The 144,179-nt window shown below is 43.5% G+C and overlaps 1 protein-coding gene across 2 annotated transcripts; it reads right to left on the minus strand.

The window, feature by feature from the left end:
* Positions 1-53,385: 53,385 nt before the first annotated feature.
* Positions 53,386-102,418, minus strand: MACROH2A1 (macroH2A.1 histone). Of its 2 annotated transcripts, none has more exons than XM_028718086.2 (9): positions 102,169-102,418; positions 89,624-89,831; positions 73,431-73,537; positions 72,987-73,184; positions 71,199-71,306; positions 65,185-65,275; positions 58,139-58,228; positions 56,991-57,165; positions 53,386-54,072 (listed from the first exon to the last, which is right to left on the minus strand). In XM_028718086.2, exons 2-9 carry the CDS (start codon positions 89,793-89,795, stop codon positions 53,907-53,909), a joined length of 1,107 nt encoding a protein of 368 aa, XP_028573919.1. In that variant the 5' UTR covers positions 89,796-89,831; positions 102,169-102,418; the 3' UTR covers positions 53,386-53,906. The 2 variants fall into 2 exon arrangements, with proteins under 2 accessions (XP_028573919.1, XP_028573918.1); XM_028718085.2 differs by lacking the exon at positions 65,185-65,275 and adding an exon at positions 67,117-67,216 and having other exon boundaries at positions 102,169-102,416.
* Between the last annotated feature and the right edge of the window lie 41,761 nt (positions 102,419-144,179).

The raw sequence follows: 144,179 nt of genomic DNA on the forward strand, positions 1-144,179 counted from the left end.
CTTGAATTTACCCCTCAGGCATCTTTCTGACTTCTCTCTAAGCTCCTAATAACCTAAAATTAAGCCCTCTCTGTAGCTGCAATTGTTGTGAAACAACATTTGGGAGTTTATAACTTTTGGATTATAGGATTAGATATAGGATTATGAACACATCAAATAGACTTCATATAATTGTGATGCAAATTTATAATCTCCAAAAAACGTGTTCATAAGAGATTTTACAACCTGGACTTAAGCATGGCTGCAAGACAATTTTTAAGGATGACCATAGAAGAACACTTTTAAGATTTTGTTTTCATATTTCTAAACCATAAATACAAGACCAGTGCTGAAGATTACACTGCATGCCCCATAAGGAATATTGGAGCAATTCAAAGAAAATTAGATGGCCTTAGATCTCACTGAGATATAACTTCAAGTTCAATTTTGACATTTCTACCACCAAGTAAATACACTCTAATGTTCAAGTCTTCTTGAAGTGTCATGGGCCAGGAGTCAGCTTCACCTGCTGAACTGCAGCCTGAACGGGGAAAAGGCAGAGTGACTCCACCTGCAGCTGATCAGCTTTCAAAGACACAGAGGAGGAGGCACTGATGAGAACTAGCTGGCTTCAGCCTTTTTAAGTAGAGCTTTCAGCAGCAGTCAGGTGCTGGTAACAACGCCTGTAGTTCCTATCCCTACCCTTGCTGCTTGTCCTGACCCCTGACCCAATGATCATTGCATTCCCTGATCCCTGGACTGTCTGACCACATGGATTGCTGTTTGCTTACCCTAGGACTGGACCTGACTTCGGATGCTGCTTCTGCCTCCAGGCAGGTACATCTCAGAGGCTCTTCTGGTTGGCTGGTCTTCCACTCCACTGAACTCTGCATGCTTTTGGTGAGCGATGAGGCTACAACAGTAAGTGCTGATGTGAATCAACCCACAGAACCTAACTTTCATAGGTATTATCACAGGCCTTGTTGTCTAAATAACTCCAAACAACATATGCACAAGCCTCCCAAATCTCTCTTAGGCTCCAGGGGCAGTTTCTCCATGCACAAGGGTTGCTTCTGGAGAAACGCTCAAACTTTATGCAAAAAGTACAGTTGTACCTTGGATCCTGAATGCCTTGGTCCTTGGATGTTTTGGATCCCAAACGTCACAAACCTGGAAGTGAATGTTCTGGTTTGCGAACCATTTTTGGAACCCGAATGTCCTAAGGGGCTTCCACGGCTTCCGATTGGCTGCAGGAGCTTCCTGAAGCCAATCAGAAGCTGTGCTTTGGTTTCCGAATGTTTTGGAAGTTGAACAGACTTCTGGAATGGATTCCATTCGAATTCCAAGGTATGTCTGTAATTTAAAAGATTTTCACCCACAGTTTTCAGGACTGTTTACTGTTTGAGGTAAAACAATTAGAAGATCAACAGAAAAAACAACTATATAAGAATTCTCAATCTAAAACCCATACAATTTAAAGAAATACTAAAAGTAGCAATACAGTACTCAGTAATAGCTTGCTGGGGGGCAGGTGGGGGGAACATAGTTTTCACATTATGGCCAAAGAATAAAAGGTGCCGAATTAATATTTGTAGGGAGGATGCTTCCCACTGAGATGCCATTTTAGCAAAGGCCACCTGCATCACATCTGTATTCTGCAGGACCCAGATATTTATGTGTGGCCTGTGGGCTGCTGTGACCTACCATACAACTGACACAGTGAGACCAGGTGTGAACTGGCTGTTTGCCTTTCAGATAACTTTTTATTTATTAAAAAAAGCCAGTTGAAAAGAAATGAACTTGGGATAGACTAAGATTACTGATAGCAGACATTAATGCCATATAGAACAAATTTAGATAGCCCCTTGCCAGCCCTTCCTTGGGCTGACACTTTGCAAGTTTTATTGATCTAAAGCTTAGCTTATTTAACTTAAAGCCTTGTATTTACATTTCACCAAGGCAAGTTATGAATCACAAGTAATCCTTTTGATCCTGGGGGTTGCCATGGGTCACTAGAATATAATATTCTAGTGAGTTAACTGGATACAAAGAATAAATTAAATAAACTCCCCTTTAAGAAAGTCTGAACTATGATCAACTCAGTTTCTTTTTGACCAGAAAACATTGTTGTTGGCTCCCCCCCTTTTTTTTGGTTACTGAAACTGAGGGCTTCTATTATAATTCCTGCTGTTACTATTACAATTTATTACCTACCCTTCATCCTAAGGTCCCAGGGCAGGTTATAACAATTAAAACACAATATTAGTATTAAAAGACAATATTAACCAGTTTCAAACAACTGAATTTCAGAAATAAGGTGGACCCTAAAAAATAGACATCTTAAGTGTCAGAAGCTAGGGTTGTAAACATTTAGTTGTTTAGGAAACAGTCAAGGTTGCAAGTTCAAGCCCTGTATGGGACAGTTACATATTTGGGTTGGACTAGGTGATCCTCCGAGTCCCTTCCAATCGTATAATAATAATAATAATAATACCCCACCCATCTGGCTGGTTTTCCCCAGCCACTCTGGGTGACTCACACCATATATCAGAACATACTAAAACATCAACCATTTAAAATTTCCTGATACAGGTCTGCCTTCAAATGTATTCTGAAAGTCAAATAGTTGTTTATTTCCTTGACATCTGAAGGGAGGGTGTTCAACGGGGAGGGTGCCACTACCGAGAAGGCCCTCTGCCTCGTTCCCTGTAACCTCGCTTTTCTCAGTGAGGGAACCAGCAGAAGACCCTTGGAGGAGGACCTCTGAACAATGGGGGAGCAGGTATACTAGGGTGAGATCCCATTTCATGACTCTGATTTACAAGGAGTAGGGAAAGGTAAGTTCAGGTGCTTTGCATTTGCATTTGCATGAGAATAATACTTAGCGTAAACTTGAACCAACACAATGACCCCTGGCATCTTCTTACTCTGTTTCAATTTTAATTTGGGTTAAATTAAATTGACACCACTTTTCCCAGAACGGTTTCTATCAGCATCTCCTGGCTTAATCACAGGGAGAGGTTAGATAGCCAAACCAACTGTCAATTGGCTCCTCCTCTCCCAAAACTGTCTCCATCAGATGCCGTTCTAACCAGGTCATCATAACATTCCTGTAACTTTATGAGCATCGGCTTGCTTCCCTCTTCCCTCCTTGTTCCCTTTTCTGTAGTGACTATTAGATTGCAAATGTGCTGGGAGGTCCTGTGCTTTAATTTTTTGGTAAAGCTCTTAGAAAATGCTAGGTGCTTTCTAAATAAATCTAATAATGATGATTATATACTGTCTCTAAAAAAATAAATTTGCCACAGCTTTGCAGCCCCTTGCTCCTTGCAAGAGATCTCTGCTTGCATCATTGGAAAAGAACACAGGTCTTGTACGGCTGCCCTTGTGCATTTGGCACAACATAGAAGTCTACTGGGTTCACTGAGCTTTACTAGCTTCCTTCAATATCTTAGATTCAGAACGGCCATCAGAAACATATGATGCGTCCCAGATGTTCAACTCTAGGGGATTACTAAGGAAAGCAAATACAAAGAAAATTCTTTTAAAGGGGCTTTAAGAAGTCTGGACTGTTTTAGGTTGTTAACTTGCTAAGAGCTGAGTAAGGGCCTCTATTCATATATGGATACACATAGAAGCCCTGAGGACATCAGCCCATGAACATTGAAAAAGCCCCTTTTTTGTGGATGGCAGGCTGAACAAGTATCGTTCCAGGCTCTTGGTGGAATGATCACACTAATTCTATAATAAAATATTGAAGCTACTGAAGTTTATGGTAGTTAATTTCATCTGGTTTGGTTTTTTTTCATTTGCAAACATTTATGTCCCATAGCGTAACCACATAAGTGTAGTATGAAAACCAATTCAATTTAAAGAAAAAACTAGTGATGTCTAGTTAAACAGTCAGATGAGCATGAGCATGATGGTGTGTAAAAGGGGGAAGGAATGTTTTTGGCAATTTCCCCTTCACCCCACAGTCCTATACATCCAGTCTAATGGGCATCTCCAGAGAAGATTTAGGGATATTTGAGGGGCTGCTGGCAGAGAGAGACTGCCAGGTGCCAGGGCTGGTCCGGCCATTAGACAAAGTGAGGTGCCCACAACAGGTGGCATGTGTTGGGCGTGGAAGCCCCCTGAATATTTCTATGGCCATCCCCCCTGTTGGATGGCAGAGGCTACAATGACATGTCCTTGTCCCTCTTTAAGCAGCCTGCTGTTTCAGTTGTTGCTGAAGACACTATCTCACCACAAGTGCTGAGTTAAAGCTACTATTTTTCGCGGTTGCTGTATGTGGAGTGGGGAGGGGGGCACCATCTTGTCCTATGTTGAAGGCACTACAATATATTGGGTCATCCCTGCATTAGAGGCTCAAGAGACCTCGTGGCACAGAACACATTTCCCTAGCTTAGGCTGATAATTCAGCCGCAAATTTATCTGGAGGTGCATAATTTGCTGCTGTGATCCAGTCTTTGGGTTACCGTAACGCACTGTACATGGGCTGCCTTCAAAAACAGCTTTGAAGTTTCAGTTACTACAAAATAAGGGTGTGAGAATGTGGTTTTCCTCTCAGTTTTTTAATGTTTTTATTTTGGGTTAAACAAACAAACAAAATTATTTGGGTCTGATCTGGGCCTAGTTGGGAAATTACCTGGGAGCACCAGGTATGGTGCCTTGCCTTTCTTACATAATTTTTATAGCACTTCATACAAGAGTAGGAAACTTTATTTCAACTCAAGTGCCATATCTCCTTCTGGGCAATGTTCCAAGGGCCATGTGCCCATGGAAGACCAGAAGCAAAACAGGATGGAGCAAAGGATGTAAATTTTACCTTTGTACTGTGGGTTAGTTTCTACACACACTCACAACCACCTCTCCGTTCTCCATCCAGACATGCAAGAGGCATTATCAGAGTTTAAAGATGCATTCCGACCAAGCAGAAACACTTGGGGTTAGGGTTAGGGTTGGTTAGGGTTAGGCTTTATATGAGCAGCTCACACAAGGTAGTACATAACTAAAAACCCCAGTAAACAATGCAGTAAACATGACGTCCACTCCCATGATCTTTGATGAGAGATCTGTGTGGATTCCACCCCATAGGGGTTCAAGGCAAAGCACTCCTGCCCTCCCCCTTCCCAATGGTGTGTAGTGGGGAAGGTACAGAACTGAACCTCTATATTTACCGGCAGGCCTATCTTTAGTCCAAGCAGCAGGGACATGAAAACAATTAAACATTTTATTTAAAACCCTTCTAGCCTATAGAAATACAGTGGTACCTCGGGTTACAAACACCTCAGGTTACAAGCACTTTGGGTTACAGACTCCACTAACCTGGAAGTAGTACTCGGGTTAACAACTTTACCTCAGGATGAGAACAGAAATCGCGTGCCGGCAGTGGGAGACCCCATTAGCTGTGGTACCTCAGGTTAAGAGCGGTTTCAGGTTAAGAACAGACCTCCGGAACGAATTAAGTTCATAACCAGAGGTACCACTCTAATAGTCTTTAACTCCTGATGGTAGAACACTCCCTCTGTCTGTACTGAAAAGCTGCCAAAGCACAGAAATTATTATAATAGCCCTGCTAAAGAGATGTGCGCCAGTTGTTGAGTAACAAGGTAATTAAAAACTGTGACAAATTCTCCCCATGTTGTCCTGCAGAAGATTCTTTGTGTCAAGCTGTACTTTGGCATTCTGGAGAAGTTTGTCTGTCTTGACAGAGGAGGGGATGAGGGGGTCTGAAGTGCACCTGCTGTAATCAGTAGTTTCTTTCCAGGGTTAACATAAGATTAAAATTTGTTTTGCCATACAAACCACTGATGCCGTAAACTGCAGTTAATTCCTCCATTTGTAGCTTCTACGCAAAGTGGAGGGGATAGCAGCTTTTGGATAGCATTGATGTGGACATTGTATGAGAAGTGAAGTCCTAGACATAGATTTTGAGTTACCCAGGAGGGTTTCATTGCCCATTCCGGACTATTACACGGACGTATATGAGTCAAGATGGGGGAAATAAAAAGTAGAAAATCCCATCAAGATTAATTATTACAAAGGATGCTTGGTGAATAATGGCGAATGGAATATTTTTGTCATATGACGGTTAATTTATTATTAACGTGAGATTATTTAAATCATGGAGATATTTGAGAAAGGGGGGAAAGGGTTAAGGAGCAGCCACCACAGTCGGGATGCAAAAGGCCTGGCTTGATCTACAACAGCTGATGAAATAATCATATGTACTTTCAAAATAAATCTTGGCTTTTGAAGAAGCTGTGGAAAATTGATTTCTCGCAGCTTCTATAGTCTTACAGGAGGATTCCACTGGATAAAAACTGGAAATATTGTTCATCTAGTCGTGCTATTAAGCAAAGTTTCTGTCCAGAAAGATAAATGTATATAAGTTGCAGGCACCTGGTTGTCCAACATATGCTATTATCTCTCAACCCATTTTTTTAAAATCCCCATTCAGTGAAATACTGAAGAAAAAATGAGGAGCAACCTAAAAACAAACAGCCCCCAATTTAGATCAGAATCGGGAACAAGGTCAGAATCTTGTGGTAGATATTATAGAAGTGCATGGATCTGTGATGGATGTAACAGTCTTGCTACACTTAATGCAATTTTTGTTTAAGTTTGAACTCAGAATTTGCTCTGGCTGCCTCCATGTTGGTTGTCAGGGAATGATGCCAGGACACAAAAGGGTAGGCAGTGGACAGCTGCAGAGGAGAGGAAGGAAGACATGGGATTGTGCAACTTCCCCCCACTCCTTTTCCAGAGGAACTTCATGGGGTTTTTTTAATCACTGGTTTGGGATCAGTCTGCCCGGTTCTCACAGTCTCTCTTCTGCTGCCTGGACATTGTAACATTTTGTGAACTGCTGCTGTACATAATATGTGGCTAAAACTGGGACAAACATCTGAAATCCTCACTGAGACGGCCAGCTCAGTCTGGAACCTGATTTTGGGTGTCATGAAAGGACAGCAAATTGTTAGTCATTGAATTGGTCATTATTGTAGTTTTAACGCCAGGAAAGGGCAGAAATCTTGCACGACTTTCTGCATCAGTTGCCAAAATAAGTGAAATTGGACAAAGCAGAAGCCAGCAGTGGGTGGGGGTGGAGCCAAAAATAAGTGGGATCACCCCCTTTCTCTCTTTCTGACACACCCTAATCCTTCCCTTCTCCCCCCCCTCTCTTTCTCCAACTAATAGACTGTCAAGGGAGGGACAGATCATAGAAATATAGAATTGTAGAGTTGGAAGGGACTTTGCGGGTCATCTAGGATCACAGGTTGCCTGCCAGTGCTTCTAGTCAAGACTGGATAATTGCTTGAAATTACTAAATGAGTTCTGAAGGATTATTATTGGAATAATCAATTAGCCTGTGTTTATCAGAAGGCTGGCTGATTGTAACCAAACTTCAGTCACTGGCAGGCTACTAATTCAGAATATATGTTTGCATGCTAAGAGTCCCACCAACATCTGCCTTCTTCAGTTTTAACGTTTTGCTCTGTCATCATAAAGCTATGCAGCCACGATAACATATTCTTGTTTGGTTTGCACAGAAGTTGATCCTTGCCTTTTACTTACGTTCTGGGATTGCCAAGGCAGCATTATTTAATGACCACGAAACAGCTTTCCTGGGTCATTTTCAATTTTCAAGATTTTTATTACATTGTGCAGATGTTCTGTGTTACACTTTGTACGAGTCTCTAAACCTGTGAGAGAACGAGAAAGAGCCTGCTTATTGTTGTCCTCTGCACTGAGTCGTACCATTAACGCATGGCTCAGCTGTAATGTGGATTGTATGATATGCAAAGAATATGACCCAACAGATTTATTGCACAATTGGCAACAATATTGGGCAATGAAGCACTAGCGGGGAAAAAAAAGTATGTGAGCTGGAAGGAAAAGAGGACAGAGGTTTCCATTGCAAATTCAGTATTGCATAGTCCTTTTGGTTCGTTTGGATACTGTTAAGTGAATTAGGCTGTGGAACATAAATCCTATCTTTCCATCTGTTCTGGTCTACTATATAGCATGAATATGCTCTGTATATATGCATGTATAATCTCCTGTCACCATGAAACATTTTTCATGTGCGGAGCCAGCTTTTGGTGGGTGATCTGCTCTTTGAACCTTTACAGATTTAAAAGACAAGTTTACAGAAAATAGTTTATCTCCATTCCGGCTCCCCCTTCCCCTTGTTCTCTCCCCCTATCCTGCACCCCCTGCCAAGCATACTATTGTTCTTGTAAGGGAGCATTTTTTGGTTTTTTTTAAAGGCTGTTTTCTGCTAGACAGGAATAAATGAAGTGACAGAGCAGGTGCTGCCCTAATGTTGCATTTACAGAGATGACGTTCTGGCTTTAAGCAGCAGTCCTGCACAACACAGTTAAACACACACATTTCACTGTACAAGCCAGATTGCAGTCTGGGTAAAAACTCTGTCCGCTATTTTTTTTTAGTGCTTCATCCTACTGTTTTATGACCAGGACTGACCCATGTGATTTGACAAAGCTGTTGGAGCTGGCACTAACACCACGGGCTGGATTTTCAAAGACAAACATGGCATTTAGGAGCCCAGCTCCAACTGAAGGTCAATGGGATTTAGATGCCAGCTGCTGTAGTTGTTGAGTGCTCCCTCAGGAACCTTCCCTAATGATTGTGTCATTTTGGTTTCTCTTTATAGTTTCTTTGGAATAGTTTCCTTGGTTGTATGTAATCCTCTCAAGAAACAAGATCTCTGCAACTATAATATGTATAGGATCTCAAATCTCAATGCAATGGGGGGGGGAACTGGGGGAGTACACAGTGATGACACTTGGGGGACATATTTTCAAGCTCTAGTCACCATGCTACGAGTTTAATCCAATGGAAAAAGCTATCATTTTGGGGGAATGGAAGGTTAGGGTGACCCACCTCCATCTCTAGCATGGATATAGTGCTCAGCCTTGAAGGCAAATCAACCTAATGCTCACCTTGGGAACATCCCAAGGAAAAGAAAACAGAAGTTCTATTTTTGTCCCTCTGAAATTTCCATCCAAACATCATGCAACTATAATTGATAGGGCACCTCCCTTTCAGCAGTTTTTCCAGGGATTTCTGTGAAAGGGTTGTGTTCATTTTGTGATCCCTGATGGCCTAGGATCACCATATGGAAAACTTTAGAGTGGCTCCATTCTTTTTCCTTCAAGACTTGCAGGGAAGGGGTCAGAATGGCTGTAATGGGTGGGAGCAGGGCCGGATTTAGGTTTGATGAGGCCCTAAGCTACTGAAGGTAATGGTGCCCTTTATACTGTATGTCCAGCTGTCCTTTGTCAACAACAAATTGTTGCTGGTTTTTTTGTGTTGAATATATGCTATATGGTAATTTATGGACCTAATAGGTATCTAAAGCCATTTGCACATAACAAAATATGTATATGTATTTTATCAAAGTAATTGTTGAACTGAAATACAGTTAAAGTATATTAATAGTGAGATACAATTAAGAAGAAGTATATTAATAGGGAAATAATTAAAGGGGCCTTGGAAAGGTATCTTGACAGCTGGTCAGATTGTATCACTAAGGCTCAGGTCACTAATACTGTGCAAATTAAATGTGTGTTTTAAAAGTTGGCCTTGACAAATTTGACACAATTAGTCACTTTGTGGGCTTAACTGAGTGTAACAGTGTCAGTTTGTTTTCTTCCCTTCTTTTGTCATGACCCCGCTTCACAAAGAGGATTCCCAGGCTTTAAAAAATGCCTACTTTCTACGTTGGTTTTGACATGATGCGTAGGCCACTTCAGGTGAAAAATGAAGTGCTTGTTTTGAAAACAAGATATGCACAGTGGCAAGGGGAGGTGAGCAATTCATACCTTACTTTGCTTATAGAGACCCTTACTATGTGGCCTGAGACTTTCTCATATTAAGGGTTTCCATGCTAGCGAACAGAATGAGGGAGGGGCTCATGGCTCATTCGTAATAATGTGAATACTTGGCATGCAGAAAGTCCCAGGTTAACTCTGGCTTCTCCATTAAAGGATCAGTTAGCAGGTGATGGGAAGAATCTCTGCTCAACATGCTGGACAGCCATTGCTAGTCAGAGTTGACAATATTGAGCTAGATGGAGCAAAGCACTTTTACATTTCTGATTGTCTCAGGAGTGAGAGTGATCTAGGAGCGCCTGACAGTTGTTGTCAATCAGCAGTTTAGTTTGCATGTGGAGGCAGTGGAAATTGAGCTGTTGCAGGAAGTGAATTGTCACCAGCGGGGCAGCTTTGGTGAGGACAGCCCAAAAGGAATGATGGGCTCAGCCCTTTGTGGCTTCTGCTTCAGGGTTGTCTCAAGGTCCTCTGACTTTGGGTTCTTGTCGTGGTATAGATGTGATACTTCTCTGGTGAGAGGAGAGGAGGAAGAGGCCAAGGTGAGAACTGGGAATTTGGTTTTTCAGTGAAGTAAAATTTCCCATCTTTATTATGTCAGTGCTGCTAGTAAGTATAGAGCATACAGTGGTACCTCGGGTTAAGTACTTAATTCGTTCCAGAGGTCCGTTCTTAACCTGAAACTGTTCTTAACCTGAAGCACCACTTTAGCTAATGGGGCCTCTTGCCGCCGCCTCACCGCCGGAGCACGATTTCTGTTCTCATCCTGAAGCAAAGTTCTTAACCTGTAGCACTATTTCTGGGTTAGCGGAGTCTGTAACCTGAAGCGTATGTAACCCGAGGTACCACATTTTGACATTTGAAATAGTGTGGCCACTTGTGCATCTTTCTGACCGTCACTTGACACCTATCTTTCTGTCTGTCTATTTATCTCAATGATACATATTTAGAATGTATATATTTTCATTGTTTTTGTGAAATATTTGTTACCCTTCACATGCAGACCACCCTAAGGAGAAATGGTAACCAGAACTGGTGCACTGAAAACCCCCAGAGGCAGCAAAGAAATATGTAACAGACAGTGCTAGGGAGAGGAATGGAAGAGGAAGGGGCCCACATGTTCAGCTGGCTAGATTTTGGAGGCCTGAACTGGACTGCATTGTGTCACCAAGGAGTATGAGGAGTAAAATAATGATGATGATTATTTCATTATTTATATGTCACCCATCTGACTGGGTTGCCCCAACCACTCGGGGGCCTCCCAACAAAATACTAAAAACACAAGAAAACATGTAATTGTGTATCATAAAAAAAATGTAGTAGTATGTGAAAATCCAAGGAACCCAGGTAGTGAGTGATGAAGACAGAACAGTTTGTTGAATGCAGAATAATATCATTTTTGCCTATGCTGTCTCCTACACTGCATTAATGCAACCACATCAAAGAGTGCAAAATAGTCTGACTTGTATTACAGTACAATCCCTTTATAACGCCAGTATTTGCCTATGATATGCAGAGCATGGAACTTATTTTCTTCTTATACTGTCTTAAAGGACTTAGCGCCCCTTTCCTCGCAGTAATCTTCTATGCCTTTGCTATGTGCCGTGGTCCGCCTAATAAAAGAAAATATTCAGACTCACATTTTTACAAGCTTTGGAAAGAACTCCAGACCCCAATGACTTTTTACATCGTTCCCCCCACTACCAAAGCTCTGAAACAGTAGATAACTTGGGAATGCATGGCATTCTTATATGCTTGAAAAAGACTTTGATTTAATTCATCAGTATTTGCAGCAAGGGTCCTTAAACGGTTGTTCACGATAAGGCATGCCTAACTAGTAAACATCTTTGCATACAGATGTATTTCTTTAGGTAAGCGCCACTACTTTGTTGGTTGCAGATTGCAGTCACTGAAGCTAAGTGTCTCATTTCATAGTAACAGAGGGAATGGGCAGGGCTGCCTTACCCATAGGCGCTAGGGGTGCAGGGCACCCAGGCGCCGGACTCTCAGGGGCACCAGGCCGAGTTGAGTCCGGGGAAGGGCCCGCCCATTGGTCAGATCGTTGTGGTGGGCTCTTCTGTTGCGGGCAGCTCTGCACCATGAGTTCGGGGGCGACCGAGCCAGCAAGACGCTGAGGCGGCTGGTCAGCCAGCTCTCCTGCATGCCTGGGACTGGGCAACCTGGGGGGGGGGGTGTGTGTGCCAGGCAGATCTTTGCACCCCAATGCCACATATGCTTAAGATAGCCCTGGGAATGGGAATATTTTGATTTTATTTGCCAGCCTTTCCATGTCATTGATTTAGTGGGAGAGATATGTGCATGCTTAACTCTAGTTAGGCACATAGGAAGGTGCCTTATACCAAGTCACATCATTGACTGTCTGATCACTGATCTCAGGGGTTTGGACAGAACCCTAGAGAGCTGCTGTCAGTTTTTGTAAACAACACTGAGCTAGATAGACCAATGGTCTAATTCTCTATAAGGCAGCTTTGTGTGTTCCTCAGTGAATATTTGCAATTTTGTTTTTGTTGTCGTTTAGTCGTTTAGTCGTGTCCGACTCTTCGTGACCCCATGGACCAGAGCATGCCAGGCACTCCTGTCTTCCACTTCCTCCCGCAGTTTGGTCAGACTCATGCTTGTAGCTTCGAGAACACTGTCCAATCATCTCATCCTCTGTCATCCCCTTCTCCTTGTGCCCTCAATCTTTCCCAACATCAGGGTCTTTTCCAGGGAGTCTTCTCTTCTCATGAGGTGGCCAAAGTATTGGAGCCTCAGCTTCACGATCTGTCCTTCCAGTGAGCACTCAGGGCTGATTTCCTTAAGAATGGATGCGTTTGATCTTCTTGCAGTCCATGGGACTCTCCAGAGTCTCCTCCAGCACCATAATTCAAAAGCATCAATTCTTCGGCAATCAGCCTTCTTTATGGTCCAGCTCTCACTTCCATACATCACTATTGGGAAAACCATGGCTTTAACTATACGGACCTTTGTTGGCAAGGTGATTTGCAATGAGAAAGAACAAAAGGCAGAAGTAAAGCAGGCTGACTGTTTACAGTACTATTATTGAACTCTGATTTGGTTCATCAGTGCTGGGAAGAAGGAGCTAAAATGAACGGTTTACCTGCAATTTTCTTTACCAGAAGGTAGGGCAAGGCCATGAAGGTAGAATGATGAGAAAATAGAAACCAAGGAAATACTATTCATTAAGTACATTTGTATGCCACCCTTCATCCAAACATCACAGGGTGGTTCACAACAGAAAAATGCAGAATAAAAACACAAAATACAAAATAAACCAAACAAACCAACAACCTCCCTCCCACAGATGCATTTTAAAGGCCATAGAATGTTAGATTCAGTACCAGGAGTTTGCAAGGAAAACAAAAAATGGTTTTCTGCCCTACGTTACAAGACTGTTGTAAAGAATACTGTGATAATGCATGTGGCAGACTTTGAACACTTGAAATGTGCATTATTATTATTCTTTAAAACCCCAAATCTAAAACCAACTATTTAAAAATAACCAGCAGTCTTTCTAAACAGTTTTGAAAAATGAGTAGCACCACATTACTCCACACCTTTTTCTAAGCCTACATTTCTATAACTTCTATTATTTTTTGAGTTCTCAACCAAACAGTAGTACAATATTTTAAAAACTGAAATGAAGAGTCATTTGCTGCTCCCTCTATAAATAGCTTCATAGAACCAATTTCCTAGAATAATATTCAAAAGCTAACCTAGCATAGAAAAGACTTGGCTCAGCTGACTATGTGAGAGTTTTGTAAGTCTAACCATTTAATCAAGTGTATGTGATTCTGTTTAAGAAAAGACATTTCAGTGCATTGTGGGGAAATAACAGATGGAGAAACAAAGTTAAAAGCTGGTAGTAGATCATAAAATCTTCCCTTTTGCGCAGCTGAATACTCTGCATGTGGCTTGCCAGCTCGTATGCTTTTATTGAAAAATGCCTATTGAGTAAAACATAATTCTTACTGCTTTTCACCCTTGAAACAGGAAATAATATACCCATTTAAACTTAATCACAATTTATATTACATGTGCATATTTTTAAACAAGAGCCGAAGATGGAGAGTTTGGTAGCAATAATATTTATGAATTACACTTTTAGTTAGCAAAGGAAAATGTGTGACCTCTTACATTTTGTTTGACATTTGAATTTGGTGTCCAGTATATGTGACACAAGTGATGGATGCTTATTAACAGACTGTATAAACAGGAAATGCTTCTAAGCTGACCATTTATTAACACAGTATGTATTACTATTTGAAAATTTAAGTTTGCTTTATCTTTCCCCGAAAGCTGCAAAGCTGGAATAGAGGGTAGGCTCCCTTTCTCTCGTTTGTTTCAGTGCAGATACTCTTGTGTATTAGACAACTACATCAAAGGAAATATTAATCAGGAATCACTCTGCTGCAATAAAGATGTGTGTCTGTGTGTAAATGCTTTGGCACACACCAGCCAATATTAGCTTGGTGCATCTTCAGTTAATTGTGAATGAGGCCAGCACTCCATGCAAAGTCGGGCAGGAAAAACATGCAACAGGGTCAGGAGGGAACGAGAAGGATATTGCTTTCCCCTCTAAAGGGGGGGGGGTTGTGTGTGTGTTGACAGTCTATCCACCAAAACATTGACTTCAGGTGCCATAGTCAGTCTATTTAAGGGGCAAACTAGATGTTAACAACTACAGAGTAGTAAAAAGAGCATACAGGAGAGAGGTCCTCATCCCTTTCCCCAATGATTACAAAAAGGAAAGAAGGGGGGGTACCCCAGACAGCTCTCTCTCCCCCACACCCAACTCTCTTCTCTCTCACACAAACCTTCTCCATGTTTTCTTTGAGCAAAAGTCTAGAAATTGGATCTGGATATTTCAACCACAACCTTAACTTTCGAAGCTGGCAGCACATCTCAGGAAAGGATGCAGCACTCCATAGATCTTTGCCAAACAACTACCAGTGAATAAGTCATCAGTATCTATGAATACCAAGGACATAGCTAGGCACACAAATTTCAGAACTCAATTAATAGGTTAGAAACCTGGAAATTGAAAATGGCATATCTTTAATGTTCTGCTTTTCAGAGGGGGGAAAAATCCAATATCTTTATAGCCGCAGGTCGAAGGTTAAATTTAGTTTGTATCAAATTACAAAAATATGCTTCTGGTGAGGTTACATTCTCATGCTCAGAGCTATTCAAACTGTAATGAAAGCAAACATTGAAAGAGATAATCCCATTAAAGATGAACTATTCACTCTAACCTCAAATATTTGGTAACTAAAATAAAACAATTGTATTATAAGTAGGATGAAGTCCAACCCTCAAGGAAAGCAGGAACTAAATACTAGTGCTTGGACTACTCAAAGAAGAAGTTTAAAATCCTGTTTTTCTAAAATAATTCTCAATGGAAGAACAAGCCACTTGATGTTCTGCTACTGTTTGTAACATAATAATTAAAGTCACTCGATACAGAATGCTTTGATTTTTCTTATGTTTAATAACTTGCAGTAAAATCCTAACCATGTCTACATAAAAGTTATTCCCATTGAATTCAGTAGGGCTTACTCCTAGGTAATGGGGTTTGGATTGCAATCCAGAAAAGACTGAGGCACTGTTGTGGGTTGTTCCCTAGACCAGATGAGTGGGATATCGCCTGCTCTTGATGGGGTTCCACTTCCTCTGAAGGAGCAGGTCCTTAGCTTGGGGGTACTGCTGTCGCTTGAGGCTCAGGTGTCCTCAGTGGCCCAGAGTACCTTCCATAAGCTTTGGCTGGTGGCCCAGCTTACACCCCTATTTGGACAGGAATAGCCTATATGCTCTGGTAACCTCAAGGTTGTTGTTTAGTCGTGTCCGACTCTTCGTGACCCCATGGACCAGAGCACGCCAGGCACTTCTGTCCTCCACTGCCTCCCGCAGTTTGATCAAATTCATGCTGGTAGCTTCAAGAACATCATCCAACCATCTCATCCTCTGTCGTCCCCTTCTCCTTGTGCCCTCCATCTTTCCCAACATCAGGGTCTTTTCCAGGGAGTCTTCTTTTCTCATGAGGTGGCCAAAGTACTGGAGCCTCAGCTTCACGATCTGTCCTTCTAGTGAGCACTCAGGGCTGATTTCCTTAAGAATGGATACATTTGATCTTCTTGCAGTCCATGGGACTCTCAAGAGTCTCCTCCAGCACCATAATTCAAAAGCATCAATTCTTTGGCGATCAGCCTTCTTTATGGTCCAACTCTCACTTCCATACATCACTACTGGGAAAACCATAGCTTTTACTATACGGACCTTTGTTGGCAAGGTGATGTCTCTACTTTTTAAGATGCTGTCTAGGTTTGTCATTGCTTTTCTCCCAAGAAGCAGGCGTCTTTTAATTTCGTGGCTGCTGTCACCATCTGCAGTGATCATGGAGCCCAAGAAAGTGAAATCTCTCACTGCCTCCATTTCTTCCCCTTCTGTTTGCCAGGAGGTGATGGGACCAGTGGCCGTGATATTCGTTTTTTTGATGTTGAGCTTCAGACCATATTTTGCACTCTCCTCTTTCACCCTCAGTAAAAGGTTCTTTAATTCCTCACTTTCTGCCATCAAGGTTGTGTCATCTGCATATCTGAGGTTGTTGATATTTCTTCCGGCGATCTTAATTCCGGCTTCGGATTCATCCAGCCCAGCCTTTCGCAAGGTTAGATTACTGCAATGCGTTATACATAGGGCTGCTTCTGAAGATGGTTTGGAAACTTCAGCTAGTGCAGAATTCAGCAGCCAGGCTACAGGGAAGACGGTTTGAGCATATTACACCAATCCTGGTCTGACTGCACTGGCTACCAATTAGTTCCGGGCCCAATTCAAAGTGCTAGTTTTGACCTATAAAGCCTTAAACGGCTCAGTACCAAAATACCTCAAGAACCGCCTCTCTCCATATCAACCTACCCAGACCCTGAGATTATGCAACACCAGATGGAGCCAGAGAGCAGGAAATTTTTATATGCAATTTTCCATAGGTTTTTTAAAAAAATGTTTAGTTATAATGACCTAATTTCTGACTTATAGTGCCCCCCCATGTGTAGATCCACCCTAGGTTCCCACAAGATGTAGCAATGGCCAATACCTTAGATTACTTTAAAAGAGGATTAAAGAAATTCATGGAGGGGAAGGCTATCAATGACTACTAGTCATGATGGCTGTGTTCTGCAAATGAGTTGCTGGGAATCACAAGTGGGAAGGGTGCAGTTATCATCAGGGTCTGTTTGCAGGCTTCTCATAAGCATCTGTCTGGCTCCTGTGAGAATGGGATGGTGGGCTGGACGGCTTTTGGTCTAATCCAACAAGGTTCTTTTATGTCCTTACGTTCATGTCATCAAAAACCCATACATGATTCTGTGAAGAAATGTAACCACGTGAACAGGTCCTTCGCAAAGCAAAACACTCTGAAATCTATTAATGCCAAATTGCTCCTATCTTACTCAAAATGGAGCCATGAATACAGTGGTAGTAACATTGCATTTTGGAACTGGCTGTTAAACTGAAGCATTTAGGAACAGACAGGCATTTTTTGGCTCTTCTGAACCTAAAAATAGATTAAGCTGTTCACCCCACCCCAGTCCAAATGAAAGAAAAATCAATTGAGGGTTGAGAATTTATTTTGAATGCCAAGTTTCAGCTGGTATGCCAAGTTTCAGTACTTGCAGCAAATTTTTATGACTGGTTTATAATCCTTTCCCAAACCCTGGTTTATAACAGAAATACCGACACAGTGATAGCCATAGCAGTACTGATGGTGCTGTAATATTTATGATTCCCCGATGCCTGCAAGGGTCAATCCTTCAGAAACACAGTTGCTCACTGGTCTCAGAGAAATCTGATAATTTAGTGATCACATGAAGCCTTTTGCTGAGTTCCTAGTGGCGTGAGCAGAAAATCTTGCACTGAGATATAGCAGCAACCCAGCTTTCTTTGAGCAGAGCTACTGTAGGTAATTCAAAGGATTAACTATTTTATGAGATCTGAGTTCAAATTCAGAAGTTATTATTTTTGTGCAACTGTGTTCGCGGAGAGTAGAGCCACTCATTGCAACAAGTGTCTTCTCAACTGCCAAGGAAGCTGTGCAATGCTATGATGATGTACTTACAAAATAGCTGCTAATCTGTTCAGTTTCACTTTTGTTAGATGCTAAATAATATGTGGAAAGCTTAAACACTTTGCTGAACCAGATTAGTGGTGCTTAGCAGTTGGTGGGATTGAGGATACCAGCTGTAAATCTGAAAAGTGTGCATACAACAGGGTCTCACAGAAGAGGAAAGACTTGCAAAAGGCAAAGAATCAATAGAAAACAACGAGAAAGCCCTAGCTGTAGTGTTGGTTCACATTTGCTTATTCATGCCAAAATCTTAAATCAGTTTGAGTGTATTGTTTAAAAGGAACATTTTCCAAGATCCACTGTCAGCCAGCTAGGCTCTGCAAAGCACTTCTTTTAGTGATGATCAGTAGTCATCATTTGTGTTGCCTTCATCCTCCTTGTTTAAACAACAACAGCCTACGTCCTTTTACTTAACTTCAGTGCATCCAGCCCCCTAATTTTAGCAGATGATATACTGAAGGCACCAGTACCTTGTATATGGACTTGTGCTGTTAGTGTGATCTCCTGGGACTCTCTTTATCAGGCTGTGAGCAAACTTGTCAAAAGAAAGAGAACTGCTTGCAGACGGGGTCATGAAAAGGGATGGTGCAGTATCTCACTTATATGTGTCTCAATGTTTCTTTTGGGAGAAATAAAGAGAGTGAGACAAAATGCTCACTTAAGGCCTAAGTGAGCTTTTTGGCAAGGTGCAAATACCCATGAAGACAAGCTGGCTGCTGCAGCATTTATTAGATCACCTTGATAAAATTCCTGACATCAAGAACTTTCTTCAGTGACTGACTTTTGTCAGAGTAATTGGGACAAAGTAAATGTGACAGAGTGAGGTTCTTTCTTTCTTTTTCTGCTTTCTCTTTCTCTCTCTCTTTTTTTGAATACACGTGAGACCTTTGTATTAAGGGCTAAAAGGGGAGAGCATTAAAACCTGGTGTCTAAAGCAGTTTGATGTGACCCTGGAGAAAAGAGCTGTTATCACCACTTACAAGTGGAGCGGCCATCGCGATGACGTAAAAGTCGCCGAAAAATGTGTCGCAGAAGTCAAGCAGCAAATGGTTCACACAAACCTCTTATTCTACATCAGTCATTATTAATATGAAGAATAAAAGGAAAGGGATTTGCATTATTGTCTTCGGGTAACTTAAATGTCACTACGCCAGCCAAAACACCTGAATTTTGCTTGGTTGCATGTCTCTAGTTTGTCTTTTTTCTTTTTTGTATTGTCTTATTTTGCTATGGCAGTTTGCTAATGCAATAAAGGTTTGAATTGAATTAAAAGGAAAGGGATTTCAGGAGGTGAAAGTGATGTCCGCAAAAGGGCTGTCTCATCTAACAGACTCTCCAAAACAAGCAATAGTATGAACATCAACATTATAAAAGTAGATTGCCTTAATGGCACAAAAACAACTAGTTCTGCTCCTTGAGAGATTCCTACCGGAAGTTTTCAGGAATATCTGGATTTGCAGATATTGTACCCTTGGCTGGTTTCTATATGCACAGTCACACACCTCTCTGTATCCTCCATCCCGTCAAGCAAGTGGCATTATCAGAGTTCAAATAAACATTCCAGCCGTGCAAAAACCTTCAAGAAGGATGCAAAACAGAGCCAGTTAGTGGTTTGGCTGGGGAAGGAGTGTGGCCTGAAAGAGTCCTGAGGGTCAGATAGAGAGGCTTGGAGAGTCCCATTCATTCCCAAGGCCTGAGGTTTCCAGTAGGTAAACTGGAGACTTCCTTCTAGTAAGCAGCCTCCATAAGCAGCCAATCCCTAACAATCTCAAGGCATACCTAGTCAATTTCAGTTTCTGTCTGTTATTTCTCATACTCCCCAACATAAAAGTCAGGTCTCCACATTTCTGCAGCAGTTTTCATTAAAAACAAACCAAATAAAAACAAGCCATGAAGCATTTCAGCATTGGTTTATTCTAATGAGAAAAAAAATATGTATTCAAGTTTGACTAATGGGCACATTTTTTTTCAAGATTTGTTTCCTGGTTTTTGTAAGTTATTTTCAAGAATGCATTCATTTTTACACACAATTTCTCCTAATATATCCATTTTTGTAAGCACTGTTTGGTTCAAAAACGGCATCACAAAATCCAGATTAGTGCAAATTTCAAAACGTATTTTGGTTGGTGTATTGTCTCAAGAACGGCAAATAAGTTTCTCATGAAAATGATGGTGTCCAATGCTGTTGGTAGGTTGCCAGCCCGCTGGTGCTTTGTATCAGTTCAGGTCTGTGATATAACTAAGAATTTCAAAATGCAGCAATTTAACTGTAGGAATAACAAAAGGTGAAAAATCTAAAGTTTGGTTTTATGGGGCCACTGACTGAATCTTCACCATCTCGGGGCAAGAGGTGTTCTTTTTAAAATTAAAAACAAGCCAACAACCCTTGGTCCTGGCATTAAACTGAAAATTCAAGAATGATCCACTGAAAAATATTGTTTCCAATGAGCCATTTGCACAGCTTCAGGCAGTCTTCAATCTGTCAAACATTACAGAGGATATTGCTTCTCTCCTGTGTTATGTACATGGATAAGCAATAATCAGTGCTACAGCAGCAGAGAAATGAGAAATAAGTCAATACACCGTTCTGTGGTTTATTGGATTGCAATATGGAATGCTTAATACTTTGTAGGAAGAAAATTCTAGTGCAATTAATATACTGAAAGACTTTATTGCAGATACTAATTTTTTAATAAACCTACTCCTGGAAACTAAAGAATTAAAGCAAGCCTGCACTTACTTGCTTTTTAAGTTACTGGATGATGTTTGTTCATTTCCAAACAATGTTGTTTTTGCTACTTTAATCACCCTTAGCTCTCTTGTTCTGGTTTTTCGAATCAGCACTCTTTGCTTGGGGGATGTCTACAGTGAAATCTTTGGCTTCAGGGAGATATGCATTTCTGCATCTCTTCTAGTTTAGAAACTGTCAGTTGAAATATCTAAGATGCTGTAATACTGCCCTACAGCATGACTGTTATTTTAAACCCTGGGGCCAGTATATTAGCTGGCTACCCAAATTATCTCTGGGCACTGGTGCAGATTTCCACAGGCTGTATAAACACACACTCTCCGTTAAATCCTGCCTTGATTAACACCTCACAAAAGTTCAGCGGAGTTGGACAGCATGTCAATAGAGGCTGGAATTTACTCCATGAGAGGCAGACCTATATGCAAAATATTGTCATGTCATACTAATTCCCAGGGTCCTAAACACATTATAGAGAAATAAATTAAAATACCATCAATGCAATCCATTTCTATGTTAAATGATCTTAATGATAACATTTAGAATGGATTCATACCATTTTCTTTCTCTGTCAGTCAGAAAACAGAAATTACATATCTTTCTGAGCAGGATAATAAGTCTTGGTCTCTCTCTCATCTATTTTATCTAATCTAATCCAATCCAATCCAATCCAATCCAATCTATCTATCATCTATATATCATCTATCTATATAATGTTAAATCTATTTGGAAAGTGGTTTGTCTGTCAGCTTGTCTGTTCTCTGTGTTGGGATCCATCTTGAGATATAGTAACCCAATTTGATGTGGTAGTTCCGGAGACTGCGGAATGGGTTTTAGTCTGCATTTAGATACCGCCAGACTGCATTTTGACCTACATGTGGATGCTGTCAGCTGTCACTTTGAATCAAGATAGCGGACTGAACCATTCCAAATTGCACTGCTTTAACCAAATTTGTCAGGAAAGTAACAGGGCACTTTGGGGGACAGACAAAAAGGCAAACCCATAAATGGATGAAAAGTGCCGGTGGAGTAATGGAAAGAACCACAGAAAGGAAAACTACCTAGCAAAAGATTCTAGCTTGAATTCTACTGGGCACTCAACCATCTTGATTTCTGCCATCCACATTGTCATTGGGGCAGGTGTGATTGGCTGTATTGGGACTGCATTCAAGACAGAGCCTTCTAGGGTCGGATAACAACATGAAGGTCACAGGTGAACATTTAGCAACTTTGGGAAGGTTCGAAGCATCCCTTTGCTGTAATGACAAAGAAATCATAGAAGTGATTTATATGGTGAAGGGGTCAGAACAATCCATGTTAGGACTTAGAGCAAGTGATAGTCTGGAGCTGATTGAATGCTTGGGACAATTCACATTAAATATTGTTAGCAGTCATCCCACAGACAGGGTACCTCATGCTCCTCTGAGCAAAATGGGAACTCCATGTGAGATTACACTTAAATGAGATGCCAAAGCATTCTTTATCAATGTTACCAGAGGAGTGTCAATCCCACTCTTTCACCAAGTAAAGGAAAAGGTAGAATAAATCTTTGAAATGGAGATCATTGAAACCATTGATGAGCCAACAAAATGGTGCATTCCAGTGGTTTTCACTGGTAAGCCAAATAGAGGTAAAGACATAGGTGTTGATTTGATGCAACTGAATAGTGTTGAAAGAGAACTGCATCCCATGCCAGTAGTGGAACACATGCTAGAGTAGCTAGGCAAAGCCAAATTATTTTCTAAATTGGATGCCAGGAGTGAATTCTGGCAGGTTCCATTGACAAATAGCTCAGTTAAGCTAACAACATTAATTAGTCCCTGTAGGTGCTACTGTTTCAAAAGACTGTTCTTTGGTATCACCTCCACTCCTAAATACTTTGAGGCAGAGAGATGGTTCCTGAAAGGTCACTTAATAAAGAGTTATTTGCCTTGATAAATCTTGCTAATCTCTCAATAAAGGACTCTTAATAGCATGTCAGCCAGCCTTGCCCGTGTTCAGGAATGACGAGAGTTCAGTTGAACAGAATTGTGAGGTCCACAGGTTCACCAGCCCTGCTGTAGAAAGTGTATTCTGGCAGGTAAAAAGAATTAGGATTTTGACAAACTAGTGAAATCTATAGCCAGCATGACAAAGATGATGGTAATTGACTGATTGATTGATTGTGCTTTTGACCCTACACTTGAACCTGCCCCAGTTCCATCTTGACTCAACATGTTCTGTCCTGGCTCTATTCTTTCCCTCTCTGGTTAGATGCAGTCTCTGATCTTTCTCAGATGGACAATATATTTCCAATCAAAACTTGGCATCCCTAAACTAGAGTCTGTATTCCATGTATATTGTAGCAGTGCAAATGTATAGTCTGGAGAAAGTATAACATACAGCATGTGTTGACTATGGAAGAATCCAACTCTGAGATGTGTGAACAAATGAGATTTTAAGGCACATAAAATTGCATCTCATTGTTTAAGTTAGATCTCTGGGAACTGGTTTAGTTGAGGCTCCATGCTGATGTCATCAATGCAGGGTCTTCTCCAAGGTACTTATAAGAAAAGTAACACAGATGCCTTCTTGTTTAATAACTTACCCAGAAAAGGGAGGAAACCCTTCTTCATGTTCTTAGCAGTAGCTCTTCTGGGTGAGTTTTTGGCTTCTTACAGTTTTATTGCATTTGCTCAAACTACCTGTATATGGGCTTACATTAATGAAATGTACACTCTAAGCAAGCGTCTCTGCAGAATTTGCAATCATGGATAGAATTTCACCTGCAGAAATAACAGAAAGGGTCCAACTCAAGTGCGCAAAGTACTGTATTCAGAAGCAGATGAAGGCTAGCAGGTTGTACCATGGGAATAGACAGCAGCTGGTGCCTGAAATGGTGGTATGGTAATATGCTGAAGAAACCACAAAAAACTCTTCCTAAGGATATTTAAAGAGCAAACCCCTTGGCCACTGGGCAGAAAAATCTGGGTTCTTCACAAACTGAAACTTCTCTCCATTTTCAGTCCCACAGTCCCAGGCAGATGTTGCTGGAAGCATCATTAGTCAATCTCCAATGAGTCACGTAAGCCAAGGGAAAAAAGTCAGGTTGCCAAAATAGAAAGGGACTGGAAACTTTTGCCAGAAGGAAGGCTGGGAAAGGGGATAATCTGGAGCCTCTGGAGATCTCCCATATAGGAATACATACTGCAGTATATTGAGGAAAGTTAAAGAACCTGTACATTTCCAAAAGTCCTAGGAAAGGTAGTGACATTAGCCAAATGTGGAGAAGGCTGGAGAACACGCCTTGATCCAAAGCTCAGCCTACTGAGTTAGGGGTTTGTTCACTTTTTAAAAGTATGTCCCAGGTTCTCACCTTCTGGAGGCACATCTGGGAAACCAATTCAACAATCTACCCCAAGATTCTTTGTGCTGTTCTGGAAAAGAGCTTCAATGCTGTGTCTTTCACCTATATTTCAAAATATATTTGTGTAGAAATAAGAACAGCCCTGCTGCATCAGTCCACAAGTGTACTTAGCACAGCAATCTGGTTCAAATTGTGGCCAACCTGTTGCCTGTGGGAATCCCATAAGCAGGACATGAGCGCATACCATGGTTCTCCAGTGACTGATATTCAGAAGTGGGGTGTGTCTCATCTAGTATAAAGCTATCATAGCTAATAGCTGATAATTTTTTTGTCCAAGAATTTGTCTCGTCACAAAGTGATGGCTATCAACAGAACTGTTGAGTTCCATAAACATGTGTATCATCAGTAATGAAGTTCTGTAGTTTCCTCCTTACTGAGTGAGTGTGATCTGTTTCATACAGGGATGTTTCCTTGCTAATAGGATTTCCCCTTTAGCCCTCAGGGAGACACCCTGAACACAATTTCAGATGGAAAAGGGATTCTTCTTACAGCCTCCATGAAATCACAATGTTGTGTTTTTCGTGAAATGTAAAACAAAGTCAACATCCCCTTTGAGCCTCTTATCCATGTTATAATAAAACCAGGCACTTCCCTTGGAAACAGGTTTTAAAATGCTTAAATCCAGTTCAATCCCATTTACTAGAGCAGAGTTGTAACTGAAGGCTAGGCCTTCATGCCTTGAAGTTTAAATTCCAGATCTTCCAATTTTCTGGATCTTTGAAATCACAGAGAGCTGGTTAGAAATTGATCCCCTCCCATCCTGTTCAGACTGTGTCAGGCTTTGTTTGTCCCTATACCACTATGCTATGTAACTAGTAATGCAATTTTACCTGGTCCGTGAAAACCTAATGCTCAGATGATATGCGATGAGAGCATTGTTGCCTATGAAATTATTTTCTTGCTTCAAATGTTAAGTTAACTTCTGCGGATGTGAGCTCAGCAAACCAGGGTGGGTTGCTCCTAAATTACACGGGATACATAGGTCTGAGTTAGGGGCCACCAACCAACCTTTTCTTCAGACCTGGGAGCATATTTGTAATTTTGAGCCCCACCCCACTGTTCAATACCTCCCTGCCCACATATGTTTTGCTTTTCCAAGTGATCTGGGTAAAAGCCATATCCAACAGAATAAACTGGTGTCTTGAAAAGCACGTCGAGTTGAAAGAGGAAGGAACATCACTCTTTCCACTTCCTCTATGTATTTCTCATGGTAGAGAAAGGTAACCACACTCACCACTTCATAACAAGGGGGGGGGGAGGTACACAGGCTTCAGAGGCTTTGTGGATACTAGGGGAAGATCCCAAGGGTGTCGCTGTGCCCATTGGCACTATGTTGGCCACCCCTGTTCTAAATGCTTCTTGGTCTAATGACTGGGAACAATGTCAAGCTTCATTTCCCAGTGGAAATGGATGCCCAGGTCATGGTGCTCAGAAGCATCCATTCCTGCTGGGACACGTGGGATGTGTATTTAAATAGGTTCAGTTCTCCTGTGTTTTTGCTCCCATCAAAGGCCAGGAAAACAAACAGGTTTCTTTGGAGGAGGGTGGGTGGACTTCCGGCTGTGACATGTTCTAGTTGGATCTGATTTGAAAGCTCACACCATAGGAAGAAGAACAATTTTGTCTTACGAGATGCTTCCCATTACAGGTCCTGGGAGCTTACTGTCTCTGAAGACTCTGGCAGAGGCCTTAGGACATGCACACCACACAAACAGATCAAAATATGTGTCCCAGATCTCACACTGAGGCAGAAGAAGCTTTTCCAGACGGTGTAAAAGAAAGGCAAGGCTCTCTGACTAGCGAGCTGTTGGAGGAGCTGTCCAGTCCTACCAATGCGTAGCTACAAATAAAGCATACAGCACAGAGTTAAACTATGGGATTCACTGCCACCAGAGACAGTGATGGCACCCAACTTGGGTGGAATATAAGGTTATCAGTAGCCAATAGCCATGATGACGGTGTTCTGCCACCACTGTCGGAGGCGGTGTGCTTCTGAATACCTGTTGCTGGAAACCACAGGAGAGAGTGCTGTGGCGCACAGGTCCTGCTTGCACAGATGCCATAGTTGGCCACTGTGGGGACAGGATGCTGGGCTAGATAGGCCATTGGCCTGATCCGGATGGCTCTTCTTGTGTTCTTATGATTGAGAAGCGATAATGAGAGAGAGCTCTGCCTGAGATCCTGGAGAGCCGCTGTAGGATAGATAGACAAATATTCTGACAGGTTCACATTGGAATGCTTGGCCCCTTTCTAGTTTTGATCTGCACTCCTCATTAGTTCTGCATCTGCAAGGACATTTCTATCAATACATTACACATTTGTTTATTATCCTTAAAGGTTTCCCTATAAGAATAGTTCACTGGGTTGCTTCTATCTCAGGACCATTGGCCGTGATAGCTGGGGCTGATGGGAGTTGTAGTCTAGCAACACCTGGAAGGCAGCATGTTGGCTATCTCTGATTTACCTTTTCCACTCTGAGGATAAAGTAATCTAGAAACGGGCACCTGGTGGCACCTAGCTTCATTACACAACCCTCCTCATACTGGATATTATTAAATTTAATGCTATCCGTTTTACATAATTCTTCAATAGTTTTAGGATTTGTTGTCATCTCAAATGAAGCTCACTGATGTTTTGCTTTGCTTAACTGGAATGTATATGATGGCAACATAAAGTGCCCAAGAAATTATTGTGATTATATCGTGATCCCCTTTCACATACCCTCATATTGCCACCAGGTTGGCAATTATAGGTAATAGGATACTTGCCACTATCTTTTTGTATGGGATTTTGCATTTACCCTGAGAACCTGGATTACTGAGACATTTGGGTGAGAAAACCCTGCAGTTGTTTTGATGATATGTAATCCCACTGGATTATAGCTTTTCCACTGCCACTGAAATCGCTGCTAATGCAATGAAAACAAAAGCCTTTACACTCACACCATGCTGGGTCATTGCATACCAGGGGATACAGTAGATGCTTGAAAGACCCAAGTATATCAGATTGCAGAATTTCTTGAGATGGAACTTGATAACCCGGTGAAGGTGAAGATGGGTGGGTGGGGAGGGAGATAGCGTGCCGAGAGAGACCACAGTAGACAGTTACTTTTTATCAGGAACATCTCTAGAAGATTGCTCGATTCTACACTTGCTTTGAGATCTAATTTTAGGCACCCATTCATTTACTTTAGTTAATTAGAGCAACAGTGCCACACTGCCATCTATTGCTATTTGTCAGATATTCAGGGTATCAGTCTAAACCACTGATCATCAGGAATTAGGAATGAATGTCAAGTGAGGGAAGTGAGTTGCCCAGATCAAATCCAAACTCATGCAGACGTCAGCAGAAGCTGTGGTATCAAAGTGCCCCCTTTTCTCTCCTGAAAGGTTGTTGCTATTTAAACTTAGTAGTTGCTTGCTGCTTAAAAGTTCTCAATGCAACTTACATTTAAAAAACATGAGCACAAATACATTATGTGTGAAAAGAGAAAGGAAGATTCATATAAAACATTAACATTTTCACACAACATGCACCCCCTGTTTCCTAAGAGCTTAGGAAATTTTGGCAGCACTCTAACAACAGAACAGTATAATCTCAGAGCATCAATGATCTGGGGGGAAACGTAAGTGTTCACTTGTTTCCCAAAAGTTGTTGGCGAAGGTGCCAGGCAAACCTTACTGCAGAGAGCATTTCACAGATAGGCAACAACAACTGAAATAGCCCTCTCTCCCGTCCCCATCCGCCAAGCCTCCTTCAGAGCGTGAACCTGCAGAACAGTCTCAAAACAAGAGTCATAAATTACCTCTTTTCCCTGCCAGAGTCCGCAGGTCTATAGAGCCTACTCTATATGCCAATGTTATACAGCAAAGAAGAGCAGTGGTAGAAACTTCAAATGAGCATATGGTGTATGCTGTCTGCCTGACAGCAACTATGCTGCCCTTGAAGGAAAAAAAACCTGGAGAAGGGAAAATATTTCATTTTGACTATTGTCCATTTATCCTTTTTCTCAGTCCACATTGCTAAGCTGCCTCCTTTTAGGGTGTGTCACTACTTTTACTATGATAGCTCACTTTGCAATAAAGTATTTATAGACATCTCTCTGTGTGTGCCCACACTCAAAGACATCTATATGAACGTTTGTTTCTGAGACACATATAGATCATGTTAAAAACCAGAAGTCCATTGTTCAATCAATCAACTTAATCCTACCTCTCCCTGATAACTATGGCTATCACATTTCAGAGTGATTTTACTGGATATTACTGGGATTATGTGGGGTAGCCATTCAGTCTAGACAGGAGTTTCTATTACAGTGAACACAGACAAGAGGGTAATAAGAAATATTAATTCCCATGCATAAACGGCATATCAGAAGATTAATTCTATTCACCAAGATCCACTTTTCCCTCTTTTGACTTATCTCATGTTAGGGCACCGGCTCGTTCTTTTTAACAGATTAGGACATGGAAGGAAGTCGTTTGAAACGCTGCCACTAGGACCTGAGGATGACTTAGTTACTTTCTGATCTGCTGCCAAAATGCACGGATTTCATATTTCAAGGGGAAACAGCAGAGTTGCAACCATTTAAAAAGGCACCTGCAAGGTTGTGCTCACTTGCCCAACATTCCATATTGTTCCTGAAAAAATCAGGATTAATGTTCATGCTGCTGAAATCTTCAGCAATTGCCATTCTTCCAAGAGGCTGCCAGGTGAGCTTCTGAAGAATACCAGTGCGGCATTCTACAAGGCTGTTTTTACATTTTAAACAATGACCTAGGCGAAATTCTAGCACACCGTCACCATGTCCATCAATGCTGGTGGACACGTCACATTGTAATGTTGTAACAGCATGTGCCTTTCTTTCTAGAACTCTTCTGGTCGGCCAGATATTGGTGAGGTAATAACGGGAAGTTCAAAAATTCGCAATGAAATGGGATGGGGTTTCATGGCGACTCTAAAGCTTCTTTTCCGCTTTGGATTGATGTTTGAACAAAGATGTGGCTTGAGTCACAGCACAGCCTTGCAATTAACAACTTGCCTGGTTGCCATAGGTGACAAGGAATCGCAAGCAGAATCCAGCATACAGATGCCTTGCTGATGTCACCCTGACTTGCAGAGGAGGGACAAATTGCTCCACACCTCCTCTCTCAGCTCATTTGGTAGAAGGCTTTGTTTTGTTTTGTTTAACTTGTCTACATTCTAGCCAAGCAGGAGGCTGCTTCTGCCTGGCATTTGTGGCTGAATGTTTGAAAACCCTTCAAAAAAAAATTGTGGGGAGATCCTGCATTTGCATAAGAATGCAAGATAGATTAGAATTATTTCCCCTGGTGTCCCAGTTTCCTAAGCGCAGGATTAGATAGAAAATAGATAAAATATGGGTAGCAGGGAGCATTTGATTATGCATTCCACTCCCCATCTGCATTCCTTTTACATAATCAAAACATATGTAATTAAATCCATGGTGGCTGAAATTGTTTTAGGAACTTGCATCAATGAGCTGCCCTCATTCCTGCCCTCAACTCTCTCCTCGTCCATTCTATTTTCCATTGTGCCACTTGTTTTTTCCTTTACTGCTGCTGAACTGCATTCAACGTTGTTTTCCTGGCATGATGCCTTGAGTTAGTCTGAGGTGCCACTGCAACTCATCATGTTGTCTTGGCATAGTAGGGATTTTTGCATCTCATCCTCACTACATCTTAATCTGCTGGTCCAGCTGCTCATATTGATTACGTGACTTACATTGTGTGGCGATATCCTAAAATATTTTGCTGCTGAAATTCTTTAGTAAGGGCTACTGCGCTTTTAAAAGAATGCGGAACTGGTTGCCATCACAGATGGCTCCTCCGCCTGGGTCAAGTGATCAGTCTCAGATCTTTCTTTTATTCTTTCACACAACCTCTGTTCCAAAGGTGTCTCACAATAATTCCCTGTAAACTGAGTGTATGGAAAGAAGATCTGAACACCTCACAGTATGAGAACATTTGCTATTCTCTGTAAGTGCTGCCAGGCTTCATAAATGGAACCTCCTTTTCAACTATGAATTACTGTATAAACACGAGAGCAACCCATACATGTAATTTGGGGCAATTTTTTAATAAAACGTTTCTCTAGCCTATAGTTCCCACCAGTTTAAATGTCTTCTTGGCTTTCTGGTCAAATAAAAAAACAGCCCAGAACAATATTTTTAAGTAGAACCTGAGCTTGGAATTAAAGCAGCTAACTTGGCACTTGGCGAGATGGCTGGGGACTCCGTGGCTTTCACCACCCTTCAGAGAGATTTGACTCAAATGTGTGTGCGTTTCAAGTAAATGAAAAATGAGGCAACAAGGAGGAAAACTTTCACTGAAACTCCATCCAAGTCATACTTTCTGAGAATTGCAGCTAACACTTCCTCTGGGTGCCTGAGCTGACACAAAGGGATTTTCCTTCAGGGGGCTGGATTTTCTCAATCCCACTTTTTCGTTTAATTTTAAACCACCCCTATTTTTTTCCTCCTTCTCCTTCTCCTTTCAGGATTACTTAACTTCTTTTTCCCCCTTCCTGCTATTTCTCACTTCTGCTTCTGAGCAGAATCAGCCACAGTGCCTTAGCACCTCTGCGCCTGGCACCTATCCCCTTGTTTCCTTCCTCTGCTTTGTCCCCCTCATTTGGGTGTCAAGATGTGTTGCCTTGAACCATCCTGCCAATTTTCCGGTCAGAATAAGCCCCAGACCGTCTTGTTTCATTTCTCTCTCTCAGAGCTTTCACACACTTTTAGGGCAAATAGTCGAAATGTTATCACCTACATTTAATGTTACTGTATACATCTTGCTCTGTAATGCAACAGCAACAACAACGCTTTATCATTAGAACATTTTTAAGTGTTCAAAGCACACAAGTTATTTAGCTGTAATCCTTACGACACTGTGAGGCAAGGGTGGACAAGATATGGCCTGAGGCCGTTTGCCTAATTTCATAGAGGTGGCAAGGAGAGAGGAAAATTGGAAGACAGGAGACGGCTGAAAGAGAGGGAGAGAAGAACATGGTGCCACACTCACTTTTGTCTCTGAGCTTGCCTGTCACTAGCATGAGGGGCCCGACAGATTAGACTCAAGGAAATATAGCACCCCAAAGGAAAATCCTTGCTGTAAATTGGGAGAGGGGAGAAATTTAATTCAGTTTACATTTAAAGGCAAACCTATGTAATTTTCACTTTCCAAAGCAAGACAAGAACTAAAGCACAGCCATCCTGTGCTTCTTCAGCCAAGTAATATGTACAAAAATGTGTCTCCCAGGGAAAACTGTGTATTAAAATGCATATATTAACAACATCCTTTTTTAAAAAAAATTGGTAAAATCACTTTGCAGAAAAGAAGGGATTTGGCAAATGTGCATACATAAATGTGGTATTAGACAAATTCACACTAAAATGCTAGTGAATTTTCGTGAGTACTTTATATCACAAATTGTTATGGAAATGTGGAGAACTGAATTTATGATTAGAAAAATAAGAAACTGAGGGAAACTGAAATTTACAGATTTGCCCACCCCTAGCTACAAGGCTGTATTATTATTTCTCATATTGAAAATGGAGGAATTGAGACCACTAAGCTAAGAGTTTTCTTTTATTGTCACAGAACCTCTGATCCAAGGTCACGGGTGCCTTGTCTAGGATGCAAAAATTGAGCTAGGACTGTTGATGCGTAGCTCATCTCCTAACCACGACATTATTATTATTATTATTATTATTATTATTATTATTAATTTATTTATTTATTTTATTACATTTATCAGTTGCTTTCTATTTTTTAAAAAGCTTCAAAGTAACATGAAAGGGTAAAATACAACAAACAGATGTCATATAAAACCAGACAAAGGTAAAAGAATGAACAATACAAAAATATATAAAATGTTCACCCAGTAAAATATAAATAAGGATAAATCATTATTCTCTTGGTCTGGAAGGTAGAATTTACTATAATGCTGAGCATTTACTACGATGCTACATGCTTATGCTAGATCAAGGATTGGATCATGTTGGATAACACGGATGTTCTAGATCTTGAGGGCTGGAACAAATCATTATTCTCTTGGTCTGGAGGATAGGACTTGAACCAGTGGCTTCAAGCTACAAGAAAGGAGATTCAGACTAAGCATCAGGAAGAACTTTCTGACAGCAAGAGCTGTTCGACTGTGGAACAGAGTCCCATGAGAGGCGGTGGACTCTGTTTCTCCGGGAGGTTTTTAAGCAGCGTTTGGATGGGCATCTGTCATGGATGCTTTAGTTGACATTCCTGCATTGCAGGGGGTTGGCAAGATGACTCTAGGGGTCCCTTCCATCTCTAGGATTCTGTTATTCTTACCCACCCTGCTAAAAGCTGACCACCACTATAGGAGGCAACTGAACTACCAAATGCTTGCATAACCGTCCCCCCCCCCCCAAGTCTTAGCCCAGCACCTAAACACCAACACCAGGATGGCACCAGGCTCATCTCCCTGAGGACAGAATCACCAACCAAAGCAGATAGAAGGCATTCCATGTTGCTACTTGTGCCTCTAGCGTCAGAAGTGGTTCCAGAAGTACCTCCAAGTTTTGCACCTGCTTCTTTGGGGCAGTGAAACCCATTCTAGAAAAGGTGGAGCTCCGTTCCACTACCCCTCCTCTCCTACAGTTCATATGCGGCCTTCACCATAGTTCCAAGTATCTCACATATATATGCATCCTTTCTGGCAGGGCACTTCGATTTTCCAGATACTCCTTTTCCACAACTATCAACACCTTTTTTAAAAACACACTTAGGGAACCTTGATATTGAAAACAGACTCTAAAGACATTTCTTTCTGGGCAAGTATGAGAAGTGAGATAATTTGTCACTGCAGGTTTTTCCCCTCCTTGTTTACATTTATCTTTTGTTGTTTCAGTCTCTTCTGTAGTGTCTGTTTCTATGTTTATTTCAATATACAATGTATACTGACCTAACTCTGATTGTTAGTTGCTCTGAAATTGAGATATTAGTAAACTGTTGTTCTGAAGCCCTATCCATATTGAGTGTGAATGGTCCAGAAAGATGATTTACAAATGTTTAAAAGAAATAACAACACAGATGAAACTAACATATCCTATTTCAGTAACCTTTTTCTGGTTCAGTTATTTTGCTTATTGTAACCTACAGCAATAATTGGGGGGGGGGGTGTAATTTGTTTGAATCCTTATTTGTACTCCTTCATGTCATGATGTCACTTCTTCTCTTTCAAAGCTCTTGATTAGCTAGACATGAAAATTGAAGCTCTGGCCTAACTTCTTTTTTACTTGTATTAATAAAGTGCAAACCCGTTAGAAGTTCACTTTCTAGCTTATACAAGTCTATAAAAAAGCTCTGAAACTGGAGGTTATATGGGTATCGGAGAGACAAATGAGCCTTTTCGGATGGATTAGCCACCTAGGTGGTAGAAATCCTAAAATGCTAATTCAGTTAAGAGAAGTCACTCAGCCTTCAGGCCTCCAGCCATAAATAATGCCAAGGTATCTCGATGCCTCCAGTCATGAAGGAGCGGGCTGCTCGGAGGCATTAACAGGTATTATTAATTCCTGGATGCTTGACTCTCTGTGCGGTTAATTTTTCCAAAAGCCTAAGGTCGCAAGTGGTGCTGTTCAATTACAACAATGATCTAATCAAACCTGCTTGCCAAATCATGTCTGAAAGAACTATTTTAAAGCAGCAATCAAAATAAGGCATTTGAAAACAATTTCTAAGTAAGAACAAAACAAACCCAACCCATCAGTGCATTATTGTTATCAATCACCATATTTTTCGCCTCATAGGACGCACCGGCCCATAGGATGCACCTAGTTTTTTGGGGGGGGAAATAAAGAAATTTTTTTTATTCCCCCCCCCAGGTGCGGGGCTGGGGCAGGGGAAGCCTGAGCTTCGCGAAGCGTAGAGCTCCGCGAAGTCCGAAGCTTGGGGCGTGCTGAGCTCAGTGCCCCCAAGCTTCTGGGTGCCGGCAAGCTCTCCACTAGCCATGGGAAAGCTGCGCTGCTCTGCCACGGCTAGCGGAGTGCTGCACGAAGTCCGAAGCTTGGGGCGTGCTGAGCTCAGCGCGCCCCAAGCTTCTGGGTGTCGGCAAGCTCTCCGCTAGCCGTGGGAGAGCTGTGTCTCCCACGGCTAGCGGATAGCTTCCTGAAGCCTGGAGAGCGAGAGGGGTCGGTGCGCACCAGCCCCCCTCGCTTTCCAGGCTTCAGCGAAAGCTTGCATTCGCCCCATAGGACGCACACACATTTCCCCTTCATTTTTGGAGGGGAAAAAGTGCGTCCTATAGGGCGAAAAATACGGTAAATAATGAATTATCATGGGTTGTATCCAGTGGTTTTCATGCACAAGCAAAATATAAAGGTAAAGGTAAAGGGACCCCTGACCATTAGGTCAAGTCATGGACGACTCTGGGGTTGTGGCGCTCATCTTGCTTTACTGGCTGAGGGAGCTGACATTTGTCCGCAGACAGTTTTTCTGGGTCCTGTGGCCAGCATGACTAAGCTGCTTCTGGCAAACCAGAGCAGCACACGGAAACGGCGTTTACCTTCCTGCCTATTTATCTACTTGCACTTTGATGTGCTTTCGAACTCTTAGGTTGGCAGGAGCAAAATATACTATCCACTAATTGCATTGTTAATGTGATGTGTAGTCAGGCTCTAACTTATGCAGTCCCACTTACCCAAATGAGAGTCTTTCTGATATGAGGGATCACAAATTACTAGGCTGACCCCCATGGACAAGGCTGGTTCTAAAGGCTCCAAATCTAGTAGAAGAGCAAGTGGATAGCCTGGCCACTCCAACTTCTGTGTTGGTTGTCATTTTAATCATCCCAGGGCAACTGGGCAGGATGTGTGGATGATCTATCTACAACCACACTGTCTGGCATTTTAGCAACCAAAACTCAATGACCACCAAATGGGTGGTGGTACCAACTTCTATACAACAATAGCCTGGGGCACATCAATGCCTCCAGTCATGAAGGTAGTAAGGCAGGATAGAAACACAGAATCATCAAATCATAGAATTATCATGTTGGAAGGGACCCCCAGGGTCCTCTAGTCCAACCCCCTGCAATGCAGGAATCTCAACTAGATCATACATGACAGATGGCCTTCCAACCTCTGCTTTAAAACCTCTAAGGAAGGAGAGTCCACCACCTCCCAAGGGAGTCCCTTCCGCTGTCAAACAGCTCTTACTGTCATGAAGTTCTTCCTGACGTTTAGTCAGAATCTCCTTTCTTCTGGTAAATATAAGATAGTCTGAAACCATTAATTGATGGTGCAAGTTGAAAGATGTGGTTCGTAGTGATGTGGGTTTTCTAGAAAATTTTGAATCGGGTTTTATTTTCCTAGACAGTTTCTTCACTACCTTGAAAAAAAAGGGGGTCTTGGATTTAGCATTTTATTTATTCAATAGACAAAATTCCATTTTAAAAGATGACAGGCTCCTTTTGTGTGCCATTGAGAAGCGTTTTCTCAACATTTCATCATAAATAGTTGATTAGGGGTTGGGGAAAATCAATAAAGCGCATCAAAGGGGAGATCCTAAGATCTCTGGGAGGATGTTCCTGGGGCCTTAGAAGCTTGAAGATCTCCCTTCCTGTAGGCAGAGAGGAAAGTTCATGGGCAGAGAGCAGAAGGCCTGAGCCCTGGAGGCTGCTTCTTCTGCCATAAGTGCTCTGAAGGCAGAGAGGGCAAAAAGGAGGCATTCCGGTTGGTGGAGTAAGGAAGGCATGAAAGACTTTGGATCAAATGGGATCGATGCACTTATTTCTCCTACCATTGTAACCAGTGCCAGCTTGCGTGAAAACAGAAGTCAGAAACAAAGGTAAAATGCTTTGCCCCTACATTCCACCTGACCAGCACAAATCGGCCTGCCTTCAATTCTCTCTCCCCCCCCCAAAGTAATTAGCAGTAATGATGGTGGCCGTTTATCTCCCATACCTCATCTAGTTTAGCCTTTGGGAATGAATGAATGAATGAATGAATAAATATGTATTAGTATTTTCATTTTTAGCCACAATGACAATATCTCGAAAAGCAAAATAAATAAATAAATAAATGAAATAAGTTGTCAGCAATAGTAAATAAAACCCAAATCCACGATGCTACACCCCCCACGGCAACAGACAGCATTTATACTTGTAACAGCTGGCCTAATTTTAGCAACCACTGATAGTTTAAGCCTATGGGTATGAGAAAATAGTATCAGCTTATGGGTAAGAACCTTGAACTGCCACTTAACAGATAAACAAATTCCCTGTCGTCCCCCCCCCCCTAAGACATAGAATGCTTTGGCTTGTTGCAGCAGAAACCATAGTGCCTTTCCGGCTAAAACACCTGTATAGAATCAGGTTATAAGCAATGCCTGCTTGATGTTCAAGCATTTTCTTTAAATCTTCCGAGGAAGACGATTCTACAAATATGCCAGACAATTGTGTTCCATTGTCCAACTGCTTTTATGGTTACAAAACCTTTCCCAATATCTCATCTAAATCAAACTTCCTATATACCCTTTCGTAATAGCATTGCTTCTTGCTATATGAATGATTTGGAAATATCCCCACCGCCAAAGATAAATTTGGTTGCCATGGTATGTATTTAGAATATAGATTTTAAAAAACACCTCTTATGATATTTTGAGCATTTGAAGGCATATAATCTACAACCTTGTTAAATAATTTGGTGGGTTTTTTAAGACCTAGCTCCATTTCGTGATCAACATATGAGCCAAGGATGGAAAGGAAGGATTTCCCTTGATTGCAGCAAAGGGAGGAAAGAGTTAAGCTCCTCCCCACCCCCCTGCTGAGATCACAGTAATTATCAGCTGATATTATTTGCATTTTGGAAAACCCAGTGAAATGCAAAGGCATAATTAACCTTTTTTTGGTCTAGTTTGCCCCTTACAAAAAGCAGGTTATGCAGGTGCGATTGGGCAGGGGAAGTGAAAGGAGGAGTAAGAAAAAGTATGCTAGAAAAAGGAAAGGAACAGAGAAGAAGGGAAAAGGGAAAAAAAGGGAAGGGTTAAGTGAAGGGGGAAGCTTGCCATTGGCTCCTTTTCAGATTCCAAAAATTATGCTGATGAGCCGGATATAGCACAATTTGCAATGAAGAAACGGAATCTGTAATTCACACGGAGATTCTTAAATTAGTATTCTCATCTAGCAATGTATCCCACAACAATATTACAATAGATTTTAACGTATCAGTAACAGAACCATTGCTACAAATGAATGCTATTTAGCCTTGAAGCAAAATGCATACAAAGTTCTGGGTCATATCATGTTTGTGTTTCGATGGCAAATTAAGTGAAACCAGTAAGCACGTGAATTTCTAGATTGGGTCTCAAGACTCTCCGTGATTAGAAGCAGCAGCTGCAATGTTTGTCTTTCAGATATGCAAATAATTCTAATATTGTATTCTATATGTTGCATAGATTATATATTTTGTAGAAAACGTAAATTAAAAATATAATTACCAGGAGAATTACCAGGATCTTTGGGGCAAAAGGTTAAAAGGGTACAGGCAATAATAATAATAATAATAATAATAATAATAATAATAATAATAATAAAGGTCAAGGGAGTCTTGGGACCTAACTGCACATTCTGTGAAATGCCTAGCATGCTGTTTTGTCAGGGATATTGTAAATTCGTACAGTGGTACCTCGGGTTAAGAACTTAATTCGTTCTGGAGGTCCGTTCTTAACCTGAAACTGGTCTTAACCTGAGGTACCACTTTAGCTAATGGGGCCTCCAGCTGCCACCGCGCCGCCAGAGCACAATTTCTGTTCTCATCCTGAAGCAAAGTTCTTAATCTGAGGTACTATGTCTGGGTTAGTGGAGTCTATAACCTGAAGTGTCTGTAACCCGAGGTACCACTGTACAGAGAAGAAGGATTTTCAGTAGGACCACAGTGTTTGAGGAAGGGAGGTTTAACTCTTCCTTCCTCAGCTGTGAACTCACAAAAATTGCTCCTGTTTGAGAATTAAATTTAGGAGGCAAAGATCTCACTGGTGCCAATGGCATCCTTCTGCCCAACCCCCTCCCCCAATGGTGATTGCTGTGTGTGTTTGTGCGCGTGTGTCTCTGTGTGTGTTTCATGAGGATCATGACTGGAAGGAGAGAGGTTAAACCTCCTCTACTGTGGTCTTAATTAAAATCAGCCCCCACTCAACATTCAGTATTAACTAAAAATAATAATAAATAGTGATGACACTACACATTTAAGATCACATGTAATTAGGCACTAAAAACGATAATTTGCAACGACTTGCCACAGTTTGCTGAAAATTTGTTGCACATTGTGTTTCTGTTTGCACCATTTCTCTTAGGCTCCATGGTGTTATTCCTCATCTGTTGCAAGAGAAATGAGCTCACGTCTGGAGGTTCATTAAGAAAAGGGGGCAAATAAACCTTTGGAAGCGAGTGCCAAAGTCAGACAAGGCCCGGTCATTTTGTACTTATGGAGCCGTTAGGGGTAATGTTATCACAATATACATTCAGCAGATTTATGGAGGACATGTGCATATGTAGGGCTTAGACAAGCTGCTAGACTGAACAAACATCAAGCAGAGGCGGGAAGGAGGGAGAGCGCAGAGTTTCATGTGCACTGGGGAAGACTAATTGCCTGTGGAACAGCTGTGCTGTGCTTGAAACTCAAGATGAACAGTCTGCTCCCCACAGCCGTGCTCTGACAACAAAAGGGCACCACTGAAAAAATCACCTGCTTCCACTCGATCTGGGAGGCTACTTAAGAGGAAGCAAACCAGGAAGAAAGGCAGAGCCTGGCGCTGAAACCTTGACTTAATGTGGCCCTATTTGTAAGGTGCTTAGGAAAGGCAGAGATCACTTGGCCTCAGTCTGCCTTTCTCTGGGAGAAGAATGCTACAGAAGCACATCCGAGATGACGATTTACCTAGAAAAGGGGGGGGGAGCACCCCAGTTTTAGGGTAGTTTTCACCACGCAGTCTTCTGAAAGAGCATGTCGAAGCCACACAGCCTGTTTATGCTTCTGAGGACTGCAATCATTCAAACATCTTCCTTATTAAATAACTGTCACATTTATTGCGGGTGGCGCTGTGGGTAAAACCTCAGTGCCTAGGACTTGCTGATCGCAAGGTCGGCGGTTTGAATCCCCGCGGCGGGGTTAGCTCCCGTCGTTCGGTCCCAGCTCCTGCCCACCTAGCAGTTCGAAAGCACCCCTAAGTGCAAGTAGATAAATAGGTACCGCTTTATAGTGGGAAGGTAAACGGCGTTTCCGTGTGTGGCGCTGGTGCTGGCTCGCCAGATGCCGCTTAGTCACGCTGGCCACGTGACCCGGAAGTGTCTCTGGACAGCGCTGGCTCCCGGCCTCTTGAGCGAGATGAGCGCACAACCCTAGAGTCGGACACGACTGGCCCGTACGGGCAGGGGTACCTGTACCTTTACCTTTAACCTGCACCTCAGCAATTTCCTGCTTTGGTGTCAGAAGCATTCCATTTCTACTCCATTCCCTCATTTAGTTAATTGAGGCTAAATGGAAGGTGAAATTTGTACATGGACAGGAAAGACAAATTTCCTTTCCACTCTACAGAGGACTCTTAGATTAAAATGTGGCCATTTCAGATCATACTAGCAGGGCCAGCCCTACTATTAGACAAAAGCAAGGAGATGCTGAGGGGCAGGGAAGGGCCACTGATGTGTTGAAGGATTGTGTATACCACACAGCTTTCCCTAGGCCTTATATGCTGGCCTCAAGGTGTTGTCCCATTGCCAGTGTGGAAATAAGTTTCAACTGCTAGTCCAGCTGTCTTTTGTGCATGAAATGGGAGGAGACATCTTCCTGTTCTTTGCCTCAGGCAGCCAAATGCCTTGTGCAGGCCCTGCATGGTAGGCCAATATCAGCCATGTTTTAGAGACAAAATTCAGGAAGCTAGTTGTATTCACTTCTGAGTGTTCTGTTTCTTCCCTGTCCTTGGCATAATGTGGGCCCTCTGCTCTACATATCTTGGTTGCACACTACTGTGTTACATCAAAGGTAGGGTTGCCATATGTCTGGAATTTTCTGGACATAGCCAGGATTTGGCCGTCAGAAACAGTGTCTGGGTGTAAATCGCTACAATGTCTGGGAACCCATGTCAAAAGTGTAAATTTTGGTGAATTTCTATAAAAATGTTCAAATAGGTCAATAATTTTGCCTAATAAAGCTCAACAACTTTTGTGTCTGGATTTTCACTTTTTGAAATGTTGTTTAGTCGTGTCCAATTCTTCGTGACCCCATGGGCCAGAGCACGCCAGGCACTCCCATCTTCCACTGCCTCCAGCAGTTTGCTCAAACTCATGTTAGTAGCTTCAAGAACACTGCCCAACCATCTCGTCCTCTGTCATCCCCTTCGCCTTGTGCCCTCAATCTTTCCCAGCATCAGGGTCTTTTCCAGGGAGTCATCTCTTCTCATTAAGTGGCCAAAGTACTGGAGCCTCAGCTTCACGATCTGTCCTTCCAGTGAGCACTCAGGGCTGATTTCCTTAAGAATGGATGCGTTTGATCTTCTTGCAGTCCATGGGACTCTCCAGAGTCTCCTCCAGCACCAGAATTCAAAAGCATCAATTCTTCGGCGATCAGCCTTCTTTATGGTCCAGCTCTCACTTCCATACATCACTACTGGGAAAACCATAGCTTTAACTATACAGGCCTTTGTCGGCAAGGTGATGTCTCTGCTTTTTAAGATGCTGTCTATTTTTGAAATATGGCAACCCTAATCAAAGGTCATGATCCTTTGGAAGCTTCCATACAGACACATCCTAAGCTATCATCTGCAAAGTGGTCCAAAGGAATTTGTTTAGTGTTTCTAGACTCAATCTGTGCTTCTCCATGCCTTTGTGTTTTGTTTTGGTATTCCTCACTCTCTGTTTTCCCTCTGCTTAAGTCCGAACTGTTCCATTCTAGAAATGTTGTGAAAGATGCTCTGTGGATTTTTATTTCTTTTTCTTTTCTTTTTCACAAAGAAAACCTGCTCACATTTTTTAAAGTACACTACTTTTAAAAAATTGTTTGCTTTTTGGGGCATTTTATACAGTGTCACCTTGTTGAAACAATTTCCCCCCTGTTTCTTTCTATATATATATATATATATATATAGAGAGAGAGAGAGAGAGAGAGAGAGAGAGAGAGAGAGAGATTTAAAAAGCATATACTACTCTTTGTCACAAGACCACAGGGAGGTTTTGCAATACAGAAAATGATGAACAACATAACATAAATATATAACATAATATCTAGACAGTTCAAAAACTGAAACAGTTCAATTCAGATAATAAGCAATACATACTAATAGATAACTGCAGTGCTTTTTATCTGGGGGGATGCAGGGGTAAGCATAACCCCTAACATTTTGTGAATCTTTGTACTTTTGTCCATTTACTGCATTTCCCCTATTTGAACTATAAAATGGTAGTTTTCTTGAGTCAAAATGAGAGTACCCCTAGAATTTATTTATTTTTTAAGAAAAAAAGCACTGGATAATGGTACTAAGCAGTATATCAAATTACATACAATGTCAACTCAGCAATAAGCTCCACAACTCAAACCTTGTGAAGCACATTACCAACTCATCTAAGGTGCAACTATAAAATATAATTCCACAACAGCCCTCTGAACACTGAAGGAGGGGTAAATCAGAAGCAGCACGCCTAAAATTCAGACACAGTGGACAAATGGCATGTCCCAAGGTGCATATCTTTGTACAAAATACCTCTTAAGCCCTCCCACCCCCAAGCAGCTCTCACCTGGGTGCTTTCCTTTCCTCATCTCGCACCCTGAGAGCTCCCCACTTCCCTGCCTCTCAGTCAGGAACCTTCCACCAACTCTGCCACTGTGTGTGTGTGTGTGTGTGTGTGCGCGCGCACGCAATCCTTTCTGCCAAATGACCCCCTCCCCCAGTTTTGAAATGCCATTGCCTTTTCTGTAATATTACTGTGATTTTAGATTCTATAATTTTATGTTTTTATGTAACCCACTGCAGGATCGTTGGGGGGAAGAGTAGGTAGTAAGCACCACAAATTATCTAAACATATTTGGATCTGCAGAACCACAAGCACAACTTGGGCGGGATTCACCTCATGAGTCCTGTCAGTGCAAGCTCTGACTGTGGTGCCCTTGCTGCTTACCAGGACGGTGGGGGGTGGGGTAAAGCAAAAATAAGGTCGAGGCTGTGTATGTGCACCAGCAGGAGCGCTGGATTGGCTTTGCCAGTCTAAAGCTCTTTGCAACATTTAGCCCTAGTCCATTTGGCCCATAGCATCTCTGATTAGATAACACCCTGCCCCTGTACCACCAGCCAGGTAAGTGGAAATGACATCAAGGCTGGTAGACCAGGCCTGCAGTGGTGGCCTTCCCTTCCACTTGCTTTTGTCCCCTGGACAATGTGAAAGCCCAATATCTCAGGGTTTAACATCATTTAGGTTGCCTCCATGAGTGCAGGAGGCTCCTTGCTGCAAAGAGTCAAACTCCAATTTCATACCCGCCAATAGTTCTCCGATGAAAGTAGGGATGTCCTCAGGAAAAGCGGGACATTCTGGGATCAAATCAGAAATCAGGACGGTTTATTTAAAGCTGGGACTGTCCCTGGAAAATAGAGACACTTGGAGGGTCTGAAATTTGTGGACAGCTAATTGTGTGCATGGCGACAGCACTCTCATCTTAGTTCTCCCTGCTTTGTTTCCAGATTGCTGTAATGGCTGAATAGGGCAAATGTTTGCCCAGAAATTACAAGAATGTCCATGGCTGATGAGAACAGCAGCCCTTTATGTGTTAGACAAGTTGAGGGATTCAATAGGCTGAAGAAGACCAATTAAGACGTAGCCCTGACGATCGATTCCTGTTTTCATTGCTTGGGCTTTGCTTTGGCGCAAGGAAAACATAAAGAATACATTTATGTGAGTGACCAATGCCACTCTTGGTATATCTCAGCTTGGGAGGGAGACTTCCAAATCAATGATGTTCAGGCTTGATCTCTGAAACCTTTTGTTATAGAAATTGAATGGTACCTTTTTTGAAACCCCAAACTCTCACATATTACCTACATCACACCCCGAAGAAATGAGTTCTACCATGAGCACTTTTTTTTAAATCAACAGTTTGTTTTATTTCAAGGAAGTTAACCTCAAGCAATGCACTTGACACACGCTGGCATTTTCTAAACAATGGAACACATTAGACAGTATGATTTTTGCCTCGTTTCCTAAGCGTGGAGAAGAAGGTTTTTATGCCTGCTGAATGCCTCTGGGATGTAACTGAGTAGAAGGCTTGGCATTTCCTTCTCGTGGTGTGGGTGTGCTTGTAGTTAGCGCCTGGTGGAGCTGTCAATGCCTGTTGACAAATATATTACAACAAAGTTAGGTTAAGTGAAAGTTGCTTAACATTAATCCACACCATGCCCAGAATTCTTCTTCTTTTGCATGGGAAGAATGTGCCAGCAGGGATAAGTACAATTTTTGACAACATTCTGAGAACCACCTCAAGGTGGAAATTTGCAAATAGAGCTACTGTAGTAAGTAATGAGAAGCTGCAGGGCTTTCAATTATCCCACCTAGTCTGTCTCTTTGCAACTTGACTGACAGCTAATTATGCTGGTGCCATTTTTTGGCAGTAGAATTTAATCTCCCAGATGGAAAGCAAATCAATCTGCCCATCCACTGCAGCTGAGGCATACTTTGGCTCAACTTTAATTTATTCTCCTAAGCCTAAGAAGCCTAGTTATTTCAAGGTACAGAAATATCAAATTTCCTGCGTTAACCGGGCTGGTGCAAAAAAACCCACATGTGGCAGAGTTGGGATTTCATAGGCTACATTCTGAAATGTTGTCACTATTTGTTTGCTATTAGAAAACAGCAAATATCATCTCCCCTTGATTCCTATTTGTGAGATCTGGCCAGGAGCAAAGGCATTTATGAACCGGTTCCTAGTGATAATGGTTAAACATGAGTTGTGGAGGCATTAAGTTGGATTCTATGGAGGAATGAGCTAAATCTCTGAAGAATGGAACACAGAGAGGAACTGGTGGCAATTTTCAAGTCTTTTAGCCAATGTGCACTAGGCTAGTTCCCTGTGGGTTTCAGACCAGGGATGTAAATGCAATCCTTCTACTTACCTGTATCCTTCAGGCCTATCAATTATGCTGCTGCCTTTGAGTTGCAGTTACAACTTTAGGTATTATGGCCTTCTCTCTGCAAAGGACATGTAGAGCAAAGTATAAGGCTAGTTAGCGGTGATCCCAGGCCTGATTCTTGAATGTTGCTAACAGGGCTACAATCCAAAACAATGATCAGCTTAATATTTCAGAAGTAAAGGGTGCTCTGGAGTTCGGGTGTCTGAAAGGGGGCATATACTGTGCCCTTTAGAGATATGATGGTCTGGGGGAAATTGCATCCTTGTGTTATATGGAGTTTGTTGTATGAGCCATCCCCACTCAAACAACACAAGATATGCCAATTCAGCATGTAATCAAGATAATGAACTAAGGGTTTATCTTCAGAATGGCCAGATCCCAGAATTCACCCAACTGGAAAATCTAGCATACTTCCCTGAGCTGGCTGATGTTTATCACCCGCAATATTTACTTAATTTATGCCTGTTTCCATCTGGCTTTCCCTTCCTAATGGAAACACTCACATTGGCTAACAACAAGGTGCACCAAAAATAAAACTAATATTAATCTCTTCCAATGGAAATTAACAAACAGCACATCACCAGATTAAAAGCTACATGAAAAACCCCTCCGAGAATCAACTGATAATAACTTGAGCGCCTGCAAAACACAAGTAAAGAAGAAAATAATCTAAACTCTTGGAGCAGGGAGTTTCACAAGCCTTTGGAGCAGGGAGTACAAAAAAGGATGTTTGTGTATCAACATCAACTATGCTTCCAGAATAGGGACGCGGGTGGCGCTGTGGGTAAAAGCCTCAGCACCTAGGGCTTGCCGATCGAAAGGTCGGCGGTTCGAATCCCCGCGGTGGGGTGCGCTCCTGCTGCTCGGTTCCAGCGCCTGCCAACCTAGCAGTTCGAAAGCACCTCTGGGTGCAAGTAGATAAATAGGGACCGCTCTGGCGGGAAGGTAAACAGTGTTTCTGTGTGTTTCCGTGTGCCACGTGACCCGGAAGTGTCTCCGGACAGCGCTGGCCCCTGGCCTCTTGAGTGAGATGGGCGCACAACCCCAGAGTCTGTCAAGACTGGCCTGTACGGGCCAGGGGTACCTTTACCTTTATGCTTCCAGCAGCAGGCAGTGCTGTTGGGTGGCCTCGCTTACCTGACCTCCTGACCATGGGTAGGCAAACTAAATCCAGGGGCCGGATCCAGCCCAATCGCCTTCTAAATCCGGTGCACGGACAGTCCAGGAATCAGCGTGTTTTTACACAAATAGAATGTGTCCTTTTATTTAAAATGCATCTCTGGGTTATTTGTGGGGCATAGGAATTCATTCATTACCCCCCTCCAATATAGTGCACCCCACCCCCCAAGGTCTGAGGGACAGTGGACCGGCCCCCTGCTGAAAAAGTTTGCTGACCCCTGCTCCTGACAGTTGAGCCACTGCTGTTAACTGGAGGGAAGGGAGAAGGGTTTAGGCAGCAAGTAGGTCGGTGTAGTTCAAATATATTGGCAGAGCCAATCCACTACTCCTGCTAGTATGTTTGCACCACATGGACCTCCTTGCCACCTTGCTCCTCCCCCTCCTGGTAAGCAGCAGCAATTTAGCTGACAGGAGGTCAGGCAAGTACTACTGCCCCACCATGCCATTTGCACAAGATCCTTGGAGAAAAGGCGAGATATAAACATAGCGGCAACAAAACGGCCCCTCCAAGTATAAACGGTCCACAAGCTTTTTCCTTAAAGGAAATTGAATAAGATGAAGTATCGTAGTTTGATAGAATCCCATGAGCCATACCAAGGGAGCAACAGGATCACAAAAATGAAAGAGATGTTCCACCAGATTGTTCCACTGTGTTCAACACAGGGGGAAGGAGGCCAGTCCACACACCAAATGTTGCTTTACGTTGGATAGCTGAATTTACTAGCCATGGCAACCACCTGAGGAGCTCATGCCTTAAAAAGGAGCAGTTCATGTCTCCACAGGTTAGCCAGCCTTACAATGAAAAATATGAAGACAGCTGTTCTTTCTGATAAACCAACCATATTGGATGACTCCAAGTTGTTAGGCCTTTGGAGATAAACCAGATTAAAGGTAAAGCCAAGTAGCAGAGAGGAAGACTTATTATCAGAACCTCTGAGCCAAACACAGGAAGAAATGTTACTATTGAGTTAACTAAAAAGGCATTTTTAAAACATTGTGTTTTCCAAGATTTATTGGTAGGTATCTTAAGTAAGACATTATTCATATCTTATTAATATTGGTAGATATCTTATTTTGCATTTGGAGGCTGCAATTTTCAATGCCTGGACCTTGTTTTATTATAATATATAAGGCTTGAAACAGTGAAATAACATGCAAAAGTCTGCCAATAGTTCCAAAAGCAACATTTAAGATGGCCAGAAAATACACTAGTTACATTTCCCTTCCTTTTTTTTATAGGATTGTAGCTTGATACATTGCTATTTATACTCTCTAGTGTATACCTATACAATAAACCATGGAGTATGCACCATAAATAAGTTAAACCTGTTGATGGAGCCTAACATCTGTGTTCTTTGCTGACAGTGTGTAGAAGATGTCATGAAAATTATCCTCCCACATTTCTCCAGTATGAACTTTAGCTAGCGCAGGAAAACTAAGGCTAGTAGAAAAATGAGTTGAAACACAACTGTAAAGAATTTCCAGTCATTTGACGCTTGTGCCATTGGCCCCATCAGAGGGTCTCCAGTAGTTTCCTTGGGGTGTGTATATCTAGGATGGCCTTTTACCAGAGTTGGTTGGTTTACCAGCTGTGACAATCTCTACTCTTTTAGGTGGGCTATTGCCAGGGCAATCTTATGTGTCCATTCAGCAGTAAGCCTCATTGAGTTATTATTAATACAGTGGTGCCTCGCAAGACGAAATTAATTCATTCCGCGAGTTTTGTCGTCTTGCGATTTTTTTCGTCTTGCGAAGCACGGTGGCGGAAAAGTTTCGGAAAAGCTTCAAAAATCACCAAAGTCTTCAAAAACCTCAAAAAAGGCTACCACACTGCGTGCTATGAGTTGCTCCTTGAAGTCAAGTCGCAACTGTATTAACGGTGTTAAGAAAAAGGAAACAAACTTGCAAGACGTTTCCGTCTTGCGAAGCAAGCCCATAGGGAAAATCGTCTTGCGAAGCAGCTCAAAAAACAAAAAACCCTTTCGTCTTGCGGGTTTTTTGTCTTGTGAGGCATTCGTCTTGCGAGGTACCACTGTAAATTCTTTTATGAATCACTTCCCATGAAGCATCCCAGTGATTTACAATATCATGAAACAATTACACATATAAAAGCAATTAAAACAATGGAATAATAAAACAATTATGAAAACTGTTTAAAGCAACAACAGTACAGTGGTACCTCGGGTTAAGTACTTAATTTGTTCCGAAGGTCCGTTTTTAACCTGAAACTGTTCTTAACCTGAAGCACCACTTTAGCTAATGGGGCCTCCTGCTGCTGCCGCGCCACTGGAGCACGATTTCTGTTCTCATCCTGAAGCAAAGTTCTTAACCCGAGGTAATATTTCTGGGTTAGTGGAGTCTGTAACCTGAAGTGTATGTAACCTGAAGCGTATGTAACCCAAGGTACCACTGTACATACATAAAGTCAATTCAAACCCAAGACAGATACCAACTGGAATAAAGATTTTGGAAGGTTTGAACAAGGAAGGTATTTAGCAAACACCCCCCAAAAACACATACACAACAACAACCACAAAAAACAACAGAGAAGGTGCCTGTCTGATAATGCTACTTCTGTGTCAACATGTGTAGGATTGGACTGCAGTGCCTGGCATTACTGTTTTGATTCTGCCTTTCAGTGCTTGTTTTATTGATTATGGTTTAAATTGATTTGTCATATTGCTTTTAATCATATACTGCTTTTAGTGCACCTGTGCACAAAAGTGACCTATAGTTAATGTGATAACAAATAAAAGAAAGGTTAATATTAAGGTGGTTGATATCTGTCAGTAAAACCCAACAATATTTAAATGAGCAAATCTGTTTTCTGTACTTGCAGGAACAATTGAAGAGTTTTCTTTGTTTCAACAAGCTTTCCCCACTAAATGACAAAGTCTCCGCCAAAATGTTTCTTGTGGGCCCAGTCATAGTGGAGTTAGTGGCGGGGTGACAGCACATACAAAAGAGACAGGACAAGAGCTTTGGAATGAAATAAGGCCACAACTTTCATTGATAACAGATGTCAGGTGGATGGATGTAGGCATTGGGTGTGTCTGTTGGTTGATGGATAAATGGAGCTGACCAAGGTCAGCTCCATCATGAGGAGCTTCAAATGCCCGCAGCCACAGCAACTGTGCCATGGCTTGGAAGCATAGAATCTTAAGAGTTGGAATGGGACCAATGGTCATCTAGTCCAACCCCCTGCAATGTAGGAATCTCAGCTAAAGCATCCATGACTGATGGCCTTCCAACCTCTGCTTGAAAACCTCCAAATGAGGCTTGTGTGGATGGAACATAGAGGGTACACATAGAAAAAAAAACGCAACATTCCCCCAAGTGTGAAAGGTCAGTTGCAATTCTACTCGTGGCTTACAATTAAAACATTATTGATTAAGTAGTGCTAGACTAGGAACACCGTTCACTGTGAAAGAGGCACATCTAAGCGCCTTGAATTAAGTTACCTTCAAAGAAAGCAACCTGTAAAAGGAGTGTGTAAGTTGTGGGTGTGTGAACTTTGTCAACTACTGGATCATTGCTCAGACTCATCATCATCATCATTAAATTAGTATACCACCAGCCTTCACCCAAGTATCCCAGGGCGGTTCACAACATAAAAATGCAAAGTGAAAAGACAAAATATATAATAAAGCAAAAGCAAAACAAACCAGTACTCCCCCCCCCCCGAGACATTTAAAAGGACATAGAATGTTATCAGTCAAATGCTTGGTTGAAGAGAAACATTTTACATGGTGCTAAAACATACCGTACTGGCCTGAATATAAGCCTCACTTCCCCCCCGAATTCTGATCATGAAAAGTTAAAGTGCGGCTTATATTCTCGACCTTATGGTATGCAGCCAGGAGCGTGGGGCAAACAGCACCAGCAGCATGGCAAAGTGGCGCCCGCCCCATGCGTAGTCCCCTGTCCTCTCCCCTAAGGCTGGGAAGGGAGAGAGCGAGGAAGGGGAAAGGCTGCTGGCAACGCAGCGAGGCTCCCCACCCAATATGCAGCCAGGAGCAGCAAGGAATGGAGCGGCTTATATTTGGGTTTTTTTTCTTACCCCTCCCTCCAATTTTAAAGGTGTGGCTTATATTCGGGTACAGCTTATATTTGGGCCAATACGGTATGTAATGAAGGTGATAGGTGAGCCTCCTTGGAAGGGAATTCCACAAACAGGGAGCCACCACAGAAAAGGCCTGTTCTTGTATTGCCACACTCTAGACCTCTCATGGAGGGGGCACCCGAAGCGGGGTCTTAATTGATGATTGCAAGGTCCGGGTCAGTTCACATGGTGAGAAGGGGTCCTTGAGGTATTGCGCTCCTCAGGCGTTTAAGGCTTTATAGACCAAAACCAGCATTTTGAGTTCGGCCTAGAAACTAATTGGCAGCCAAGTGCAGTTGGGCTAGGATCGGTGTAAGTCTGTTTGAAAGGGAGTTTGAATATTAGATGCAGTCATAATGTACCATTTCAGGAATGTTTGCGAGTCCTCCTGCTTTAGCGTCAGTTATTTTGTATCGTTTCACAGTATATTGTTTTCCTGTTTTCCTGGGCACTGCTGTGATTGCCCTATGTAGGAAGAGCAGGATAGAGGTTATTTCATATAGACAGAGGAAACAAATTTGCAGATTGTGAGGCTAGCTGCCCTGAAGGTTGTGACTGCAATAGTAGGGTGTAAGTATAAATTCAATAAATAATCCATCTCTGGCTGGGAATGGTGAGAGCAGTATGTGAGCCCCAATTCAAGTAAGTGCCACAGAAGCCACAAGAGGCGCTGGGGCATCTTCTGTACAGGTGGGTGTCATTTGCAGTTCAGGATGGTCTGGCCTGGAAATAGGAGAGGCTGCAAAATCTCTGCTGGCAAAATCTCACTGGTTGACTTGGGTTGGACAGACCTGGCTGTCATTTGCTGCTGAAGACTGGGGCGAAGAAACCCTGGAATCTCAGGCTGTGAATAAACTCAGAACAAATGTACTACATACCTCTCTCTCTCTCTCTCTCTGTGTGTGTGTGTGTGTGTGTGTGTGCGTGTGCGTGTGTGTGAGAGAGAGAGCGAACACATGGGTACTTGTGTTTTGGATGGAAATAAGCAGAAACAGTGTCCTAGCATGTGAATACTCTTGACATGATTCCATCAATGGTGTCTCCAAAAAAAATTACACATCATTTGGGAAGACAGGTGAACTAGTGCCAGTGTACTGGAAGAAGCAAAGATCACCAGTGTCAAAGCAAAGATTCTTTAACATCAACTTCGTTGGACTGGTCTTGTTGTTCGGATGCCTCATTATCGTCTTCCAAAGCAACTACTCAATTCTGAACCTGAACTTAACAATGGAAAGTGTAATGCTGGTGGTCAACAAAAGAGGTTCAAAGACTCTCTCAAGGCAAATCTTTTAAAATGTAGTATAAACACCAACAATTGGGAAACACTTGCCTGTGAGCACTCCAATTGGAGAACAGCCTTTACCAAAGATGTCATGGGCTTTGAAGACACCCGAATTCAGGGTGCAAGGGAGAAACGTGCTAAGAGGAAGGCACGCTTGGCAAGCCCTCACCATGATCAACTCCTGCCTAGAAACCTACGTCCCCACTGTGGAAAGACGTGTGGATCCAGAACTGGCCTCAACAGTCACTTACGGACTTACTGTTAAAACTGTGTTTATGGAAGACAATCTTACTCGGCTACAAGTGATCGCCAAAGAAGACTCTTGACATGGTCCACAGGCCAACTTAAAGTGTTTAATGTCTAAAGAACAGCCCCAGGTACACCAAAGGAGAGTAGCTCAGTAGTAGAGCATCTGCTTTGCATGCAAAAGGTCTGAAACCCTGGAGAGCCATTGCCTATCATTGCAGACAACACTTAGCTTCAGGGACAAATGGTCTGACTCAGCTTTCCACATGCCATGTTCCTATCCCACTATAAAAAAACAGAAAGGCATATATTTGTCAATTACCTTTTTCAGCATGAGAGATAATGTAAACTATATGTTCTACCCACTATTTGAATTACACTTGCAGAACACTGTGCTGGATGAGAACATTTGCTTTCCATTTGCCGCCTAAAAATGATGCAAGATGGCATGCAGTCATTTCACAATCCTGACATCCAATATCATGGTGTAGTTTCAAATTCTCACACCCACAGCATTTTCCTTGCAAATAACATAGGGCATCTAATTCTCCATTTGTGTTAGGGAGATCACAGATACCATGGCACTTTGAAAAGTGCTGACAAACTAAACTTGGGTGTTTTACAAGGCAAGTTCCAAAGCAATTCTCCAGGTTCTTGCAATCCCTTTACTGACATCTAGTGGCATTTATACAAAATGCACTTTCAGGAATGTATGCAAGCCTAGAAAAACCCTTTTTTTACTTTTTACACTAACTTTCAGCTAATGTTTAATAATGCAAGTATTGATGGAGCAAAGTCAGTTGGAGTTTGGGATCTGTTTCAAGGAAGTATTCATTAATAAAATCTTCAGCCACACTTTTTGTTTTAATGCAATCTTTCTGTTCAGTAATGCTATGACCGAAGCTAAAATCCATCAAGGAAGAACTTTGCAGGAAGTAATAGGATGAATCTGAGACACTCTGAAAGAAAATTTGTTTCTCAAGGGTTCTTACGTTACGGTTCATGGGAGATATCCTATTGGTGTGCATCCACTTACTTCTATTCCTCTTTTCCCTGTGTCTCCTAATCCACTCTGGAAAATTGGGAGAGCAGATTTGGAGTCTGGGTGGGGAGACTGGAGGGCGGGCTCCAGAGTAGAATCAGAATAAAAAGAAATGGTCTCACTCCCTCTTCTGCTTCCATCACTGGAGGAATACCAACTGGATAAAACACTGTGAAATGATTTCTACTGCTCTGAGTTTCCAAACCAGGCAATTTTTTTAAAAAGCAGCAATTGAGCTGATAATATATCTTCTGGAATCAGAAGCAATACATGTGAGCCTCACAAATAGTTTCCAGTAAGTGTCAGATAACAAGTTAAAAAAACAGAAACCAGGATGCAGCTTCACATCATATTTTTATTCTTTACGACTCTGATTACCAGGTGCCGGGGATGGGGTGGGACAACAGAGCCTTGCTTGAGAGTTTCTGTGATGTAACTGGCTGCTGCTGGAAACAGAGGGTGAATGCTGGACTAGATTAAGGGCATTTGGTTTGATCCTGCAGGTCAGTTATTTCATGCTTACCTGTTCCCTGCAGCCAGTTCAACAGCTCTGTTGTAGGTTTCCTAGTAGCATCTGGCTGGCCATTGACTGAGGCAGGATGTTGGGCTAGTCAGGGATGGGTAACCTGTGGCCCTCCAGATGTTGTGGGACTCCAACTCCCATCAGCACCAGCCAGGGTGTCCAGTGGTCAGGAAGTCCAACAAACTGTGGAGGGCTACACGTTCTCCATCTCATGATTACACAAACCCCTTTAGGTCCATCGGGGATTTTTTTATGTTCTTAACTCTTAAATTACATTCTGTGGTTGTTCTTGAAGTTTTCCAAAATGCCCAACATTCTACCACACTTTTTGCTAAATTTTGGGTGTGCAAAAACCAATTTGCCACCGGCTAGCTGCCTGGGTGGCTCCAGCAAAGCTTTCTGTATGTGTAACTGAGGTCAAGGACGCGTCAAGGCAAACATGGAAGCCAGACCTGAAACGAAAATGTCTCACAGCCCAAGAGGAAGTGAATCCTCTTGGAACAAGGGCCATAGAATATTGAAAACTAATGCAGAATAACCCTGTGGATGTTTTTGCACATTTACATAATAAGAGCTAAATCAATTAGTACTTGATTAGTAATTATTTATATTGAAAGACAAGTGCATTGTTTGTTCATTCAAGTTCACATCCGACAGCCGTTGGTGCAAATTTGTCAGAGGCTTGCAACCCATTAACTCAGAACACACCAACGAGAACATTTTAAACATTTTACTAAATCAATTCACACAAATCCCAAATTGCAATTATAATTAAGGGCAACAGGGTTCTTTTCTCCTCAGATCCATCATCGGGACAAGACGTAAACACAAATAAGATGTGTAGCATCTTTTCTTCTTCTTTTAAAAAAACGAGAAAGGAACGCCACTTGATAAAAGCACCACAACACAGTTACAAAATAGGGTCTGCCGGTTTCTTTCACGATTAACGGACTATGTACTGCTAACAACTTCTGCATCAATCTGTACTTCATTAAAATAAAACTATAAAATCTCCTAGATTACACTAAATTCAGACAATGCCTGGAATACAGTGCATCAACAGCAGTAATGCCAACTATCAGTGCCAACATAAAAACATTTTAGAAAGTCAAAAAAGCCCTACCTCTATTCCCCTAGATGAGCAAAATTTAAAATAAGGGCCGCTCTGTCTCACAATGAGGAATAAAGAATTGGAGGGGGAGGGGCAAGGAGGAAGGGACTCTTTGCTTTCACGACTTAGTTGGCATCTAACTTGGCCATTTCTTGCACATAAATCCCTATACTCTCACTGTCAAAGAGCACAAAATAGACGGTCTTGATTGAAGAAGACATTGTTGACACAAAATAGCTGGAAATGGCTTTCAGGATCAGCTGGGCAGCAGTCTGTTTTGGGAAACCATTCCTATTAGGAGAAAACAGGGAGAAAGAAAAAGATAACGTTGGCTCAGTAAGCTTGCTGTTTGCAACACCATACTTTCCAAAGAACACTTATTTGCCATATATATTACCAAATTGTAACCAGGCTTCTATAGCAGGATGCCTAGATTGCAAAAAGTCCCAGGGGAAAGCCTGATGGCTAAAAGACATGGGTCTAATGCCAAGATTCACTTAGTGCCAAACTAGATTAGCTGGGATTCATACAATTAGCCAAGACAAAACATGGGAATTTTGAAGTGCAAGATGCCCCAACAGGGATCAGATCCCTAGTGTGGCAGATTGGTTTGTTTTTTAAATCATTGACATCTCTGGATTCCTCACCACTGGCATGCTTAATATTTACATTGGTGTATTGATCAGGACCACAGTGGGAAGAGGGAAAGCAAAGGGTTAAAGCCCACAGCGTGGTGCCAGGGTCCTATCATTTGCTTCTAATAAGCCACTCATGCAATTGCAAACTGCACAAATGGCACTGCATCTAGTGTGCCCCACAGAAACTTGCAGAAGTGTGTGTGTGTGTGTGTGTGTGTGTGTGTATCTCTATATATCTATATCTATATATCTGTATCTATATATAGATATAGTTTACGCAGATGCGATATATAGTTAATTTTAACTCAAGCTTTGTTAGATTAGGGACTAGGGCGGCGCTGTGGGTAAAAGCCTCAGCGCCTAGGGCTTGCCGATCGAAAGGTCGGCGGTTCGAATCCCCGCGGCGGGGTGTGCTCCCGTCATTCGGTCCCAGTGCCTGCCAACCTAGCAGTTCGAAAGCACCCTTAAAAGTGCAAGTAGATAAATAGGGACCGCTTACTGGCGGGAAGGTAAACAGCGTTTCTGTGTGCTGCGCTGGCTCGCCAGATGCAGCTTTGTCACGCTGGCCACGTGACCCGGAAGTGTCTCCGGACAGTGCTGGCCCCCGGCCTCTTAAGCGAGATGGGCGCACAACCCCAGAGTCTGTCAAGACTGGCCCGTACGGGCAGGGGTACCTTTACCTTTACCTTTACTTGTTAGATTACCTCTGAAACATTTCAACCTGTATTTGCAGATTCTAGGAGAAAAATGAATTCTTGGTCGTCCTAATAGGGGTATCTCAATAAGGCAGGCTCATGTTACAGTTTTACAGAGCTGCTTCTCATTCGTACAGAGATGTGTGTATGTGGTTATGGGCAAACAGCCATAGCTGTGTCAATGTATGATTGGGATAGGGTATTGCAGGGTTTTGGGGTGGTGGTTTGGGGGAGACAGACACTAAAATGGAAACCAGATATTATTTAATGCTGACATTTTGCACTAAAAGAAGGTCTGATGTTGAAATCTGAACTACCCATAGTAATTATTTTTTTAGTTCTGGTATACAGTACTTTACAACTCTTTTTTCCAGAGATCTCTTACACATTTGGTCTAGATAAGTTAGCTCTAGTCTATTACAGCATCTGGCAGACTGACTGCTATAAATGGTCTAATCCTCCCACTACCCTGTTGAAAAGGGAATATCGATCTATCTCATGCCCATGTAAACCCATTTTTCAGTCATAAACATGAATGGGGCTGTTTATGAAGGTTTAATGAGGAGTGTCTGCTTGACAGATGCCTGTCCCAGAACCCGTGCTGGCTCAGAGAGAAAATGCTAGCCTTAGAAACTGTTCCTGTTTAAAAATAGGTTTGTTCCTTCCTAAAACTTGTAAACTGAAATAGCAAGATGGGCATCCCATGCTTTGAAGGAACGCACTTGTCATTGAAAGTGACCTCTCTCATTTAAATATTAAACTTCTCTTCCATCACATACAATGTAGTTCTACTAAACATTGTCTCCTTTTCCTATTGTTTTAAAGTCGAGACCTTCTTGCCCCTCTGCACTTGATAGAATTTGGTCAAAACAGCTCTGTGAAGGAGCCAATGACAGGAAGGGCCGTAATTCAACGGGAGAGCATCTGCTTTCTATGTAGATCCCTGGTTCAAACCTTGGCATCTCTAGGTAGGGTTTGGCATGTCCCGACTGAAACCCTAAACAGCTGCATTGCTGAGCTAATGGGCTAATGGTCTGACTCAGTATAAGACAACAGCCTACGCTAAGATGAGCCAACCTTTGAAAAGTAGCCTATTCCCTTGGAAACACGCTAGTGTTGGCACCACTCATCAAGCAAACAGTACGCCATTTTTCAGATTGCAGTACCTCTTCAAATGTGTTTTGTGTAATATTTGCCATCTACTTTCAATATTGTGATTTTGGCTCCTGCCTAAAGTGAAAAAGCTCTTTCAGCCTGCACTTCCAAGACTGACCAGCCAGTCTTGAAAGTGGGCAGGAACAGAGAGATACAGAGTATTTGGAAAATGCTTTCACAGTTCTGGAATGGGTGAATGCAAAACTAGCTTTCTTCCACTGCTGCTTACTGGGAGGGAGACTGGAGGGAAGGGAAAGAAGTAAAAACCAGCTTTCCCCCAAGCTAGTTATTTTTGATTGCCACTTCTACTATCCCCAACCAGCACTAATAGTGGCCAGGGGTGACGAGAGAGGTATCCCAAAAGATCCAGAGGTCAGCATGTTGTGGAAAGTTGACATCTATTATTCACACCTTACTTTTTAACAAGGAACACACAGCAAAACATACCTGCCACCTGCCTGGAACTCTGGAAGAAGTCACCAGTAGCAGAGATGGTCCAACAAGTATTTTCCCTCATGGAATCTATCTGGACTCAGGATTCTCAAGCCACACGCCCTCCCCAGCCACACCCACATCTCTCACAGTCCCTGCTTTGCACCCATCTTAAATGTTTTTGCCTGGCTAGACTAAGAGGATGGCAGAACACAAAGGTGCATAAAGCCCAAAGCAAAACAAAACCACCCCAAATCTGATAGGGTTTTGTTTGATAGGCCGGCCTTACCTGCCACTTCCAATAGAAGGAAACGCAATTGACTTCAGCTTCTTCTCATCTGCCAGAGCCAAGCAGTTCTTCACTGTCTTCTCCAATAGCTCCTCGCATTTGTCTGCACCCCAACTGGGGCTATTGCAATGGATCACAAACTTAGCAGGCAACCCATGGCCTGCACTGACGACAGCTGGTTGGAAAAGGAAAGTAAGTATGGCTTACTTCAATCTTTTCAATGTTTTGAAAAATGCAAATGTGACTGAACTAGTGAAGTATGTATATAGTTACTACTTTAACCCTTAAATTCCAGTGGACTGAATGGAACTACGTGAATGGCAGTTCTCCATGGTCATCTCCCATCTGAGCACATTGGTTGTGAAACACATGACCTAATTACCTCCCCCAACTTTAAAATTGGGCACAACACAACATCCTCTGTAGGTTCAATTGCTGATAATCAGCCTCCCTCAATCTGGTGCCCTCCCAAGGTTTGGGCCTACAACTCCCATCAGCCCCATCCAATGTTGGATGGGACCAGTGAGAGTTACTGTCCAAAACACCAGTTTGGAAAAAGCTGTTCTAGACAATGTCTAAGTGCCCATGTGTTTCTAATATCTTTAAACCCTGATTCCCACATGTGAGCATAAAATCCTGAATAAATGCACATACTATGGATAGGTTAAAACTATGTACACAGGTATAGGTAAAGGTAAAGGGTCCCCTGACCATTAGGTCCTGTTGTGACTGACTCTGGGGTTGCGGTGCTCATCTTGCTCTATAGGCCGAGGGAGCCAGCATTTGTCCGCAGACAGCTTCCGGGTCATGTGGCCAGCATGACTAAGCTGCTTCTGGCAAACCAGAGCAGTGCACGGAAACGCCATTTACCTTCCCGCCGGAGCGGTACCTATTTATCTACTTGTACTTAGACGTGCTTTCGAACTGCTAGGTTGGCAGGAGCAGAGACTGAGCAACGGGAGCTCGCCGCGTCATGGGGATTCGAACCGCCGACCTTCTGATCAGCAAGTCCTAGGCTCTGTGGTTTAACCCAACTCTTCCATAATTAATTTCTGCAAAGGCCAACTGGGAGTCTATGATACACACATAGAGAGAGACATTTCACTCACATTCCCCCCACCCCAATCTCTCAGGGATTTAAACTGCACCTCCAGCTGTGTCCAATGGCCCGTTCTTTTTGCGAAGTTCGACCACGGCCTCCAGGAATTCTTTTCCGCCTTTCTTCTCCAAAGTGCTCCCTGCACAAGGATAGAGTTGTGACTGTTCCGCACCCGAGAGAGAGCATTCATCACTTCAGGCAATTACATGGCATCATTTCTCCGAGCAAAAAGATTTTGGGGACTGCAAAGTAAGATCTAAACCTTTGGGGACGAGTCCAGAATAACTATTCTCTCCCTCACTTTCTCTCTGTTTTTTTTTTTTTTTTTTTTTTAAGATCACCCTCCCACACATTTTCATCCTGTCTGAAAGTATTTTCTGATGCAATTCTCAATGTCGGCCAGCAGGGCGGTGACATCCCTAGCGCCTTCGTCTGCACCAGGCAACAGACAACGTTCCAGAGAACATGCTCATTCAGTGCCACTCGATCGATGCACCAACTTTTTCCCTTAGAGGGCGAGATCCCCTTTCTGTCACAGATTGCTTTAAAGACAAGTTTGCCATAAGAAGAACTTGAAACTCACCTCATCTTCATCCCTGACCCCAACAGATGGCCCCCGGGAGTGAAACAGTCTTGTGAGTGCAGCGGGCTGCTTTACTTGACAACTGCCCAGCTTGTTGAACCACCTTTAACCAAGAGGAAGAGCCTCAGTAATAAGGAGATTCTCTAGGGAACATATCCCTCTGCTGAATTGCTTAACTGCAGCTAAAGAAGCTTGACAAAAGCTGCTCTTGTGCAGGAAGGGAGCTGCACAATTTCAATTACAGCCTGAGGTTTGCACAAAGGCAGTCCACCACTAAATGGTTTAGATCTTATTTTGCAGCTTTTACTTTAACACAGAAGAAATATAAAGTAGCTCAAAAAAAGGTTTTTTTTCCTAATTATAAGCACCCAAACCACAGTGCATTTTGCTTAAAGGTCGTACAAGTAGCAAGGCAAGGAAACAATGACACTGGGTTCTGGATTGAGAAAGATGCTTGGCAAATTGATTCCTGCAGCCTAATTGTAAACATATTTACTTGGGAAGTAAGATGCTTCTTTCAGTGGAACTTTCATGTGCTCAGGGTCACAGGCTGTGGTATGAAGGCTGCAACCCTACACACACTTACTACTGAACTCTGCAAGGCTTACACCCAAGTAAACATGCTTAGGATTGGGCTGTTAGTATTAAAAGCCACAATGCTGCCATACTTTGTGAAATGAATTAACTTTAGTCATACAGACAAGGGGACTGCAGTTTCTGATGGAAGTGCACATATTGTATGCTCAGTGAAATATGTTCGGATTTGGGATTGTGCCTCAAAAGAAGAGTTCTGCATACGCTACTGAAGATGTGTTATGTTTTGCTTGACAACACAGACTAATCTTAGCAGACTTCTAACAAGGTATTAATTCATTTTATTCTACTTTGTAAAGAATATGGAACGAGTTTCAGCTCAGAGGTTTATGGTATTCTCTTAAGAGACAATTAAAGGTAAAGGGACCCCTGACCATTAGGTCCAGTAGTGGATGACTCTGGGGTTGTGGCGCTCATCTCGCTTTATTGGCCGAGGGAGCCGGCGTACAGCTTCCGGGTCATGTGGCCAGCATAACTAAGCCGCTTGTGGTGAACCAGAGCAGCGCAGGGAAATGCCGTTTACCTTCCCGCCGGAGCGGTACCTATTTACCTACTTGCACTCTGACGTGCTTTCGAACTGCTAGGTTGGCAGGAGCTGGGACCGAGCAACGGGAGCTCACCCCGTCGCGGGGATTCGAACCGCCGACCTTCTGATCGGCAAGTCCTAGGCTCTTTGGTTTAACCCACAGCGCCACCCGTGTCCCTTAATGTATTCATTGTTGTAATCATGAATGGTCCAAAGAACATTCTGAGGGCATTTTTAAACTTCAGGTGACCTCAGCTTGGTTAGTGCCTGGACAGCAGCAGCAGAACTAAATTCTTTGGAGGAAGGAAAGGGTGAAAGTCCAAGTAATTCTTTTAAATATGTTCACATGGCCAAGATGCAGACAACTTCTGCAGCTACTGAAGACGACACCTGTAGCTCACAACAAGCAAAGGGTGCCAGGTTCAATCCCTGGCAGCTCCAAGTAGGGCTGGGAAACATTTGTGTCTGAAACCCTGGACTCCACTGCCAGTCAGGGTAGATTATACTGAGCTTGATGGACCAATGGTTTAACATAGTATAAAGCAACCTCCTAGCACAAACTTAATGGAAATGTTTCTAGGAATGGTAACCAACAGAGAATTTGTCTAATATACAATTCCAAGGCAAGCAGAAGGGATGAACAACATCCCTTTAGCAAGCATTTTGGGATATATTCCTGTAAAAATACTAAATTGGCCAGAAATGACTGCCCAGTAGACATTGATTCTGTGCAGCTCTTCCCCAAGTGCAAAGTGATTACTAGGAATATATATGTTCACTTCACCTTGAATTACCCTCAAATGGGCAGCTAGACAATTCTAGTAAAGTACGACCTTATTTTGAATGGTTTTGCCTTATAAGAAGGCTCTAATCTAAGTTTCATTAAATTTTGTCAAGTTTGGGTTTGATTATTGAATATTGCATTTATTGAGCTCCATCTATGGGTTGTTTAAACACTGATTAATAGCATTCAGGAGAACAGATATTTGTTCTTCCATTAAATTGCTTATACCTTTGGCTGTGTGCATACGTATATCAATTATATGTATTAGCATTAGAGATGTAAAAGTCAAATGGCACTGCCACAGTGGTTAAAAGCAGTGCTTTTTCAGGGGATACACAGTACTGGAATCTCTTTGGGGGGGCTTAAAAAGTGTGGCACTTACTGGGACAACGTCAAGGTGAGTACGAGCGCCTGTTTTTCTAAGGGGGGAAAGCACTGGTTGAAAGTATTATAATAAATAATTGGAAATTGGCTGCCTTTTAATGATTTATTCAGATCTGATAACCCTGATAAACATTTTTGTTTATGGTGTTACTTAAAAATGGACAAGGAACATTTAAACTGGAGAGGCATGCCCTACCTGTACTGTACTACTGCTGGTTAGTTGCACTTAAGAAATGGGAATAGTGTATTAACTCTTTATGCTACATTAGCTTCGCACCTTGCAGCTAAATGGTTCCTTGCTCATCACAGGCATAAATATATGTGTTACTTCCACAGAATAAAGTCATTATTTCATGCTGACAAAGCAGGCATTGGCAAAATGGTGACTACAGGCTATGCAGAAATTCAAGTCTGCAAAATTGTTGCGATATTCCCCCAAAATATAATGTGGTTAGAAGGCCTTTATGGATAAAAGTTAATCATTTGAAGCTAAGCATGTGTGCACTTCTGTTCTTCCTTCCAGCAGTCAAAGGGAATTAGAAGATTGTGTGCTACTGAATGAAACAACCCAGGTTCCCCACCCACAACTAGAGACTTGACATGAAGGCATATCTTCATTATAGGTTGTCATATTTCAAAAACCAAAATTCCTGACACCCGCAAAGTTGAGTTTTTTGTTTTTGTTTTTTTAGGAAACCACCAAAAATTGTCGAACTTTTTCTCTTTTTTTAAGAAGGCCACCTAACCCCAAAATAGCGATTTTCAGTTTTTTGGGCTGCTTCTGCTGCTTTTTCCATCACGTTTCCATACACCTGGGTTTTCCAAATTCCCCTTGACGACATTTTTACACCTGAAAACCAGGACATGTCAGGAATTTTCCTGATGTACGGCAAGCTAGGTTAACACAAACTTGCAGTTCTTAGAAAAGAAGGGCTTGGCTAGACTAACTTAGTCTCATTTGGATCCCAATGAAATAATAACTAACTATTCGCATTGATTTCAGTGGGAATAGGCGTTACTAACTTAGCCGAGCTACAACCTATTATTTAGGATGCATTTTTGCCTATGCTGTTCCATGTGCAATTTTGTGTAAGCCAGTTAGGATCACATGTCACATGGCCTTTGGAGCGTGTGGGAAGAGAACTATCAGAACTAGGCCTCGGCAGGCTAATGAAAAATTGCAGGGTTTCTAAAGCTGCAAGCTTGCCAGTTAAGTGAGGATGGCTTCCTAAAAAATTGTGTAAAGGTGTACTTTTTGTACCTTCTGAAAAATCAGGCATCTACCTAATGAGACAAGAAACAGAAATCTTTTGAGTATTTTGTGGACCCCCTCTACATACAGTGGTGCCTCGCAAGACGAAATTAATTCGTTCCGCAAGTCTCTTCGTCTTGCGGTTTTTTCGTCTTGCGATGCACGGTTTCCCATAGGAATGCATTGAAAATCAATTAATGCGTTCCTAGGGAAACCGCCTTCAGACCAGGTCCGGGGACAGTCTGTCCCCGGACCTCTTCTGAAGGCTGGGGGGGGGGGGGACAAGGGCTTTTCTTCCCACCCCCAGCATTTTAAAAAACCCTGGGACAGCGGAGGACTTCTCCGCTGTCCGGGCGATCTTAAAATGCTGGCGGGCGGCATTTTAAAATCGCCCCGACAGCGGAGGACTTCTCCGCTGTCCGGGGCGATTTAAAAGCCCCTGGGAAGGCAGGCAGGGGGGACAAAGACTTTCGCCCCCTGCCCGCCTTCAGAAGGTGTTCCCGCCCCCCGCCCCGCTTCGGAACAGCGTTCCGAAGTGGGGCGGCTGGGGCAGGTCTTCCCGCCCCCCTCCCCGCTTCGGAACAGCGTTCCGAAGTGGGGCGGCTGGGGCAGGTCTTCCCGCCCCCCCTCCCCGCTTCGGAACAGCGTTCCGAAGTGGGGCGGCTGGGACAGGTGTCCCCGCCCCCCCTCCCCGCTTCGGAACAGCGTTCCGAAGTGGGGCGGCTGGGGCAGGTGATCCCGCCCCCCCTCCCCGCTTCGGAACAGCGTTCCGAAGTGGGGCGGCTGGGGCAGGTGTCCCCGCCCCCCCTCCCCGCTTCGGAACAGCGTTCCGAAGTGGGGCGGCTGGGGCAGGTGATCCCGCCCCCCTCCCCGCTTCGGAACAGCGTTCCGAAGTGGGGCGGTTGGGGCAGGTGATCCCGCCCCCCCTCCCCGCTTCGGAACAGCGTTCCGAAGTGGGGCGGCTGGGGCAGGTGATCCCGCCCCCCTTCCCCGCTTCGGAACAGCGTTCCGAAGTGGGGCGGCTGGGGCAGGTCTTCCCGCCCCCCCTGCCCGCTTCGGAACAGCGTTCCGAAGTGGGGCGGCTGGGGCAGGTGTCCCCGCCCCCCCTCCCCGCTTCGGAACAGCGTTCCGAAGTGGGGCGGCTGGGGCAGGTCTTCCCGCCCCCCCTCCCCGCTTCGGAACAGCGTTCCGAAGTGGGGCGGCTGGGGCAGGTCTTCCCGCCCCCCCTCCCCGCTTCGGAACAGCGTTCCGAAGTGGGGCGGCTGGGGCAGGTCTTCCCGCCCCCCCTCCCCGCTTCGGAACAGCGTTCCGAAGTGGGGCAGCTGGGGCAGGTGATCCCGCCCCCCCCTTCGGAACAGCGTTTTAAAATGCTGGGGGTCGGGAGCGAAGCGCTGCCGACCCCAGCATTTTAAAATCTCCCCGTGTCCCGGGAAGGTTTTAAAATGCTGGGGGTCGGGAGCGAAGCGTTCGCTGCCGACCCCAGCATTTTAAAATCTCCAAGGGACAGCAGAGAAGTCTCTGTCCCGAGGAGATTTTAAAATGCCGGGGGTCGGGAGGGAAGCGCTGCCGACCCCAGCATTTTAAAATCTCCAAGGGACAGCAGAGAAGTCTCTGTCCCGAGGAGATTTTAAAATGCTGGGGGTCGGGAGGGAAGCGCTGCCGACCCCAGCATTTTAAAATCTCCCCGTGTCCCGGGGAGATTTTAAAATGCTGGGGGTCGGGAGGGAAGCGCTGCCGACCCCAGCATTTTAAAATCTCCCCGTGTCCCGGGGAGATTTTAAAATGCTGGGGGTCGGGAGCGCTTCCCTCCCGACCCCCAGCATTTTAAAATCTCCTCGGGACAGAGACTTCTCTGCTGTCCCTTGGAGATTTTAAAATGCTGGGGGTCGGCAGCGAACGCTTCGCTCCCGCCCGCCAGCATTTTAAGATCGCCCGGGGCAGGCGGGGGGAAGGCAGGCGGGGGGGAGCAAAGACTTTTGCCCCCCGCCGGCCTTCAGAAGAGGTCCTCTTCTGAAGGCCGGCTGTGGGCGAAAGTCTTTGCTCCCGACCGCCAGCATTTCCCTATGGGCTTTCGTCTTGCGATGCAAGCCCATAGGGAAATTCGTCTTGCGAAGCGCCTCCAAAAGAGAAAACCCTTTCGTCTTGCGGGTTTTCCGTCTTGCGAGGCATTCGTCTTGCGGGGTACCACTGTACCTGTTTTAAAAAGCATGTGGGAAATGTATTGAGCTAAATGGGCCTTCAAGAATGCTTTAAATTGACTACACCAGTGGAACTGTACACCCCCCCCCAATAATTATGGGTAGTTGAGATGAATGTGTCTTAAAGATCTCCAATTCTGTTATTAAAAAGGTAAAGGGACCCCTGACCATTAGGTCCAGTCGTGGCCGACTCTGGGGTTGCGGCGCTCATCTCGCTTTATTGGCCGAGTGAGCCAGCGTATAGTTTCTGGGTCATGTGGCCAGCATGACTAAGCCGCTTGTGGCGAACCAGAGCAGCGCACGGAAACGCCGTTTACCTTCCCACCAGAGCGGTACCTATTTATCTACTTGCACTGGCATGCTTTCGAACTGCTAGGTTGGCAGGGGCAGGGGCAGAGCAACGGGAGCTCACCCCGTTGCGGGGATTCGAACCGCCAACCTTCTGATCGGCAAGTCCTAGGCTCTGTGGTTTAACCCACAGCGCCACCCGCGTCCCTCAATTCTGTTATTAGTGAGAGCCTATTTCCTCCCTCTTCCATAATATTAACCTCAATGTGCTTTGCACAGGAAAACAAAGCCAGTGAGGCGAAGTGATGGTCCAGGTCTTGATTGGACAGGCATCTTGCATTTCACCAATTTGGCCCTGACTTTACTCAGTACAGGGCAGGACTGCTGGAAGTGAGAAAAGAATGCCGATCCGCAGGGGCAAGCTTGTTGCTGCTGATTGGTTCATGCATACACATACAAACTCTGCAGCACCGAACTCTCCATTACCTACTTCACCACCGGTGTAGAAGTCAGAGTTTGTCGGGTGAACGACAGCATCACTGTCGATCGTGGCAATGTCAGCCTGAACAACTTGCAACTACAACAGGTAAACAAATGTGCATCAACCATGTTGGTCAAAGACCCAAAACAGGATCTACATTTCCTCGTTATCCTACCTTTGGGCTTCAAACTGTGTGCCATTAACAATAACAACCAAACCCAAAAAATCTTTGTACAGGTGTATGCGAAGAAGAGGGCGGAATGTAAGGAGGAGGCAGAGAAGTCTCAAATACATCAACTTTAGCAGCTGACCGACAGGACAAGGACAAGGCAAGCGTTTCAGCATGTGTCAACAGCAGCTACAACCTTCTTGACCTTGCCGAAACCTGTGAAACTGGAATCTTACGGAATGTGGTAACAACATCCAATACCTGGATAATCCAGCCCAACAAAACAACTAGCTTCTCCAGTTTGATGATTATTTGCATTTTTTCTGTACACAACTACCTAGACATATTGGGGGTAAGCCATGATCCAGTCGACTTATGCAGGTCTCTTGAAAATATTGAGTTGCTGAATTTTCCCAAAGTCCCCCAATGGGACTAAGGCTGCAATCCTATGTACACTTACCTGGGCGTAAGCCCCACTGAATTCAATGGGAATTACTTCCGAGTAGACATGTATAGGATTGTGTTATGAAAGTGCTTAACTTTGGTTGGATGGTGCCTGTTGTAAAACTTGCCTGAAATTAGAAACGTGTGTGTGTGTGTGTTAATTTACAGCCTAAGGCCACGTTATTTGAAGTTATGATAAAGTTTATTCATTAATATTTTATAAACAGTTCATCACTTTCACTTTGATAGTTTGTTTAAATTTCAAAGATAAGGAAAAACCACAAAATATTTTAGGTGAAGACTGGTCTAAGTAAAACTTTCTTGTGCCCCCTGTCTACTGATGCACATACTAGCATTGAGAAAAATCATCAGGTTGTCAAAATCAAATTCACTGTTTCATTAAGAAACTATTAAAAACTTGTGGAATCATTAAAAACAGTAATCTCCTCCTCTGCACACAGCAAAATAAGGCACGTGCCAACTCTGCAGTGTTTCCTGGAGATATATTTATTCACACAGGCCTTTACTAGTCATTGACATCAACTCGTTTTTAAATGTAGTCTGTGCTGTATTTATTGGCTTTTAATTTTTTTTTTTAAAAGTATTAGTATTTATGTGTTGTTAACTGTCTGGGTTTTTTAAAAACAACAATGAAGTGTTGTATACTGACCTAAAAGCAATTAAGGTAAATATAAGCTATTGCAGCCTTCCCCAACGTAGTACCCTGCAGATGTTCTGGATTACATGTCTCTACTTGTTGGGAGTTGTAGTTTAAAACACCTACACCAGGTTAGGGAAGATTGAGCTACTCCACAAAACCACGAGATTATTATTATTTAATGTATGTCCTTTGAACGACAAGACAACTTTCTTTTTGAGCAAAGTGTTTTTTAAAAATACAGGTAGTGTTGACAATGTATGATTAAAATAATCTTTGTTTATAACTGAACAAGAAGCTGATTGAATTAAAAGCAGGGAAGGAAGCAGGGGAGCATATTAGGTCATTATCTCTCTCTCTATCAGTTTCTATCCTACCTACTTCAATGAAAAGAATCATCAGAATGGAGAAACTACTTATTTTGATGACGGATATTTAACCATTTTAGCTCTCAAAGAATCCATATACGAAACATCCCCAAAAGAACCAACAGTCACATTTGATTATTATGGAACAATAAGTCAATGAGGTAATAGTCACATATAATAATCCACCCTTTTATGTATTTTGAGGCTTTCAAAATCTTGCATTTATTACATGAGAGTAGTGTGAGCATTCCATAATTTCCATGTGACTGTTAGTTATGGCAGCCCATTCCCCATTTACCTAGATCATCTTTAAGGTCAATGTCAGCATTGGTGGGATTGATAATGGCCTCCACTTCGAAGCCGGCTAAATTACTGATTTCACTGTGAATAAGGTTCAGCTGAAAAGAAAAGCATGAGGTGGGAAATAACGACAGGACAGTTGGGAAATCACAGAGAAGCTGCAGAAAAGGAAGACTTGCAACGCAGGTGGGGGTAGCATCACTGCAAACAAAGGTGCAGAAATAAATGGCAGGTTAACTGGTAAACAAACAAAATGGAATATGCTTCAAACTCAAGACTCGGACATGATTCTGTGCATGGGAAGGAAGAACTTGTGTCAAGTCAGAGCTTTAACTTGCCAAGCTTTGATGCCTGATGGGGATGAGCTGGCAAGAGGCTGGGATGTCCGGTCCCTAGCACCTCTGCTGGCTTCCTACCAGGCAGTAGTGGATGTTGGGGCACTAGCGCTTTCTTCAACTTTGATTGGTCATGTCACGACTGCCTACCAGGAGTTAGAGGGGTAAAGCAGCAGAGAGGTTGGTGTGGTGCAAACCCCCCTGGCAGGACTGCTGGATTCTCTCTGCTGGCGTGTTTGCACCACCCTGGTTTTGCCTCTCCCCCTCTGCCCCCAAATAAGTAGCAGCAACCAACCTGAGCAGTGGCATCCCACCCCACCACCTGCTACTGCAACTACAGGAAGTGACCAGAAATTTTACACGACATGTATCTGATCTGCTTACAATGACGTGCAACCAACGGACATTTTGGTTCACTGTTGCATATGGTGGGTAGGGAAGAGAAGGGATGGTTTTGCGTGTGTGTGTAATTTTGATAAGGATATACCTTAAGGCTGCAGTGCTCTCTTATTTGGGAATCAAGCCCCAATGAACCTAGTGTGCAATGGGCACGGTAAACTTTCTATAAATGGGTAACCAAAATAAGACAATGTCCCCTTTCTACTTCGCAGGATGCTGCAGGAAACCAAGTATAAGAGCTTTCACATGAGTCAGTTTGGTAGGGAAGCCCCCACCAAGTAAAGTGAGGTGGGTGGATGCTAGGGAGAGGGCCTTGTCAGTGGTGGCACCCCTAGTTATGAAATGTCCTCCCTACAAGAGTCTTTCCTGGTGCCTTCTTGATGGTATTTTCAGAATATTCTTTCAGGTGAAGCCTTTTTTAAAAAATCTTCCCAGGATTAAATCTCCAAATGGGAATGTTTATGTGGCACAGGCTCGCAATTTTGTACTTTTAAAAACCCCTACATGATTTGTACCTTACATTCTTTGGAGCAGGGAACCCTTTTGGCTCCATGGGCCAGATCCATATCAGGAACTGCCTTGCGGGCCGAAATTTGACACAAAGCCATTGTGAGTCACATGATTGACCGGTGGGGAGGGCCACTCACCTGTCAAAGTCCCCTCTTGTATTACTACTTATTCCAATTTATTTTTTTGTCAATGCGAAGTGAGCAAAATAAAATAGCCGTTTTTCAAATGCAAACAAAATACGAAGTGCCAAAAAGCACTGACATGCTGTGGGGAGCAGCCCAGCCTTCAAAGTGGAAGTAAGGAATCAACTGAAATGAAGGGAGCGGTGCAGATGGAGAATCAGAATACAGGCTTGGGAGTCAGAGATGTGTGTGCAAAAATTATTCCTGCAGTTTTCGAATGTAAGATATGTATTTATTCTGAATTGGAATGAATTATGCCGAGGCCTGTTTTTAAACAGAATCTATGGGAATTACTTCATGCACTAATAATAATTTCTATGTTTTCTCATACTCTACTGTTTGAGCCTTGCATTGGCACAACTGGTGTTGGCCGAGAGAGAGCAAAAATCAGACATTGAATAAAGATACTTCATGTTGCTAACTTGTGAGAATTCCCAAGGGACTCAATTTCTTAATATATTCATAAACCAGACTGTTTTAACCAGAATTAGAACTAAATGTAGTTTTTAATGTGTGGCGGATGAAGCTTGACAAAATACTAAAATAAAATTTTCTTCGGTAGAACAAAAAAACACGCAGGTAATAGACATACAAAATATCAACAAATACAAAATGTTAGCATTTCTCAGTGCAAATCCCTAAACCTTCTCCATTTCCAAATGAAAAACATGACTTTGGAGGTTAGATGCACATATAAACATGCCTTCCAAGCTACTTTTTTGACTGGGGAAAGGGACTATTATTCAATATGAAATAATAATTAGCTAGAAGAAAGCGCGCCCCTGGTAAGACAGCAAAAGGAACATATCATTTTGTGATTTATGTAACTGAACATGTAACACCCCACTTTAAAGCATTTTCTCACTGTAACACAGGCATACAATCAAGTTTCTGAAACCTTTCCAGAGTGTTTTGGTTCATGCAATAAGAACGGATCTACACGATATTACAAGGCAATTGCAGAGTTTCCAATTCTGCATTTGCCTCTTAACTTTTAACGCAGGAGGCATAGGCCTTTGTGGAGGAGGCTGGGAAGGGGAGCTGCTTAACCCTTCTCTCACCACTGATTTTTCCTTTCAATCATTATCCAAAATTTTTTCCTCCTCTGGATGGGCTATTCCAGTATTAGGAGTTAGCTCGAATGTGTGTGAAATACTTTGGAGGATGCTTGCAGGAGACTCAGCAGATGGAAGAAGGGTTAAGCGATCTCACTGCAAATGCCTCCAACCCTGCAAAAATCTCTAAATTATCATTAACTGGCAACTATGCTTGGAAAACACATATTGCATGCCAGCTAAATTGTAAGGCATGTTGGAATGAAAGACCGCAAACGTATTTACTGAATTAATTAGTGCAATGCCACCTGGCATTTTTCTCCAAAATTTAATTTACTGGGGCTGTATCAACAGGGCCTTATAGACATAGATGACTATATAGCAAAGCCATTTCATTTTCAGCACAAGTTCGCTAAAACAAGTACGCTGTCATGTGCAGATGCTTTTTAAATCACAGAACATGCTGTTGCGTTCAACCAGGAGGCTAAGTGTGCTCCTCTGGTGACCACCTGCATCCAGGGATGTCGGCATCAGTCATTATCACAATTAACCTTTTTAGCTAGGCACATAGCTTTGTTTATTTATTCCTCCCTCTCCTTTGCTAGTCAGTCTTTTCACATCTATCCAAAACTCCACCACCAGAATTCTTTACTTTGCTGATTCCACGATGCCCCTTTTAAAGCTCTCTATAGCATCTGTCCACAATACATTTCTCCTTTTCTTTCCCATTACACCTTTCCCCCCTGTCCTCAACTCCTTCCCCTCTACTACTACCAACCACTCAGAGCTTTCTTGCTGGGCACCATGGAGGGGATTCAATGTAGTGCTAAGGTGAATAGATTTCCATCTTGCCTGATAGCTCTCCTTTCCCTTCCCCTCACACACTCTTCTGGGGGTTTCCCTGATCCTCCAGAGCAGATTTTGGGAAGGAGCAGGGAAGCCTCATTGCACGAGTGGGAATATTTATGACTCCACCCATTTCCCCTTCCTGCCTCCCTAGCATCGCTCCCTGAACTTTTATGTGTTACCACTTCTTCCTCCCCTTTCATATTGCTACTGAAACCCCATATTTTCTGTGAGGCCTTTGGCTTAAGCCCTGAATGTAACTACATTTTTAATTACGTGCAGCTGCATTTGCCCATAGTCATCCATTCCTACCTTCATTTCTCCTTCTCCTTCTCCTGTTTGTTTATATTTAGACAGCAATCTTTTTTGGACACTCCCTCCCTTTTCTCTCCCTCACCCCATAACACTTGGTGCTATGTGTACAGTGCAATCTTCAAATATATATATAAAAGATTCCATTGTTTCCAAGAGGATAGTTGGCCAGATGTGTTAATCACAGCAGGTGGGGGAGAATGGGGAAGTTGGGTGTCTGCCAAGCCATTGAAGAAGCAAGGAAGTCCCTCCTAAGTAATACTGTGCATTGCACCCAACTAACTTCTACACAGAGTAAACCCACTTAAATTGATAAGCCTAAGTGTGCCAGCTTACCAGCTTCAGTGGGTCTGCTCTGAGCAGGACAAGCACTGGATGCAATCCTGTATATCTATTTAGCTATGTACTATTAAAAACTGTGAACATATTGCACAAACCTACCTTCTGCCCAAGGAATAGACTTTTTGTAGAAAGGACGGTGAAGCCATCTGTCGGGGTGCCTTCTGTTGTGCTGTCAGCACTTGCTGATTTGCTGACTTCTCCCTGTTTCTTCTCAGGCAAAATCAACCAAGCAATCAGTTAGCAAAATCCACAATTAAACAGGCCAACGCAGCACAACTAATCATATGCTCATGAAGTGCATGCATACTACTCTATTGCAGCTACTCCACAGAGGGGACAAGTTTGCAAAGCCCCCACTGCTAGACTAGACACATGCTAGATGTATTCACAAATTTTAGATACAAATAAAACTTCTCACTGTGTTGGTAATCCATACGCTTTAGTATATGGAATGCGTTTTACCATCCATATAGCAATGCGAGTGGGAATCTGTCTCCGACACATCTCAGCTGAGTGACTCTCGTATAGCTAAAACAATACTCTTGATTGGATTCCTCTAAAGGTGTAATGTCACCAAAGGCAAACCCATATTGTGTTTGTTTCTTCCCCAAAGGTATAAGCAACAAAGGATATTTTTATTTGCGTAAATTTCCTTTGTATGAAGAAGGCCCCAGGTTCAGTCCCAGGCAGGGCTGGGAAAAGATTCCTATCTGAAGGAGTGGTGAGCCACTGCCAGTGAAGCTAGATAGCTCAAGAAGGCAACATCTTATGTTTCCATGTAAAGCTGTTGAAGAATTCTGCTTTTGTAATCATGGTATAAAGCAGGAGTGGATAACCTTTTGGGCCCAGTGGGCCAGATCTTTATATGCTGCTGCCCTGTAGGTCAACTCTGGCAGGCTGGTGGGACTACCCACCTCTCAGTCACCTGATGTCATAATGATGTCAGCTGACTGGCAAGTGGATTGTCCTGCTCACCAGTCAACATTGGTCTGTCGGGTTGCGGGGGAGGAGGGAGAGAGCAACCAAGCAGGTTGAACTCTCTGTGCTGATGTGTGTGAAGATCAATGCTGCTTTCTGCAGGGTTTGGGTGCACCAGCAAGTTCTCTGTGGGAAACTTGCTCGCATACCTGAACGAAGCAGGGCTGACCTCCTCACCCATCAGCTGAAGCGAAGGGAGTTCAAGCCAGACTTCTGCAGCGATCGGCTGCATGAGAAACCAATCCAGTCACATCTCTACCTGCCCTGCTCCTGATATCACATAAGACATCAGGTGTGGGGCAGGTAGGCATGGCTTAGGGGAAACAGCTTGGCGGACTAAATGCGGCCTGCAGCCAGAGGTTCTCCATCCCTGTTAGAAAGGGTACATTAGGAAACTAAATGTTCTAGAATCTATAATGTGCTCACCTTCACCTCCACAGAATGACCAAGCGGTATATGGCCCACTGCTCTCTATAGCATGTTGTCCGTAACATTTATAAGGTGGAAGTGGCTTGCCAGGAGGGGAGATAGTGCTACTCTGCTGGCAGGTGGGTTGTTGCTGCTTACCAGGAAAGAGAGAGGGAGGGGAGAGGTGCAGGGGAGGTCAGCATGGGGCAAATAGGCCAGAAGGCACACTGGGTTGGCTCCACCAGCACATTTGCATGATACCAACCTCTCCACCGCCTCTCCCTCCCACCCAGTAAGCAACAGTAACCCACCTGTCACAGCAACTCCACCTCACCTGGCAGGCTGCTTCTGCGACTAGTTAGGGTCAGATCAAGTGTCATCCAGACAGCTAGAAATAATCCATGTTATACACAAGCACTAACTTTGTCTCATGAAGCACAATGAGGTTTGCTTCCAGGTAAACAAACGTAGAAGTGGGCTGTAGAAGAAATGGAAGCATACCTTAGATTTTCTTGCTCCTTTCTTGCCGCCCGTTTTCTTTGTTGTGGTTTTCTTCTGTGATGGAGATTTTGCCTTTTTCGCCGGCGGCGGAGTGATGATCGCTTCCAGTTTTCCTTTCGAACCCCGTTTCTTCGCCAACAATTCTGGGTGAATATTTGGTAATACACCGCCACTGGCTATGGTGACGCCTTTCAACAGCTTAAATGGAAACGGAACAAACAGGCAATGCTGAATGGCTTTGAAACTGGGAGAAACCAGGCGCCTCGCTACCAAAGGCAAGGGAAAGGCACAGATGAAAAACTCAAGAGCAGGGAGATTATGTGACAATTTCAACCTGAAGAGTTGCTGATACATTTCCCATTCATGTAAACTACTCCTTATATTCTGAATTACGACTCTGGGTGAAGAAGAGAAAGGAAAGACTCAAAAGGGAAATCTTTTTACCTGATTTAATTCTTCGTCGTTTGCTACAGCCAACAGGATATGTCTAGGTGTGACACGACCCTTCTTGTTGTCCCGTGCGGCATTTCCAGCCAATTCAAGAATTTCCGCTGTCAAGGAAGAGAAGACTTTCTCAATTCAAAACAAAAGAAAAACACCTGGCCTTTGGTGAAAAAGGGGACGAAGTAGCATATAGTTGATTTTCTAGCAGTTGACAAAAGGTATGCAGCCACCTGACTCTCCAAGTACCTCGTGGTCACAAACCACAGTATTATTTGCCCGATAGTAGATTGTAATCATAGATATGCAACCCTGGCTCCGTTATTAATCCTCCAGATTTATAAAAAAGACCATAGGAATTTATGTACAAAACTAAACCTGTCTCACAACAGGATCAAGACAGCATTTCTTCTTTGCCTTTGCAAGATTTCAGAGGGTTTTCCTGGGTTTTGTCATCATTTTGGGGTCAAAATTGTATGGTCAGGCACGCATTAGAAATTTCCCAGTAGGAATCAATTAAAATTGTCAACTCATTATACAAACGTTCACCTAACAAACAATTTCCTGAGAATGCATTGCATTTGGATAGCAAAACATGCATGTGGAATCTGCCAGCCTATATATCCTGATGACAAACTAAAAGATAACAAACCAATATAAGAGAAATTATTTATTGGGAACTAAGGAAAGACCTAACACATACAGTGGTGCCTCGCAAGACGAAATTAATTCATTCTGCGAGTTTTGTCGTCTTGCGGTTTTTTTCGTCTTGCAAAGCACGGTGTCGGGAAAGTTTTGGAAAAGCTTCAAAAATCACCAAAGTCTTTAAAAACCTCAAAAAAGGCTACCACACCGCGTTCTATGAGTTGCTCCTCGAAGTCAAGTCGCAACTGTATTAACGGTGTTAAGAAAAAGGAAACAAACTTGCAAGACGTTTCCGTCTTGCAAAGCAAGCCCATAGGGAAAATCGTCTTGCGAAGCAGCTCAAAAAACAAAAAACCCTTTCGTCTAGCGAGGCATTCGTCTTGCGAGGTACCACTGTAACTGTATTTGTCTGGTGTGTGTTGTATTATTATTTTTAATCTATCTTTTGGTTCCAGATTTTCAAACCAGAAGTACTAATGTTTTTTAACCTAACTGAAATACAGAAACAACTATGGATATTTTCATGTTTTAATACATATTCTGTACATCTTGGGTAGTCCGTTTTGCCTAACTATTAGGAGTCTTCCATGCATTCATACATAAAGAATATCAAGTGGCATGAGTGTTATTTAATCATTTATTCTTTAACAGATAAAAACAGATTACATGTGTAACATGCACCCGCTTTGGGGAATATGTAGGGAAGGCAATAATTTCTAGTGAAAAAAAGAAAACCATTAAACTATAGTTTGCATGATATAAAGGATTAGCTTCAGTACATATACTAGCTAAGCTGCCCTTTATAATATTCCTGTGATAAGCCTGTTATGACACTTACTGGAAAACCTTTGACTACAGCAACAGATGTATTTTTATCAATGATATTAAGAATTGTTCAGTGTCATATTTCTAAAAGATGCGGTACTGAGAGAGTATTTTGTTTCTCTAGGTTGATGACTTAACACGATTCCACACATGTGTGGCTAAATTTTTTTTATGACAGACCAACTTTTAATTTAAAAACCTGGAAAGTTAATTCAATATTGAATGTCATTTCTGTAAGGCGCTATTAATGCTCACAGCATCCCTGCGCGTTGAATATTCAGGGTCAAGTCACTTGTCATAATTCCAGACAAGGCAGCGAAATTGTTTTGCTATTATCACCTCCTGCCTGGAATTGTAACACATGAATCAGCCCTAAGGCCATGTATTATAGGAGCTAAACACCTGCAGTGGTACAGATGCTGTAATACCCCAAGGAACCCAGTTCTGCTCCTTTTCTCACCTGCGTCCAATAGGACTCTGCTACCGTAAGGCAAGTGGTCTCCAAGGTCAAGGAGGAACGAAAACACAATCCTTTATGTTTGATAGCATATTAACAACAGGGCAGATCTTAGGGCTTGGGAGTACTTGGGAGTACCCTGCTAGGTCAGCATGTGCTGATGAGGTCTTGTGTACTAGTTTGTGAATTGATGCACGCCCATCATTCACTGGCTGTAGCTTCAAGTGACAACTTGCCTATGCAAATGGTGAGCAGCAAATCAGTCTTTCAGTTCATTGGCTTGCGCCAACTCAAACACAGTATTTTTCAAGAGAGGCAGTTCAAACATTTAACCGTGAGTCATCAAGCACCCTCTTGGGGAGGGAAGGAATAATAATTATTCAGCGTTGCTGTAAGGATTTCAGTGGGGGAGACCTTGGACCAGTCACTGTCTCTCAGCCTAATGTACAGTGGTACCTCAGGTTACATACGCTTCAGGTTACATACGCTTCAGGTTACAGACTCTGCTAACCCAGAAATAGTGCTTCAGGTTAAGAACTTTGCTTCAGGATGAGAACAGAAATCGGGCTCCAGCGGCGCGGCAGCAGCAGGAGGCCCCATTAGCTAAAGTGGTGCTTCAGGTTAAGAACAGTTTCAGGTTAAGTAAGGACCTCCGGAACGAATTAAGTACTTAACCCGAGGTACCACTGTCCCTTACAGCGTTGCTGCAAGGAGAAAATGGAGGGAGGACGGACCATGTACACCCCAAGATCAGGTGCTGAGGGCCTGGGTTTTTACTGGGACAACAGCAAATGGGTGGAGTTTCAATATCTAATACCCCAGTCATGGAGCTGTTAACCCCAGAGGAAAAGCTCTCATGGTGCCAATCGTCTAGTAATATTACAGTACATTTCTTCCTTGGAAGGAGACTTCTCTCCAAGTTCATCTTGAGCACAGCAAGGTCACTGGAGGGGTAAATAACTTATTCCTGAGCATCCAATCCTATTCCTCTCATATACAGAAAAAAAGTTCTTACTCAGGATTCATCATGCCCCCCTCCTCTGGAGGACAGAGCTATAATATAATAAACTATGTGTACAGGTCAGAGATGGAATATCCAGGCATGGAATATTGGTTAATATGGCATCCCTTGCCAGCAAGCCAAATCCACAGTGTGCAGCAAGAAGCACTGATGAGACAGAGTGAGGCCCTGAGGGAACTAAGAGGCTGCAGAAAAGAAATGGAAAAGCAACTCCACCAGCTTTGGGAAGGCAGATTGATCTTATCCTGACAACATACATTTGGGACAGCTAAAGCGATGAGGACCTCATCTTCCCTCTGCCTTCTGCTTCAAGCAGGCCCCGCAATATATATAGAGTGTATTTTATTATTAGCAGTTCCTCTCACATACTACTCATTGAAATCAATGACCCCAAATTAGTCAAGTACAGTCGTGCCTTGGAATTTGAATGCCTTGCAGGTTGAATGCTTTGGCTCCCAAATGCAAACCTGGACATGATTGTTTCTGGTTTGCAAACGTTCTTTGGAACTCAAACGTCCGTCGTGACTTCCGGGGCTTCTGTTGGCTGCAGGAGCTTCCTGTAGCCAATTGGAAGCTGTGCCTCGGTTTCTGAAACATTTTGAAAGTCAAATGGACTTCTGGAATGGATTCCGTTTGACTTCCAAGGTACGACTGTATGTCAATTTCAGTGGATCTCCTCCAAGTGGGGACAAATACAACCCTCCGTATTTATTATGCACTAGTAACAAATTTGCCTTTTTTACTCTTGACATCTGATACAACTACAGTGGTACCTCAGGTTACATACGCTACAGTGGTACCTCAGGTTACATATGCTAACCCAGAAATAGTACCTCGGGTTAAGAACTTTGCTTCAGGATGAGAACAGAAATCGTGGTCCGGCGGCGGCGGTGGCCCCATTAACTAAAGTGGTGCTTCAGGTTAAGAACAGTTTCTGGTTAAGAACGGACCTCCGGAACAAATTAAGTACTTAACCCGAGGTACCACTGTATACAGAGAAGTTATATCGCAACCAGAGAGTCTCTGTTAAGTGTTGCTCTTCAATATCTGAAAGGAATATTTTATTTGTCCTTTATCTGTCTCTTTCAGGGGACACCTGTTTTTGAAAAGAATGAAGTTTTTCTCCATGTGCAGGAAGCAATTTTGAAAGCACTGTTTCCTAATGGCCCTTCAGGGAAGTCTACGCACCCCACTTCCTTTTCAGACTCGGGAAGAAAGTGTGGTTTAAGAGGAAGGGTAGAAGCTTGTGAAGAACAGAAAGAAGTAAAATGAGGAGCACAGAGGGAGAAGCATTATGTTCCACGCACTCAGGCTGCTGTTCTGCATTTATCTTGGAGCAAAACTCATTGAGCTCAATGGGGCTTATGTCTCAGTAGGTGTGCACAGGATTGTTTGGTCACGCACACACTCCATTTTAAGGGTCCTTGAGTAGCACTTTCACAGCTAGCTCGAGGAGTTCCGCCTGGCGTTCTGATTTTTAAAAGCCCTGCCCAATAAATGCCCTTTTTCTGTAATTAAACAAAAGTTGAACTGCAGCATTCACGGCGGAACTTTTAATGTGCACAAAGGATTTCCAGTGAGATCCCTCATCCACAACAATAAACAAGAAAACCTTTTATTTTTGGAAGCAAATAAACACAATCTAGCAGGGCCTCTTTACGGATGCTTTAAAACAGAAGAGCCAATGTGGTTCCCCTCTAAATGCTGTTAGACCTCCCCTGTCTCTACTCATTGGCCATGCTGGCTGAAGCTGCTGCAAATTGGCCTCTCCTGCTTTAAACCATTTTTACCTAGCATAGATATGAACATAACTGATCAGCTTCACAGAAAACACTTAAAACTATTAAGCGTCCAATGTGAAAATTCTTGAGGAACTATTAAAGGTAAAGGGACCGACTCTGGGGTTGTGGCGCTCATCTCGCTTTATTGGCCGAGGGAGCTGGCGTTTGTCCGCAGACAGCTTCCGGGTCATGTGGCCAGCATGACTAAGCCGCTTCTGGTGAACCAGAGCAGCACACAAAAATGCCGTTTACCTTCCCGCCGGAGCGGTACCTATTTATCTACCTGTACTTTGACATGCTTTCGAACTACTAGGTTGGCAGAAGCTGGGACCGAACAACGGGAGCTACCCTGTCACGGGGATTCAAACTGCTGACCTTCTGATCGGCAAGTCCTAGGCTCTGGTTTAACCCACAGCGCCACCCGTGACCCTTCAGGAACTATTACGCAGGTTTTAATATCATCAAAACTGATTTGGAGCAAATGTCATATCCCTCTCATGCACACACATAGAAATCATTTCAAGTCCAATCTGTTGTGTGTAAAAAGAAGACGTAAGATTCCAAATTTGCTTGATAGCTTCCCCATCCCCAGCATTTTGGACAAGGGAAAAAGTCCATGTAGTTGTCAGGTGTTCAAGACCTGGATTTTTGCTATGCAAATGTGAATATACCTGACAGCTCTGAACTCTAACTTCGTCCAAATGCTGATTAGCTTAATTTTATTTCCTCTTTTGGGGTAAAGATTTCATGTCTTGAGGAAAACCATTTCTCCTATTTCAAAACCTTTTGCCTTTCTCCACTTCAGTGAAATGAAGTCATAACGCTCAGAATTTAGTTGCTAACAGCTAACAGATGATATGCTGAGCAACAGCCAGCATTTTCAACAACAACAAAAAAACTTTCAACATGAGAAGGGGGGTTTCTGAAAAATGTGTGAAACTGAAACCTTGATCCAAAAGAAATCTGAGAAGCATCTCTGGAAACCAAAGGAGGGACATTGGTATAATCCCATTTAGAAATCCCAGGCAATGCCATTCTGACTCCAGGAGAAGGATTTCATCTATTTTATTTTATTTTGAAAAACAACCACACATTGTTCCATCAATGATTTACTGAATCCAGAACATTCTATTATTCTGAAAAATCTTAACCCAATCAGACTCAATCAGCTATGATAGTTAGACTTCCCTACGTTCATTTTCTTGTACATTCCTTACAATCTTCCTTAATATCCTTGAAAGAGGACCACTTAACATTTCTTTTCCCTATGCACACTCCTCATAAAAACAAATAAATACCAGCCTTAGCCTTACAATTACAGATATTTGAAGAGGTTCAGTTCAGTTTCAGGATATTCATATGTTGGTAAACCTGTTTATCCAGTTAACTCCCCAACTACATCAAATAACCGAAGGTTTTGTATTTATGAAATTTAATTTACATGGAACTATCAAAGCTGTTTAACAACTAGACCTTTTTGGGGTGTGTGTGTCTCAAAGTCAGCACTGTTCTTCCTCATCATTCATACTCAATCTGCAAACCACCCCACTTTTTTTACAGGAATCTCAAGCTGTGCTCCTATCAGATGCTTGCAGCGCCAAGTGAATCACTGCCATGTTATAGCCATGTTTGCTCTGAAGTAAATCATACACTGCATTCAATGGGGCTTTCTCTCTTAATAGGTTAGCTTAGGACCGTAGCCTCCATAAGTAATCTAAAGAACACAATCTACAAGAGCTGAGCAGAAACTGAATTCAAATGGAAGTGCAATCTGCTTTTGGTGCCTGCTAACAGGAAGCCCAAGCCATCTTGATATTTTCATACCGAGCATCCTGTGTTCACTTGCTCTCTGCATATGTGTGTGTATATATAAAATGGTGTTTCCTTTGCCTACCAGTTTACACTTCACTGTTCCTCTTAACAGTTTACACATGCTTCTCCCCCTACTTTTAAATGCATTTAAACATGATTAGTCTAAGCACTGCCAGATGTTGCTTGCGCTAATGCAGCGTGTATGGTTTGGCTCGACTGGTTTACAACTCAGGACAAGTCCAGGGCCTTGGCTTATGCTCTGATTTTTAGGGACATTTGTTATAAACCTGCATTTACACAAACTGGATGCCCACCATGCCACCCACCCACCCACCTCTTGCATATGAATACAAAGAGAGACAAACTAAAAGGATAACCTGGCATTTAATAATACAACGTTGCAGATGGCTCTCCTTTCTTTGTGCTGGAGCAGCTGAAAAAGTTTCCAGGGAGTGCTGTTTGCTTATTAAAATGTACAGTGGTACCTCAAGTTACAGTGGTGCCTCGCAAGACAAAATTAATCCGTTCCGCGAGTCTCTTCGTCTTGCGGTTTTTTCGTCTTGCGAAGCACGGCTATTAGCGGCTTAGCGGCTTTAAGAAAAAAGAAACAAACTCGCAAGAACTCGCAAGACGTTTCGTCTTGCAAAGCAAGCCCATAGGGAAATTCGTCTTGCGGAACGACTCAAAAAACGGAAAACCCTTTCGTCTAGTGAGTTTTTCGTCTTGCGAGGCATTCGTCTTGCGGGGCACCACTGTACATACGCTTCACGTTACATACGCTTCAGGTTACAGACTCCGCTAACCCAGAAATATTACCTCGGGTTAAGAACTTTGCTTCAGGATGAGAATAGAAATCATGCAGCGGCGGTGCGAGGCCCCATTAGCTAAAGTGGTGCTTCAGGTTAAGAACAGTTTCAGGTTAAGAATGGACCTCCAGAACGAATTAAGTACTTAACCCGAGGTACCACTGTATCTTGTGCACATTAACACGTGAAGACAACATTTATGTACGGCACACACCGTCCCCCAACCTAATGCCAACTCTAAGAGACACGTGTTTTAATCTGTGGAGGCCAAATCGGTTCTGATACTGAACAAAAAGTGTCACATCATTTGTTATGTACTGTGAGGAAACTTAATCTCTATCTCAAACATTTACACCACTGAATCTGTCAACAACGCTACAGGAAGGACTACCAATTCTGAATTTCCAAGTGCTCAACTGATGCTGCGCCATAAAGAAGGCTGAATTGATGCTTTTGAATTATGGTGCTGGAGGAGACTCTTGAGAGTCCCATGGACTGCAAGATCAAACCTATCCATTCTTAAGGAAATCAGCCCTGAGTGCTCACTGGAAGGACAGATCCTGAAGCTGAGGCTCCAATACTTTGGCCACCTCATGAGAAGAGAAGACTCCCTGGAAAAGACCCTGATGCTGGGAAAGATGGAGGGCACAAGGAGAAGGGGACGACAGAGGACGAGATGGTTGGACGGTGTTCTCAAAGCTACCAGCATGAGTTTAACCAAACTGCGGAGGCAGTGGCGTGCTCTGGTCCATGGGGTCACGAAGAGTCGGACACGACTAAACAACAACACCAACTGATGCAAAAGTCCTAAGTGGTTCTTTGCTGGCATCGCTAACACTAGCCAAGACTAGGATAAGAGCACAGGAAGTGACAGGCCATTGGGCCACCTGGCTCAGTACTGTTGCCATTGACTGGTTTCAGGCAAAGGGCCTTCCCATGCCTACCTGGAGATGCTGAAGTGTGACTCTTGACCATCCAAGGCTCTTTGATTTCACAGAAGTAGTTGAGAGGCTATCTGCATCCCAACCACAGCTCCTCAATTTATTTCATAAAATTTATATACTGCTTGATTGTAAAAACAAGCAAGCAGGCAAGCAAACCCCAACATGGTTAATATGACGCATTTCTTATTTACATCAAGAGGGAGGGGGACTTTTGCCCATATTAGGTCCATATTTATGTCACAGTCTTACAAACCTGTGTTGTTAGCAAAGGAGTAAATTCTGTTTTAAAAGTAGTATAATTTTCAGTGCAAATTTATACATGCCGACTCTGAAGTAAGCCCTACTGAACTTAATGGGACTTGCTCCCAGGTATTCAGCAGAATTTCAGCCTTAATCACAAGGTCTTTTTCTTTCACTGAATTTCTATTTCCAGGGATAAGGTTAAAGATAAACTACAGTATTGTACCACACAGTCTAAATGTATTGATCTGTCTCTATATCTTTTTTGTTGTTTTTCAGTCTTGCTCAACCTGATTTTTCTATTTAGGGTAGGCTACAAATACATACAAATCAATGTGTAATGATATGCAGGAAATATGTCAAATGTTCCAAAGAATGCTGTCACTGTAATGGATTCTTCATTAAGAAACTTTTTGCTTCCTTTCCTTACCGTGCAGCCTATAAATAACACTCCGAACTTTGAAATCACATTCTATGAATCAAACTATTTTTATGGCAGATCACTGTGGCTACAGCCGCTGTCCTTTTAAAAAAAACAGTGTGCACTAAAATATATATACTTTAAGAAACAAACACGATTGTCGTTTGCCTTTAAATTATTACCTTCCTTCTGAAAAGAAAGAAGAGTGGAATGGCACTTCCACATAATGAATTCTGACAGAAAACATGGCAAGCACTTGGGATAACTGGTTAACTGCACTAACTGGATACGTTCTTATTTTTCAGGCACTCAATGGCTTGGGACAGGTTTCCACACAGAAAATGAATCATGATTAAATAGCAAGCAAATGACTTGCTGGAGTATCTGAAACTCCACTCAGGGAATCTGGTGATGTCATAAAGCACGAGAACAAAGCATAAAAGTCACCAGAACACCCAAGAGAGAGTTATGGTCTGGAACTCTAAAAAAAAAAGTGCATGTTTTAAATTTTACAAAATGAATGGATTGGCAATAAAATACAGTGGTGGAAAAATGTTAATGGAGAAAGCAGACATTTCAAGTTTTCGCCCTACCTGACTTTTTCTAACTGTGGAACAATGTAAATCACAGCACCTTTTTTTAGGAGTGGGGTGTTATTGTATATCACCTGCTGTTTTATAAACTTCACTCTTTCCTAATTTGCTGTGGAATTATTTTTTTATGTAGAGCAGTCTATTGACAGAAATTCCCACAAGCTTCATTTCTGTCTACTATTTAAATTTTGCCCATAAGCTTTCTAGTTCTTTTTCTGCATTAAGATAGATGGATAGACAGACAGACAGACATACAGATAAATAGATAGATAAACTAGGCAGACTGAAAAAAGATAGAAAATGTAGTGCATTCAGATTAAACAAATCTAAACAAACAGAAAAAGAAGATTCAAAACTGCAGTCAGCATAAACCAAATTCAGAACCGCAAGATAATAAAACACTGCAGCGCAAGAAAATAAATGACTAACCTAGTAGGCCAAAAGCCTCTGGAACAGGAAGGTCTTTGCAATTTATTACAAGGCCAATAACAAATGTGCTAAGAATTCCAGAGTCTGAGTGGTGCCACCACTGAGAAGACCCTCACCCATGTTCCCACAGTTGGTGGGGCACTGGGTTTGGAGCTTTCCTGCAGGTATTACTCCATGGACAAGTTCAAAAATTCACAATATTACCACAGAATACCCTACATGTGTTAAAACTATGGTTGACTGTACTTGACTTGATAATCCAGACCTTGCTTCAGCTGGGTTTAAACAGCACAAGTTGTCCCAGCCTCAACCAGTCCCCACATTTGAGTTTGTTAGTGCTAGTTTCAGGGTTATCTTCGATATTATGTCTTGTATCGAAATGCCAGAAAACAATGTTTTTGAAATGTGCTTGGGAAAATGGTGACTTGTTCAGCCTAAAAAGAGCTGACAAGAGACTTACGTTACATGACTGAAAAGTAATAAAAGGATCCTCTCTGGAGAGGTCAGATGAAAAGTGAAGATAGGAGAAAACTGTTTATTAGATGACACAATGCCTTATTTTTCTATGTCTGTTTTAATACCAAACAACAGGGAAAACTGCTCCAGATGTTTAGTACAAAAGATTTGTGGAAGTCCTAAGAGATCCTTGCGGTCCCTTTGGTTAGGAAGCTATCAAGACAAAAACACTCGGTCTTATTTAGTTCTTACAGCCTCTGGTGTAGCTGCAAGACAGGAGACTCCGCTAAGTGTCTGCAGGGTGTTTTCCCCTTCGGATTAGGAAAATGTATTTAATTATTTATTTAAAATAACTTATATCCAACCCTCTCTCCCTTAGGAGATCAGAGCAGCATTTATAAAAAGCAGTTCAATGGTACAAACTTATAAACAAGCAACAAAAAACACTCACATTCACAGTAGGGCTCAAAGCCTGATTAGAAACAGATGTTTTAACTGCCCTCCTAAGTGCAAGCAGTGAAAGAGTGACATGGATCTTCCAGGGGAGGAAGTTTCAGAGGTGAGGAGCCACCACAGAAAAGGCCCTCTCACGTGCTGTCACCTTTTGAACTTCTCAAGGGCTAGCAAGAAGGGGAAATTATATTATAATGGCCAGTGATATGGGTTACAGCTATGAAACCGCACAGCAAAATATGTCTGTGTGAGACACAGACTGAAGTGTGGACAGGATGAAAGAAGCTTATGCCACAAAGAAGCAATTAAGACTTTTAAGGCACCACGGGAACCTATGCTTCTTTTTAATGAATATATCATAACTCTTCTGAAATTTGGAACTTCTCTTTCAGGTCGAGTATGAAAAATGGGTGATTATGAGCAACGAACAAAGTAGGCTAGCAATCTCAGAGCCATGAGTCAAAATGTAAATGTGAATACCCTGAGTGGAATTCAATGGAGTAATTGCACATGGAACAAGGTGAGCTTGTGCAGCAAGAGTTTCCCCCTCTCCTCCAAAACAGATTTAACATACATGCAGGATGCACAGGGAAAGGAAAGCGTGGGGGGGGGGGAGAGTCCCAATCCACTAGCGAACCTTGTTCTGCACATGCTACAACTTAGTTGAATGTTGCCCTTTGGCTTCTGATATTATATTTTCCTTGAATCTGGCAGTGTTCTTATTGCCATTTCGCCTTCCACTACAGATCACTCTGTCCTCTCTACCTCTTCTCTCAACTCTGCCACAATCTCACCAACGACGACAAAGGAGCTCTCTGAGAGCACCCTTGGAGACAAAGGTCGCTTCTTTTTTTATGTTCTGTAGCTGCTCCCTATCAGGCAAAAAGCGAGGGTCAGTTCAGAAAAGTCCCATGGGATACTGTGTGACCTTCAGCGATGCCAACAATCCCTTACTTTTTCAGCAGTCAGCACAACTCACAACATACAACAGAAATCTAGGCCCAAACCACACCAAATGAAGAAAAAGGAAAGGCCATGAAGTCAAAACCATACATGGTGCGTGATGAAAGTGGGAGCTGTAAGACAGAAAATTGGAGGATTGCAGACAGTAACCTTTATTATAAGGCCGTGAGCAATAACTTTGGCAGCCTAATCCTCACAGTCACTTTAATGGAGCTTGGATTGGCATCGTCTTTTAAATAAAGGAGAGATGGGCAAAATATCTTATTCTGGTTTGGAATAAACATATTAACTTTTTATCACGATGTATTTTAAATGAATGCAGCCACCAGGGGAAACAGACAAATGCAAATGTCCTTTTTCTGAGTTTTGCTTTTTAGGGGGGGGGGAAAGTGTTCGACAGAAAACATAAATAGTAAAAAAATATATATCATTTTTAAAACCCACAATAATCTCAGTTCCTTGGAATGGAAGTAATTAAAGGCAGAGAATCATTTTCTTTTCAGCTTTCTTTATAATATCTTCCTTGGGGATAATCTAGCTGGGATTGTAAGTCATGTTTACAAATTCCCAGGGTTCCCACCCTCCACAAAAAAGTCTTCAGGCTCTATTGTATTCTTCCCTCGCTCAAGGTTCTTCAGCTCACAGAAGTGTGCAAATCTCTCTCTCTCTCTCTAAAATTGGTACCATGTCCTGCTCATTAACATTACTTGTAATACAGCTCAGTTGCAAGTTTAGCTTGGGGGTTTTTATATATTAAAAAACACGCAGTGCAGGCTATTTTATAAAAGGCATGAAGTTTAGAATCTAAATATATATGTATATCATCTGAGTTACATAGTGGTTACAGTAATTGAAGAGTAGGTGATACTGAACTAGATGGACAAATACAGGTCAATACAGACAAGCTTAGCAACCTGTTTAAACCATACTGTCGTTGTTCAAGAAATCCATTACTCCTCTCACAAGTAACTTCCTTAAAGTAGTGAATCGCCTAAGTACTGGGGGGGGGGGGGCTACACAGGTGGATTTCTAAAGTTTATAAACGACTTCGACTGATGAATTGAGGGAACGCTCATCAAATTTGCAGACAGCACCAAACTGGGAGGGCTGATTGGAGAACTGGGCCCAAACTAACAAAATGAATTCAATTGGGACAAATGTAATAGAGACAAATCTATGATTCTAAGATTGTGCATGTAAAGTCAGTCAGCTTGCTTAGCCCTTAGTTCACTCTGGAAAACTAGATAGATAGATAGATAGATAGATAGATAGATGATAGATAGATAGATAGATAGATAGATAGATAGATAGATGATAGATAGATAGATAGATGATAGATAGATAGTTTAGGGCATTTTTATTATATCCTTAAAGGTAAAGGTAAAGGGACCCCTGACCATTAAGTCCAGTCGTGGCGCTCATCTCGCTTTATTGGCCGAGGGAGCAGGCGTACAGCTTCTGGGTCATGTGGCCAGCATGACTAAGCCGCTTCTGGCAAACCAGAGCAGCACACGGAAACGGCGTTTACCTTCCTGCCGGAGCGGTACCTATTTATCTACTTGCACTTTGACGTGCTTTCGAACTGCTAGGTTGGCAGGAGCAGGGACTGAGCAACGGGAGCTCACCCCATTGCGGGGATTTGAACCGCCAACCTTCTGATCAGCAAGTCCTAGGCTCTGTGGTTTAAGCCACAGCGCCACCCGCATCCCTATCCTTAAACTTACTTAAATTGCTCAAATAAGCCACAAAGATGAAGGACCATCAGATTTAATCTCTTACCGAATCCCTCCCCACCATGAGAACTTAGGTCTAACGTTTCATTTCTGGATACTTCATCCTGCTGAAATCACTGCCATCTCTTTAGCCTGTTCTCTACCATCCTCTTTTTACAGTGGTGCCACTGCTTGTACATAACACCGAGTCCTTAAAGCTATTGCTTCCCCCCCTCTATTAACACTACACCTGAGGGCTAATTGTAATTCTTAAAGATCCTCGGTTCTGCATGGAAGCACTTCACAGAGTGGGTCTAACATCTGAAAACTGCTCGCCAATTATCGGTGCGCCTCCATTGGGTGCATGGCATCTCTTGCCCGCACCAGAGAAATGTTCCTTAGCAGCCTTCACGTGGTGGCTCTAACGTTCAAACAGACTCTTTGTTCAATAAGAGCACGCCATGTATAGCAGCCCCGGCAAAAGGAGGCCCTGCTGTAGTATATGGAGAGTGGAAGGCATCATGTTCTAATTGCATTATTGGCCCCATTTCAAAAAAGCTGCTCCTGCAGCTGTTTTGACTGACGGCTCAGCAGCAAACCAACCCCTTGCCCAATTCTTTATTTGCTTGTTTACAAAATTTCTAGACTGCCCTTCCTTGCACATATCAAGACCTCAGGGCGGTTTCCAATATAAAACAATACAATAAAATATTTAAACCAATCATTAATAAAATGCAGTAGCACAGGAACCACCCCCCCCAAACACACACAAACCCCCCTCCTTTTAGAAAGCATTAACTAATTTCCTCCAAAGGCACAGGAGGAGAGATGTTTTCGCTTGGTGGCAGAAGCCCATCAGGCTGGTCGCTATCCAGGTTTCCAGTGGGAGGGAATTCTACAGTGGGGGTGCCACAAGAGATGTACAGGGATGAGGAACCTCAGGCCTGGAAGCCAAACCCTGCCCTCCATGTCCCTCTATCTGGCCCCCGAGACTCACCCCAGATACATCCCCTCTCCCCTTATCATCCCTTCTGCATATCCTACTTGAGTAGGGCTGAAATACGTCCTTGAATTCTGCTAACACTTCTTGCTTGCCTGGGCAGAGGGCAGAGAGGGCTGTGCACAGACACTAGCCTGCCGCACAAAGGGGGAAATCACATTCGTTGCTTTGTTCACTTTTTGCCTCTGGTCCCAGCCACCACTGGCATGCGGTACCTTATTGTTGTGGTTGTAGGTTGTTTTAAACCATTATTAATAAAGGGAATGTGGTCCTTTGGCTGAAGGTCCCCTAAAGGTAAAGGTAAAGGTACCCCTGCCCGTACGGGCCAGTCTTGCCAGACTCTGGGGTTGTGCGCCCATCTCACTCAAGAGGCCGGGGGCCAGCGCTGTCCGAAGACACTTCCGGGTCACATGGCCAGCGTGACATCGCTGCTCTGGCAAGCCAGAGCCGCACACGGAAACGCCGTTTACCTTCCCGCTAGAAAGCGGTCCCTATTTATCTACTTGCACCCGGGGGTGCTTTCAAACTGCTAGGTTGGCAGGCGCTGGGACCGAACAACGGGAGCGCACCCCGCTGCGGGGATTCGAACCGCCAACCTTTCGATCGGCAAGCCCTAGGTGCTGAGGCTTTTACCCACAGCGCCACCCGCGTCCCTACGAAGGTCCCCTAGCTCTGCTCTAATGAATGGCTTCAAGCTACTGAAGCTTGCTAGTGGCAAAACACATTATTTTATTATTATTATTAATTTTTATTGGAAATTTTATTTACAACATAACATAACCCCCCCCCCCCCCAAATACAGAGATCCACCCTCAATAAACGTGAACATACAATGAGCATAACATACAACAATACAAACAACCAAATAAAAGACTTCCTTCATCCTGTATCTGGCTTCCTTCCTTACTTCTTATAAACTGGTTCCTTTATGAATAATTATTAAGATTTTTCTAATTATAACTTAAATATCCACAAAGTCTTCTGCAGACATTAATCGAAACAATGTATTTTAGGTATGTATTTTAGGGCACTGTGAAGTATTCTCTACATTTCCCCCATGCTTTTTAAAACTCTTGTCTAGTGTGCATTATTTTGTACATTTTACAGAACAGTTAAAAATGGGGGGGGGGGGTTTATACCAGGTTCATACGCTTGCTGTTTTTAAAAAGTTTCCCTCTTGTAGATTACAATGCAAGTGAAATACCCATGTCAGCTCCAGGGCTGTTTTTGCTTGCACCCCATTCCTGGGGCATGCCAGAGGAACAAGGGGACTTTGGAGCCTGCAGGTCTTTTGCCTCTTCTGACATGACGCCAACATGCCCTCCGAACGGCTACCATTTGCCCTCCCTACTATATGCGTCCAATTTAGCTCAACCAAAAGCCAACTAATCTTACCAGGAACCCATGATAAATGCAATGTAGGGTTTACAGCTGCGAAAGTTATAGTGCAATGCTTCCAAGACACAGAAATCTGAACTGAGATGCAAGATCAGTATTTTGGATTTACATTCATTGTGAGGTTAATGTTGCTGCAGATAAAAAGTGCCCCAACTCGCTGATTTATCTTCCGCAAATGCTCTCTCGTGTTTGCAACTGATTCCACTGAACTGCCTTGGCTCTTGTCGAGGCAAAACTTACCAGTCAGGTATTCAAGTACAGCTGCCATATAGACTGGAGCACCGACCCCAATCCTGTACTTCGGATGACCTTTCTTAATATAACGGAGCATTCGTCCGACGGGGAATATGACCCCGGCTTTTGCCGAGCGAGAGGTCTTCGTCGACTTTTTCTTCCCACCCCTGCTGGACATTTTCTTTTACGTGGGTCTGGGTCAACAATCTAGAAACTAGAAACAAAAGGGGGAAAGGGTAAGGTTACAAATCAAGCCTGAGACAGTTGCTTTCAAATGGCGAACGATACCTCAGCGGTCTCTTAAAATCGGGCCCACAGGCTTTCAACGGCACTGAGTCGCAACGCTGTTATACATCACATGGAAAGCTGCAGTGCTATGTTGAGAGGTAGGGCTTTTAGTGCCTTATCTGTGCCTCTAACACATAAAATTCAAAGAGATTTCTGTGGGCAAGGCTGATCAGACTGTGTGTCAGAGGACTCTGACGCTGGGTGCAAAATCCAGCACCCTGAGAATCCCAGCATTCATTTTTTATGGTTGTATCCAGTGGGGTCCCTCTACAGACGGTAAGCTCATTGATCCAGCAGTGGTAGAACAATTTGTTTGTTTGTTAGAAAACAATATAAACACAGGCTTTTTTTAAAAAAAAAACATTTCTGTTTACAATTAACAGTTATATACTAATGAGGTTAATAAATCAGAAATGGAACTTGAGGGAAGTCCAAAAGGGAGGGAGGGAGAGATGTTATGTATAAGTATATTTGTAATGAGAGAAAAGAAAAATAATAAAATTAAAAAAAAAAAAACCAGTTATGAAGGTTGGGGGAGGAGTGAATATGGATGCTTGCTGATTGAATAGAAGGTAATTTTTAGTATTTCATCTCTCCATTATACCTGACAAAACAAATTTCATTTTTGTAAAAAAAAAAAAACAATTTAAATGCTCTGAACAGATGACTTTATATTGCTCAAGGTGTTAAACTTTCTACTCTTTTTTTTAAGCAAACAGTAATTTTACAGTACTAGATACAGTAGCAAATACAAAAATGAAGTCATTGTAAAAACACCAACGACCATGCAAAAATAAACTCCAATAATATTTATAAAACATGCCTTGAGTCCTGACACTGTGCCGGCACTATTCCCAGTCATCACCCAGGTTAGGAGAGCTGCTTGGACAATAATGTTATTTTTTAACAGACTGATGATGCAAACAGAATTGTTCCCAGATTTTGCCTTTCTGGTAATGAGTGGGTTATCTTGTCTGCTGCATTGACAAGTATGTCCAAACTGAGCATTCTGAGAAAAGTAACCACCCTGCAAAGATCATATTGTCTGCTGTAGCAACCAGTCCCATATGTGCTGGACTAGTGGTTGTGACAGAAAGACACTTTGCACATGCTCAAAGGCACTCTCGTCCTTATTATCATTTTCATGTTCTTGAAAGAAGACTGGCAAACTACCTCCAGCATATAACACCTTGCTTGTGGGATTTGGCCTGGCTGCCAGTTTGCCACTGGGCGTTGGTGTTGGTAGGAGACCTTGAGACCAGGTTACTAGGGAGAACACATTATCCCTTATATAGTCAGTAGATCACTGCGGTCATTGGGACAGTTTCTCCTGCACATTCCAAATATCTCAGAAGCCTGCTCTGCAGTAACTGGGAGCAGGGCTTTCAATGTGATGGCCCCCGTTCTGTGGAATAGCATCCCTGTTGAGATATGGCAGGCACTCGCTGTCTGCATTTTCTGGAAGCAATTGAAGACGTTTTGGTTCTGACAAGCTTTCCCTGGATGAATTGGGTCTTTACCGTGAGTGCCCACTTGTTAGGGTTTTAATCTTGTTTTAAGTGCATCTGTTTTTTTTAATGTTTTTAACTGATTTTAGTTATTTTATGTGTAAATAGCCTTGAAGTGGTGGTTTAGAAGGTGATGATGATGATGATGATGATGATGATGATAAAAATAAAATGCCAGGTAAGGCTTAAGGTCTCAAGTGGAGTCAAGAATGCTTGCATACAAAAGTACTGTTTTGTTTGTTTCTCTCTTTGGAAAAAGGAAAGGATTGCAATTAACTGCCTGGGATTTGAAATTGTGGAATTTATCTGCCTACCAATCACAGTCGTTTTCATTCCATTCCCCTGCAGGAGTTTCACAAACTCCAATCTGACAACTTCCTTCCACCAGCATAATTGGACTTGACACCGGAGAATGATGGCCAGCAATCGCATGCTAATTTACTACCATACACAAACATGTTGCTGATCGTTCTGCCGAGTGTCTGTCATTCTCAAGTTGTGTTTTTGCAAGGGTATGTAGGCATTAAATTAAAATGTTAAAAAGCTCCGCAGAGAGGGGCGGTTTACAAGCTCAGAAACCGTTGCTCTTCTGGGAGCTGGTGGTTTAGAAAACTAGTCCAAATTCCTAAACCTTTGATTTCCTGTAAGTGAAGCCTGTAGTGGCTTTTTCCTTCACCCCTATGGAGATAGACAGTTTTATAAACAATGTTTTATAAGCCAAAGGAAACCCCAACGGTGTGTATTAGCCATAGGAAAACCTCCTCGTGACCCAAAGCTGGCTTGGCACAAAGGGGTGCTTTTTCACAGTATCACCCCCCCCTTCTCAAACCAATTCCCCCTTCACCTCCTTGTGATTATTAAATCATCATGTCTAGGTTCTGAATTCTTTCTGCTTGTTCGCTCCATTAGCTATTTGTCCCCACCTTGCTCCATTGCGTTCTCCCTCTCCCTCCTTACTTCCCCCTGCAACACAAACCTATCAATATATGCACTGGGCACCTCCGATGGACTGACTTCCAAATGAAGCAAAGCAAGCCTTCCTTTTGACATTTTGCAACTTTTGCTACTATGCGATTTCTGACCTGTGCTAACGTGTCATGCAGGCTTTTAAATGCACTTTCAGCTATTACGTAAAACCTGTCTAAATTTCAGACCAGGAGTCTTTTGTCGACTAAGAATATAAATTCCAGCGTCTATTGGTTCCATCCTGCCACACTCTTGTTAACCTCGATTCCTAGACTTCCCAAACAAGGAGATGAAACAAAGAGAAATGTGTATCTTGTAAAAGGCAACCCATACGGAAGTCTACCATTGGACATACCATGTCGGCCCAAGGCAACTGATAGGATTGTGGCTAAACACAGGTTTGCCTCTGTTCAAACTTCCATACCCGCAGTTTTTAGGGTTACTCATCATACACCACAGTCCTAGGCATATCTTCTTAAAAGCATGCCGCAGAGTTCAACATGGCTTACCTGCAGGTGTGTCTAGGAATGCAACCATGGCTTATTACCACATGTGCTCAAGGTACTTTTAAGGAAAACGTTGTGAAGAAAAATGAAGTAAAGATATAGAAAGCTTTCCCCACTTTCCACTTTTCCATTCCTTAACTTGGAAAAACAACCCAGCAAAACACACTTTTCCTCCATATGGATCTTCGTAGGCCTATAACTAGCAAGTCTCTATTAACCATCTGGCTAATTATGGCTTCTAAGATGGCCCTTAAAAAGATGTATAAACCACAAAAACCCTGGAGAGCAGAGCATTCTCAGACACTTCATGTCCAGTTAATGGAACACAAATGGCCAATTAGCTAATAATATTTTACCCTGGAATTTCAATCTGGAGTTTTCAATGCGATTAAAAAAGAAAAAGGTCCTTTATAAATTAAAAATTAAAAAAAATGAAACATTTGCCAGTCAGTGGAATAAGCCACATTGTTACAAACAGTTACAAACAGAGATGTCGCAAAGTGTTATCTTTTTATTACTAATATTATTGTTATAATGTTATTTGTTATTCACTCTATGATTCAAAGCATTTAAAGCATTTTACCCCCGTCTTCAGTTAAAAAGGCTACCACAGTGGCTTACATATGATAGATTAAAAATTAATTATTATAATACAATCCCTGTCCATAGGTGTACAGTCAAAAAGTCACAACACAAATGGAAAAAGAAGTGGGGAGGGAAGATGATGACTGGCAAACTCAGACACCCATGCTCAAAGTTACTGTACATAGTAGATGCTTATAATGAACAGATAAAACAGATCCTGCATTGTTCTTACTAAACCACAGTTTAAACAAACCACAGTTCCCAGAGTTTGAATGTGATATTGATAATAGAAAGGGTGCTTTTGATCTCTGCAAGATCACAGAAGAGCAGGAGGGGAGAGAGAAAGAGACTGTTTGAGCCCAAAGTTTGTGCACACTTGTTCAGGTAGTGGAAAGCCATGGTTTCCAGTTACAGGACTTAGTGATTTATGTGGCATGTATTGTTTATTCCAGTTGGCCCTTCTGGTAGATGTAAAGTAAAGGTAAAGGTACCCCTGCCCATACGGGCCAGTCTTGACAGATTCTAGGGTTGTGCGCCCATCTCACTTAAGAGGCCAGGGGCCAGCGCTGCCCAGAGACACTTCTGGGTCACGTGGCCAGCGTGACAAAGCCGCATCTGGCGAGCCAGCGCAGCACACGGAAATGCCGTTTACCTTCCCGCCAGTAAGCGGTCCCTATTTATCTACTTGCACCCGGAGGTGCTTTCGAACTGCTAGGTTGGCAGGCACTGGGACCGAGCAACGGGAGCGCACCCCGCCGCGGGGATTCGAACCGCCGACCTTCCGATCGGCAAGCCCTAGGCGCTGAGGCTTTTACCCACAGCGCCACCCACGTCCCCTCTGGTAGATGTAGTCACATGTATTTTTTAAGCTGCAGGGACCTTCCTCTCACAAATAGCAGTCCTCCTCTGCTAATTTAATGAGCCAGGAAGGACGGGGTCAAAGGAGCATGTGGCCGGACATATTGCTGCCAACACCTTGTCCACATCAGTTGATTGCACGGGATGAAACTGATTCCATAGCACACCCTCAATAGTGGCACTGGGTACTTCAACCAGAGCTGCAACAAAGTGCAAAACCAAGAGCGACTATGTCAACACCCTTTTTTCATCTCACTTTTCCATAGCCCAAGACCTGTCTTCATACCACCAAACCATAGTTCAGCATTCCATCTGAATAATGGCTATGTAACCAAGGTTCAAACCATCTAATGCCCTTCTAGCATCTGCCAGAACTGATCATATTTCTTCCAAACTAAAAGAGGGAGGGGAGTTAGACAATTTTCTTGAGCGCTTCTACCCTTCGCAGTCTTCCACTTCTTGAAAAGCTAGCACGGTTCTTTGTCAGAGAAGCTACTGGCAGGAACAAGGGAGAGTGAACATACCGTCTCGTTTTTCAGAGAGATGAAATAGAAATGGCACATACCCAGAGAGCCTATAACTTCCATCAACAGAGTAATCCCTGATGAGAGAGCTCCTCTAACAAGGAGAGGATGCTATGGAATTCAAAGCAACCCAGGGGAATTCCTTTTTCTGATGATAACTATCAAGGGACAATCTGACAAAACTCATGGCATTAACAGCCTGTATCATGAACCTGAAAAACACTGAGTTTTCTTGTCTCTCAAATCTCTTAAGAGCACAGAAACCTGCTTCAGACCCGATCAGATCATCTGTCCATCTAGCCTTGTTGTCACTGACATGCAACAGCTCTCCAGGGTCTCAGGCGAAGGTCTCACTCTTCAGCTGCTACCTGATCCCTTTGGCTACATATTTCAAGGATTGCATATGGAATCTTCTACATGCCATGCATGTGCTCTACTACCTAGCTAGGGCCCTTTTTTTTTACTGGGACCATAAGGTGTGAAGGTTTACTGGAGCTTTCACTATTAACCATTGGATCTCATTTGAAACAACAGAATGGATGGAAACACAAATTTCAACATCGGAGAGTGACATCAAGTTGGTCCTTAGCATACAACTAATCACAATAAATCTTCTACGCAGCGCGTATGGCTGCGTCTCCCAATTGCTTCGCCTACTCTTCATTTAATTGTGCATGACTTCCTCTTGAAGAAATAATACGGCGTGTGAGATACAGCTTCCGTGCAGCTTAACAGATCTTCTGCAAATTGGAAGGGTTTCCTCCCCCCCATCCCCACCCCACAGAGCTACAAATAGCTCCAATTAGTGTTAAACAATAACTAGGCACCTCCGGTAAGAAAATGAACATGCTTTATGTACGGAGTAAGGTATACAGGCAATTTTCACAGGCAGATTAATCAGCAATCACAGAATTATTGCCTATTGGAGGGATTCGAATGCATCTCTGTATTTTTATTTCTCCTTCTTTTTAAATCTGGATGAACAACCCAGCTCTATACACAGGCAAGAGCGTTCGGCACAGAGGGAGCCCCAGGACCAGCACAAAGCAACTCTCGGCCTGCTCTGCCTTTTCTGCCGGCTCAGCAGCAGACACTGATGTAGGTATTCTGGTGCCTGCAATTTGGCAAAGATGGAGTGAAGAGAAGGGGGCTTCCAGTGGGCCTTAGCAAAGCAAACCACGAGAGCAGCCATAGGAATGGAAGGTGGTGGAAGCTGAAAGGTCGGAAGCATCCAAGCAAAGCAGCCCTGGTTTTCATTGCTTCATTTGGGATTCTGCTACAGCTGTTGAAGTCACAGTCTTCACAAACAGAGTATCAGACTGCTATGTAGTTAAAAGGAACAGAAGCAGCAGCAATCAGACTATTAGTCCATCTAGCTCAGCCCCATCCGCACTGACGGGCATCTCCAGGAGTTCAGACAAGGGTCTCTCACAGCCCCACCTGGAGATGCCAAGGACTGAAGCTGGTACCTTAACACATGCAAAGCAGATGCACTACTGCTCAGCTATGCCCTTACCCCCAAAATTCCTGTAGCATGCTCAGAAGGCTTGTTGTCACTTTCTGGATTGATTGGGGAGGAACCCACTCTTACTCATCCGATCTCTGGCCACCAAACCTCACTGCTTACGGAAGGCTGCTGTGGCTGCATGTCCTTCTGGGCCACTCATTTCGCACTGGCTAGACTAGCATCTGACTAACACTTGGCAAGAGGGTCAAGCAAATGCCGAACTGTAAGAGGGTCAAGGTAATGGCAGGCTATTAATAGGCAATCAGATGCCGAGTTGATTTCAGCGGAGCAATTAACATTCATCCTAATAGGTTTGAGGCAGAGGCTTGCCTGGTCCAAGGTAAGCATGCATATGGACAGTAATTGCCTTCATACACAGATGACAGATTTCGCGAGATATGTATAATGGCATCAATGGGGCATTCACACTAGATAATGATCTCCTGGGACTGGATAAATGCCAAGATGAAACTAGAGAGGCATTTGGTGTGTTTCCTTTTCCATCACCTTCTCTTCACTGCCAGCAGACAATGTTTCATTTGCAACCATCAAATACTATTATTTCAGCCTCACACGTTAAAGCTGATTTGCCCCACTCTTCCTTCAAGCAGCCCATGGCAGGAGATATGCGATTATCCCATTTTATCTTCACAAACATGATAAGGGCAATAGCGACTGGTGTATGAGGGCAGAGCCAGGAAGCCATCCTCTCGACACCGAGGTCACTGCAGCTTACCTGGACAGCAGTGGGGTGGGGAAGTGGCAGAAGTCAAGGCTGTGCAGACGCATCAGTGGAAGTGCTGCCAGTGCATCTATGCAGCCCTGACCTCACCACCTGTACCAAAGCAGCACCAACTAGGTAAGCTGCAGCAACACTGGTGTTGGGGGGGAGGCAGCTCTGCCTCACCACACCGGCCGCTACTACAAGGCCAGGTTCAAGGTTCTTGCCTTAATGCAAGGCCATTGCAACTTGGGTCCAGGATACCTTGAGGACTGCCTGATCACTAGGGTCTTGGGGGGAGTCACTGTTAGTTTTCCCTCATGGCTGAGAGACATAGCTCATGGGGCGAAAGATTTATACGATCTGAAGAGAAACCAGAGTATGTCCACCAGGAGCTGTGTGTTCAGTAACACGGGCCCGATTTTGTAGAACTCCATTGCAGCTGAGGTCCAGCACGATCCCTTCCTTTAGAACTTCTGACACCAACTGAAGAAATCATCATCACCATCATCATCATCATTCCAGAAAGCATTTTAACTTATTTTTTATCTTTGTTGTATTGCTGAGTTACTTGTATACCACTTAGAGACGGTTGTAATTAAGAGCTAAACAGTGGTACCTCGGGATGCGAACGGGATCCGTTCTGGAGGCCCGTTCGCATCCTGAACAGAACGTAAGACGCGACAGCGTTTCTGCGGGTCATGTTTTGCCGCTTCTGAGCATGCACGTGACATCATTTTGAACCTCTGCGCATGCGCGAGCGGCAAAACCCAGAAGTAACGCGCTCCGTTACTTCCGGGTCGCTGTGGAGCGCAAACCGAAAGCGCTCAACCTGAAGTGTATTTATCCCAAGGTATGACTGTATAGCTTGCTGAAATAAATATGCACAATAAAAATTGCCTCTCTCATACTGTGTTCCATAGCCCCCTACGCTCCTGTTGGCACTTACCCACCTCTCCATTCCCTGAACTTCCCGAAGGCAGGGACAGAACAGGGATAGCAACACTGGCCCTGCACTATAGTTAAACACAGCTTCGAAAAGGCCTGGCCTGGCTAGCCGGGACTGTAGTAGGCAAACTTTGGATACTGCTCTTTTTCTCCTTCTGCCAGTTTTGGCTTACACCACAGTGCTATTTTATGGAGGCTGCACATGAAGGATATGGGATAGTTAAGGGAACAAACCCTGGACATTCTATCTACTAAAATCAAGATGACTTCTCCCAACTTGGCATGGAAAATTCAATATAGAAAATCATCAGTACAAAATGGCTGAGATGCAGTAGATGACCATTCACTCCCTCAATAGGCAAATTTCTCCTGTTTGTGGCTACAATTTTAGCCCAAAGGGGCTGTTCAAAGGAAAAGCTCCCACATGTTCAGTAAACGCGTGAAGTGCAAGAGGGACTGCCTCACTAGCCTGACTCACAACACGCCCACTGGCGGCCTCACATACAGCATCTGTCCAAGTGCAAAGGACCCCTTTCGGGTGCATGCTGCCCATGCAGGTGCCAAAGGGGCATGGGCCACTGGGTGTAGCAGCATCAGGGGCAGGACTAAAAGAGGCTGCCTTTCTCCCTCTTCCTGCATTTACTTAATACTGGAGAGGTTTTCTTGTGAGCAGTCCTACAGCTGACCTTGAATCTGCCATTTTTTGAATCTGTACTGTCAGTGCTTTGCAACAGCTCCTCATTTATTACAGAGCCAGATAAAAGTTCATTTTGGTTCAAAGTTAATATTTGCATGCTTGCTTATACACTGTGCGAAGACGCACAATATACAACGAGGGTGTACATTAATTTCCTGCTTCCATGGCATGTAAATTACAGCAGGAAGCTTGACTTAAAATTTCTGTGCTTTTTGGTTCAGGAGCAAATTGGCAAGTACCCTTAACTCTTCTATTTGACCAAGGAGTGGAGAACCTGATCTGTATCCACCCTCTTCATATGGGAAGGCTATTCGACCTGAACATGCATAATGTAGCTGCTCTCTCCTATCCTACCCCACTGCGCCCAGTCTCTGTGCTTCCTCTGTTTGCTGTCCCAGTCTGGAGGGATATGAACTTGCCATTACAACTGTACTTTGGCTGCAAATAGCCTGAGGAGGGTAGCTTTGTGCTACACAGATCTGTATTCTAGAACCAAAGCATGTTCAATTAAAGTCAGGCTGGGCAACCTCTGGCCTGCATGCCAAATCTGCCTCAACCAGGGCCCCAATTTGTCCCATGATGCCATTTCCATGAAACAACACCTACCAGCATCACACCTGACATGACTAAGTTCCCTGTGGGTAACTGAGGGGAATTCAACTGCACAACCCATCCCTGCAGAAAGCAAGCATGAAGTCACTGCCTATCAGCTGATAGGCAGTGGCTTCGAGTCTGCTGATGAATGGCACTTCAAAACACCACACTGGGCTCTTTGCTAATGTCACTGTGACATCATGTAATTGACAGGTGGGCATCCTGCTCAGCTATCAGATTTGGCCCCCTGAGAGGCCAGGTTCTCTGCCCCTCAGTTAAAGAAAAGAGTTAGGGTACCTGGACTTTCCCATTTGCTCATGGACCAAATGATGGGAGTTGTAGTCCAACAATATCTGGAGGACACCCACGCCTGCCCAAGTTTCTCCCCCCTAAAAAAATAAAATAAATTGTAATCAGAAGGAATTATGCAACTTGAAAAAAATTCCCATAATGTTGTTATTAAGGTTAGAAGCACTCATGTTTTTTTTATAGTTCCGCAGAAGTCTACATCCTCTTTACTTACTATAATGGAGTGCTCCTTTTATTTCCAAGAACTCTCTTTTGTGCAACAGAATTTATTTTATGACATTGGAAGAGTTCCCAAAGTGCACACTATAGTCCTATGACTCCATAAATGTTTGATATATTTTCTAATCAATAGTGCATGCATCATTTTGTGCTCAAGTTACGAACCCCTGAGCTACATTTTTCAGTGTTTAATGTCACTGGTTCAAATTATGTTCTCAGTAACACTGGTGTAAATCTGGAGTAGAATTAGCCCACATGTGTATTAAGCCAAACACAGAGTGGCATATTCAATCTTTACAGATAATATAGAAACTGAGAACATTGCTATGTTTCCCTTTACTTCCCCTATCCAGCTAAGTTCAGAACAAGAAAACAAACTGAAATCTTAGCAAAATATGTCAAAAGCAATGCAGAAAGCAAATATGTCACATGTAAATTACACTGAATCCTTGAGTTGAATTAATTCATGTATTGTTTTACTTCAACGATGACTAGCCCCATAAACAATATATGGATACAAGACACCTGCAGTTGAATATAGTATTTGCTTAAATATATCTCCTCCTTTACACTCAGGTGTTCTTTCTCTAATTACAGATTTGCCTTTTGGTTTATTTTTTTTTCAGTCCCAGAGAAACAAGAGGGGGAAAGCACATGAACTGGAGCAATCCCTACACACCTGTTGCTAAGTGACAATTGCATAATCCAAGCATGAACACTTGGGTCAGATGAGGAAAATGTGAAATCATGACAGACAACACAATTTGAATATGCTCTGAAACTCAAAGCTCTATAGACAAGGGGATAGACGGAGTCATTTCCGATATAAGCCAAGGTCATAATTTGGCCCCCACATCCACAAGCGTCAAATGACAGCGTATGCCACCCAGCTAGTAAAGTTTAAATATTTATTCGCATTACAGGGAAAGAAACACGGTGAGATCCACAAATTAAATGCTAGCACACAAGAAAAGTGATGCAGCTTGCAAACCTGCATCTTCATACATTTACTCAAAAGCAGTCCTCCAATAAGAGAGTATGCAACAAGGGCCTTGCAACAGAATGAAGTCCACAGGATGAGGTCAGTTTGAGCAGCTTGTATCTCAAAGTGCATTGGGTTTGTTCTTTTTTTTGTCATGTATTCTGCTCTTTAAAATACCTATGGGAGGGGGCTGTAGTTCAGTGGTAGAGTACCTGCTTGGCTGGCAAATGTTCCAGGGTTCAATCTCTAGTGAAAAGCCTTGCGCATGGAACCCTGGATAGCTGCTGTCAGTCAGTGTAGGCAACACTGAACTGGGTGGATTGATCACCCATGTTTCTGGCAGCCCTCTGCTGCAGGGAGCAACCACTCCCATGCCACACTTCCAGGACCAGGTCACATTGCAGCAGGCACAACAATCACAGGCTCTGGATAAAATACCCTGCACAGTGCCCCTTCCACTATTTTCTCCCACTTTGTTCTAAGCAGCCTTTCTCTTTTTGGGTGTGTGTGCGTCTTTGGGTTTAGCCCTTCTCCATTTGCAAACAAGCAACTTTGGGACATGTCATGTGAAAGTGAAACGTACCAAATATGTCCTCTGCAGCTTCCTAGTTATTCAGCTTGCAGTCTCTGTGCATTATCTTCTCGTGCTCAATGACCCGAGGAGGAGGAGGAAGGAGAAAAATTGAGGGGAAAGAAAAGGAGGTGGGTGGGTGGCTGGGGCAGGAGTCCAGCCTCGCATGATCTAACACCCTTGTGCAAACGATCGCGTATTCTTGGAATCCGAGGGCCACAATCGACTCCCGAAATCCGGATTCCCTAGCCCAGAATGAAATCGGAGCAAGAAAGCCCCCACGACACCGCGCAGAGGAGAGTTTTATTTCCTGGTTTCCTTAAGGGCGCAGGGAAGTCTCTCCGCTCTCCTTTAACCCCCTCGGTTCCGCTCCGGATTCGGAACGGAGGAAATCCCTTTTCGCCTACGTCCCCCCAGATTACAAAGAATCATGGAATCACAGGAGCCTCGGTTAATAACAATACCAGTAACAACAATAACACCACCAGCAGTAACGCCCTCCTGGAACCTGTCAGGAGCTGCTCTGGATTGCAAGATACGCCCGCACCCAAGGCAGGTGTCTGCCCCAAAGGACCACCTCCAGTGTTGCAATACGACACAGAGAGAAAGGGAGACAGGGGGACGATCCGCTCGATCCCAACCCCACCTCCCCAAAGCGAACAGGGCAAGCGGCTGGCAGGGAAATCGCATTGTGCTCAAACAACGAGCGCAGGTTTCGCGCAGGACAGGGTCCCTGGCAAAGGAAGGGGGCGTCAGTCAATCACTTACAGCGCAGCTCCCAGCAATAGCAGCGGCGGCGGCGGCGGCAGCAATATGTCTCCCTGCGCCTCTCCCTCCCCACTTCGCTCAGCCGCCGTGTAAACTGGAACAAGCCGACTGTAATGTGCATGAAGTCCCACAATGCACAGCGCAGCGCTCGTCACATCCCCTCCTTTAAATCGGCGCCCAGGCCTGCCGCCTGCCACGCCGAGGGGCGCGCGGCGTGAGGGAAGGAGCGCGGCAGGAGAGCCGTCGGCGCCTCCTCCTCCTCCTGCGGTGCCGCCGCCACCGGCTCAGGAGGACACAGGCGGGGCCTTGCTCCGCAGTCGCGCCCCTGAGACCCCCGCCCCATCCTCGCAGGGAGAAGCCAATGGCGTGGAGTTGGGAGGGTGACAGCGAATCCGGCCGCTCTCTTCCTCCGCCGCTTCGACTCCCCGCAATGGGCGCCCTCGGCTGCGGCGGCGCCTCGGGAGAGTCCCAAGGCGCTAGTCCCTAAGAGGCGGTCGCTGAAGAGCAGCGGATCAGGGCCGGTGTCTAGACCCGGCTTAGTCCTCCCCCTTCGGATAACTGGACGTGCACGCAGCCCTCCCCTCTGTGCAGGAATAGCACCTGCGCCTCGCTCCCCGCCTGTCCGGAGAGAGGCAGCGGGGTCGCCACTCGATGGTCCAACAAAGTGCGCAAGAAACATCACTTAATATAGTTTTCCCTGCTGGGACCCATAATAAAACACTTGCTGGGTTAGGCCCAAGGCCCATCTAGTGCAACACCCTGTTCTCATAGTAGCTATAGAAAGCCTGCAAGCAATATATGGGCGTAATAAGCACTTCTGACGCAAAGTACATAGCCATCGTGGCTAGCCAGCCTCTGTGAGTTTGTCTAATCTTCTCAAGGTATCCATGTTGGTGGCCACTGCTACGTCCTGTGGTAACAAATTTCATGTTTGTGAGAAATTCTTTTGTCCGCCCTGGATCTTCCAATATTCAGATGACACCCCACGTTCAAGTATCATAGGCATGAGAGAAAAACTTCTAATTTTATACGCCTAAAATGCCCTGCTTACTCGCCTTTTTTTCTAAACGTAAAAGCCCTAAACCTTTGCTTACAAGACAGTTGCTCCAGTGCCTTGGTGGTTTTGGTTGCTGTTTTCTGAACCTTTCCCAGCTCTACAATATCCTTTTCTGAGATGAGGCAACCAGAACTACACAGTATTCCAAATGTGATCACACTATCGATTTTTGTAACAGCATTATTCACATTTTTATTTTCATTCCATGTCCTAATAATCCCTAACATGGAATCCAGCTTTCAGACACCAAGTCAAGACCTTTATCGCTAGAACTACAAGTCTTTTTTCCTGGTCAGTTCCAATCCCATTAGCCAATGTGCATCACTTTGCACTTAAATAATATTTCGCCCTTTACATGCCAGTTCCCTCACTTTGCAGGGATCCTGTTGGAACTCACAACCACCAACAATCCTGGACGCCCCTAACTTCAGTTTATGGCCAAGAATAGCCGCTTCTGCTTGCTCACCTGCCATCTCCCATTGGGCGTTGGTGAGAGTAGGACCCAGCTAATCCTTGGCACTGTTCATGCTTGCTTACCAGGAAGTGAGAAAACGACTGACTATGGCAAGGAACAGCCATGGCCTGCCCTCTCCCTCTATGCTGTACTGGACACTACCACCCCAGGCCTAATTCCAGGTAAAAACTCCCACCATCCTTCCCAGAGAGAGTGCAAAAGCTGCCACAGCTTTCCCCCTCAATTGCTCGTCACCTGCAGTCTCCCAGTAGGGTAGGTAAGGAAATGGGGCGTACTGCTCACTTGCCTGCAACCTCTGGCCAGCTCAGCAATTGAAAACACTGTCACTGGATAGCTGGGCAGCTTCTTTCTGCACTATCAGAGCAGGAATAAGGACCTCCAAATGTTGGACTCATCCAAGAGCCAGTGTGGTGTAGTGGTTAGAGTGTTGGACTAGGACCAGGGAGAGCAGAGTTCAAATTCTCAGTCAGCCATGAAGCTCACAGGGTAACCTTGGGCCAGTCACCCACTCTCAGACTAACCTACTTCACAGGTTCCAGTTACAGATAGGTAGCCGTGTTGGTCTGCCATAGTCAAAACAAAAAAAATTCCTTCCAGTAGCACCTTAAAGACCAACTAAGTTAGTTCTTGGTATGAGCTTTCGTGTGCATGCACACGAAATTTTTACTACAAAGGAATTTCAGAAATAGACTGGAAAGAGAAGCTGCTGAATTGCAACTCATTACGAAACTTAAAACCATGGAGAGACCTGGTCTGAACAAAGACATTGGATTCTTATCTCATTATACATGACAAAGCCATTTTTCACCTTCTCACCCCTTGCTTTTTCCTGTAAGACCTACTGCAGTCGTTAAGAGTCGTCAACAGGCTCATCCCAGCTATCTGCCAATCACCCATTCCCACCACCCTTCTGAGTAATACCCCTCCCCACCTTCTCACTATATAGAAGGATCTGGCAACTTCTGTTTCAGTGTATCTGAAGAAGTGTGCATGCACACGAAAGCTCATACCAAGAACTAACTTAGTTGGTCTTTAAGGTGCTACTGGAAGGAATTTTTTTTGTTTCTACTTCACAGGGTTGTTGTGAGGATCAAATGAGAGGGAGAATTGTGTTCTTCACCCAGAGCTCCTTGGAGGAAAGGTGGGATAAAAATGTAATAAAAGCGAATAGCAAAATTTTAAGAAAGAAAACAAGCACATTCAGTTGTTGTTGTTTAGTCGTGTCCGACTCTTTGTGACCCCATGGACCAGAGCATGCCAGGCACCTCTGTCCTCCACTACCTCCCGCAGTTTGGTCAAACTCCTGCTGGTAACCTCGAAAACACTATCCAACCATCTCGTCCTCTGTCGCCCCCTTCTCCTTGTGCCCTCCATCTTTCCCAGCATCAGTGTCTTCTCCAGGGAGTCTTCTCTTCTCATGAGGTGGCCAAAATACTGGAGCCTCAGCTTCACGATCTGTCCTTCCAGTGAGCACTCAGGGCTGATTTCCTTAAGAATGGATGTGTTTGATCTTCTTGCAGTCCATGGGACTCTCAAGTGTCTCCTCCAGCACCATAATTCAAAAGAATCAATTCTTCGGCGATCAGCCTTCTTTATGGTCCAGCTCTCACTTCCATACATCACTACTGGGAAAACCATGGCTTTAACTATACGGACCTTTGTTGGCAAGGTGACGTCTCTACTTCTCAAGATGCTGTCTAGGCCTGTCATTGCCCTTCTCCCAAGAAGCAGGCGTCTTTTAATTTCGTGGCTGCTGTCACCATCTGCAGTGATCATGGAGCCCAAGAAAGTAAAATCTCTCATTGCCTCCATTTCTTCCCCTTCTATTTGCCAGGAGGTGATGGGACCAGTGGCCATGATCTTTGTTTTTTTGATGTTGAGCTTCAGACCATAAGTCCATTCAGTACATACTTTTTAAAAAAAAATTAAAGGACAATTCTTTTTTTAAAAAAAACTAGATTAAAATAAGACACCCACACAGAAAATACAGATAATTAAAAGCCAAAGGGCTGTTGAAAAGGAATGCTTTTACCTGGTACCTAAAGCTATGCAACAATGGCACTGTGGAGCCTTCCTGGGAAGAATGTTTCACAAGCAGGAAGCCACCACTGAAAAGGCCCAGCTTTGTGTTGTCACCCTCCAGACCTTGCATGGAGGGAGCACATGAAGATGGGCCTCAGATGATGACTGCAGAGTCCTGGTCAGTTTATAGGAGGATAGGCACTCCTTGGCGTATTGGGGTCCTGAGCCACATGGATTTTATAGGTCAAAATTAGCACTTTGAATTTGGGCTATAGTCTGCCCCTAGTAAGGACAAACTGATTGAATCTCCAGATTAACACAGGATGCACCTGGTGTAGAAGCGCTTATAGAAATTCTCCTTTTCAGCCAATCATATCTGAAACCATCATCCCACAATAGCTTCCTGTTGTTTTGCTGTGAGTACATTATTCAGTACATCCTACAATTCAAATTAAATCCCGCAGTATTCAGTTTGGACCAGAGGTAGCTTCCAATGCTTCTGCAAAGTGGACTTTGTAGGTTAGTGTGAGGTGAGGTTGGGCTGTTAAGGATCAGTGATTTATTAAAACTGACTAACCTTACTGTAAGCAGCCCAGGACTCCTTAAAGCTGGCATAACATACCATAATTGCTTCTTCTACCAGCTCTGCTTGATTTTGCATCCTGCACCCAGTTCTTTGCAATACCCCACTCATTCTGCAGCATCTCCCTGCATCACATTGCAGGCCTTTCCTGAAGTTCTCCTCCTCTTCAGGGGGGCTCTTTCAGAAGTCCAGGGTGGGTGAAGGCAGGAGAAGAAGGTGGGAAAGCTCCATTGCATAAGCAGCCTACTGTTCATGTGACATTAGACAGAACAACCTGATAGTAATTTTTTTGTATTCATGAGAAGTTCGTTGTGATTCATTTGAGGGAGAGAAAAGCGTATTGCTTTAAACCTTTGTATGTTTTGTACAATTAAAAACAGGAGATAAGCTTAAGGTCACAAATTTGCAATCACTTTGTTATAGAGAATTAAAGCAATAGCAGTTCTACAAAGTGGATGGCAATATAATTCTTCAGAAAACTGAAATGATCACAGTGGATGGTACCATTGAAAACAGAAGGGGATCGTGTTCAACTTAGTAATTAACCCATCATCCTGCAGGCACAAATGCTACTAATCAAAAATAGAACACCAGAAATGCAAGCTGTTACTGAAAAATAATGGATTGACTCAGAGCTTTTTTAGAGAAATATTCTGGGGTAGGCGTGGATGGAGATGAACTTGAGGACACTTGAAAATCACGCAAAATGGCTTCTTTAATGTTCATGGTGAATAATTAAACACACATTTAACTAAGTAAATAAATCAATAAATGCAACAAAACATGTATTTTCATAGTAAATTATTGTAATTTAAAGAAACTTGGCATTTAAAATTTAACTAAAAATGTCCGGAACTCCAAATTTTTTTAAACAAACAAACAAACAAACAAACAAACAAACTCCTGTTCCACATAAATCTCTGGAACAGACTGCCATTGCCTCATGTCTCTGTTTGAAAGAAACAGCAGGCAGGGATCTTCACAGGCTGTGCCAATCCCACTCAGATCTATGGTTAGGCATGCATTAACCGTCTGTAGTGTCTTACTTATTGTTGCAAGCCACCCCAGTCTCTGAACAGTGCAAGATTCCAGGGGTTCCAGATGCTTACCCAGGGTTTGTGCTTCCTTTTGGAAATGAGGCACAGCAGAGACTGTGATGGCTTATTTAGATATACAGTGGTACCTTGGTTGTTGAACTCAATCCATTCGAAAACCATTCGAAAACCAATGCACGGCTTCTGATTGGCTGCAGGAGCTTCCTGCACTCAATTGGAAGCCGTGTTGGATGTTCGGCTTTCAAAAAACATTCGCAAACTAGCACACTCACTTCTGGGTTTGCGGCATTCGGGAACTATTTGTTCAGGAGCCAAGCTGTTCGAGAACCAAGGTACCACTGTATTTACACCCTTTGCCTATGATGGAGGGGTTTGCAGTATCAACACCCCAAAAGGGTCTTATTTTGCTCATAGCCGCAGCCTTGGATTCAAGTAGAAATCGAACATCTCTTGGTCTCTCTTTGGCTTCCCAGTCTGCATTTTTGCATTCCATTCTACATCACTGTTGCAGCGCTCTCTCGGCTCAGCGCCCAGTGTGGGCAAACCACTTGCGCTCCCCTAAATCTACCTCTGCTGATTGCCTTGCTAGTTCTTGATTTTAATTTAGTGTCGGATTTCTCTTTGGAAAGAGAAAGAAGTATGGAATTAATATAGTACAGAGCTGTGATCTTGTTTGTTACAGTGATTGCTCTCCAAATTGCATTTATTAGACACAGATTCACACTGAATGTAGTAAGAGGTTTGCTGACCCAGTGGGCATTTGAGAAGACCCTGTGCCTTAGGAACACATCTGGACTCCATCTGCTGCTCCTATACTTACCAATATATATAAAAAACATGCAGGCATACCAGCATTTCCCCATTGTAAGATTATTCTGTTGCAAAAGTTGAATCATGCAGTATTTTTTCCAGGCACAAATATAGTCAGTCAAAGTCTGTACAGTATTGTGGTTTCCTCCCCTAGACCACTAGGCTACTATTGTTTCAATGACCTAGAGATCTTGGATTTTTTCAGCCATATATTAGACTATTGTTGACTTCCTCAGTTTGGGGGTAATGTTCCCAGTGATTTCTGAATGTCCTGGTGATGTGTATTTAGTCTGTGATCAAGTGAATCACAAACTTCAATGTAGCCAAGTCCCTTACAGTAATTGGAAAGTTTCTTTACAAAGAATGGAAAAACTGATTCTAATCAAAATACTTGATAATAAAGTTTGAGCATCTTTATGTCACTGGAACCTTGTAGGGATAACAAAATCCTTTATCCAAACCATCTGGCTACCCACACATTTGGGATGAGGCCCACACAATTGCAATGTGTGAAATTATGTATATTTAATTGGGGGGAATCGCAAAACAAAACTGGATGTTAGTGTTCTAATGCAAGTGAAGCCATATAAATGTAACCTCTTAAAGCCTATTTCACAGAACTCATTCTATCACAGGAATGTGTCACTGTGGCAGTTTTCAAGAGGCAAAACCTGTCAAGAGGTTCCGCTTCCCTGCTCAAAAATAGAATTCTACTGTAGTGTTGCACCCTAATCCATCAGAGATGATCCATGCATGAAAACCAGTTTCTATACATGGATCACTGTGTGAATTGTAATCCTGTGTACAAAGGTGCTTCCCTGGAGGGGGAAATGTAGCATGATTCCTGCCACCAAGTAGCATTGCTAAACTATGACTTAACTGTTTTAGTGGGTGATTTTTAGGAGAGAGGTATCAAATTCTTTGAAAGTAACCAATTTTCAAATGGTACAGTTATTTTCTGTCCATCATGCCTTCCGGGAACAATAATGGAGAAATTACTGCAATCAGATTCTACAATGGTTTTTTTAATTGTTAAAATCATGTTGACTTGTAGTACCAGCTTTGGTCCTTTATACTCAGCTATTGACCGTGTTGAGTGGAACTTCCTTCCTTCTTCCTTCATCATTTGCATCAAAATCAGAGTTCTCAGTGACTCGATGAACCTGTGTTTGGTTGGTACCAGTTCACATTGCATGGTTACGTCTCCATATAGAAAAAAATCACCTTACAAAAAGAAAAGTGGATGTCAGGGAGAAAGGTTTTTAGCCTGACCCTTTCCTTAATTAACATGCAGAATTTCTATGTGCAGCGAGTCTTCCATCAAGTTCCAGTTTGAGGTGGTACAAGTCACAGACTTTCTATCTTGTCATGGCAGAGGCAAGAGCCAGGAAATCAGATCTAAGGGTCTATGCTGGGCCTGAGAGTAAGAACCTAGGAATGTGCAAGAAAGAATCAGGAAGACCTTGTTCCTTAGGAGAGATCCCACCCCAGACAGGAATTCCTTATACTGCAAGAAGGCCATTGGCAGTATATAACAAAAAAAAGTGGGTTAAGATCTTGGAGAGCTTTAAAGGTAAGGACAAGGAGCTTGTACTAGACTGGGCTCACCAACAGGTGGGAACAGGGGGTGCATACAGCTATCAAGGGCACCAGACTCTGAGCTTTCCTTTTCTTTTTAAAAGCAAGTTTCTAGCCCTCCTAGAAAGTTGTGAAGCAAAACTTGCAAGTACCTTTCTTAGCAATTTCTCTGATATGAGCCAGCCAGGCTTTCCCTACCTTTTAGCCTATGGAGTCAGAGCTTTGATTGCTGTAGGAGATGGCTGAAAAACAGGGACAGGGCTGTTAGCCCTGCCCACAACATCGCATGACTCCTCCAGCTCCCACCTCCAACATCTGTGCATTGAGCATCGCTATCTGCAGCGGGGAACAGAGGAACATCAAAAACTGTTTTATACTGAGTCAGACCACTGGTCCATCAAGCTCAGTATTGTCTACACTGTCTTATCACTTTTCAGACTACTAAGGACATTCCCAACCCTACATTAAGATGCTGGGGACCTTCTGCTCTAACACTGAGCAACAGCCCATCTCCAAAGCGCCTCCATATGCATACAGTGGCGTAGCATGGGTTGTCAGCACCCGGGGCAAGGCAAGTAATTTGCGCCCCCTAACCCGTGGATTTGCGCCCCCTAACCCGTGGATTTGCCCTAACCCCAGATGTTGCGGCCGGTGCGGCTGGCCCCCCCTGCACCCCCCACGCTACGCCACTGTATGCATAGCCTTCCATGAGAGCTGGAACCTCAATCATGTATGGTTCCAGTTCCCATAAAGGACTACACATGCAGATTACCCAGCTCCAGATGCTCGACCTATGAATGTCATAATAGATGTGGGATGGAAGAGAGACAAGCTGTGACCCAGAACTGGTTGTCCTCACAGTTAAGTGGAAGGGCATAATATACATTTTCAAAATAAATCAATATCTCTAAATCCTTTGACGTACAAGGGAGCCTGCATTTCGTTGAGAATGAGACTTTATTGGGGTGGAAATTGTGCAGTTAAATGTTTCCACCAGGAGATGGCACTTGTGGAGACTTAAACATACAGTACATTCATTGGATAATTTTATTTTTGTCAAGTTCCCCTTATTCCAAGTCGTTTACAGTGTAATCCTCTACATGTTTAACTCAGGAGTAAACCCCCACTGACTTCAATAGGACATACTCCCAGGTAAGATAGTATAGGATTCCTGGTATGTTTCTAAAATGTCAATGAAAAATATGATTTTCCCTAGTTGAAAAGAAACAGTAACATGCCAAATCAGATCATTTTTGCCTTGAAATTGTGGCATGGCTTGTTATTACCCAGGGTTGCCATATAACTCAAAAAGCTTTGTAATGAACACATGTGCAACTTCATTACACAAGTGACATGCTTTTAACATCAGTGTAAAAATTGCAGCTTACATTCTGTATGTGTGAACTTCAGAATTGTTTTTGAACTGCAGTGAAGTGGACACTGTGGTGTACCAGGTTGCAAAAAGATGTTACGGGGTCGTTTAGAAAGAGAGCATTTGTGTGTGTGTGCTTTTTTTGTCACCTGTGGTTCATTTGCTTGCAGCTTCCATGAAAATACATAATTCTACCACATTGTGTTTAAATAATACGAAATCATTCCTTCGTAAATGGTGTATCATCTAATCATGCTGTTGAAACAAAATCTGCAAATGGCAGTGTGGAGACGCTACCAAACTGGGATTACTGGGGTCCCCCACCCCACCCCAAGGATCATCACTAAAACAATACAACATTTAGTATACTTTCCTTATCTAAAGAAAACACTTTTCTCTTACATGTCATAGGTCATTTCTGATTATCTTGAGTAGAATTTATTTTTAACATAATGCATTGGTAGTGGTAATTGGTTAGAGCGTGGTATTGACAATACCAAGGTGGCAGGTTTGATCCCCTTATGGGACAGCTGCATATTCCTGCATTTCAGGGGGTTGGATGATGATCCTCAGGGTCATCTTCTATGATTCTACAATCCTAAGGAAAAGTAGGGCTTTCTACATATAGCTGTGCTTTGGAAGTTGCTAAATTCAATGTCTTGATTTCCTGCACCACCTAGTGGATGTTAGAATGACCTGATACTTAATCCAGTCATTTCAGCAACTTGAATAGTCCTAAACGAGCCAGTATGATAATAAACAGCGGATAATAAAACATTCTACCAGTGATGCAGGCATTCCTTGGAAGAGTAATCAGGCAAAGGAAAGGAGGCCATCAGTAATATACATTGGTAATAGTCAATATTGCACCAAGTACATTTTCAAGAAGGCTGATCGCCGAAGAATTGATGCTTTTGAATTATGGTGCTGGAGGAGACTCTTGAGAGTCCCATGGACTGCAAGAAGATCAAACACGTCCATTCTTAAGGAAATCAGCCCTGAGTGCTCACTGGAAGGACAGATCCTGAAGCTGAGACTCCAATACTTTGGCCACCTCATGAGAAGAGAAGACTCCCTGGAAAAGCCCCTGATGTTGGGAAAGATGGAGGGCACAAGGAGAAGGGGGCGACAGAGGACAAGATGGTTGGATAGTGTTCTCGAAGCTACCAGCATGAGTTTGACTAAACTGCGGGAGGCAGTGGAAGACCGAAGTGCCTGGCGTGCTCTGGTCCATGGGGTCACGAAGAGTCGGACACGACTAAACGACTAAACAACAACAACAACATTTTCAAGAGTCAAGGCAGGTGGCTTCACAATAGGGTGGCCCGGCACAAAAGAGGACAAGGTTCTTGCACCTTTAATTATTCTGGAAGAGGGGATTTCAGTAGGTGCATCCTATAATGCCATTGTTTGGTGCAGGATGCTGCTAAATTGAAGGCAAACCTGTGGCATCCTGGATTGTGTACAAGGGAGAGAAAGCCAGGAAAAGGAAAACAATCTAGGAAAGACATTGCCATTCTTGGGGGAACATGATGGGGGTACATTTAGTTCTTGTAGACTCATTAACTGAGGATGAGTATAATGAGATTTGACAAAGGGACACTTTGCACTTATCAGGTGACCAGAAAGGCATTGCTTGTGAAAAGTCTAGTTCGCTTATGTTTGCACAGAATAATGTGGTGGATTGGAACCTATGCCTTCCATATTATTTCAGACTGCAATCTTATACAGCAGAGAAACCAATCTTCTGTCCATGGCCATATTCCTTCCAGAGAAGAAGGGGAAGTCAGTGGTGGGCAGTGTTGTTCCTCTCCCCCAAAAGGTATTGTTGTACTAGGTCTACAGCCAGCAGGCAGTGCTTTAAAAAAGAAAAAAGAGGTACCGGTACTTACCATGAACTTGTTACAGTAAGTGCCACACTTTTAATATTTGGGGTGTGTGTGCTGGTCCTGCATACCCTTGGGTATCCCCAGGAAAAAACACTACCAGCAGGAATGCCAGGCTCTGATGATTAATTTTTTTTAAGTAAGCCTATATCTCTCTTTGGAAGAAAGTTATGAAGCAAAATATGCGGATGCAATTTCTGCAAGATGAGCCCGTCTGGCTGCTTCCCACTTCTAGTGCTTTTAGACAGTGAATGAAGTCAGAGCTGTCAATCACGAATGAGTTGTTTGGATATAAGACAGTAGGAATTTCTGGGGTCCTAAGGAGTATCATGGACTGCAAAGCTATCCATTCTTAAGGAAATCAACCCTGAGTTCTCACTGGAAGGACAGATCGTGAAGCTGAGGCTCCAATACTTTGGCCACCTCATGAGAAGAGAAGACTCCCTGGAAAAGACCCTGATGCTGGGAAAGATTGAGGGCACAAGGAGAAGGGGACGACAGAGGACGAGATGGTTGGACAGTGCTCTCAAAGCTACCAGCATGAGTTTGACCAAACTGCGGGAGGCAGTGGAAGACAGGAGTGCCTGGTGTGCTCTGGTCCATGGGGTCACGAAGAGTCGGACACGACTAAATGACTAAACAACTAAACAACAACAAGGAGCTATACTGGGCCCAGAAAATCCTGTTGCTCTTCCCCACATCACCCCAACTCTGTGGGTTGCCTGCAGAGGCACATATTGGTCTTACCCCATGTCTGAACTGATTGTTTGCAAAAACGTACCCTGCCCCGCCCCCGATTCCTCCATTTCCATGGTTTTCCCCTCCTCCTCTCCCTCTCGGCTCTCCTACCTCCACTATACCTGAGGGTAGCATCCACAGGACTCAATGGGACTTATGTCTATAGCCATGAATAGGATTGCACTGGCAGTTTAATTGACTATTCATAATTTTTGCTAGCACCCCACAGAGTTTCTTCAGAATTCATTCAAGGCTTGAAGAAGCATCACATTCATTCAAGGCTTGAAGAAGCGTACTGATCTGTGCATGAATGAAGAGCCTAAAATATTTCTGCTTTCATGACCAGACAATGCCGAGTGTGAAATATGGGCTGATTTATTCATCACCTTTTCAAAAGGAGGCTGTGACATGAGCCTGCAGGTGGAAGTTAAAGCAATTACAGTAGTTTTCGGGTTAGGAATTTCCTTGGAGATAATTAACCAAATTATTAGTGAAGAGAGTGACACTGAGCGATTACAACCCTTTGTTTCTCTGCTAATGCTAAGGAAGAACCAGCAGCAAGTATTCTTTTGTTGCTTGGCAACTCACGAAGGCTTTGACATTTGTTTAGATGAATGAGAGCGAAATATTTCTCACCAAGTACCAATTTAGAAGTCAAGTTAATGTACTCCAAATGGACAGTTGATAAAACTCCACCTGGAGAATTCCTTTTCTCTCTTTCTCGCAAAACTCTCTCCATCCTAATTAGAGTAAATAGGCATAAAGGAAAGTTTGAATAAAGAAAACAAGGTCTCTTGACCTTTAAAACGGCACTAATTATTTCCAGCCCGTTTTACTTGACCTTCCAACCAGATATTCTTTGAGTTCAGAGTCTTTCTTAAAGCATATTCGTTAAGATTCTCTCCGTTGAAGATACCTATGTGTTTCCTTAGTTGGGAACACAGTAATTAGGGGGAAAGGCCCTATTATGTAGATTTCCAAATTGTATGTAATAAATATGAGAACCAGTGTGGTGTAAAAATAACTATGAGTGGGGAGACCGAGGCACAAATTGCAACTTAGCCCTGACATTCACAGAGTCGGCCACCTTCTCTAAGCCTAAGCCACCTCACACATTGGTTGGAAGGATAAAACAAGGTCTAGTAAATAAATGTGATAACGAGGCTTTCAAGTTATACTATTTTATGTGACAGATAAGCATGGACAAGGTTTCAGATTCTGCTTGTGGGATTCCCATGGGCATCTGGTTGGCCCCTGTGAGAACAGAATGCCAGAATTGATGGCCCTGAAGGCTCTTCTTATGCCCTTATGTCAGAAGCTGTCAGCTGATCCTAATAAACTGGGCAAATTTCTATGCACTGCTGCTAGTTGATGTGTTTGTGTGTACAGTGGTACCTCTGGATGCGAACGGGATCCGTTCCGGAGCCCCATTCGCATCCAGAAGCGAACGCAACCTGCGTCTGCGCATCTGCACGTGTGTGGGTCATGATTCGCCGCTTCCGTGCATGCGTGTGACATCATGTTGAGTGCCTGCGCATGCACGAGCCGCGAAACCCGGAAGTAATGCGTTCCGTTACTTGCGGGTCGCTGTGGAGCGTAACCTGAAAATGCTCAACCTGAAGCATATTCAACCCAAGGTATGACTGTATATAAGAGATCCCCACAGATGTCTGCATTTTTGAGGTCATGGTTATGGGGAGTCCCATGAGGCGCTCCTGAGCATCAGAATTTAGCACTGGACCAATGAATGTGACCCCCATCTTTCCCAGTCTGCATGTGTACTGGAATCGCTTCAGTTTTTTTATTGCTTTATCACATTGTTTGCCGCCCTGGGCTCCTTTGGAAGGAAGGGTTGTCTGTACTAATACTACTCATCCTTATTATCTAAACATCATTCACCCAGGTGGTTGAGCCATTGGCCTCCTTCTTGTCTCAGCTGAGATTCAGTTTGCTCACCCACATCCAGTCCATAAGCACACATAAACACTGGTTGCAGGGGAGCCACCACCTCGCCTACATCTGATGATCAGGAGACATAAGACTGGGCATCATCTGCATCCTGTTGATTACATGATTTGGTTTAGCATTATGGGTGGACTGGACATTAGTTGGCCTTTGGTGTCCCCGCCAAACCGTAATCAGTTCTGTTCTTTACCCAGCAGTCACCCTGGTGTAGAGAATCTGGAATTAGTTCCTGATCTTTTGTTGCGACCTGGGTCAATATCTGCCCTGGTGCTAGGGATGACAAAGGTGGGAGCAATCGTCTTAATTTAAAAAACCCAGATTGGAGCAGTTCAAAACAGAACCAGTTGGCCCTGGGCTTTTAGTGACTCCTGCACCACATTCTCAAGTGCGATAGAGACCTCTTTCTTGTACCCCATTGTTTCTGTTAATGCCGATGATGAGAACATTATGGCTGGCAGCCTTGATGCCAAATCAACCCAGAGAGCCTCTTGGTAGCCGTACAGCCAGCTGAAATATAGGGAGCCTTTGGTTCTCATTTCATTTTTGATCACAAGTACAGAAATGGTGGCCTGGGAACCTGGGAATGGTGTTAATAATTATGGGACTCCAACAAATTGTCTGAAACACAAAGGTGGGTCAGATGAATGGTTTGAATAAAAGTAACTTATAGTGAGCCATCAGGTGGGAATTAAAATTTAATTTAGAAGGTACTATCACTGCCGTGGTGCAGTGGCGATTTATTTGATTGATTGCTGCTTTCTTTCACCTTTGTGAGCCTTTGGTTTTTACTATCTGAGGAAATTAAGGCTGAATTGCAGCAGGAAATTCCTTGTACCCAGGTGTTTCTGGTTATCCAAGAAATAATTCCTCTAGAGAGGGGACACAAGGTTTCTTTTTTTTCCCTTGGGGGTGGGAATCTAAATGATTGCTTGTTGCTTAGTATCACAAACTGCCATTCTGGCAGCTATTTGAGTTGTTTCTAAGCAGGGATGAGAAACGTTCTGCAGGGCTGAGCAGCGAGTAGAGGAAATGGATCATTTCATTGTTCTGTGGCAAAAGTCCCAACGAAAAAGGCGAAAAGCTCATTTTATTGCATTGTCTCACTCATTGAACTCAGTCAACAAGTGATGGATTGGATTCTCTTGGGGTTGGGGGTTTCTCTGCTAAAGTCTGGTGCTTCTGTGCTTTGACTCAATATTAAATTCTCTCTTCACTCAGAGATCCTAAAGAAACAAGCCAAGAGAATGGCAACGTACTCAACATCTTCCTCTTTTTAAGGTGCTCAAATCAGTGTCAATTCAATGGCAAGAAGGAAGATAACGGAACAAATCATACCCGGCAGATGTTGCTGAACCCATCACTACCTTCAGCCCTGACTGTTGAGCTCTGCTAGCTGGAGCTGATGGGAACTGGAGTGCAACAACATCTGGAGGGCACGAGGTTGAGGAAAACTGTGCATCAAACAAGGGATCGTGACAGCCGTGAGCCATATAGGAAATGCAAATGCTACAGAATACTATGGTCATGATAAAATGGGATAAATTGCTGTTGTTTCAAGACATTACAAGGAAGAAGTTAGACACACTGTCCTGTTTGACATATTTTAACTTTAACACATACACAAATACAGTGGAAAATTGGTGCATGTTGATTGAAGGACTGGAAGAGAGGCTTTGCTGCCCAGAGCCTCCTGCATCAATAGTGGTGTGTGGGTGGAAATCATGGTGTCCTAACACGGGCCTCACTACTTCTTACTTGGATAGGGCAGCGGTGAATTCAGGGCCGCATGGATGCCCTGTTGGGAGAATGATTGTCAGTCCAGCACTCCTGTCTTCTGGATATTGCTGGACTGCAATGTCCATCATACCTTTTGATTATTTGCGCTAGCTAAGTCTGGTGACAACAGGAGTCCTACAACATTTTTGGGTGCCATGTTCCCCATTCCTTGTATAAATATTCCCAATGAAATAATCACGGAATTCTTAAGGTTTTAGGAGGGAAGTGGGCAAAGAAACTTGCTGTGTCTTCCAGAATAGACCCTTTCTCAGCTTCCCTGCTGCTATATTTTACTAGGATGTAATCTTCCTGTATTACACCTTATGGTTAATGGGCAACCCAGTGTAGCTGTCTCAAAATGTTCACACGTGCAACATCCACAACTGCAAACTGAAGTGATACATAGCCCAGGAAAGGTTCTAGTGCAAGGTGGACTAGCCTGTGCCACTCTAGTTGTTGCTGAACTACAACTCTCATCATCCCTGGGCTCTGCTGGCTGGGGCTGATGGGAGTTGAAGTTTAACAACTTCTGGTGAGCCACAGGTTAGCCACTCCTGCTCCAGAGGTTGGTTGAGTGACTCAATGAAAAAAAATGACTCTAGGCATTCTGATATAGAACAGGTTCTTTCAAAAGAAAAATGTGCACCTATACATTATATTCTTCTGAAGGCTTATACTTTGAATTCCTTTCAGGAATCATCAAAAGAAGTAAAACTCTTTTAAGGCTACCATTTTGTTGGAGGTCTTCAGAAGACTGTTTCTGGCTTCAAGTACTGCTTGGATTCCAGCTGAGTGGAAAATCTGAATTTCCATGGGCCTCCAATAGCCACAGATCTAGTGTTACAAAACATAAAAGGAGATATTTTTGTCCTGAAAGATCGGGTAGAAATTATTGTGAAAATAAAAGTAAAAACAGCAAAAGGTGCCATCGTTTTCAACGAGGGCTCCAGTTGTGATATGAAAATGCAACTGCCTGCAAAACCAATTAATAGAGGAGGATAACTTAACATCAGTGCCATGTGGGAATGTATAGACAAGGCACTTGAGCGCATATAAGCAGATTCTGCCAGCCATGTGGAAATACTTTCATCATTAACCAACAAAGGTGATGGCTGTCATACATTATGGGGGGTGCCTAATTTAGTCTTTAAAATACCTGCCATGGTAAGAAATATTAGGGGATTTTGGAATACTTACTGTGGGACTACAGTGCAGCAATTTCCATGCATAGTTAAAGAAGATGGGGCAGGTTAAATGGGTGCTGGAATGGAGAGATATTAGTAAATGGATTGATCCTTTACTGTTACCCACAAAAAGAGCCTGTCTGTACTTCACAGTGTCTGCCTGTAAGAAATCAAGTTCCATATGCTACAAATTGCCATTAAGATGAATGGTGGAGGCTGTAAGTTGGCCCTCTAACCATGATGATATATGAGCAGCCAATTTGTCTCTTCAGAAAAAGAGAGAGAGAGCACCTGTATTATTGTTTGTTCCTGCTGAATTCAGCAAAGATTTTGTTAGATCAAACTCTGGACTTGCAAGTTGGAGCAACTACAAAATCATTCACAGGTGGGACTAGTCTCCTCCTGGCTCTGTTATATAGCAGCCACCTAGCTTTCTTTTTCACCTCCTTGGTTGCTTTATGACTTGCTAGATCTATTCCCCTTAATGTTCAAACATGTATACAGGTAAAGCTACTTTAAAATATACTAATTTGCCTATTTATCCATAACGGCAATTGCCACAAAAGTCTTCCCTCATCTAAAATGAGGGCATTTTTTTTTTAAATAGCAGACCTTTAAAAAAGTTATATATATTGGTTTGATGCTTAACTCAAAACAAATGGTGATGGTGAAGAATTGAGAGCAAAAGACTGCTTCATTTAGCTATAAGATGTATTTAAAACTAGGAAACTGAAAGTGATGGAGAGAAGTAAGTGTATAATATTGTAAAGCTGCACTCAGATTGACCTACAGTTTGCTACGTTCCTTATTATACTGTTATGAGTTTGTGAGTGCTAGACACCCTTAATTCCTGGGTCCAGTAGGTGCTAGAATTTAATCAATGCTTGGTTGATTAAGATCAACCAAGATCAGATGACAAATCTGTGTGTGTTAAGGTAGACCCATGTGTATTAAGCTGTGTGCTAGACACTTTTAATCCCCTGGAATAAGCAAGTGTCAAAAGATAACACGGTGGATGTGATCATATAGCTTATTTATTGAATGTATATTCCACCCTTCCTCCCAAAGGAGTCAGAGGCAACAAAAGCACAAGCAGTAGGATATCTAAAAACATCTAAAGAACAATTTCAGTTGCTTTGATAAACTGATCTTCATGCAGACCTTTGGCTCATCTATCTCAGTATTGTCTGCTGTGATTGGTAGTAACTCTCCAAAGTTTCAGGCACCAGGCCTGTTACCTGAGACCCAAACTGAGGTTATTCCTGGGATTAGGTAAATAGTAGTCACAGAGGTATGGATTGGTTGGACCCAGAGCAGACCTATAGCATGGAGGAAGAGAAGCTTTAACCCTTCGCTGTCACACAGTCTGAATTCTACTTGGCCCCTGCTTGGTGTAGCTCAGGTATAGGCAAACTCGGCCCTCCAGATGTTTTGGGACTACAACTCCCATCATCCCTAGCTAACAGGACCAGTGGTCAGGGATGATGGGAGTTGTAGTCCCAAAACATCTGGAGGGCCAAGTTTGCCTATGCTTGGTATAAATGGTTTTGTAGAAAGAAAGAAAGAAAGAAAGAAAGAAAGAAAGAAAGAAAGAAAGAAAGAAGCAGGCACACTGAATGCATTTCACATCACACCTGCTTACAGCAAGAGTAGGAACTTGTGGTTCTTCAATTCTTGTTACATGACCTGGAAACTGGAACCCATCAATATCTGGAGGGCCACAGATTCACCACCCTTGGTTAGAGCAAGGGAGGTAACTTGGTGCAGAGCAGGGGACATCAGTCCCAGCCAACACAGCCAATGGGCAGAGGTGATGGGAGTTGTGGTCTGGCAACATAGAGGGTACCACATTGGCTTCCCCCGACTTACAGGAACCTAGGGCTTAAGAGGCTCTAAATCTCATGCCCAAACATGACATTCTTAAGCTGCTGCAGGCCCCCCTGTGCCTTATGAAAAAAAGGCGCTAATTCAATAGGAATCCTCCTCTGGCAATATATAACCGAGTTATTTACTCCAATATTTGGAGAGTATAATGGCCGAAGCTACAACCACGATACATAAGTTATTAATGTGAACCAGATAGGCATCCTTCAAAGGAAGGAATAAGGAAGGGGGAAAATGCTTAAAGTCCTTCATGTCTGTTTCCAATGTTCCTGGAAAGTATTGCTTGTTTTTAATGACTGCTGCAAGGGAAAGAAGAGGAAGGTATTAAAGGAAGGTAAGTTACGGCCGCTAGATGAAGAGTACAAAAGTGTAAAGATGTCCTGCTCTATTTTAACATGCAGTACACACATTGTATCTGGATTTACTTATTTCATTTGCTTTCAGCCGGGAGGTTTAGGTGGAGAGAGGGATTCAGAAGGAAAGAGCTGCAATTGGGCAAAGTCGCAACTCCTGGTGTGGGAATGTAACTCACACCTGGGGCTGAGATCTGTGCTGAGTGTTCCAGTTTGATAAAGCACATTGGCAGAACTGCCAGCACAGTAACCCCGTCCTGCCTGACCTGCTAATCATTATTTGCAGATTGTGGGGTGTCCTGTGGGCTTGTGCCATCCCTTCTCTTTCACATGTGGGTCCAATCCTGATCTACACCTTGGAGAAGGGGCCATGGCTTAATGGTATAGCAACACATACTATGCATGAGAAGGGTCCAGGTTCAATAACCCTGGCATCCCTACGTAAGGCTGGAAGAGACCCCCCCTACCTCTGAAATCCTGGCATTAACCCTGAAGTTAAGTTATTTTGTTTTAAGGGGGGAGGGACAGGTCTGTCTGGGAGTGGGCCCCAGACAACAGAATGGCTGGGGCACGTCCCACTGGGGGGGATGCATTGAGATGCCTTCTGGCGGTTCCCTCACTGCGAACAGTGAAGCTACAGAGAACCAGGCCAAAGGGCCTTCTCAGCAGTGGTGCCCTCCCTGTGGATCACCCTCCTATCAGATGTCAAGGAGATAAATAGCTACACAACTATTAGAAGACACCTGAAGGCAGCCCCATGTCGGGAAGTTTTGAATGTTTGATGTTTTATTTATGTTATTATGTGTTGAAAGCCCCCCAGAGTGCCTGGGGCAACTCACGTCAGATGGGTGGGGTACAAACAAACAAATAATAAGCATTTGTATTAAACCATGGTTATTTCAACCCAATTTGGAAACCCACCTCTACTCCCCTCCCTGCCCAACACATTATTTAAATAGCAGAGAGGAAGAATAATTCTAATCCTAAACAGTGAAATTACTCACAAACTCTGGTCTCCTGAGTGATATGTGTGTGTGTGGATAGATGAAGTTGTCCGAGAGTGTGTGGGTGGGGGGGTGTTTGTGTGTGCACTGTTGCTACCTTTTCCAGCTTCCACAAGTGCAGCACTCCCTGCTACTCTTGGGATCAGAAACACTGCGGAGACAAGACTTTGCTGGCTTGTGAAAAGTTAATGCAGCCTGTATAAAGAACCAATGATCCACATTCATGAGGTACTCATTTGTACAAGATTTACTGCCAGCAATTATGAACCTTATAGTCTTATTGCCTACCAAGTCGGATTATATTTCATTGAAACGATCCTCATCTCCACTCCAACCAATAGTTAAAATACCTAGTGACTTGTCAGTCCTGCTTCTTTAGCTCTAATGAGTTAGCTGCGGACATGAATCAGTAGAGGTTAGACGAGTGCAGCTCACTTGAACCTACTGAGGGGGTGCTGCGTAGCTCAGAAGGGATCTAGTTAATGATTCACATATAAATTGGTCAGTGGGGCTGAGGTTCTTGGTTACAGCAGGATCGAGAATGGGATACATGAACAGTTTTGTGTTCTAAAGTGCCATGAACCGAATCCTTTCAGGACATGATTGTGGACATAGCTCGATTTTAGAGAGTTAGCTGAAGGCTTTTTCTTAGGCTGATATACTGAAGTAGCAAGGTGCTGATTCACATCCAAAACCAATAATAATGTATTGAAACTTGCACAAATGACTGAAGACAACACTGTTTGAAGACAACACTGGATTATTCCAAAAGTGGCTGCTAGGTTATTTATTAGTTTGAAATATGTGTTATCCATTTTTTATTCCATCACTACTCCCAGATCAACATACCTACACAATTTAAAAATATAGCACCTAGGATAAAGCATAAAGCATATTAATTACAATCTCGACAGCCAATAACAATAACTGTTGAAGTGCTAGGCAAAAACGTTCCTCTTCAACCAGATCTCTGGCTGATTGACATCCAATGCCCTTTAAAATATGTTGTGGGAGGGGGGATTATTGGTTTGTTTTTGTTCTTATTCTTATTATGTCTTTTGTGTTTTTTATATTGTAATTTTAGGTTGTGAACTGCCCTGAAATATATGGATTAAGGACAGTATACAAATATTAACAACAACAACTACTACTATGGATTAAGGACAGTATACAAATATTAACAACAACAACAACAACTACTATGGATTAAGGACAGTATACAAATATTAACAACAACTACTACTACTACTACAACCTGTCATTGTTGAAGGAGCGTCTCCACCCCCATCGTTCAGCCCAGACACTGCGGTACAGCTCCGAGGGCCTTCTGGTGGTTCCCTCACTGTGAGAAGTGAGGTTACAGGGAACCAGGCAGAGGGCCTTCTCAGTAGTGGCACCCGCCCATCAGATATCAAGGAAATAAACAACTACCTGACTTCAGAAGACATCTGAAGGCAGCTCTGTTTAGGGAAGTTTTTAATGTCTGATGTTTTATCGTGTTTTTAATATTCTGTTGGGAGCCGCCCAGAGTGGAAACCCAGCCAGATGGGTGGGGTATTATTATTATTATTATTATTATTTCATGTATGGTCTACCCCTTAAGGCCTAGGGTGCATTTTGAAAATGTATGGCTAGATGGAGCCCCAAATGAACATTTATGCCTGTGCATCCAGTAGCCAAACTTAAAGAGATTTGCGAAGCAAGCCAACAAACAAGACACTCCCTGAAACACAAGCAATTCCTCCATCTGTGAAAATTGCCCAGAAGACTGAGAACTTGATTCAATAGTGAAATTTGATACTGCTGAAATCTAGATTGCACCTCAAAATTGAAGACACTAGCTCAAAACTGGCTATAAAGGCCTGTCGCCTTCCTTTGAATGATATGCAGTTTCCAGTTCCACATGGATTTTTCTTTTCCGGGGGATATCTTACTGAAAGGAAACATAAACAAATAGTAGAGGGCCCTGGTGTTTTGCTGGTGGTCATGGCCCTTGATGCGGCCATGCCATCATAGTTCATGCTGCCCTCCCAGCAGCCATGCAGGGGTTTATGTGAAAGGTTAAAGTCAGGGTGTCTTTCAAATGAATTTCAGAATTTAATTAACTCTGCCCCATGTTTGCAGCCCTGTGATTTTTCTTACCATTAACATGAACTCACATGCGGATTAAAGGGAAATAAAACTTACAATTTGAGTTCAATTCAAAACTGATTGGAAACATGGATTGCCTTTCCTTGACCTGGCAGTGAAAGAGGGAAATTATTATGGCTCTTTAGTGACTTTGTAAGCTCCTTATTGCCTTGGCTGATTTAATCTCGCTGAGAGAAAATGTGATCTGGGGGAATACTCTGTTCCCATTTCAGTTATATTTTACATAGCCTGCTTTTCATACTGAACAAGCGTCGTGCCATTTTGGAGTATTCCAATAAGTTGGAATATTTCAGAATGCTGCTGGCATTTAATACAACTAATAATACATGTCTTCAATTAATATTATAAGTATCTTATGAATTATAATAGAGAGAAGAAACCTCAAGACTCTATGGGCATCATTTAGACAGAAACAAGGCAGCAAGAAATTCTGGAGAGGGGCTCCCCTGGTGAGTGAAAGGGCTACATATGGCCATAATTACTAGTCAATTGTGTAAAAGTTTCATATAGGGTCCAACACATGGAAGCAGAATATGAGATCCTCCAGAATGGAGCCAACCAATGGTATTTTTATTTACATTAACAGCCTCTTGATTTATCCCTCAGTAGCTGGAAATTATTTCAGTGATGGGCATTCATCCAATATCTGCAGTACTCCTAATCCTATATGTTAATGATTTATTGCCATTCAGTAAAGTCTAGTGAAGCTAAATGTAGGTATTTTCTGTAACAGATACCTATATATCTCATTGACTATGGATATTACAGACCATGGTACACTGCCCCCCCCCCTGACAAATTGTCTGGGTTAGGACTTGGAGGAATGGAGTTATGATGGCTCTGGTCTTTCCTGGAATGGTAGCAATGGAAAACATTTCTTTCATCTTTTGGCCATTGATCTACAGGGTCCCAGAGATCACTGTTCCTCATGATATTCAACATCTATATAAAACTGCAGAGGTAAGTCAGCTGGAGGTTGGGTGTGAAGTATCACCAATCGGTGAAAGTCACTCAGCTCTACTTCCCTGTTCCATTGGTTGTTCCAGTGGGGCTACTGAATAAATGGTATCAAAGTTGGCCGAGTGACTTTAAAAAAAGGAATTTCTGAAAGGGGAGAAATCACTTCTGGAATTGTCATCGAAGGTGGGGGGAAGATACATTTATTAATTTGAACATAATCTTATTTCTGCTGTAATAATTTATGCTGATTGGCAGCAGATAAGGGAGGCAGACAGAATGTAACTGAAGCTGAGTGCTTGACTCAAGAATGGCATGTGTCTTCTTCCATGATTTATATTAGTTTATGTTATCGCTTGGATGGAGAGGAGACAAGAAAATTCCACATAAGGCTCTGAACTATAAGCCTTGAGGGGCTTAGAACTGTGTTTGTACCAAGTAGTCTATTCATTCAGCCACAGTCACTCTTAGTTAATGACTTTTTCCTGTTATCATGTTGAAGGAAGAGGCTGGAAAGAGGATGCTTGATACGCTTGGCTAGGAAAGGTAATGTTGCTATTAGCCAAGAGTGTCTCTCTATTAACCTTATGACCAACCATTGTGTGGTTTCAGACTGTCAGCCTTGGCTGTGCACATTCTTCAGATACTCTTTGTCAGAGATGTTGCTGGTTCTGAACCATAAAGTGGCATGTTTCTAGTCTGGACCATTTTGCCTTGGTTCCCTTTCATGAACTGGTAAGAATAACGCTTATGTTACTTAGGAATTAATCCACACCTGTAAGTTATTATTTGGGGATTTGTGACAATCTGTTGTTCACAGTAGCATAGCATGGGTTGCGAGTGCCCGGGGCTGTGAGATGGGTGGGGTGGGAAGGAGGGAAATGGACAGAGTACACATGTGTATTCAACTGCCTACTGGAATCCACATCACCCAGGAAGACTGCAGCCGGAGAGATAAGAAGAGTCATTCCATTGTCTGGAGAGGTCACATCCTGGTTTGCATGGAGAAGCCATTTTCAATGGATCCCAAGGATGGAGACAAGCAGCTGTATTGAGGCAGCACCGGGTGTTGAAATTTGGCAGCCTTAACCATTTTGAGCCCAGGGCAACCATCCCTTTGCCCCCTGACATGCTACACCACTGGTTGTTCAGAGTAGGGCAGCAGAGGAAACAGATGTTAATACCTTTCCCATTATAATTGTCATCAGGGCAAAATCTGAAGACACCTGACTGAGCAAAGCAGATCTGACTCTGATCTGACTCGGATCATGTCTGGATGGATGACCATCGCCAAGCAGGGAGGGTCCTACGTGTGCCCATCAGATGCTCCATGAATTCCAGTGTGATGCTGGTGGAAAGATAACTAGAACAAGCACTAATTGCTCACTGCTTTAACTGGAGAACATTTTGCTTTCAATGAACCAGTTTAGGCACTAGAAAAGGACATTTTGGAGGATGGCAAATAAACTGATAAATTTAAACGTGTAAGCTATATGGGTGCTCTGTTGTGGGAGATTGGTAAATTCCTTGCATCATCACTCCTCATTTTATAATACACCATAGAAGAGCACCATGGATCATGTCCCTAACATTGCTGCTTTCTGAAATTCTATGCTTGGCCTTCAATTGCTCAGTGCTACTGGTCTTGTTGGACGTGGGTGGCACTGTGGGTATAACCTCAGCGCCTAGGGCTTGCCGATCGCATGGTCGGCGGTTCGAATCCCCGCGGCGGGGTGAGCTCCCGTCTTTCGGTCCCAGCTCCTGCCCACCTAGCAGTTCGAAAGCACCCCTAAGTGCAAGTAGATAAATAGGTACCGCTTTATAGCGGGAAGGTAAACGGCGTTTCCGTGTGCTGCGCTGGTGCTGGCTCGCCAGAGCAGCTTCGTCACGCTGGCCACGTGACCCGGAAGTGTCTCCGGACAGCGCTGGCCCCCGGCCTCTTAAGTGAGATGGGCGCACAACCCTAGAGTCGGACACGACTGGCCCGTACGGGCAGGGGTACCTTTACCTTTACCTCACTGGTCTTGTTACCCCCAACCCACCATCACAGGCCCTGCTCTTCAAGTGTGGCTTTGCTGGCATGAGCAGACTGGGTTTTGCAAAGCTAGTGAGTGACGGGTGCTTGATAACTGAATTCAGTGTAGGAATGGCCCTTCAAAATGCTTCCAAGCATAGATTATATATCCAGATTTGCAATTTCTCCATTATACTGCTAACTAAGTGCACATTTTCTATGACTGATTGCTTTTTAAAGCACATTTTGACTGTCTTATCTGCAGAGCAATGAATTCTTTTGCCTGAGAAACATCCATTATCGCTTTCATAGCACACTGTCATTTTAATAAATCTTCTTCATAAAAGAAACTATAAATTCTGTAATCACCACAATTGTGTCGACGCTCACAGCACTGAAGCTGGAACAGAACTATTCTAATCTTCACTTTATTTTACATCCTCACTGTATGTTTTATTCCTCTGTACCAGCAATGGGGAACCCAGAGACCTACAGTTGTTGAACTACCACTCCTATCATCTCCGACCATTAGCTATGCTAGCTGGGGGGTGGGTGAATCTGCCTGTTTTCTCTCAGTTTCTCCAATCATGAGTTCAGTTCACCAAATTTCTGTATCAGTTTGCTATTTTTCTTTTTAATAAAAGGTTCTCACAAAAATTAACCACCAGTGGTCATTTCTTCTAAAGTGCATATTTTTGTATGCATGATTGCCTCACATAATGCATTTTTGGGGTGTAATTTTCACAGATGCATGAATTTCCTCAACACTTGCCCTCGCTATATGCATTCTTGAACACTTTTGCAGCAGTTGCTGGAGAACCCAGCATAGTCCAGCATAGCTCACTCGGTAGAGCACAAGACACTCAATCTCAGGGTTGTGGGTTTGAGCCCCACATTGGGGAAAATATTCCTGCATTGCAGGGGGCTGGACTGGATGATCCTTGGGGCCCCTTCCAATTCTATGAACCCTGGGACAAAATTTGGAGGAGTGTAACTGCTGAAGGATCTCTGCCTTTAGGTTTGTGAATTGTTTTGAGAATTGCAAGTTAGGTGGGTTTGTATTCAGATGCCAATGCAACCCAATGGCTCTCCCATCCCTGGGGGTTGGAGTCAAGAGGCATTTGGAAGGCCTGCAGCTTCCTCATCCCCTTGCTGGCCCGGTCCTTTCCACGTCTCCAATATCCCGATCCTAGGGAAATAGAAAACATCGTTATTCCCTTCTCCTCCTTTTACTCTTCCCAGAGACCTTGAAGCCTGCCAGCAGTAGTAATCCTAAGCCACTTTGTCAGCTCTCTGCCAGTTCCTCTCCCCTTTTTCTCACCTATTGTTTTACACTCTTTCTGTTCCTGCTGACCCCGCTAATCAAAAGTTAATTATTCCCACTGGCAAAATCAGCAATCAAAATTCCTCCATCCCATGGTGTGACGGAAAGGCCAGCTGTTGCGCTGTGTGTAATACTAATACGAAAGCCAAGCAATGCTACTGCTGGACCTGTCACCGTTAAATCACAAGGCAGGGTAGGCTGCTGTCAATGAAATATTCCGCTTTGTTTACAGAGAGCAGGGCGGTATTGTTACATTCTGTGTTAGTTCAGGCGAGGAAGGAAGCGGCTGGGAATGACCTAATGCAGAAGGCGACAAATTTTGCACATCACAGCTGACACATGGCTGTGGAAGGCACGTAAAACGGTTCACTTAAAACCATTGTGTGGTCATTTTTGTTCCCAGAGTCAAAGGGCAAGAACTTTGAGCGATAGTTTGTTGTGTCTCAAATCTCAATTAAATTATATTACTTTTTATCGTGTACTGTATTAGACTGCCTTTGTTATCTATGCTGCCTCCTATTCAAGGGTGCTGTGGAATGGCTGTTCTTCATGCATACAATTCTTTTTTGCAATATCCACATGACATCATCGGCATCAAAATGCCGTTCTATTCTTTCCCTCATTTAATCAAGATTTACCCTTTCCAGGGACAATCCGGAGTTAAAAAATCCTGTGGCCAGCAACCCATATATGGTATCTGAATGACTTTTTACAACAGAGGTGGGGAACTTTTGTTCAGGCTGTGGGACACATTCCCATCTCGGCAACCATGTCTGTGTCAGAGACAAAACTGGGCAGAGCAGTTACGGTCCATTTTACCTTCGTACAGGAGACTAGTTTCTACACACACATACCCCTTATCTGTCTTCCATCCTGTCAACCAAGAAGCATTACAGTGGCACCTCAGGTTACAGACGCTTCAGGTTACAGACTCTGCTAACCTGGAAGTAGCAAAGTTAAGAACTTTGCTTCAGGATGAGAACAGAAATCGTGTGGCGGTGGCAGCGGGAGGCCCCATTAGCTAAAGCGGTACCTCAAGTTAAGAAGAGTTTCAGGTTAAGAACGGACCTCCAGAACGAATTAAGTTCTTAACCCGAGGTATCACTGTATCAGTGTTCAGGGCCACTTCCAACTAGCTTCAGGAAGCCATTTTAATTTCCTCCCAGTGCCTTCAAGCAATGCTGTCTTGGGTGATCCAGGGTATTAGGAGAAATTAAAACGACTGCTTGCTACTGCAGCCAGAAGCCCATCCATATCAGAAGGGTCCACTAGAGTAGGGTTGACTCAATACATTTTGGCACCTGAGGCGAACCACAAAATGGCGCCCCTTCCCCACCATGGAAAAAGGGTTGAGTGGAGATCTGCATCAGGAACAAGGGGGATAATAAGGATCAACATTGGGATCTGCTCTTCCTGTGGATCCCACCACCTGAAGTGGTCACCTCACCTTGCCTGATGAATGGGCCGGCCCTGCACCAGAGGGCAGATTACCGGTGCTCCCACCCCCAACCAGAGCCAGCCTTGTAGACTGGAAGGAGGGTTAGAATAGTTCATGAACCTGTCAGGATCCTCCAACCTCCATTCACGATCTTGGTCACCTGATCTTGGAGTTTGCAGGCTTTATCTTTGTCACGACAGCATTCCCTGAAACAGAAGTTTAATATGAATTGATTGTACGTGTGTGTAGTGGTGGTGGTGGTGGTGGTGGTAATGGGTAAAATTCAACTAAGTTGTCTGCACAGAATGAGGTCCACTTATGCAATGGGGCTTTCCTCTCTATACTCCCCCAGGACTGCACTCTCTAAATTTGCTCTGGAGGGGAACTCCTAGAACAGATTTAGGGTGTGTGAGGATGCCTAGAAGAAGGGGTGCAATCTCATTGTGCGAATGGACCTCATTCTGTGCACACATATTTCACTTAGTGCTCCACTGAATTCCATCCATTGTTTTAATTTTGTTAAATATACAGTTGTTTTTAAGTTGTATACATGTTCTCATGTATGCAAATGTTTTAGCTGTTTTGACATATGCAGTTGTTCTGTGTACGGTTTTATTGTATTGTAAATCACGTTGAGATGCCTCATGGGAAGGGGCTCATAAATGAAATAAACAAGAATAATACATGGAATGCATCTCTTTATAAAGTCATATTCATCTCTGAAAAATGGACCTGACCCTTTCAGGAGTTTGGCAAAGCACAGGAGCCTAGTCCTTAGTTTAGTAATTACACTCCAGCCAGTTTTCAGGAAGACTTGTATGCTGAGGTGGTAGCAAGGAAAATGTGCTTTCAGTAAAGGACCCCTCCTTTCATGGCAATTTGGGAATTTGTTTTTATTTCATTCTCCTCTGCAATCCATAAACAATATTGTTTTCATTTAATTCTGGGAACATAATGAGTTGTTATAGGCTAGTTTCCTGTTCAATGTAATATCTTTACTAGACGCTGGGTTTATTTCACAAGCTAGTTATAAATTTACCTCAGCCTCATCTGTTCTACCTGGGGACCAATCAATATGAGGAAATGTTCATGGAGAGGTTTGAATCCTTTGTGTTCACTGAAATTCAGAGGCATGATGGGGGGCATTTATTCTCAGCGTTCCGAATAAGGTTTGAGAAGTTCCTAACCGAATACCAGGAACTGTGCATAATATACTATCCCTGGGTATACTATACCTCCTGCAGATGTGCAAAGAACCTGCTAAAGGGTTTGGCGTGATGCCTCAATACAGGAAAATGCATCTGCCAGGACCACCTCTGATCTCTTGTAGGCTCTTATATGAATGAATCTGTTATACTAATGCAGAGGAAGAAAAGAAAGCCAGGCATTTCATCTACCTGAAACCATCCTGTGGGAGCTTCCACACGTTTGAGGCAGCTCATGGGGACAACTCTTCTAGTCTGTCTGAGTCCTCTTTTTAATTTGTCCCAAAGCCAAAATCACTAACTTAACTAAGTAAGTATTTCTAAGATACCTAACAGGCTTTGACTGCTTAAAGGAAGAAAGTGATACTTCTTGAACACAATGGGAAGGGTGGTAGATAGCAAAAAATAAACTTATTTCTGGAATCAAATCTTAGGGCTTGGGTCAAAACTCCCCTGGGATTAATTTTCCAGTAACCTTGTTCACACATCATGGTAAGCTATGAATTTTGACTTACTGTGTACAAGTGAAATTGTGCCTGTTTTGCTTCTCTATACCCATGTTGTGTGGAAAGGGATGCAGAATAGTGAGGGGGACCATAGAAATGTAGAGTTGGAAGGGACCACGAGGATCATCTAGCCCATCCCCTTGCCATGTAGGAATCTTTCTGCCCAACGTGGGGCTCAAATGACCCTGTGCTTAGGAGTCTCATTCCCTACCATCTGAGCTATCCACAGGACTAACTTCTCATATCGATTCCAAATAATCAGCCAAACATGGGCTACGGGTCTCTAATATGATGTTTATACAACTGATACAGAGCCAGTGTGGAGTAGTGGTTATGAGCTGTGGACTTGTAATCTGGTGAACCAGGTTTGCATCTCTGCTCCTCCACATGCAGCTGCTTGGGCTAGTCACACTTCTCTGAAGTCTCTCAGCCCCACTCACCTCACAGAGTGTTTGTTGTAGAGAAGGAAGGGAAAGGAATCATAGAATCATAGAGTTGGAATAGACCACAAGGGCCATCGAGTCCAACCCCCAATGTTAGCCGCTTTGAGACTCCTTAGGGTAGTGATAAAGCGGGATATCAAATCCAAACTCTTCTTCTACTATGTTATTGCCGCTTCCAGGCAACCAAACTGCAGAACCAAACCCACCCCACAAGCACATCTAGTACACGCAAATGAGACAGTATGTTCAAGGGCCCAGAGCAATTCTACAGGAATGTTATTTTTGTATTGGCTGGTTGTACTTTGAAATGGTGCTTGATCCGAGCATATTTCCTGTGGCATGGTGTCACTCCGCATCTGTGTTTGGCTAGCAGTAAACAAGAATGGCATTGTTTGTTTCTGAGTTGGAATCTGAGTGTGAAGTGACATTTCAGGGAGCTTAAGGTTTTTTTCCTCGCTGTCTTGCCTGAAGCTGTTTTCCCTCAGCTATTGATATCCTAGCTGGCTTTCAAGTGCATGAGTGAATTTCCCAACCAGCTGTCACAGGTTTGGCCTAATGCTACCCTAGCAAAAGTCTATTAATTTGAGGAGCTCCAGTGACATACCTGATGACTGGAGATAACAAGAACCACAGGTTTCTGACTGAATGTGTGTCCCAGAAAGTGCTTTTTCTGGGGGGGATGCAGGGGTACGCATACCCCTAAGCATTTTGTGAATCTAAGTTTGGCCTCATTGAGGGGCAGTATTTCCATATGAGTGGGAAAATGAGAGTATCCCTAAACATTTTTTAGGGGGGAAAAGCACTGGTCCCAGATATGAAATCTGGATAATCATCCTGCATATGGTCCATGTTTCCCAAAGACACATCCCCATCTCTCTCATGAAGAACATAAGAAGAGCCTGCTGGATCAGGCCAGTGGCCCATCTAGTCCAGCATCCTGTTCTCACAGTGGCCACCCAGATACCTGTTGAAAGGCCACAAGCAGGACCTGAGGGCAAGAGCACTCTTCCCTCTTGTGGTTTCCAGCAACTGGTATTGAGAAACATTAGTGCCTCCAACCATGTGGGCAGAACAGAGCCTTCATGGCTTGTAGCTGTTAATAGCCATCTCCTCCATTAATCTGTCTAATCTTTTAAAGCCATCTAGGTTGGTGGCCATGACTTCCTCCTGTGCAAGCAAGTTCCATGGTTTAACTATATACCACATGAAAAAGTGCTTCATTTTATCTGTTCTGTAACTTCCAGCATTCAGCTTCCTTGGATGTCCACGGCTTCTAGTATTATGAGAGCGGGATAAAAACCTTTCTCCACCCACCTGTCCCAGGCTGAGAAGTGCCATCAGCTGTGTTTGGCAGTGGCTAAAGGTTCTATTAGCAGGGCCCTTTGTGAGGCCTCTTATGCATCCTCAAGAGCTTCCCTCTATTTATGTGTGAAATATTGGAGGCCATGGGTTATGTCCAACTAAGTTCTACGCAGAGTAGGCTCACTGAAATTAATGAACCTAAGTTAGCCATCTCTATTAATGTCAGTGGGTGCCCTTTCAAGCAAGGTAGCTATCAGGGCTGGAGGCAGATGCAGGTCAGCACGCAAGAAGCAGTTTGTCAGCAAAGTTAACTCCTTAGTCAAGGAAATGGCATACAACTCAGCAACTCTTCCTAGCAGGACTTGCCCCTGTAGAGCAGTTGCCAGGACTGAGGGTTTCCCCTCCCTCTGCACTGCTCTAAATCTGTTGCCCAAGCTCAAACTATGTGTGAACACCTCTGGTCACTGTTCTGCTCTGCTCATTATCCTGTGTATTCTTGGAGACCAGTGGGGAGGGGAGCTTGCTGCAGTAAGAGAGGGAGACTCCCAGGCGTCTTCAGCAGTCCCCTGATCCGCCTCCTCCGCTTCAGCCTCAGAATCTGAACTGCTCCCTGCCTCCAGCTCCCCTTGCTCACCAACTCCTGTTGCCCCTTCAGCATCTGACACTTCCTCTCCCCAATCTTCTCCCTCTGACTGCTCCTCTGTGTCCCACCACCAATCCCCTGGCTCTGAGCCTCCCTCCTCTGGGGTTTCCCTTGGTGGGTTTCCCAGCTGGTGCCACTCACCACTCCTCTTCATCCTTGACAGTTGAAGCACTGCTCTCCTCTCTATGAAATCATAGAGTGGAAGGATTAAGAAAGCCGTCACTTCCATTCCTATTCTACCACTGCCTCCTCCATCACAGGTGTGTACTGCCACTGCCGTGGGCACCCCTGCCACTGTTGTAGGTAGAATACCCACAGTGGGGAGGGCACACCAGCCAAGGCAGGGGTGCGGCATGCCCATGACAGCAGTAGCAGCTTAAGTGACAAGACATCCCAGGCTGGCCCTGCTTGGAACTCCCCATAGGCCACACCACTCTCTAGCCCTGCTTGTGTTTACACTTGGTTGGGAATTGCCCTTGAACTCTGAGAACGCCTCTTGCTTGTCTGGATGGAGGACATACCATGGTGTGTGAGGCATGTGTGTGGAAACTAGCCTAGCATACAAATTTGCATTTGTTGCTCCACTGTTGCATCCAACCTCCTAAAGGTTGCTGAAAAGGGAATGTACCGTATTTTTCGCACCATAGGGCGCACCGGACCATAGGGCGCACCCAGTTTTTTGGGGGGGAAATAAAGGGAAAAAAATTATTTCCCCCCCAGGCGCGGGGCTGGGGGAAGCTCGAGCTTCCGCCGACCCCAGCCCCCAAACAGGCAGCTCTCTGCAAGTGGTGGGAGCGCTCCCGCTGCTTGCTGAGAGGTGCGCGAAGCCTGGACATGCTGAGCTGAGCGTGCGCAGGCTTCAGCATGCAGGCAAGTCTCCGCAAGCAGCGGGAGCGCTCCCACTGCTTGCGGAGAGGTCCGCGAAGCCTGGACGTGCTGAGCTCAGCGCGCGCAGGCTTCAGCATGCAGGCAAGTCTCTGCAAGCAGCGGGAACGCTCCCGCTGCTTGCGGAGAGGTCCGCGAAGCCTGGACGTGCTGAGCTCAGCGCGCGCAGGCTTCAGCATGCAGGCAAGTCTCTGCAAGCAGCGGGAACGCTCCCGCTGCTTGCGGAGAGGTCCGCGAAGCCTGGACGTGCTGAGCTCAGTGCGCGCAGGCTTCAGCATGCAGGCAAGTCTCTGCAAGCAGCGGGAACGCTCCCACTGCTTGCGGAGAGGTCCGCGAAGCCTGGACGTGCTGAGCTCAGCGCGCGCAGGCTTCAGCATGCAGGCAAGTCTCTGCAAGCAGTGGGAACGCTCCCGCTGCTTGCGGAGAGGTCCGCGAAGCCTGGACGTGCTGAGCTCAGTGCGCGCAGGCTTCAGCATGCAGGCAAGTCTCTGCAAGCAGCGGGAACGCTCCCGCTGCTTGCGGAGAGGTCCGCGAAGCCTGGACGTGCTGAGCTCAGCGCGCGCAGGCTTCAGCATGCAGGCAAGTCTCTGCAAGCAGCGGGAACGCTCCCGCTGCTTGCGGAGAGGTCCGCGAAGCCTGGACGTGCTGAGCTCAGCGCGCGCAGGCTACAGCATGCAGGCAAGTCTCTGCAAGCAGCGGGAACGCGAAGCCTGGAGAGCGTGAGGGGTCGGTGCGCACCGACACCTCTCACTCTCCAGGCTTCAGCGAAAGCCTGCATTCGCACCATAGGACGCACACACATTTCCCCTTCATTTTTTGAGGGGAAAAAGTGTGTCCTATGGTGCGAAAAATACGGTAGATCTTGGGCTGAAAAAGGTCCCCAAACCAATTTACAAGTTTTCCCTCTGATGTGTGTGTGTTTTTCGGGGACACTTATAGTATAATACATAGGCTACTAGCTGTAGACAACACTTCACGCACCACAGCAATCATCCCACAATAAATATTTTAGGTACAAGAAGACTGTTTCCACCGCACAGTGGTACATCAGGTTACATACGCTTCAGGTTACAGACTCCGCTAACCCAGAAATAGTGCTTCAGGTTAAGAACTTTGCTTCAGGATGAGAACAGAAATTGTGCTCCAGCAGCGCAGCGGCAGCAGGAGGCTCCATTAGCTAAAGTGGTACCTCAGGTTAAGAACAGTTTCAGGTTAAGAACGGACCTCCAGGATGAATTAAGTACTTAACCTGAGGTACCACTGTATTCCTTTTCTTTCAGGTCTGCATTTATAGAGGAGATCTGGAGAGATACAGCAGGTGCCCGTAAGAATCCAAGGTGTGTGCTGCTCAGTACAATCGGACAGTTTCAAAAGGCCATATTTTCAACACCCTGGAGGGAATGTGTTGGAAATACAAAAAGGCAGCCAGAGAGATCTTAAGGGCCAGCAATTAGTACTGCCTTTCGACCTCTTCAACTCTGTTATCAAAAGGGTCATCCCTGCAAGCAGTTGCTATTAAAGGGGTGGAGCAGGGACAGGAAAGAGCACGACCTTGTCCATTAAAGCTGGCACATGTCATAAGATCAATGGGAGATCCTGAATAGCTTCAGTTGTCAGCCTGTCAGCTTGTTGATGTTACCATTAGGATGAAATGCTGGCATAAAGCGACTGAGTGGGAGTGGAGAAGAGGTGGAGATACAGAAAATATTATGAGGCACCACCTGCATTCTTTGGGTTTAGACATTATCAGCCTGCTGCAGTTGAGGCAATATTTTATGAAGAGTGTGAAAATCTTAGAAGATTGTGCAATGTCCTGTGAGAATTGTCATCCAAGGGAAAGCTGAATCACCATACATATCTATGTCGCCCCCACTGCCACTCAAACTCATTTAAGAAATACATATTTAATTATAAAAAACCCTCCTACTTCTCCCAGAAACTGAGTGTTTATTCACATCTTATTAAAGCCATAGACCTTTGCACTTACTACAAACAGATATGATGAGATCATCTGAAATGAGATACTGTGAAAAGACACTTTCATTTTGGTAGATAAATCTATAGGTCAAAATCAGAATGGGCAAAGAAGGAGGCGAGAGGGACAGAGAAGGATGATGTGACCAAAGACTTCAGAGTAAGCTTAGGAGTCTGGAATAAGAGACAAGGTCCTCTTGTGGATCATGAACTGGTCAAGTAATAATAAGCAGAAAGTAGGAATGAAGGGGCAATTCTCCCACTAGAGGGGTGGTGAGTCCCTCAAGGATCAGTATTGAGGCCTATGCTTTTTGACCTAGAGTTACGAGTGAGCTGTGAGGTGGCCAGGTTTGCTGATGAGACCTGGTGGTTCAGGTTAGTTAAAACAAAAGGGGATTGTGAAGAGCTCCAAAAGGATATCTCCAAATTGAGTGAGTGGGGGGTAAAATGACAAAGGCAATTCAGTGTAAACAAATGTACATTGGGTCAATAAATAAATAAAAAATTCACATACCTGCTCATGGGGTCTGAACTGGTGTTGTCTGACCAGGAACTAGACATTGGGGTCATAGTGGATAACTCAATGAAGATGTTAATTCAGTGTGCAGCAGCCATGAAAAAGGCAAATTGCATGGTAGGGATAATCAGGAAAGGGATTGAAAGTAAAACTGCTGATATAATAAGGCTGTTATACAAATCTATGGTGCTACTGCATTTGAAATACTGTGTACCGTTCTGGTCATCTCACCTCAAAAAGGATATTGCAAAGTTGGAAAAGGTCCAGAAAAAGGCAACCAAAATGCCTAAGGGAATGGAGCAAATCCCCAGTGAGGAAAGGTTGCAGCATTGGGGCCAATATATAACACCAAACCTCATGGTCACTCAGTGGTCACTCTCATATAACACCAAACCTCATGGTCACTCAGTGTGGGAAGATTCTGGTTGGCCACGGTGAGAACATGATGCTGGACAAGAGGAGCTATTGGCCTGATCCAGCAGGGTTGGTCTTATGTTCTTTGAGCCTGACCAAAAGCGGCTCTCTATCATGTACACAAGACCCCCGGTGACATCCCCATTCAATGCCATGTGAGCACTGCATGCAGCGGGGACACCAGAAGTAAACAGAAAAGCTCTGGTAAATGCAAGAATCTCATGCATATATCAGGGCTCTCGCACCTGCAAGCTGCTGCTCATTCTGATTATTTGTTTCTTTGCTTTTCATTTGTCAATAACCCTGTCATATTACAGCCAGGCTATTAATTTTTATACTGTATTTCAATGCAACAGTCCCTTGGGGGTTCTGCTAGTGCATAGGTAACTCTTAAAATTAAGGTATTTTTTTTAAAAAATAGGGGGCATACCTAAAAAAAAGAAAAGAGGTTTACAAAAAGATTTGGTTTTCAGTGAAATAACATTTATTGCTCCTTTTCCTTTTGCTCTCATTAGGAACAACTCTGCACTGCCTTGCTTTTGTCGTGAGCGTATAAATAAATAATGCCTGTTTCAGACCATAAAGAGCCAGCATGAAACGAATCGTATGCAACTACCACATCTGGAATAACAGTCAACATATTTTAGAGGCAGACTTCATTTTTCTCACACACGACACTAAATCACGGAGGTTACATGTGCCAAAAATAACACAGGAGGTTATGACTATGGGAGGACATGAACCTATAATGAGGTTCAATAAAACACTAATCTTATTGGGTAATGCAATCTGGTTTGCTTTTGCTTTGAAAATAAATAAATAAAGGGAGTGTCTGGGAGTTTCTTTTGGGGTATGTGTTTGTGCGCGCGTGTGTGCGCGCACACACATTTGAGGGGCTGCATTTGAGTATTGTTTTGTCCTCCTTTCACTTCTCCTCACTGCAGATTTTGTCCAAACTTAGTCTCCCTTGAAGGTGAATGGCCCATTTGCCCATCATTTCAGTGTAAGATGGTCTGGTAAGGAAATGGACAGTATTAGAGAAGTATTGGTTAAATGTGAGGAGCCTGTGGCCCTCCAGATGTTGTTAAACTCCAACTCCCATCAGCCCTACCCAGCACGGTTAATGGCCAGGATGATGGAAGTTGTAGTTTGGCAGCACCTGACTCCTCACCCCTGGGGTTAGAGCATTTGCTGAGAACTTCTGGAGGCTGTAACTGAGGCAGGGGGCATTTCATCAGATCATACATCATTTGCTCCCTCTCGCTTCAGTTCTTTAAATACCAAGCCACTAATTTTATCTTGTTGAGGTTTGGGGAGGGGGAGAAGTTAGCCGCTGTCAGTGTTTGGTTCTGGAAAGTAGCAAAATGAGTCTAGTTTTGTTTTCCCCACCAGGCCCAGTTGATACCTTTGTGTTTAAAGGAAGGTTTCGTGCAAATTTACAGGTGTTACTATTGAGGTGCGTTTGGAGTTTGTGTGTGTGAATGAAATATATCGTAGTGGACTGAAGTGAATCCATGGGAAACCAGATCTTCAATAACAGAAGTTGGTGTCGGAACATGGACATTATGAGTCTCTCATCTTTGCAACATGCATTTATATGTATGTGTCATGGATAAGGACCTAATAAGCATTAGTAAGTCCATCCTAGTGCAGTGTACATGTGGGGGAGGGGGGCACACCTGTTGCTGTCCAGAAATTGAAATGAAAACTGCCATTGGTACCAAGCATGCAGAGAAGCCAGTTCAGATACAAGGCTGGGGCAAAGGGCTTCAGCCTAGGATTGGCTAGCAGGTGGGAGGTGCCACAGAGCTGGCATTGCTGCCCACCTTACCCACCTTTGGTTCCCGACTTATGGTGTAGAAAAAACTAAGCTGAAAAGACCAATAAAACAGTTCCCTTTGTCCCTTTGTCTGGTTTAATAGTTTCCTACACTATGGGCTGGTACGATGCAGGAGTTCCTCCATTACTCCCTGCCGTGCTGATCTGTGATAACTGAGCAACATGTCAAATCCTCCAGTGGGGAGTGTATGACGACAACCTTACGTTTGTATGTATATAGGAAGACATTTGTAGCCTACCTTCCATCATGGAAATCAATGCAATGTAGGTTTATTTCCCAGGTGGACACCACCCAGGAACTGACCGAGGTGCTGATCTCATGTGCCTTCAGACCATACCCTGGGAGCACTGGCATGACAGATGATCATGGATGGTGGGGGAATCCAACCATAGCAGAGCACATACTTGGCAAGTTGAAGGTCCTAGTTCAATCCCTAATATCTACCTGAGACCCTTCAGAGCCACTATTAGTCACTGTAGAGTCCACAGTGGACAGCACTGTGAACACAGGAACTGAGCTAGATTGTGGACATGGTCCGACTTTGTAAAAGGCAACCTCCTATGTTCTTCTGCATTAGCGTCTTCATTAATGATGGAAGTAAGGCTGTGATGAGCAACATTATTTCTGATTCCCAAAGCTAGACATTGAATTAAAATAGCTGCTATCAGAGGTATTTGCTGAACGTGACAATTGTTCTCATTTCATTGGGTAGCTTGGCAATGGAAGATACTAGAGAGCTAGATCTATCAGCCATGTTATCTGCTGAAAGTTGCCCCACTTCTGACAGCTCTTTAAAAGCACAAGCAGTTATATATAGAAAATTATTGTGGCATTATTATTACTCATAAATTATTTCTCCTACTTTCTAGCTCCATCTGCTGGGAAAGATCCATGGAAGTATTCATAGGCAATAAATAATCTGTACATTAAGCAAATATTTACCAGAGCAGACCCTTGGTCTGCTTGCAGATAATGGGCACGATCCGTTCAAAATTGAATCCCCCTGGTGTCTTTGGGAAGAGTTAAACAAATGCTTAATTTTCTGACTATGTCTGACTCTCTTTATTCCAGTATGCAAGATTAGGAAAGTTATTTCAGCAAATCCCTGCCTGAGGGTCCCATTTTAAAACTTTGATGGTGCTGGTAAGTTCTCCATCATTTTACTGTTGTGAAATCATTTAAGTCAACTAGGTGGCCTTAAGTAAGCTGGGGATCCCGCCTGCTGGTCAGATCCTGTTCCCCACCACTGCCTTAAAAGAAGCATCCTATACAAATAAACCAATCCATTAGTTTCAGTTGCAGTCTTGAGTTCGTAGTTTTATGTCACTGGTCATGCCTTACTTGCTGTTTCACTGGGTTGCTGATGAGCAAATATAAGTGCTGATTAGAGGGCTCAATTAACTCTGATGCATTGGCTCAGAATTATTGGCTGGGTAAGGACATACTTTTGTTGCATCTCCAGCTTAACCTACTGCACCAAACTGTTGTGATTGCAAAATGAGATAATTCTCCATGTAGTCTGCCAGAATCTTGGAGGGCGGGTACAGGTTGCATAGAGCAAAGCTAAGTCCCAGGGACCTTCATCAGATCCCTCCCTGAGAGAAGTGAAGTTGCAGGGAACCAGGCAGAGGGCCTTTTCAGTAGTGGCACTCTCCCTGCGAAATGCCCTCCTATCAGATGTCAACGAAATAAAGAACTACATAACTTTTAGAAGACATCTGAAGGCAGCACTTGTATGGGGAAGTTGTTAATGTTTGACTTTTTATTATGGTTTATATCTGTGGGAAGCTGCCCAGAGTGTCTGGGACAACTCTGTGGCTGGGGCTCACTGTGACTATGATGACTGCATAGGGCTGTCACACCAGGTTTCAAGCAGACATGCTTCTCACACTGCAGATCCAGGACAGGGATTATTTGCCTTCTGTTGGTTTAGTGATATCGACTCTTAGCTGTCACCGATGTCCTTGAATCTGATAATAATATTGGTGGAAGAGTGTAGCTAAGAGGTAGAAAAGGGAAGGATGAAATTGGCTTTCATCCAAGAAACTTAGGACAATATACTTATGTTTGTATATGAAGGAATAATGGTTACAAAACTATGGCAAATTCTCTCTGTGGGGCAATTCAATGCTGTGCTCTTCTGATGTTTCTATCAGTGTAAGCATAACTTCTACTAGCACACCAGGTTAGTCAATTTGGGCCATACACACACACACACACACAGAGAGAGAGAGAGAGAGAGAGAGAGAGACATTTTGTGGTCTCCTTGATGAATTCAAGTCAAATGACTCTATTCTGGCTTGCTTGAACAAAAATGTTCAGACACCGACAGAGATGTGGAGACAAGCAGACCCAAACTAAAAACATTCACATTGCAATTTAGGTTTTTGCCACCAAGTGGCGCTAAATCCTTGTTTTACTTTTACATCTAAAGATTTAGCAAAGTGATGCTGTTCCACATGAGATACCTGCTGCACAGGTATGTTCTTCCTTCCTTTCTGAGCACTAGATCCCAAAAATGCAAAAATAAAACCAAAAGGGCACTGCAGTATTATGTTACCGGACTAACTTATGTTGGACTAACTTCAAATGGAGTCATGTATGCCGAGCTTTTGACACCTCTTCTTTATCATATTTTAATTAAATGTCATGTTCATGCGAACATGTTACCCCTGGTATTTATCCCTGGATTTAAAATGAGAAATACCCTCAAAAGAGCAGGGTATGTGGTTTCCAAACAAGCATAGCTGCACTTCTGTACAGTGCAGTTTCTGTAAAGCCACACCACTAATGCCAAATGTTTATTTATGTTTATTTATTTTTGCCCATGCTCAAGGCATGCTCATTCCTCCCCCCCCACTCCATAGTGGTGTAATGGGTCAGGGGTGGGCAGGGACAAAGAACCACCACTTATTTCACAGCAGGGAACAACGATGTCATCTCCTGGGGTGCTATCGACTAATCCTCTGTATTGCCAAATAAATAAGCTCTTCTCGGAGAGAAACCCACCAGCATAAGCTACTCAGGGGGCAATAGGGGGTTACATAGCATGTTGGGGTAAGGGTTAAACTGCTGCTTTAATTTCGAAAAAACAACAACCCAAAATCACTTTATTATGACCAACCAAAATGGTGAACAAGCTTTTGAGTCCACCAGAACTCTTCATCAGCCTGGATCAAGGGTGGGGTGTCATAAGGTCTGCATATGTCAATAATTCAATTTGTTATATAGTCTTAGAAGGGGTGTGGCAAAGAGGGATCATGAATACCACCTGCACCTCAGAATTTACAAGTATATCACTCTCTCTCTCTCTCTTTGTGTGTACACACACACACACACACGTTCACATGAACTAGGTTTATGTTACCCAGGGCTTGTCTACATTTGAGCATTATTTAGCTGCTAATCCACTTTCCCTTGTTTGAATTTGACCAGAGTAGTCCACACATGCATATTTGAAACTGAATATGAAGAGCAACTTCAGTCTTTTCCTGTCATGCCACAAGGTCTTCCCTTTTGCACTTGCCCCTGCTTTCTAATTTATTGATTCTCTCACCCCCATGCACACAGCTATCTGTGTATGCACCTGATTTCGTTTTGTTTTTTTAAAAAAACAAATTTTCCCTGCGCAGTAAGTGCACAAAAGCACACAACCAGGCAATTGTAAAGACTTGGCACACAATTTTTAATGTGGTTTGCTTGCACGGTTTTCTGAAAGTCCAAGGGATCAAAAGAGATATATATGGATCTATGGCATCACTCAGTTCAGGAGTGCACTGGAAATAACTCAAAGGAGGGCAGGAATGAAAAGGAAAGGATTGAGGAAGTAGTGGGCATGGAAAGTGGGGTAGCAAAAAGTGAGGATTGATCCACCCACCCCACTGAAACAAATAGCCTATGATCCTGAGTGACTTATTGGTTTATCTCTGTATCGTTTAAACCTTACTTTTCAGGGGGGAAACATTGAGACTTTGAAACATCATGTGGTCTATGCAAATTAAAGGTAAAGGGACCCCTGACCATTAGGTCCAGTCGTGGCTGACTCTGGGGTTGCAGCGCTCATCTCGCTTTAGTGGCCGAGGCAGCTGGCGTACAGCTTCCAGGTCATGTGGCCAGCATGACTAAGCCGCTTCTGACCGTTTACCTTCCTGCCAGAGTGGTACCTATTTATCTACTTGCACTTTGACATGCTTTCGAACTGCTAGGTTGGCAGGAGCTGGGACCGAGCAATGGGAGCTCACCCCATTGGGAGGATTCAAACCACCAACCTTCTGATCGCTAAGTCCTAGGCTCTGTGGTTTAACCCACAGCGCCACCTGCATCCCTCAAATTAAGAAGTATCACAAACAGCTGCAAACACACAGTAAACTCCAGTGTGGACAAACCCTCAATCATGTGTCCCCATGGTTGTTTTACACTAAAATGCAGTGACAAAAATAGTGTCTTCTGTTTCCCTTCCAGACTTGGAAAGGATGAGTGAAATTGTGTCCTACTGTGTCTAAAACACTCATCATCACCCTCATCTGTCCTCTTTCTGGCTTGCTGAACTATCAATTAAGATATGTGTAGTGAAAATTTATGGCAAACCCAATAAAAGTTATTGGTATCACACTTGTGGAAATAAGTGCTTGCCTACACAGGCAGACAATTGTTCTC

Source organism: Podarcis muralis, chromosome 2 (assembly GCF_964188315.1).
Source record: "Podarcis muralis chromosome 2, rPodMur119.hap1.1, whole genome shotgun sequence".
Classification (NCBI taxonomy): domain Eukaryota; kingdom Metazoa; phylum Chordata; class Lepidosauria; order Squamata; family Lacertidae; genus Podarcis; species Podarcis muralis.

What these genes read in the sequence shown, in the direction of transcription:
- MACROH2A1 (XM_028718085.2), bottom strand. Translation starts at nt 89,795, where the DNA reads ATGTCCAGCAGGGGTGGGAAGAAAAAGTCGACGAAGACCTCTCGCTCG. An exon ending in TGTACTTGAATACCTGACTG is followed by an intron (nt 73,538 to 89,623) that starts GTAAGTTTTGCC and finishes CTTCCTTGACAG; the next exon opens with CGGAAATTCTTGAATTGGCT. An exon ending in TGACCTTAAAGATGATCTAG is followed by an intron (nt 58,229 to 67,116) that starts GTAAATGGGGAA and finishes ATCCTTGTGCAG; the next exon opens with GGAGCACTTTGGAGAAGAAA.